At 47.3% G+C, this 144,179-nt stretch overlaps 1 protein-coding gene and 1 pseudogene across 2 annotated transcripts; one reads left to right on the top strand and one right to left on the bottom strand.

The window, feature by feature from the left end:
- Positions 1 to 12,911: 12,911 nt before the first annotated feature.
- LOC134351186 (nectin-1-like) lies at positions 12,912 to 26,029 on the bottom strand (annotated as a pseudogene).
- Positions 26,030 to 43,312: 17,283 nt separating this feature from the next.
- Positions 43,313 to 110,600, top strand: LOC134350872 (nectin-2-like). Of its 2 annotated transcripts, XM_063056658.1 has the most exons (9): positions 43,313 to 43,590; positions 61,524 to 61,874; positions 62,844 to 63,137; positions 63,428 to 63,545; positions 64,296 to 64,444; positions 101,661 to 101,802; positions 107,535 to 107,592; positions 108,011 to 108,091; positions 109,117 to 110,600. In XM_063056658.1, exons 1-9 carry the CDS (start codon positions 43,548 to 43,550, stop codon positions 109,288 to 109,290), a joined length of 1,410 nt encoding a protein of 469 aa, XP_062912728.1. In that variant the 5' UTR covers positions 43,313 to 43,547; the 3' UTR covers positions 109,291 to 110,600. The 2 variants fall into 2 exon arrangements, with proteins under 2 accessions (XP_062912728.1, XP_062912729.1); XM_063056659.1 differs by lacking the exons at positions 101,661 to 101,802; positions 107,535 to 107,592; positions 108,011 to 108,091; positions 109,117 to 110,600 and adding an exon at positions 74,356 to 76,606.
- The last annotated feature ends 33,579 nt before the right edge of the window (positions 110,601 to 144,179 follow it).

Raw genomic sequence — 144,179 nt, forward strand, 5'->3', positions numbered from 1 at the left:
GAAACATCGTCACCACATTTACTCTATCCAGGTCTTTCAATATCCGGGAGATTTAAATGAGATACCTTATCCACCCTACCCGCCCCCATCCTTCCAAACTCCGTCGAGTACAAGTACAGAGACATCCAATTCTCCTCACATGTCAAACTTTTAATGTCCAGAATTGTTTTCGTAACATTTCTCTGGGCCCTTGCCAAAAGAGCACATTCTTTCCGAGACGACAAATATTCCAAATACAGTATGATCCATGCCCTACAAAGGCTCAGCAGGACATCCCTGGTTTTATTTTCCAGTCCTTGTGAAATGAAAGTTAATGGTGTTGGGTCACTTCTGGAGGAGACTTGCTGAGGAGAGAAAAAAACGGGAACACGGACTTGCACAATTTGAAAAAACAATGCCACTGACTGACAGTCAGTGACTGTGATCACTCTGCGGGAGGAATATTTTAACATTAACCTGACTTAAGCCATCAGGGAGGACTGCTTCTAGCACACGACCACTTTTATGGTCTTAGGAAAAACAGTGCAAAGTACGTTGCCAGGACTGGAAGGCCTGTGTTACAGGGAGCTGTTAGACTGCTGAGGATTTTATTCCCTGGAGTGTAGGGTTTGTCACATGAATATGCCTAATATCATGAGGGGGTACAGAGAGGGAGGAAGTCTTTCTCCTTGGGTATCGGGGGTCTAAACCGAGAGGGCAGGGGTTTAAGGTGAGAGGGGAAATGTTTATAAAGGCTCTGAGTGTGGTATATAACATATCAGTTAGCATCGCGGTTTGTGATGCCAGCAATCGGGATTCAATCCCCACCGCTGTCTGTAAGGAATTTCCATATCTGGGTTTCCTCCGGGTGCTCCGGTTTCCACCTAAACATTTAGCGCCAGTAAGTGGTTGGACATTACATGTTTATGCCAGAAGCATGGTGACACTGGCGGGCTGTCTCCCGTACAACGTTGGACTGCGTTGGTTGTTGTCGCAAATGTTGCATCTCACTGTATGTTGTGATGTACATGTGACAAATACAGCTCATCTCTCTCGTTATCTGTAAAGGTGCAAGTTTTCCATGGAGGGTGGTGGGTATGAAACGAACTTTGGGCAGTTTCATTTAAATTGGAAAAAATATTTGGACAGGTGCATAGATAGGAAAGGTTTATGGGCAAAAGGGAGTACCGTAGATGGGCATCCTTGTTAACATGCATGATTTGGGCCGAAGGGCCTGTTTCTGTGTTACGTTCGTTTTACTGTCCTTGCCACTGAGAACATAGAACATAGAACGTAGAATAGTACAGCACAGTACAAGCCCTTCAGCCCACAATGTTGTGCCGACCCTCAAACCCTGCCTCCCATATAAGCCCCCACCTTAAATTCCTCCATATACCTGTCTAGTAGTCTCTTAAACTTCACTAGTGTATCTGCCTCCACCACTGACTCAGGCAGTGCATTCCACGCACCAACCACTCTCTGAGTGAAAAAACCTTCCTCTAATATCTCCCTTGAACTTCCCACCCCTTACCTTAAAGCCATGTCCTCTTGTATTGAGCAGTGGTGCCCTGGGGAAGAGGCGCTGGCTGTCCACTCTATCTATTCCTCTTATTATCTTGTTCACCTCCATCATGTCTCCTCTCATCCTCTTTCTCTCCAAAGAGTAAAGCCCTAGCTCCCTTAATCTCTGATCATAATGCATACTTTCTAAACCAGGCAGCATCCTGGTAAATCTCCTCTGTACCCTTTCCAATGCTTCCACATCCTTCCTATAGTGAGGTGACCAGAACTGGACACAGTACTCCAAGTGTGGCCTAACCTGAGTTTTGTAGAGCTGCATCATTACATCACGACTCTTAAACTCTATCCCTCGACTTATGAAAGCTAACACCCCATAAGCTTTCTTAACTACCCTATCCACCTGTGAGGCAACTTTCAGGGATCTGTGGACATGTACCCCGAGATCCCTCTGCTCCTGCACACTACCAGGTATCCTGCCATTTACTTTGTACTCTGCCTTGGAGTTTGTCCTTCCAAAGTGTACCAACTCACACTTCTCTGTGTTGAACTCCATCTGCCACTTCTCAGCCCACTTCTGCATCCTATCAATGTCTCTCTGCAATCTTTGACAATCCTCTACACTACCTACAACACCACCAACCTTTGTGTCGTCTGCAAACTTGCCAACCCACCCTTCTGCCCCCACATCCAGGTAGTTAATAAAAATCACGAAAAGTAGAGGTCCCAGAACAGATCCTTGTGGGACACCACTAGTCACAATCCTCCAATCTGAATGTACTCCCTCCACCACCACCCTCTGCCTTCTGCAGGCAAGCTAATTCTGAATCCACCTGGCCAGACTTCCCTGGATCCCATGCCTTCTAAATTTCTGAATAAGCCTACCATGTGGAACCTTGTCAAATGCCTTACTAAGATCCATATAGATCACATTCACCACACTACCCTCATTTATATGCCTGGTCACCTCCTCAAAGAACTCTATCAGGCTTGCTAGACATGATCTGCCCTTCACAAAGCCATGCTGACTGTCCCTGATCAGACCATGATTCTCTAAATGCCTATATATCCTATCTCTAAGAATCTTTTCCAACAACTTTCCCACCACAGACGTAAGGCTCACTGGTCTATAATTACCCGGACTATCCCTACTACCTTTTTTAAACAAGGGAACAACATTCGCCTCCCTCCAGTCCTCCGGTACCATTCCCGTGGACAACGAGGACATAAAGGTCCTAGCCAGAGGCTCAGCAATCTCTTCTCTCGCCTCGTGGAGTAGACTGGGGAATATTCCGTCAGGCCCTGGGGACTTATGTATTTTAACAACTCCAACAACTCCTCTCCCTTAATATCTTTCTTTCTTTCTTTCTTTTTAAATCTTTTTATTGAGTAAGTATACAAAAAAGGTAAGCCATATAAACATTAATACAATGTTAAAGTATAATAAAATTCCAAAAGATAACAATACCAAAAAGAAAATACTACAAACAATGTAATTTAAGCATAAGAAACCAAGATAACATAATAGTATACTAGATTTTATATATATCAATGGAAAAAAAAGAAAAAAAAACCCCCAAAAAAAAACCCACCGTGCAACTAACTAAAAGCAAAGCAAAGCAATGGGCTAACTTGAAACCAAACAGAGTTAAACTTAAAATCACGTCCTCAATCCCGACCTCCATTAAAACAGTGAAGAAAAAACAAGAAGGGTAAATATTACATTAAATGAAAATATCGAATAAAAGGTCCCCAAATCTGTTCAAATTTAAATGAAGAATCATAAAGGTTACTTCTAATTTTCTCCAGATTCAAACATAAAATCGTCTGAGAAAACCAAAAAAAGGTAGTTGGAGCATTAAGCTCTTTCCAATGTTGTAAAATACATCTTTTCGCCATTAAAGTAAGAAATGCAATCATTCTACGGGCTGAAGGGGAAAGATTACTAGAAATTTTAGGTAGTCCAAAGATAGCAGTAATAGGGTGAGGAGAGATATCTATATTTAATACCTTAGAAATAATATTGAAAATATCTCTCCAAAAAGTTTCCAAAGTAGGGCAAGACCAAAACATATGAGTTAAAGAGGCTATCTGCCCCGAACATCTATCACAGAAAGGATTAATATGCGAGTAAAAACGCCCTAACTTATCTTTGGACATATGTGCTCTATGCACCACTTTAAATTGAATTAGGGAATGTTTAACACAAATAGAAGAAGTATTAACTAATTGTAAAATCTGCCCCCAATCATCCACAGAAATGGTAAGCCCCAATTCCTGTTCCCAATCTACCCTAATCTTATCAAATGGAGCTTTCCTAAGTTTCATAATAATATTATAAATCATAACCGATGCACCTTTCTGACATGGATTAAGGTTAATTATCGAATCTAAAATATATATAGGAGGAAGCATTGGAAAGGAAGAAAGTATAGTACTTAGGAAATTTCTAACTTGTAAATATCTAAAAAAATGTATTCTTGATAAGTTATATTTATTAGATAATTGTTCAAAAGACATAAGGGAACCATCTAAAAATAAATCCAAAAACCGTAAAATACCCTTAGTCTTCCAAGTTTGAAAAGCGCGATCCGTAAAAGAGGGAGGAAAAAATATGTTACCTAAAATAGGAATCGCTAACCCGAATTGATTAAGATCAAAAAATTTTCTGAATTGAAACCAAATACGCAAAGCATATTTAACGATCGGGTTAGAGATCTGCTTAAGGCATTTCGAATCAAAAGGAAGAGATGAACCTAAAATAGAACCAAGTGTATAACCCTGAACAGATTGTAATTCCAATGCTACCCATTTAGGAATAGATAGTATATCCCGGTCAAGTAACCAAAATTTCATATGTCGAATATTAATAGCCCAATAATGAAATCTAAAGTTAGGTAATGCTAAACCTCCATCTCTCTTAGCTTTCTGTAAATGTATTTTACCCAGTCTCGGATTCTTATTCTGCCAAATAAATGAAGAAATTTTAGAGTCAACTTTATCAAAAAAAGATTTAGGAACGAAAATTGGTAATGCCTGAAACACATATAAAAATTTTGGCAAAAAAAACATCTTAACTGCATTAATACGACCAATCAAAGTTAAATATAAGGGAAACCATTTAGATGAAAGTTGAGTAATATGGTCTATTAATGGTAAAAAGTTAGTCTTAAATAAATCTTTATGTTTACAAGTAATTTTAATCCCAAGATATGAAAGGTAATTATTAATCAATTTAAATGGAAATTTATAATATAAGGGAAGATGTTTATTAATCGGAAAAAGTTCACTCTTACTAAGATTTAATTTATAACCTGAGAAAAGACCAAATTGTGCTAATAACTCTAAAACAGCAGGAATAGATCTCTCAGGATTAGAAATATATAAAAGTAAATCATCAGCATAGAGTGATAATTTATGGGACTTTAATCCCCGAGTTATCCCAGTAATATTTGAAGATTCTCGAATAGCAATTGCAAGAGGTTCTAATGCAATATCAAATAATAGGGGACTAAGAGGACAGCCTTGTCGAGTACCACGAAAGAGAGGAAAAAAAGGTGAATTTAAAGAGTTAGTACGAACCGAGGCTAGAGGGGAGTGATATAACAGTTTAATCCAGGATATAAATTTCAAGCTAAAATTAAACATTTCAAGCACCTTAAATAAATAAGGCCATTCTACTCTATCAAAAGCTTTCTCGGCATCTAAAGAAATAACACACTCAGGAACATTTTGTGAGGGAGTATAAACGATATTTAACAATGTACGAATATTATAAAAAGAGTAACGACCTTTAATAAAACCCGTTTGGTCTTCCGAAATAATAGAAGGAAGTACTTTTTCTAGTCTATTTGCTAATAACTTAGAAAAAACTTTAGAATCAACATTTAATAAAGATATTGGTCTATAAGATGCACATTGAGCAGGGTCTTTATCCTTCTTTAGTATTAAAGAAATTGATGCTCTATTAAAAGATTCCGGAAGTTTACCAAGTTTCAAAGAAGCCTCAAAAACCTTATAGAGCCAAGGAATCAATAAAGAAGCAAAATATTTATAAAATTCAACGGTAAACCCATCAGGGCCAGGAGCTTTCCCCAGATTCATAGAAAAAATAACATTCTTAATCTCATCCATTGTAATGGAAGTATCTAATAAAGGAGACATATCCTGTGAAATCTGAGGGAAGTCTAACTTATCTAAAAAATCATTCATATATTTAGAATCTCGAGGAGACTCTGATTGATATAAAGAAGAATAAAAATCACAAAAGGTTTGATTAATCCCCACATGATCCAATATCAATCGATCATTTTGGTTATAAATCTGATTGATTTGAGATTTAACATAATTAGATTTCAATTGATTAGCCAGCAGCTTGCCAATTTTATCACTGTGAACATAAAAATCACTTCTTGTTTTCTTTAATTGGTTTACAATCGAGGACGAGAGTAGTAAACTGTATTCCATTTGAAGTTCAGTTCTTTGTTTGTATAGCTCCTCAGAAGGAGCCATAACATATTTCTTATCAATTTCTTTAATCTTGTCCACAATTGCCATCTCCTCCTGCTTCTGTTTCTTCCTCAAAGCAACGGAATACGAAATAATCTGACCCCGAATATAGGCTTTAAAAGTGTCCCAAAGAGTGTTAACCGAAATATCTTCTGTATGGTTAATTGTAAAAAAAAGCTCAATCTGTTCATTCATAAAATTAACAAAGTCCGAGTCCTGAAGCAACAGCGAATTAAAACGCCATTGTCTATTGTTCGGTATATTGGCCATAATTTTAATAGAAAGCTTAAGTGGAGCATGATCCGAAATGGTTATAGAATCATAATCACATTCAATCACTGAAGGAATGAGACGAGAATCAATAAAAAAATAATCAATTCTTGAATAGGAATGATGAACATGTGAAAAAAAGGAAAAATCTTTTTCCTGAGGATGCAGAAAACGCCAAATGTCCGTCGACCCAGAATCAGAAAGGAAAAAATTAATCAAATTTGCAGATTTATTAGGTAAAGTCCGTAAAGGAGCCGAACGGTCCAAAGCTGGAGATAAGCAGGTATTAAGATCTCCGCCCCAAATCAATGAAAACTCGTTCAAATTCGGAAACTGATCAAACAATGGTTTATAAAATTCCGGACAATCCATATTAGGAGCATAAACATTAACCAAAACTACTTTTTTATTAAATAGTAAACCACTAACCAATAAAAATCTACCATTCGGATCAGAGATAATATCCTGTTGTATAAAAGTAACTGAGGAATCTATAAAAATAGAGACGCCTCGAATCTTAGCATTGGAGTTCGAATGAAATTGTTGGCCCTTCCAGAATTTGAAAAAACGTAGTCTGTCCCCCCTCCGCACATGGGTCTCTTGTAAAAATAAAATTTGTGCTTTAAGTCTCCGGAACACTTTAAAAACTTTTTTTCTTTTAATAGGATGATTAAGACCATTAGTATTCCAGGAGACAAAATTAATAATAGACTCCATAAATCCTAAAGTCAACCCACAACAAGGAGGATTGACAATAGGCGCGACCCACAAACCCGGAGAGGAAACAGAACATACAAAAGATACCGGGGAAAAGGACGCAACCAGTACTTCAATAATGTATATAGCCCAAAGAAAAACAAACTAAAACGTGAAGCCCCTCCCGCCACCCCCCAGCCCAAGACCCCAAGGCAAAATCTAAAGCAGACCCGCCAGAAAGAAGCAAGCGCTAAAACTACCCCCATGACTTCCGGTATACGCTCCCTAAAAAAAAGGTATAAATATGAAAAGGATCAGCTAATTGTAAAACAGTAAAAAAAAAGTAAAAAAAAAGTTAGCTCAATTAGAATACACACAGAACAGAACAAAAGCCGGAAAATATATATTAAAAAAAATCACAATAAACCTCAAACTCATGAATAGACACAGCAACAAAAAAAAAATAGGATTATTAACATAAAGTGATTATAAAAAGCAAAACAGAATAAAATTTAAAAAAAAACTACAAAATTTAAGGCCGCACAGGAAATACGTAAGATGACAAAAGGGAAGTAACCACCCAGAATCCCCTGGGAAAAGAAAGAAATGACGCAGTTAAAAAGAAAGTTTAGCAGCCATATTAAGAAATCGAAAGTAAACTTTTCTGCCCAAATAGGGCACAGAAAAGTTAAAACCAACCAATTCACAGCCTCCGATCAACGGAGAAAATTAAAAAAAAGGCAATTAAGATGTTGAAGATGAAAGTTGATCCAGATAACTCTGGGCATCCGATGGAGAATCAAAAAAATGAAGGGCTCCATCTAACATGCGAATCCTTAGACGTGCAGGGTACAGCAGCGCTGGTCTTAAATCCATCTTATAGAATTCCGACATCACGGATCTGTAACGGACCCGTTGGTCCCAGATTGGTTTACTGAAATCTTCCACGAATCGGAACTTAAGATCCGAAAAATCAATGAAACCTTTAGATCGAGCGAATCGAAACAGTCTCTCCTTGTCTTGAAAGTAATGAAAACGTAAGATAACATGCCTAGGTCTATCTGACCTAGACGAGTATGATGGGATTCTGTGAACACGATCCAGTAGCGGTGGTTGGTCAGGAAATACAGTAGGGAATGCATCTTTTAAAAGTTGGGAGAAATATTTCATAGGGTTGTTAGCTTCCACGGCTTCCCTGACGCCAATCATTCGTAAATTCTGCCGTCGCATTCTAGATTCCAAGTCAGAGTTTTTAAAAGTCAAAAAGTCAAGTTTCTTCTTCATTACATTAATTGTTTCTTCGATTTTCCCCATCTTAAGCTCACTTTGTTGCGCGGATTTTTGAAGATCAGATATAGCCGACTGATGTTCCGCAATACATGTTTGCATCTTATCAATTAAATCGGCAATTTTCTGGAACTTAGTTGAGATTTCCGTATGAATCAGGTCTTTAACAAAGCCCGCAATTTCTGTACGAATCATCTCCCTAACAGAGGTTGAAATTTCCCTCTGAATTAACTCCGATATCGCTTTCAAAGTCACCGGTGATTCAGTCGGAGGGAGATCCGTAGCTTTCGGTTTAACCGGAGGTTTACCATCCTTGCCGTCTTTCCCGTTCTTAGACATAGCCGATCTCAGTATCATCCAATTGTCAGAGAATTCAGTTTAATTCAAAGTATTGTAAAAATTGATGCCTTAATAGTTAATTAAAGTATAGCTGACCATAGAGAAAAAAACTCAGAGGTAATGGAGCGAGTCAAGAACGCGACTTCACTCCATGAGCACTACCGGAAGTCCCCCTCTCCCTTAATATCAACATGCTCCAGAACATCAACCTCACTCATATTGTCCTCACCATCATCAAGTTCCCTCTCATTGGTAAATACCGAAGAGAAGTATTCATTGAGGACCTTGCTCACTTCCACAGCCTCCAGGCACATCCTCCCACCTTGTTTGACCCTGTGAGATGTTCTACTTTCTGGATCAGTCCCACCTCTAGGTATGGTTGGGAACCTATCCCTGAGCGGTATCATTACTGAACCTCATCTGTCCCCAGACCACAAATCTAGAGATGATCTGACCTTAGAACAAAGGACAGTATAGCACAATAAAGGGCCCCTTGGCCAATAATTTTGTCCGAACCCTTTGGTGTGAACACTGTCCTGTTCTTTTTCATTAAAGTGGGTACTTTACTGACTTTAATCCAGGAGGTAAACATATTGAACAGCTCATTGGAACTGCTGCCCGCTTGTTCTTGCAGAAATATGACTCCAAGACAACAGCCCAAGCACCATCAATCTGCAGGCCATGGTTCTCAGGGACTTGAACTATATTATTTTTTGTGTGACTGTAGTTTTCTGCTTTTGTATAGATACATGCTTTGTGCAGTGTGCAGTGTGCTGTTGGTATTGTATTTTGCACCTTTGCCCCAAGGGAATGTTATTTCAGTTGGCTGTGTTCATGTATGTTTGAATCAGAGTTAAAAGCAACTTGAACTTGATTGATGTACATCTGGCAAACCTTAGCCAAGCTAAGACTGTGCAGGATAGCTGCAGCCACCTTTTTAAAACCATCAATCCTGTTACAGCTTAAACTAGTATCATCCACTGTTGTATTCATGAACTAAAAACTTTAGCCTACTCCAAGATCAATCTAACCCTTCTCTCCCACGTTGCCCTCGGTTTTTCTTTCATCCACATGCCCGGTAAGCAGGCGAGGGCAGCATGGAGGAGACATGGGAGGAGGGTGAACAACAGGTGGCAGAGGCTTTGGCTGAAGAACTGTGTGACTCAGACGCCGAGACTGTGACCATCCCTGAGATGACAGGATCTCCTGCGGACCATAAATGGGAAAAAAATGTCCAACTCCCAACTGCTCTCAACTTTTTAACCTCTTCAGTGCAGTACTCAGTCTGTGTGTGGGCTTGGGTGGGAACGGGACGCTGTTGTCGTTGCTTGTATGACGACCCTTGCACCCAAGCGACCCTTGCAGGTGGCTTGGTTGGTTATTTTTACTGAGAGTACAGCAGGTATAGGCCTTTCTTGCACCTCGAGCTGCTCAGGCCAGCAATCACTGTGATTGCTCCCGATCTCTGTAAGCCCCCCTCGGAGCCCTACACCAAGACTGTGACCCCCTCCGCTTCCAGTCCCCACACACTGTGACCTCGTCCAGCCACTACACCCATCCCCGTCTCTGTGAAACCCCCTCCAGCCCCTACCCCTCACACAGATGTTGTGACACCCTCCAACCCGTAGACCCCTCCCGGTCTCCGTGAAAACCTCCTCAGCTCCCACACATTGATCCGTTTGTGTCTTCACCCTCCAGCATCTACCCCCCTCACCATCCGTGACCCTATCCAGCCCCTACAACCCCTCCCCCACCTCTCTGTAACCACCTCCGGCCCCTACACCCCTCTCCATGTCTGTAACCACTTCCGGCCCCTACACCCCTTCCTGTCTCTGTAACCACCTCCAGCCCCTACACTTCTCTCTGTCTCAGTAACCACCTCCAGCCCCTACAGCCCCTCCCCCACCCATCTCTGTGAGTCCCTCTGGCCCCCACGCCCCTCCGTGTCTCTGAAACCCTCTAACCCTACAGCTCTCCCCATATCTGTAACCCTACCAGCCCTAGACTCTTCCCTGTCTCTATGAGCCCCCCAGCCCTACATCCCTTCCCCTCTCTTTGATCCACCCTGGCACTTCGACTCTCCCCGTCTCTGTGAAACTGTGGAAGAAAATCAGGAGGAAAATTAGAGTTTAAATTAAATTTTGTTGTCAAGCTTGACTAAATAAGATTTGCTGAAGAACGGGGTGATGAGCGTGACAGGATAAGATGCAGACACTGCCTTGCTTGTGCGAGCTAACGATAGCTAACAATAGATTATGCCAGTCATGTGGTTTTGTTAAGATTGGCTGGCTAATGGAGGAATTGACTGCAGCCATGCAATTCTGTGTATCGAACAGGAACATTGGTAGAGTTGCTGATACTTAAAAAATGCTTCTTGAAATTGCTGACCAAGTATGTTTGGCTGTTAGCTGTTACCTGAAATTTACTGTATAAATTTGAGGTGTAACCTGACACTGACAAGAGCTCCCTGTATTAAAGTGTTAACCTTATACTGAGGTTTGTATCTTTCTTTCTGTTCCCTAACAGAGTAAAGTCCCTCACATTAAATTTGGAGACAAAATTCTTTCAAAGTACAATACGATAAATCAGTGTAAAATTCTTCCACATCTCCATGACATATTCTGGCCCTTATAGCTTCCTCCAGCCCTGTGAACTCCTCTAGCCCCAGCCACCCCATCTCTGAGACCCATCTAACCCCTACACCCTTCCCCATCTCTGTGACTCCCACTGGACTCTACACCCTTACCTGTCCTTGTGATCCCCACTGGCCCCTACACCCCTCCCGGTCTGTGACTGCGATGACCCCTGCACACCTCCCGTCTCTGTGAGTCCAACAACCCCTGCACCACTCCCTATCTCTGTGAACTTTACACCCATCCCCGCCTCTGTGACACTTATGACCACTACACCACCCCCCACTTCCGCCTGAGACACCCTCCAGCCCAACAACCATCACCATCTCTGTGACCCCTGCCAGTCCCTAAACCACTCCCCTCGTCTGTGAAACACTCCAGCTCCGAAACCCCTTCCACTCTCTGTGACGCACACTAGCGTCTACACCCCTCCCCGTCTCAGTGAACACCTCCAGATCTACATCTGTGATCCCCTCCCTCTGGGCCCTACACACCTCCCAATCTCTGCGAGCCCTCCAGCCCCTCCACTCCTTCCCCAATGTGTTTACTACTTCCAACCCATACGTCCCTCCCCATATCTGTGACACCTCTAGCCTCTGTGACCCCATCAATCACTATACCCCTCATCAGGGGACCAGTGGCTGGGATCAGTTTGCAAGGAGCCAGGGGTTGTCTGAACAATCTCTGGGAGTGGGGGGTCGTGTGGAAGTGGATGGGTGGTGTGTGGGTGTGGATTGAGGCAAAGAGAGAGACAGCAAACACGAGGAATTCTGTAGATGCTGGAAATTCAAGCAACACACATCAAAGTTGTTGGTGAACGCAGCAGGCCAGGCAGCATCTGTAGGAAGAGGTACAGTCGATGTTTTGGGCCGAGACCCTTCGTCAGGACTAACTGAAGGAAGAGCTAGTAAGAGATTTGAAAGCTGGAGGGGGAGAGGGAGATCCAAAATGATAGGAGAAGACAGGAGGGGGAGGGATGGAGCCAAGAGCTGGACAGGTGATTGGCAAAAGGGATAGGAGAGGATCATGGGACAGAAGGCCCAGGGAGAAGGAAAAGGAGGAGGGGGAGAAAAACCCAGAGGATGGGCAAGGGGTATAGTCAGAGGGACAGAGGGAGAAAAAGGAGAGAGAGAGAGAGAAAGAATGTGTGTATATAAATAAATAACAGATGGGGTACGAGGGGGAGGTGGGGCATTAGCGGAAGTTAGAGAAGTCAATGTTCATGCCATCAGGTTGGAGAATGTACATGCCATGAGACTGATGGCATGAACATTGACTTCTCTAACTTCTGCTAATGCCCCACCTCCCCTCGTACCCCATCCATTATTTATTTATATACACATATTCTTTCTCTCTCACTCTCTCTCCTTTTTCTCCCTCTGTCCCTCTGACTATACCCCTTGCCCATCCTCTGGGTTTTTCCCCCCCTCCCCCTTTTCCTTCTCCCTGGGCCTCCTGTCCCATGATCCTCTCCTATCCCTTTTGCCAATCACCTGTCCAGCTCTTGGCTCCATCCCTCCCCCTCCTGTCTTCTCCTATCATTTTGGATCTCCCTCTCCCCCTCCAGCTTTCAAATCTCTTACTAGCTCTTCCTTCAGTTAGTCCTGACGAAGGGTCTCGGCCGGAAACGTCGACTGCACCTCTTCCTAGAGATGCTGCCTGGCCTGCTGCGTTCACCAGCAACTTTGATGTGTGTTGAAAGAGAGAGACAGAACAGATTATCTAAGTTGTCTTGGCAAGTTGCTTCAGTGGAAGGAGGAGGTTGCCAAGGTGGGGAAGGGGCGTGACGAAACGTGAAAGGGTCCCAGGGTCTGTCCTTACTTGGGACAGTGAGGGCACGGAGGTGGAGGGGAGGAGATTCTGGGAGTCAATGCTTACCCAGCACGGTGAGGTTGGTGGCTGCCTCCTGGTTGCCCTTGGGATAGGTGGCGAACTCACAGCTGTAGATGTTGTCATTGGACATGAGGAGACTGTCAATAGCCAATGTGGCGTCAATCAGGCTGGCATTCCAGAAGTGGACGCGGTGGTTGGTGTACACTTGGGTAGTTGGTGCTGAACTTGAGGTTGTGCACGGCCAGGTTCTGCTTTGCCCCTGATGGGTCCTTCACCCAGGTCACCTGGGTGACTACCACCATGGCCCGTGAGTCCATGAACGGGCAGCGCAGCACCACCCGGTTCCCCATGAAGCCAAAGACTGCGGGCTTCACCTTCACATGCTGGGCGACAGCAACCGGGGTGGATGTGGGGGGGAAAGAACAGAGGGACATCTATCAGCACCCAGTCCAAGGTCAAACATAGCATGCAACAGCCAATGCCAAGTTCAAACCCAACATCACACCCAAAACACAATATCATCCATCTCCTCCCAAAAACCCAACTTTCAATGTCACTCCCACATTCTGTGACCAAACCCAATGTCACCCCAAACTTAGTGTTGAACATCACTCAATGTCACCGACAAACCCACCATCATCCCCAGACCCAACTTTCAAAGTTACCCCCAAATGCAGTAATTCAACGTCCCTCAACATCAGCCCCAACTTGAATGTTCAATGTCACTCAACGACAAACCCAATATTCAACTTCACACAACACCACAGCCAAACCCAGACCCATCACCGTAAAACATGTCATCCAACTCCAACCCAAATCTAACATTGAATGTTACTGATCACCCCCAAATCGCACAACCAAATGTTACTCCCAAACCCGACATCATCCACCAGCACTCAATGTTCAATGTCACTCAACATCACTCCCAAAGACAGCATTCAATGAAGGAGCCACAGAAAATTACAGCAGAGAAACAGACTCCTCGGCCCATCTACTACGTACCGCACCATTTTAACTGCCTAGTCTAATCAGCCTGCATCCAGGCCATAGCCATTCATACCCCTCAATACCATGTATTCTTTTAAACATTGAAATTGAGCTCGCGTGCACGACTTGCACCGGAAGCTCGTTCCACACTCTCACAACCCTCTGAGTGAAGGAGTTTCCCCTTGTGTTCCAAATAAACTTTTCACCTTTCAGCCTTAATCCACGACCTCTCGTGGTGGTCCCACCCAACCTCAGTGGAAAAAGGCATTGTTCAGACCACACTTGTGGTATTGTGCACAGCACTGATCCTCCTTGCCCAGGAAAGATGTGCCGGTATTGATTCTGGAAATGAAAGGGTTAACATATGAGAAGCATTTGATGACTGAGTCTGTACTTGCTGTACTTTAGAAGAATGGGGGATGGAATTGTTAAATTCTTGATAGGTAAGGAATTAAGAATTACAGAGAGAAAGTGGGGAATGTGTTTGGGGAAAATTCTGATTGTATGTCTTATAAATCTTGTTATTGTACCTTACGTCTGCAACTTTTCTGGCAACTCATTCCATAAAACCACCATCCTCAATGTGGAAGACCTGACCCCTTCGGCCACCTTTAAACCTTTCCCCTCCAACCTTAAACCTGTACCCAACCCTGAGGAAAAACTGCAACTATTCACCCTGTTACGCCCCTCATGATTTCTCACATGTCATAAGGTCACCCTGCGGTCGACTAGGCGCCAGTGAGTGCAGTCCTCACCTGTCTGCTCTTGTTTTTCAGGAAATCCCTTGCCCATGCAGAGTGCCAGGTCCCGGGGGTGGGTAGGGGGCAGGGGAAGAATTCTCAGGATATTGGTGCTGTCCCCAGAAATCAGCAGAGGCACCAGCACTGGAAGCCTGGAAAATGTGAATCCAGGTGAACCACAGGTCAGGCAGACAGCCAGACCACACAGGACCAGGCCCTTTGAACCACATGGCGCTGGAAGGTATAGGAGCAGAATTAGGCCACTCTACCCATCGAGGCCATCCTGCCATTCAACAAGGGTGAATTTTTATCCCAACAATATTCTCCAACATTCTCCCTGTGATACTTAACCCCCTCACCTATCAAGAATTTAACAAGCTTTGCCTTAAATATACCCATTGACTGGTCCTAGATTCTGCCACTATAGGAAACATTCTCTCTCAATCTACTCCATCCAGGCCTTTTAGAATCCAGGAACTGGATCTAATATTTATAATATGTTGCTGGGAATGAGCAGTTTTCCTTTAGATAAAATTTAAAATCTTTGGGAACAAGATTTACAGACTTCAATTTCTGAGGAAACTTGGAATTAAATTTTTAAATTGGTCAACACTTCATCGTTACATGCCCACCACTCTCTCCTACAATTTAAAGTGGTCCATAGGGCCCACATGACCAAGGATAAGTTGTCTCGTTTTTATTTAGATATATCTCCGTATTGTGATAAATGTAATAATGGAGAAGCTTCACTCATTCATATGTTTTGGACATGCCTGAGTCTTGGAAGATATTGGAAAGAAGTATTTCAAATTTTCTCCATACTTTTTAAAGTAAATTTTAAGCCTAATCCTTTGACCGCTTTATTTGGTGTTGTTGGAGGAAAGGATATTATTTTGGAGTCATCTGACTTGCACATTTTGGCCTTTATGTCTCTTATGGCCAGAAGGACGCTCTTGCTTAAATGGAAAGTTGCGGCCCCTCCTATTCACGCCCAATGGTTACGTGATGTGATGTCATGTTTAAATTTAGAGAGGATACGATGTTCAATCTCTGAATCTAATCCAGACTTTCAAACATTGTGGGGACCTTTTCTGAATTATTTTCAAAACCTTTGATTTGCTGTTATAGCAGAGATGATGACTAATTTATTTTTTTCCTTTTTTTCTTTACTAATCAGCTTCGGTCTTGGTAGTGGGTTAGTTTTTTTTATATAATAAAATTACTATATTTCAATGTTACAAATTAATTAAGCTGTATGAATATAGGGTAGGGAGTCTTTAAATGCAATTTAGTATAATGTATTGATATACATTTTTTCCTGTACTCTGTATTCTAATATGTAAATTAATAAAAATATTGGAAAAGAAAGGATCCAGGAAGTGACAGTGAATAACCCCAACCGCACCCATCACCCCCCACCCCCGCCATTCTACTGAACTACACTAAGTACAGGCTGAGACATGAAACACTCCCTACCCCTTAAACTGTGTTCCTGTCAACCCACCTACTAGGACATTCTCCCAAGGCTCCACCCCTCACCCCCATGAGCAGGATGATTTACAGGTACCGATTCATCAACTGACCTTGGCCGTTGCTGCGTTGTGGGAAGGAACAGAATGCAGGCACCAGGCACCTTCCTGTGACCAGGCAGGTCCACGTTCAGAGGACAGCACCCTGCTCCTGAGAGATCCCACCCCCCTCTCCACTGAACCCAGCCCAACACTGCTGCCTCCCAAATTTCACGTTCCTGGAATCTGTCATTCCAGTCTCGAGATCTGCGGGAACACAGGGCGTGAGCTGTGTGAGAATGGGCAGTTAAAAAAAATACCACGCCTGGGTGGAGGGTTCTGTAAGTGTATACCAAGGTGGGGGGCGGGTGGAGGGAGAGAGGAAAGGCTGAAGAGGGAGGAGAGGGGAGGATGGAAGAGAGGAGCCACATCATCAGAATGATTCACCCTCCAGGAATTCTAGGAATGTGGAGCAATGTGTCCAGGTCAGGGGGTGGTCTCTCGAGAACCTGAAGCTCAGAGAGCTGACCCAGATACCTGCAGGGCTGCGGATGGGGTGGTTAGGCGTGAGAGGTGTAGATGCTTTGGGAGGGTGGGGGGGCAGCAGACCTAGGGAGGGGTTCAGGGCCAGAAGAGGTCTCGCAGAAACTGTGAGGAGTGTAGGTACGGAGGGTTCACAGAGCTGGGGAGCTGAGACACATGGATACTGCTCTCAAGCCCACACAGAGCAAGGGTGGCGGAAGATCCCTCCCTGCTGTATGTTATTCCAGGGCAGCAGGAGCTCTTTGCTGCTTTCCTCAAGGTCAACACTCACCCACCTCCCAACATCACCCCAAACCAAGTGCCTGGCACAGAGGTTCATGGTTTAAAGTAAAATTTACTTTCTAAGTACCAACCCTGAGATTCCTTTTTTTTTTGCAGGCATTTAGAAGGAAAAAATAAAATCTTACCAAAAAAAAACCTATACATTAATACTAACACAACAACCTATATGAAAAAGAACACAAACTGTGCAGGTAAAAATGATCTGAGGATTTGTGATCCTACCAGAAGAGGGGGATGAGGGATTAGCGATGGTGTGGTTTACTGCAGAGAAACTGGCACTTCACTGCGGAAGAGCCAACATTCACAACCACACTGATGTCTTGATGCAACTCACTCCATAGCCCAGCCCCACCAATGAATCTGCCCTCCCCTCACCCAGTGCCCCACACACAAGCCGTGAAAGCTGATCTAACCGCAAGTGAAATAACCATTTTTCCGCTTGTGGTTACACCATCTCAGAAGAGCATATGCACTTGTGCAAACATATATTCACACTCATGACAGCAGGTTCAAGGTGGCCTCTGATTTCTTGGGTAATGTTACAGGAAGTGGAATGGAGCTGGGCTCAGAGTTGTGGTGTAACTCCAAACAAGACAGAAACTGAGAGAGAGGCCAATAGAGGTGGGGAAGTAGAGAGAGCCACACACAGACAACTAACAACCCAGACTACACCATATGGGTGCAATACACAGTCATATACACCTACACACAGTCCCCTTCAAAGATCAGTATCGAGGCCATTCCGCCCTTTGGCAATGGACCAACCCCATCTACCTGCCGACTGCAGAGGCTCCCCTGGTGGGACAATCCTAAGGGATCAGCTCCCCTTATGGACTGGCATCCTGCACAGGACAGTGACCAAACCCACCAATGGAGAGGCCTTTCTGTCCACCACCGTCTGCCCAATCTCACAGAGGCGGAGTCCAAGTGCTCATCTCCCCCGACAGGGATCCGTCAACACCAACCCACAGCCCCTCATCCAGAGTCTGCATGCAGACATGTTAGTACAGATGGGCAAAGAGGTTGGCACTGACACAATGAGCCAAAGGACCCCTTCCAGTGCCGGGGGATTCTGAATAGAGCCTTGTCTGACCAAGCTGTATGTGACCGGTTTGGTGGTGTACGCCTTCCGACCACAAAGACCACAGAACCGGTTCCCTGGAATGTCCCACATCTCCTTTAAACCTCCTTCCTCAACCATGGGAAAAAAGATACTGGCCATCTACTCTGTCTCTGTCTCTCATACTCCCATAAACCTCTATGAGGTCTTCCCTCAGTCTCCGCCACTCCAGAGAAAACCCAGGTTTGAACAACCTCCCCAAGGTGCTTGCCCAGTAACTCAGGCAGCCTGCTGGGAAAGCTCGTGTGCACCCTCCCCAGAGAGCCCACATCCTTCCTATAATGGGGTGACCAGAACAGCATGCAACACTCCAGCTGCAGCCTGCCCAATGATTTATACATTTGCACCACTCACAGGCAAATGGGCTGTCTGCCTTCTTTACCCCTGTTGAATTGTTGTGTAGAATTGTTCTTTTTTGTTTTCTGGCAATGTAACATTCCAATGCTTGTTTAAAATGTTTGTTTATATTATCATATAGTCATCAATATGTGTGTGATAGTTCAGTGAATCAATAATAGTGTAGTGTAATGCCCTGGTTCATATTCTAAGTGTTATACTGTATGTATTTCATTTAGCAGTTCTGTAAGAGCAGTCTGTTCTGCTGTCAGCCTGTTCAGGTTATTGTTGAAGATAAGGAATGATGAGGAACGTGTGTCATCCAACCAGGGGGAGGTTTTCTTCTTGAAGGACACGATGGCTGGTCTTGGGTTTTTTTTTTGGTTCGCCGGGAAATGAAGAGAGAAGATGCAGGGGAGAACCAGTTGTAGGATATGGCCAGGAGGGAGACCCATTTGTTCGAGATGGATTGCGAGCGATGTTGGGAAGGTGGTGTGTGCTTTCACACTGACCGCGGACCCAGTGCCTGAGTGACAGAGAAGTTCAAGGTGAGCTCCAACTTGTGTGCAACATCACCAGACCCAGCCCCACCCTGTCTACTTGTGCAACTGCTTTCAACCCCCACATCCACACCGTTCAATGTACTGCCATTCTTAGAATAGTACAGCACAGTACAGACCCTTCAGCTCATGAGGTTGTACTAATCTTTCAACTTACTCCAAGGTCAATCCAACCCCTCCCTCCCACGGAGCCCTCTATTGTTCGACCATACATGTGACTGTCCAAGAGACTCAACTATCCCAAATGTATCTCCCTCTACCACAACCTCTGGCAGTGTGTTCCAGGCACTTTCGAATCAATCTTGGTATATATTCTGTTTTATGTATTTATGCTTACTGTGTTTTTATGATTAATACTTTATTTTATTGTGCTTTTTTAATGCTGTATCAGATCCACAGTAACAATTATTTAGTTCTCCTTTTCACTTGTGTTCAGGAAGTGACATTAAACAATCTTGAGTTTCATTTGCTATGTTAAAAAAATCTACCTCTGAAATCACCCTATACTTTCCTCCTATCATCTTGAAACTATGCACTCTTATATTAGCCATTTCTAGCCCCGGGAAAAAGTCCCTGGCTATCCACTCTATCAATGCCACTCACATCTTGTACACGTCTGTCAAGTCATCTCTTATGCTCCTACACTCCAATCTCAGCTCACTCAACCTATCCTAAGAATACGTGCTATCAAATCCAGACATCACCCTAGTAAATATCTCTGAGCAATTCACTATACACCACCCCTTTGCATATGACCTCCCAAAGTGCACTGCCTCACACTCGCCTGGATTAAAGTCCATCAGCCACTTCTCTGCCCATGTCTGTAAATGATCTACATCATGCGGATATTGGAGAGATTACAAAGGGAAACCTCGAGTGGAAGGGACAAAATGCACTGCCTCCTTTGTAGAATGGATATGGCTTTGATGAGGATTTCAGATGTGTGAGATAACATTAACAGTCTGAGCTAGTGAAACTGTGGGTGGTGACATTACAATCACGACAGCCACAGCACAGATAACCATCCCCACCTCTGCCAGCAATCACCCTCTGTTGTTGCCTGAAGGCTGGGTTGAGGGGCAGCACAGGCCATGAGAAAGGGGCTCTCCTCTGCAGCAGAAGGGGATGGACTTCTACGACAAGCCCACTCTCCTGGCCTCAGCAGCCAGGAGGCACAAGGCACATGCCGCCTGTGATGGGTCCAGCTCACGGCTTGCTAAGCAGAGGGACAACAGTGGTGGACAGATTAACAGTACTATCATCACTGGATCTGCTATCAGGAGCCTTAAAGTAGTCTATTCGGCCCATGAAGACTATCCTGACCCTCAATCACAACCCTTCCTCACTTCTGACGGTTTTGCATCTCATTGAGACCTCCTGTCATTCTCCTAACCTCCAGAGAAACCCCGTCCTTACGGCTTAATCTCTCCTCACAAGGATAAGGGTGATCTCATTGAAATCTACCAAATATTGAAAGTTGCACACACAATAACTGGAGGAACTCACCAGGTCAGGCAACATCTATGCAAGTTCAATGAACGGTCAATCTTTCCGGATAGAATGGGAATGAAGGGCCGGAAGGTCTGTACTTTGCTACTTAACACACACCAGATGACTGGGGGTGGGCGGGGTGTGGTTCTGGTGTGAGGTCGGGTAGTGAGGGCTTGTGTGGCCAGAGGGGCCTGTTACACTGCTGTATCTGTAAATATTAAACAAATAACCTGTTGCACCTGAAAATCAAATTTCAACGATTTCCTCATGACTGGCACACAGACTCAAATGAGAGAGCCTGTCCCGACACACTCTGAAAGTCAGTAAAATGTCAACAGCTGCCAAGGTTCGATCGGACACTTTCTGTTCAGACATATCATTCGGCAGAAGAATGGGGAGGCCCCACATAGGCAGAGAGTGTTGCTGCACTGACTGCTTTGAATAACAGACCAACAGATCCACCTACAAACTCACAGACCACTGAACCACACACAAAGGACAACCTTCCCAGCCGATAATCCCTTCCTACAAAAAAAAACACACTCCACCTTGTCTATAATCTGTTACAGCGAGGTCCAAAACAACCTGGGACAACAACACCTCCACACCGCGTCTGGGCAAGTCCTAGTCTTGACGGCAAATTCTGTGAGGTAAGGCAGCATTTTCTTTCTCTCCTTTGCCTGTGTGTGAGATCAGCCACTTACTCTCCCCACATTTATCGAGCCTCACCCACCAGTGACGTCTCACAGCCCTGCCCGTCAGCAGCACAATGCAGACTGAGGTGTCCCTGCTGTCTTTTAATGCATGTTAACACACTTGGTCCCACCCTACTGGAGATACTTGCCCTCAGTTTACCCTTCTCTACCCCACCACCTCTAGAACTGCAAACAAGCTAATTTGGTTCCTTTCCCAGAGCTGATGAACGAATTTGTACTCAAACCAATGACCTCTCTTTTCGCCACAAGTACCACAGAACCTGAGTATTCCCAGCATTTTCTGAATTCCAGAATTCCCAGGAAATTTATTGCAACTTTAACCTTACTGAGGGGAAGTCTATTTATAGTGAGTGGTTACCCCATGAAGATACATGTGGAAATCAGAGTACCCAAGGGATACCCACACAACTGCAGGCAGGATGCGTTAACTACACACACACACACACACACACACAGCACCAGATTTAAGGATCTAACCTTGCTCAAAAGAACTGGGAGGAAGTGCCTCTACCTGTTGTGCCACTCAGCAGCCCTTCCCCAACTACTGTATTTCTTTTTTCTACGAGGTTTGTTCTGTGACAGTAGCAATACAATAGATAAACATAAGCTGAGTGAGACAATTCCTCCCTTAGCCTGCTGTTATCGGTAGAAGTTTCTGTAGCTGACAATCACAAGTCAGGTGTCTGATGTGCTCTCATATTGATGCAGGAAGCCATTACTCATTCCCCACAACTCCCTTCGCTCACTCATCCAGCTTCTCTCTCACCAGCCCATTCAAAAGGAACCTGTTGCTCATCAGCAACATATCTCTGGCCACTGTCAGTTCCAGGTGCAATCTGTCTGGCTGAACTCAGCAGTCCTGCTGGTTGTATTGTAACCTGCGACAACAACTCCAATGCACCAGTCACTCAGCCCAATTCATCTCGGGCGCATTCCTCCCTACCTTAAGTAGCATCTATAGGAGGTGTTGCCTTAAGAAGGTTACTTCCATTGTGATAAGATTCCCACCATCTGGGTCATGGCATCTTCTCGCAGGAGGTCCCACACCACCAGTTTCAAGTATAGGCACTTCCCTTTGAACTACCCCGTTCTTCAACCTCAAGTACAGAGCACTACAGACCGACCACGCACCTCTCATGAGTCTAAGCACTTGTGTCCGGTCAACCCTACTTTGCACCAGGGGCAACAGTCACAGCCTATCTGGTCTCTCCTTGTAGCTCAAGCCCCCCAGTCCTGGTAACATTGCCACAAATATTTTCTGCACTGTCTTACAGAATCACATCCTTCTTATATCTGGACGATGAGAACTGTGCACGGAACTCCAAGTCTGTTCCCAACAACAACTGATACAAATGTAACATGATACCTTGACTCTTGTGTAACCATGGACCCGTCTGAAATGGCAGTTAATTTCAGCACTATTGTTCTGCTTGGCGTCGTTTCCTTTCCTTCATAATTGTTGATCGTCTGTGTGTTCCCTGCATCCCTGAGCCCATGAGCTAATACACATTTTTCTATCATATTGATGTGTCAGCGTAAGCAATCATTTCCCGTACATACACACACAAATTCATACATGTACACATGCTCACACGGGATGTTCACAACACCATAGATATTCTGAATGAAGAAACGTAACCAGGAACAGAGTGGGCTATGTTTCCATTACTTGCAGACCATGTAACAGACAAATCTCTGTTCCTTTACACTAGTTATTACTAAGGCCAAACCCTACCCACACACACACACCACTGCTGCTTTTGGGCCTTGAAGGAACAGGAAGTATTTTCAGCAGCGACAACCACATTTCCCACACGATGCAATGTACAAAGAAATTATCATGAAACAGAGTACTGACCCCAACTCCCCTCCCAGACCAGGATGGTGAGGCACCCCACCCCCAAACCCGGAGGACAGACGGCCAAGCAGAAATGGCTTCCTGCCTCAGACAAGGATATCAATGCTGTCGCTGGTTCAGCCCTGGGAGTTGCTGGCAATGCAACTGAAAGTGCTCCTCAACTGGTAGGTCAGCAGATCTATGGTCAGCTGGTGGCCCAGTGTCCTCACCCCACTGGGGATGTCTCCAACCTTCCTAAGCAGGGAGACCGAGAGGAGGTCAATGTGCCAGGGTGGAACTTAACAAACCGTCTGACACTAAAATAGGGAGGTGTGTGAGGGCTGGAGTGGGTCGCAGAGACAGGGAGGGGTGTAGGGGAGGTGGTGTCATACAGTTCAGAGGTGATGTAGAGGAACTGGGGAAATTTTGAGGTGGGGGTTGGCGCCATGGGGCAGGGTGGGCTCCCGTGGGAAGCTCAAGCATCACCCAGCAGGATCTGTGTGTCTGTGCCCACAGAGCTTGAAGTCCCCAGCATGAACAGAGAGTCCGCTTAGCAAATCCACACCAGTTCTAGCTCCAACAAAGTTCCCAACCAATTCTGTAGCCGGAATTCTCCTGCGGAAGCTGCTTGCATGGGGTCCCAGCTGAGGTTCCAGCGTACCTTTCCACTGGCAGCATGCTGACTCACTCCACTCCTCTCCATGTTGGGGAGGGGGGGGGTTAAAAATCAAACTGGTGGTGAACAGACTGCTTATGGACACTCAGATGTACCACCGGTAGTCACTAGCAGCCGGATTAGCCTTCATGTTACACATATGAGGAACATGGTCTCTGTCCAGGTAGCCCTGAAAGGTGTCGATGGGGGGGGGGGGAGATCTGTTGGAGGGGGGTAGAACACCACAGCCCATCAAACGTGCACCCATCCCCATCTGAGACCTCCCTCCCTCTTCCACACTCCTGGCTCTGTGACGACCCCCTTCCCACCCCTATATCCCTCTACATTGCTCCCCTTCTGTGACCCCTCTCCCTCCCTTTCACTCCTGGTCTGTTACCCTCTCCCTTCCCAGTCTGCGACACCCTCCAGCCCCTGCAATGCTCCCCAACTGTGACCCCTCTCACACCCCTTCTAGTCCCTCCCTCCCCTACACCTCCCTCCTCCCATCCTGATCTGTGACACTCACCCTACACCCATTGCCTCTCATTCCGTGAATCCTCCCTCCCCTATCTGCTTCCCTGTATCTGTGACCCAGTCCATTCCCTGTGTCACAATGCCCATGGTACTCACGCTGGATAGACAAAGCGATGTTGGTGACCTTGGGTCTCGCCAGTGTTTGCTGGATGACCACACCCTCCAGCTTCATTCTGTCCAGCTTCCTACTGGTAATGGTGGTATTGCCATCCGTGTTCTGCCTCAGTTCCATGGTGGCGTTCCCGGGTACAGTGCCATGCCAGATAATAGAGGCCGGGGGCTTTCCACCTGCTGTGATACAACCGGCCACGGGCACTGGAGATGTCCCGGACTTGACTGGCAGCCGGCTGCCATTGATAACCAGCTCGGCTGCAAGGCAACAAGATCAATGGAGGCTCAAACATAGTCCCAATTGCACAAGCCAAATGGTGTTACCCACCCCATTCCGGTAGGGGATGGGGTACAGCTCATGGGGATTACCCAAGTCAGGAATCCCCAAACTGGGGTCCACAGATCACTTGCTTAATGGGATTGGGCCATGGCATATAAAAGGTTTCAAATCTAAGTAAAGATGTGCTGGCTGTGGAGAAGGTCTGCAGGAGGTTCCTGAAAACTATGCTGGGAGTGAAAGGGTTAACATGAGGGGCTTTGGACCTGCACTGTAGACGAATGGGGGCGGCGGGGGGTAATCTCACTGAAATCTATGAAATATAGAAAAACATAGAGTTGACAGGGAGAAGATGTTTCCTATAGTGGGAAGGTCTAGGACCAGAAGGCACAACCTCAGAATGGAAGGACAGAGGTGAGGAGGAATTTCTTTAGCCAGAGGGTGGTGAATCTGTGGAATTTATTGACATGGACAGTTGTGAAGACCAAGTCATGGAGTATACTTAAAGCAGAGGCTGACACGTTCTTGATTCGTCGGGGCGTCAAAAGTTACAGTGAAAAGGCGGGAGAATGGGACATCTGGGACACAGAGAGTGGGATGTGTGGACAGGTGCTGGGAATTGTCTGAGTGATTACTGGAGATTGTGAGTAGGGGGCAGGGGCAGAGGTGCTATTGGGGGGTATGGAGAGAGGTGACGAAACAGAGAGATGGAAGTTGTTGTCTAATGCATCTTGGCAAATTGCTGCAGTGGAGGGAGGAGGGTGCCAAAGGGTCAGGATGGTTCCTTACTCAGTATGGTGACAATGTGGGGAAGAGGTGTGAAGAAATGTGAAAGGATCCTAGGGTCCATCCCTTCTCGGGACAGTGAGGGCGAGGAGGGGGGCAGGAGAAAATTATGGGGGTTGATACCTACCCAGCATGGTGAGGTTGGTGGTTGCTTCCTGATTGCCCTCGGGATAGGTAAACTCACAGCTAGATGCTGACATTGGACATGATGAGACAGTCAATAAGGAAAGTGGCGCTGTCCAGGCTGAAATTCCAAAAGTGCATGCAGCCCCCAGTTTCCATTGGGTGCCCATCTGGGGGTTGTGCATGGCCAGGTTCTGCTTGGCCCCTGATGGGTTCTTCAGCCAGGTCACCTGAATGTCCACGAATTGGCAGCGCAGTACCAATAGTTTCCCCACGAAGCCCATGACAACGGGCTCCGCCTTCACATGCCGGGCAACAGCAAATAGGGGAGAACGAGAGGGGAAAGAACAGAGAGACATTTATCAGTGCCCGGTCCAAGGCCGAACCTGGCATGCAATAGCCAATGCCAAGTTCAAACCCAACGTCACCTCTAAACAGATTGTCACCCGTCACCACCTGAAAACCATCATTCAATGTGACTCCCGTATCTTGTGCTCAAATCCAATGTCACTCCAAGCTTAACATTCAACATCACTCGATGTCATCAACAAACCCATTGCCATTCACTATCATCCTCAGACCCAACTTTCAATGTTACCCCCAAAACCAATATTCAATGTCCCTCAACATCAGCAACAAACACAATATTCAGTGTCACTCAATGCCAAACCCAATATTGAACTTCACAAACCATAGCCAGACCCAACATCACCCCAAAGCATGTCATCCAACTCCAACCCAAATCCAATATTGAATGTCACTCAACATCACACCCATTTCCCACAACCAAACCAAGTGTTACTCCCAAACCCAACATCATCCACCATCACCCAATGTTCAATGTCACTCAACATCACCCCCAAAGTTAGTATTCAATGTAAGAGCCACAGAAAAGTACAGGAGAGAAACATGTCCTTCAGCCAATCTAATCCATGCCACACCATTTTAACTACCTAGCCCCATCGACCTGCATCCAGACCATAGCCCACCACGTGTTCTTTGAAATTGAGCTAGTATGCACAACTTGTGCTGGCAGCTCCTTCCACGCTCTCACATCCCTCTGAGTGAAGAGGTTTCCTGTCAATGTCCTCTTAAACTTTTCACCTTTCAACCTTAACCCCATAGTTGTAATCCCTCTCAACCTCAGAGGAAAAAACCTGTTTGAATTTACCCTATCTATATCACTCAGAATTTTGTATACCTCTGTCATATTTCTGCTTCATCTTCTATATCCCAAGGAATGGTCCTAACCTATCAATATTTTCCTTGAAACTCAGTTCCTCCAGACACGGCAATATCCTTGTTAATTTTCACTCCACTCTTTCACCCTTATTTACATCTTTCTTCCAGGCAGGTGGCCAGAACTGCACACTATACTCTGATCACAAACAAGAGAAAACCTGCAGATGCTGGAAATCAGAGCAACACACACAAAATGCTGGAGGAACTCAGCAGGCCAGATAGCATCTAAGGAAAAGAGTACAGTCGATATTTTGTACTGAGACTCTTCCACAGGACTGGGGGAAAAGGCTGAGGAGTAGATTTAAAAGGTGCGGGGCGGAGGGGAGAGGGAAACACAAGCTGATAGCTGAAACCTGAAGCTGGCGGGGGGGCATCAAGTAAAGAGCTGGTAAGTCGATTGGTGAAAGAGATACAGGGCTGGAGAAGGGGGAAGTCTGATAGAAGAGGAGCGAAAACCATGGAAGAAAGAAAAGGAGGGTAGGAGCACTAGAGGGAGGTGATGAGCAGGCAAGGAGATAAGGTGAGAGAGGGAAAAGGGGATGGGGAATGGTGAAGCAAGGGGAGAGGGTCATGACTGCAAGCTTGAGAAATCAATGTTCATGCCATCAGATTGGAAGCTACTCAAACAGAGTATAAGGTGTTGTTCTGCCAACCTAAGAGTGACGTCATCACAACAATGGAAGAGGACGTAAATAGATATATTGGGAACTGGAACGAAAATGGGTGGGCATTGGGAGATCCCGCTTTTTCTGGTGGACGGAGTGTAGGTGCTTGGCGAAGTGGTCTCCAAATCTATGTCAGGTCTCACCGATATAAAGGAGGCCACACTGGGAGCACCGGACACAGTGCATGACCCCAAAAGACTCAGAGGTGCAATGTCAGCTCACCGGGATGGGGCCCTTAATGGCAGTGTGGGAGTAAGTTTGGGGCCGGTGTATCAATTGTTCCACTTGCAAGTGTTACATGCTCAAGGTGATCTGTTTTTTTTTTGTGTGTGAATGATGTAATGGTCTTTTGGAGGTCACCTGACGTGATTTTCCGCTGATGTGAGGTCATGTGCTAACATGTGCACCATGGGTATATAAGGGTCGAGCCCAGATGACGCAGTTAGTTTTTAGTTTGTAGTTTTCCAGGTAGAACATGCTGTGTCTCCGTTTCTGTTGCGTGCTTCTTTTTGGAATGCAGTTTCATTTTTAAAACGGATTGTTGCGTTCTATTGCAAGATGCAATATTATTGGACTGGAAATTTTTGGTTTGATGTGCTGATTTACTCAGTTCCAACAGTAGAAGGGAGAGTAAAGACTTTATTGAAGTACAGGATCGAAGGATCGAGAGGAGTTGGCATCGTTTGGCAGCTTAATAAATGATTGACCTTATTGAGCCTTCATTGGAAGAGTAGCGACCTGCATCGAGATAACTCTTGCCAAAAAGAGCCAAGAGTTCATGCAAAGGTTTGCTTTCTCTAAAAGAATTTAAGGTCAGTTGTTTGAAACTGTTTATTTCCAGCATCGTGAATCCTGTGGGCAGAACCAGCAGGAAAGTCATGTCTATGAAGAAATCCTTCTCCAGAGAAGTCTCTCCCAATTGAATGTATAAATCTGTTGGACTTTCGAATTTGCCATTTTAAGAACTGTATCTGACTTTATCGCTTTAAGAACTGTTATCACATTTAACGCTTTAAGAACCAGTGCCGAGTGACGAGTTGTTGAACGGCTGCATATCGGTTAACTTCCGGTTAAAGTTTTCGTTTTTTTTTCCTTATCGTTTATCCGTGCTTAGTAAATGTTTGGTTGTTTTTATATAACCTGCCTCGATTGATATTCATTGTTGCCGGTTATGTAACACAAGGAATACTGCCAGGAGGGAGTTAAGTGGGGAGGGTTGAATGGACAAGAGAGCCTTGTTGGGAGCGATCCCTACGGAAAGCAAAAAGTAGTGTGGGGGGTGCGAAGGAGGGAAAGATATGTTTGGTGGTGGGATCCCCTTGGAGATGGCGCAAGTTGTGGAGAATTATGCATTGGACGCAGAGGCTGGAGGTGTGGTAGATGAGGACAAGAGGAACCCTGTCCCTGGTAGGGTGCAGGAAGGATGGGGTGAGAGCAGACATACGTGGAATGGAAGAGATGCACAGTAGTCCGAATTAGGCCTCACCAAAGTCTTATGCAACTTCAACATAACATCCCATCTCCTACACTCAATACATTGATTTATGAAGGCCAATGTGCTGAAAGCTTTCTTTACGACCCTATCTACCTGTGACACCACTTTCAATGAAACTCACAATGAGAAGGTACACAGGAGGTTCAAGTGAAATTCCTGGAATGAAAATGGTAAGTATGTGGAGAGTTTGAAGGCTCTGGGCCTGTACTTGCTGGAGTCTGTAAAGATGAGGTTGAAATCTCATTGAAACCTATTGTATATTGAACTTTGAAATTACTGAAGGGTCCATCAACTGGATGTGGAGAGGATGACTGATAGCGGTGGAGCCCAGGACCAGAGGGCACAGCCTCAAAATATGGGATATCCTTTTAAAACAGTGTTGAGGAGCTATTTCTTTAGCAAGAGGGTGGTGAATCCATGGAATTCATTGCCACAGATGGCTTGGAAGTCAAGTCACTCATATACTTAAATAGGTTCTTCATTAATCAGTGTGTAAAAGGTTACAGTGAGAAGGCAGAAGGATGGAGTTGAGAAGGACAATAATTCGGCAATGGTGGAGCGGACTTGATGGGCAGAATGGCCTAATTCTTTTCCTATGTCTTATGGTCTGAGGGTAGTAGAGTGCACGTGTGAGGGTAAGTTGGGGGAGGGAGGGTGAAAGAGTCAGTTTCCCTCGATTGAGATGACCCACTGAGTTCCTCCATGGGGATGGTCAGAATCCTTTCAACTGTGTGACCCGCTGAGTTCCAGTATCACAGCATTTGTTTTCACAACATTCTCCCCACCAGGAGAAATCAATTTAATAGAAATTTTACTCACTTTACGACAAAGTAGCGAAATTACTCTATGGAAGCCATCAGCACTTGGTTCTCCCCCATTTTGCACCCCTTCTCTTTTCTAAAAGGTGGGAGTGACATTTTGTCCTCCCCACTCCACATGTACCCAGCATGGATGAAGAGAAGGTGAGGAAACAGAGGGACGAGGGGATTGTGCCGTTGGGGAGGTGAATCTCAGTTCAAACTAAGAATCTAATGCAAAAGTACCCTAATAAAAATAGACTAATTTGAGAAAAATAAACAAAGAATTGAAGAATCAGTTTCAGCTGCTCTCTCCATTTCTATTTTTGTACCAGACTGCACATTCTATACTTCCCTATTCTCACCAGAACACTGACAATCTAGTAATTCCTAAAAATTTCCACCAACCTTCCCTTTCCCATCTCCTCGCCCCCTCCAGTTCCTCACCATCCCCTCCCCTCTCTAAGGGACCCTTGCTCTCCAGCAGACACTGCAGTGTCCACTCCAATATCCTTTCTGATACGTACTGCCATCGAAACAGTGCGATATGAAAAAGCATGAGGTGGGGGGGAGGGATCTTACAGCTCAGGAACAGGCTTTTCAATCCATCATATCAGTGCTGAATATCTTTGTTCAGCTACTTCAACCCCATTTTCCCAGATCAGGACTATATCCTCATACAACAGGAATTCTGCAGATGCTGGAAATTCAAGCAACACACATAAAAGGAGCTGGTGAACGCAGCAGGCCAGGCAGCATCTGTAGGAAGAGGTGCAGTCGACGTTTCAGGCCAAGACCCTTCGTCAGGACTAACTGAAGGAAGAGTGAGTAACGGATTTGAAAGTTGGAGGGGGAGGGGAAGATCCAAAATGATAGGAAAAGACAGGAGGGGGAGGGATGGAGCCAAGAGCTGGACAGGTGATTGGCAAAAGGGATACGAGAAGGTCATGGGACAGGAGGTCCAGGAAGAAAGACGGCGGGGTGGGGGGGACCCAGAGGATGGGCAAGGGGTATATTCAGAGGGACAGAGGAAGAAAAAAGAGAGTGAGAGAAAGAATGTGCGTATAAAAATGAGTAACAGATGGGGTACGAGGGGGAGGTGGGGCATTAGCGGAAGTTAGAGAAGTCGATGTTCATGCCATCAGGTTGGAGGCTACCCAGACGGAATATAAGGTGTTGTTCCTCCAACCTGAGTGTGGCTTCATCTTTACAGTAGAGGAGGCCGTGGATAGACATGTCAGAATGGGAATGGGATGTGGAATTAAAATGTGTGGCCACTGGGAGATCCTGCTTTCTCTGGCGGACAGAGCGCAGGTGTTCAGCAAAGCGGTCTCCCAGTCTGCGTCGGGTCTCGCCAATATATAAAAGGCCACATCGGGAGCATCGGATGCAGTATATCACCCCAGCGGACTCACAGGTGAAGTGATGCCTCACCTGGAAGGACTGTTTGGGGCCCTGAATGGTGGTAAGGGAGGAAGTGTAAGGGCATGTGTAGCACTTGTTCCGCTTACACGGATAAGTGCCAGGAGGGAGATCAGTGGGGAGGGATGGGGGGGACGAATGGACAAGGGAGTCGCGTAGGGAGCGATCCCTGCGGAAAGCAGAGAGAGGCGGGGAGGGAAAAATGTGCTTAGTGGTGGGATCCCGTTGGAGGTGGCGGAAGTTATGGAGAATAATATGTTGGACCCGGAGGCTGGTGGGGTGGTAGGTGAGGACCAGGGGAACCCTATTCCTAGTGGGGTGGCGGGAGGATGGAGTGAGAGCAGACGTACGTGAAATGGGGGAGATGTGTTTAAGAGCAGAGTTGATAGTGGAGGAAGGGAAGCCCCTTTCTTTAAAAAAGGAAGACATCTCCCTCGTCCTAGAATGAAAAGCCTCATCCTGAGAGCAGATGCGGCGGAGACGGAGGAATTGCGAGAAGGGGATGGCGTTTTTGCAAGAGACAGGGTGAGAAGAGGAATAGTCCAGATAGCTGTGAGAGTCAGTAGGCTTATAGTAGACATCAGTGGATAAGCTGTCTCCAGAGACAGAGACAGAAAGATCTAGAAAGGGGAGGGAGGTGTCGGAAATGGACCAGGTAAACTTGAGGGCAGGGTGAAAGTTGGAGGCAAAGTTAATAAAGTCAACGAGCTCTGCATGCGTGCAGGAAGCAGCGCCAATGCAGTCGTCGATGTAGCAAAGGAAAAGTGGGGGACAGATACCAGAATAGGCACGGAACATAGATTGTTCCACAAAGCCAACAAAAAGGCAGGCATAGCTAGGACCCATACGGGTGCCCATAGCTACACCTTTAGTTTGGAGGAAGTGGGAGGAGCCAAAGGAGAAATTATTAAGAGTAAGGACTAATTCCGTTAGACGGAGCAGAGTGGTGGTAGAGGGGAACTGATTAGGTCTGGAATCCAAAAAGAAGCGGAGAGCTTTGAGACCTTCCTGATGGGGGATGGAAGTATATAGGGACTGGACATCCATGGTGAAAATAAAGCGGTGGGGGCCAGGGAACTTAAAATCATCGAAAAGTTTAAGAGCATGAGAAGTGTCACGAACATAGGTAGGAAGGGATTGAACAAGGGGCGATAAAACCGTGTCGAGGTATGCAGAAACGAGTTCGGTGGGGCAGGAGCAAGCTGAGACAATAGGTCGGCCAGGACAGGCAGGTTTGTGGATCTTGGGTAGGAGGTAGAAATGGGAAGTGCAAGGTATGGGAACTATAAGGTTGGTAGCAGTGGATGGGAGATCCCCTGAGCGGATAAAGTCGGTGGTGGTGTGGGAGACAATGGCCTGGTGCTCCTTAGTGGGGTCACGATCGAGGGTTAAATAAGAGGAGGTATCCGCGAGTTGTGGCTGTGCCTCGGCAAGGTAGAGGTCAGTACGCCAGACTACAACAGCACCCCCCTTATCGGCGGGTTTAATAATAAGGTTAGGATTAGTGCGGAGGGAGTGGAGAGTAGAGCATTCTGAAGGAGTGAGGTTGGAATAGGGACAAGGTGCGGTGAAGTTGAGACGGTTGATGTCCCGTTGGTAGTTAGCGATAAAGAAATCCAGAGCAGGCAGAAGACCAGAGCGGGGTGTCCATGAAGAAGAGGTGGGTTGAAGACGGGAGAAGGGGTCATCGGTGGGGGTGGAAGAGTCCTTGCCGAAGAAGTAGGCTCGGAGACGGAGACGCCTCATACATAATGTTTGTTCTGGCATCCAACTAAATGTCTCCTTCATTTAATACAGAGGATTCCAGTTAATTAGGCCATCAGTTAATCCGGGCAGTCTCTTATTTAGGAAAACTCTAAAAGAACAAAAACTAATCGAGAAAATAGTCATGGTTCCTTACGTTTATTTTGGACACTATGCCAATTAATTGGGACATGAGACTGTTGCTGAAGTTTAAACTATAATTGGTCATGTGCACTATTAGACTACATTGTGCTTTGAGAAAATCACTATTATATCACATCTGTTGCATATGTTTTGTGTTTAAAGAGAAGTTATATTTGTCACTGATGTCCCGTATGGAACTGGCCAGTACCCAATTGCAAAAGGAGATGTTGAGATGCAGTGAGGATTGCTTTCCCACCAGTTTCTGGTGAATGATGGTGTTGAACGCCGAACTAAAGTCTATAAAGGACAGTCTGGAATGTGAAACTCCATCTTCCAGGTGGGACAGGACAGAATGGAAGGCAGAGACCGTTGCATCATCAGTTGTTCCACTTGAATGATAAGTGAACTGGAAAGGGTCCAGTGTAGCCAGCAGAAAGGCCTTAATGTGCTCCATGACCAGCCACTCAAAGCATTTCATAATGATTGATGTTAATGTCACCGGACGATGGTCATTTATGCAGGATACTGTCACCTCCTTTACACTGGAATGGTGGTTGCCATCTTGAAAACAGAGGGGACAATGGATTGTTCCAGATAGACATCAATGTATATCTGTCAGCTGGGCTGTGCTGTCTTTCAGAACCTAACCTGGTATATTATCAGGCCCCGCAGCTTGGCATGGGTTGACTCTGTCTGGGGTGTTCCTCTCCTGAGCTTCAGCTTCATGCGGTGTCTGTTCCCCTGGGAGGGAGGGAACTCCTCACCAGCACTTTGTTCTGCACATCACATCCGATGACATTCAGCCTCTCGGGGAATGATGCAGCCGGCCGGTCACTGAGGCACAGGGTAGAATTGCAGTCTGTAATTGTTTGGATTCCCTGCCTCATGTCTCTGGCAACACAGAAGATCTGAGGATCTATTCTGGATCCAACAAATTGATACAATTACAAAAGAAGACAGGGTTGTGGCTATATTTCATTGGGAGTTTAAGGAGACTTGGTATGCCACCCAAGACTCTCAAATTTCTACAGATATATCACAGAGCATTCTAATGGGTTGCATCACTGTCTGCTATGAGCAGCAACTGCACAGGGCTGGAAAAACTCAGCTAATCCATCTTTGGCAGTAGCACTCGCCAGTATCCAGGACAGCTTCAAAAGGTGATGCTTCAAAAAGCCTTTATCAATCATTAAGGATCCCCATCACCCAGTTCATGCGCTCTTCTCATTGCTACCATCAAGCAGGAGGTACAGGAGCTTGAAGACACACACTCAAACGTTTCTCGAACAGCATTTTCCCCACTACCATCAGCCATGTTCATAACCTCACTATGTTCTTTTTCTTGCTTAAACACTTTTTTAAATTAAATATATATTTCTTGCTGCAATTTAGTCTTTTTTTAATTATGCATTGCAATTTTCCATTGCCGCAAAACAACTAATTTCACGACGTATGCCAGTGATATTAAACTTGATTCTGATTCCGAGTGGGAAATTAAGTCAACTATATTCGAATGGCGGAGGTCCCCATCCTCCAGGACTTCTCTCTGCAATCAATGTAATGTGACATACTCCTCTCCACGCCTCACCACCTCCCCACCCCCCACCCCACTCCATCCCCGTCCTCAGGGAAACTAAAAAGAAAAACGCTGATTCGAAGAAGGAGTCTGAGAGTCTGAGTGGGAGTGCCGAGAAAGAGATTTTTGAAATTTTCGTTATTTTTTTTTCTCCAACGGCTTTCTGAGAGGCGGGACTGCGCAGGCGTGTGACGTCGGGCAGTGCAGCGTGGCAGATTTAAAAGGGCAGACATCCTGCTTCGGATTTGATTCGAAGAAGGAGTCTGAGAGTCTGAGTGGGAGTGCCGAGAAAGAGATTTTTGAAATTTTCGTTATTTTTTTTTCTCCAACGGCTTTCTGAGAGGCGGGACTGCGCAGGCGTGTGACGTCGGGCAGTGCAGCGCGGCAGATTTAAAAGGAACAAAGCCTCATAGAGCGGGCAGCGTAGTTTGCGGGCGGCGGAGTGAGCCGGGAGCAGAGTGAAGACTTAAGGGCTTCGGCTCAACGGGCTTAGGCGGAAGCGGGCGAGGCGAGGAAGGTTTGACATTCATTTTCTGTTGCTATTTGAGGAGAGGGGCATTATGACTGTGAGGGCAGTTTGCTGTTCTCGGTGTCGGATGTGGGAGGCCCTGGAGTCTCCAAGCCTCCCGGACGTCTACATCTGCGCCAAGTGCATCGAGATGCAGCTCCTAAGGGACCGCGTTACGGAACTGGAGCTGCAGCTCGATGACCTTCGTCTGGTCAGGGAGAGCGAGGAGGTGATAGAGAGGAGTGGAAGGCAGGTGGTCACGCCGGGGCCACGGGAGGCAGACAAGTGGGTCACGGTTAGGAGGGGGAAGGGGAAAAGGCAGGTGATGAGGAGTACCCCGGCGGCTGTGCCCCTTAACAACAGGTACTCCTGTTTGAGTACTGTTGGGGGGGACAGCTTACCCGGGGGAAGCGACAGTGGCCCTGCCTCCGGCACAGAGTCTGGCCCTGTAGCTCAGAAGGGTAGGGCAAGGAAGAGGAGGGCAGTTGTGATAGGGGACTCGATAGTAAGGGGGTCAGATAGGCGATTCTGTGGACGCAGTCCAGAGACTCGGATGGTAGTTTGCCTCCCTGGTGCCAGGGTCCGGGATATTTCTGATCGTGTCCAAGATATCCTGAAGTGGGAGGGTGAAGAGCCAGAGGTCCTGGTACATATAGGTACCAATGACATAGGTAGGAAAAGGGATGAGGTCCTGAAAGAAGAATATAGGGAGCTAGGAAGGGAGTTGAGAAAAAGGACCGCAAAGGTAGTAATCTCGGGATTACTGCCTGTGCCACGCGACAGTGAGAGTAGGAATGCGATGAGGTGGAGGATAAATGCATGGCTGAGGGATTGGAGCAGGGGGCAGGGATTCAAGTTTTTGGATCATTGGGACCTCTTTTGGCGTAGGTGTGACCTGTACAAAAAGGACGGGTTACACTTAAATCCTAGGGGGACCAATATCCTGGCAGGGAGATTAGCGGGGGCTACTGAGGTGACTTTAAACTAGAATGGTTGGGGGGTGAGAATCAAATTAAAGCGGCTAGGTGTGAGGAGGTTAGTTCACAACAGAGGGATGGGAACCAGTGCAGAGAGACAGAGGGGTGTAAAGTGAGCGTAGAAGCAAAAAGTACAAAGGGGAAAAGTAAAAGTGGCAGGCCGACAAATCCAGGGCAAGCATTAAAAAGGGCTAAGAGAGTTGTAAAAGAGTGCCTGAAGGCTTTATGTGTCAATGCAAGGAGCATTCGTAATAAGGTGGATGAATTGAAAGTGCAGATTGTTATTAATGATTATGATATAGTTGGGATCACAGAGACATGGCTCCAGGGTGACCAGGGATGGGAGCTCAACGTTCAGGGATATTCAATATTCAGGAGGGATAGACATGAAGGAAGGGGAGGTGGGGTGGCGTTGCTGGTTAAAAAAGAGATTAACGCAATAGAAAGGAAGGACATAAGCCGGGAAGATGTGGAATCGATATGGGTAGAGCTGCGTAACACTAAGGGGCAGAAGACGCTGGTGGGAGTTGTGTACAGGCCACCTAACAGTAGTAGTGAGGTCGGAGATGGTATTAAACAGGAAATTAGAAATGTGTGCAATAAAGGAACAGCAGTTATAATGGGTGACTTCAATCTACATGTAGACTGGGTGAACCAAATTGGTAAAGGTGCTGAGGAAGAGGATTTCTTGGAATGTATGCGGGATGGTTTTTTGAACCAACATGTCGAGGAACCGACTAGAGAGCAGGCTATTCTGGACTGGGTTTTGAGCAATGAGGAAGGGTTAATTAGCGATCTTGTCGTGAGAGGCCCCTTGGGTAAGAGTGACCATAATATGGTGGAATTCTTCATTAACATGGAGAGTGACGTAGTTAATTCAGAAACAAAGGTTCTGAACTTAAAGAGGGGTAACTTTGAAGGTATGAGACGTGAATTAGCTAAGATAGACTGGCAAATGACACTTCAAGGATTGACGGTGGATATGCAATGGCAGGCATTTAAAGGTTGCATGGATGAACTACAACAATTGTTCATCCCAGTTTGGCAAAAGAATAAATCAAGGAAGGTAGTGCACCCGTGGCTGACAAGAGAAATTAGGGATAGTATCAATTCCAAAGAAGTAGCATACAAATTAGCCAGAGAAAGTGGCTCACCTGAGGACTGGGAGAAATTCAGAGTTCAGCAGAGGAGGACAAAGGGCTTAATTAGGAAGGGGAAAAAAGATTATGAGAGAAAACTGGCAGAGAACATAAAAACGGACTGTAAAAGCTTTTATAGATATGTAAAAAGGAAAAGACTGATAAAGACAAATGTAGGTCCCCTGCAAACAGAAACAGGTGAATTGATTATGGGGAGCAAGGACATGGCAGACCAATTGAATAATTACTTTGGTTCTGTCTTCACTAAGGAGGACATAAATAATCTTCCAGAAATAGTAAGGGACAGAGGGTCCAGTGAGATGGAGGAACTGAGCGAAATACATGTTAGTAGGGAAGTGGTGTTAGGTAAATTGAAGGGATTGAAGGCAGATAAATCCCCAGGGCCAGATGGTCTGCATCCCAGAGTGCTTAAGGAAGTGGCCCAAGAAATAGTGGATGCATTAGTGATAATTTTTCAAAACTCGTTAGATTCTGGACTAGTTCCTGAGGATTGGAGGGTGGCTAATGTAACCCCACTTTTTAAAAAAGGAGGGAGAGAGAAACCGGGGAATTATAGGCCGGTTAGCCTAACGTCGGTGGTGGGGAAACTGCTGGAGTCAGTTATCAAGGATGTGATAACAGCACATTTGGAAAGCGGTGAAATGATCGGACAAAGTCAGCATGGATTTGTGAAAGGAAAATCATGTCTGACGAATCTCATAGAATTTTTTGAGGATGTAACTAGTAGAGTGGATAGGGGAGAACCAGTGGATGTGGTATATTTGGATTTTCAAAAGGCTTTTGACAAGGTCCCACACAGGAGATTAGTGTGCAAACTTAAAGCACATGGTATTGGGGGTAAGGTATTGGTGTGGGTGGAGAATTGGTTAGCAGACAGGAAGCAAAGAGTGGGAATAAACGGGACCTTTTCAGAATGGCAGGCGGTGACTAGTGGGGTACCGCAAGGCTCAGTGCTGGGACCCCAGTTGTTTACAATATATATTAATGACTTGGATGAGGGAATTAAATGCAGCATCTCCAAGTTTGCGGATGACACGAAGCTGGGTGGCAGTGTTAGCAGTGAGGAGGATGCTAAGAGGATGCAGGGTGACTTGGATAGGTTGGGTGAGTGGGCAAACTCATGGCAGATGCAATTTAATGTGGATAAATGTGAAGTTATCCACTTTGGTGGCAAAAATAGGAAAACAGATTATTATCTGAATGGTGGCCGATTAGGAAAAGGGGAGGTGCAACGAGACCTGGGTGTCATTATACACCAGTCATTGAAAGTGGGCATGCAGGTACAGCAGGCGGTGAAAAAGGCGAACGGTATGCTGGCATTTATAGCGAGAGGATTCGAGTACAGGAGCAGGGAGGTACTACTGCAGTTGTACAAGGCCTTGGTGAGACCACACCTGGAGTATTGTGTGCAGTTTTGGTCCCCTAATCTGAGGAAAGACATCCTTGCCATAGAGGGAGTACAAAGAAGGTTCACCAGATTGATTCCTGGGATGGCAGGTCTTTCATATGAAGAAAGACTGGATGAACTGGGCTTGTACTCGTTGGAATTTAGAAGATTGAGGGGGGATCTGATTGAAACGTATAAGATCCTAAAGGGATTGGACAGGCTAGATGCGGGAAGATTGTTCCCGATGTTGGGGAGGTCTAGAACGAGGGGTCACAGTTTGAGGATAGAGGGGAAGCCTTTTAGGACCGAGGTTAGGAAAAACTTCTTCACACAGAGAGTGGTGAATCTGTGGAATTCTCTGCCACAGCAAACTGTTGAGGCCAGTTCATTAGCTATGTTTAAAAGGAAGTTAGATATGGCCCTTGTGGCTACAGGGGTCACGGGGTATGGAGGGAAGGCTGGGTTCTGAGTTGGATGATCAGCCATGATCATAATAAATGGCGGTGCAGGCTCGAAGGGCCGAATGGCCTACTCCTGCACCTATTTTCTATGTTTCTATGTTTCTATCTAATTACAAAAGCTTTTGGACTTCCCCAGGGGAACGGCTTTCAGTTTGATGCTGCGTGATCCGCCACCAATTCCGAACACGCTGAGAAGACAAAAATACCAAGCGACTTGTAAACTGAAGCAACACACAAACAAAATGCTGTTGAACGCAGCAGGCCAGGCAGCATCTATAGGAAGTGGACGTCCCGGCCCGAAACGTCGACACTGTACCTCTTCCAATAGATGCTGCCTGGCCTGCTGCGTTCACCAGCATTTTTTGCGTGTGTTGCTTGAATTTCCAGCATCTGCAGATTTCCTCGTGTCTGCGACTTGTAAACTGATTCTCCTACGTGGGTAATCTAACACGGCGGGAGCTGGCAAGTGCACACACTTCACATTGAAATGACTTTTACTTGGAGTGGAGGGGAGGAGGAGTGAGCGATTGAAGGGAAGGGAAAAATCCTCAATCTTTTCCTGTTTAATGCCGTTTTCTCTGAGTCATGACGGGGTTTGGAAGTTGGAACATAATAGCGGACATTTTCTCCTTCACCCTTCAATCCCACATCAAAATTTTTAAAAAATAAAAAAATAAAGGAGAAAAACACACCGGCCAGTAAGAAGTGAACGGCGAGCAGTTCCACCCAGGACATTTCGCTCTTTAACTTCGTGGGTCTCGGCCCTGGATCTGAACAGGCAAGGCGGGTACCTTCAGCACCGTGATCTCAATAGGTTCTGCCTCGAACTGGGTGGGGGGCAAGCTGGTTAATGCTGATCCTGATAGATCTTCGACCGAGAGCGTTTGGACCGGCCACCGATTCCAGTGGACAATGACCGAACTCCAAGCGCTGATACTGCAATGCAAGAAAAAAAACCTGCCTCCAGTATCGGTTCATTCACGCCCCGCCTTCCGATAAGCGAGTCACCCTCAGGGTAAACTCACCTCCCACCCCGACACACTGACACCACAGATCTCATTTCTATTCTCTCTTACGCACACACAGGTTTTACTCCCACTTTAGTATCGTTCCCTATCTGATCCGTCTCGCTGCCCCGCCCATCCCCATTCGTCACTCTCCCAATTCCCTCCCCCTCTGTCCCCTCCCACTTGCTCCTGCCCTCTCCCCCTTCTCCCACCTGCTCTCTCCCCTCTCTCCTCGGTTCCTCTCCTCTCGTCCCCTCCTCCCCTTCCTCCTAGTCCTATCCCCCCTATCCAGCTCTCAGCACCTTCCAATATCCCTCTCTCCATGACTGTCCTCCCCATCTTTCCTCCATCGCCTCCTTCTTGGTCTCCTCCAGTCTCTTCCTCCCTAGCAGTGGCTTCTGCTGCCACTACCTCCTATTCAACCACCCACGCCCCCACTCTTCTCACAGGGAAACACACACACAACCACAAAATGTCACAGGGGCCCATCCAAAGCGAGACCCCCCAGGAGAGGATGGTCCCTCCACATCAATGAAAATCACCATCCAGCACTAATCAAAGAATCACTGGGGTCCATCCGGGGCACAGTCGCCACCCCCCTCCCCCGTGCACGTTTTTGCCAAACAGGACCACTCGACAGTGACAACGTTGAACTTCCCCTCTGGGCGATCAGAAAGTGGAACTAATACAAACTTTCAAAGGTTTCACCAGAGGAGGCAGGTGGCAAAACGTTCACAGAGATGGGGTGTGGTGTAGGCGCCTGAGGGTGTCACAGAGATGGAAACAGTTTTAGGGACTTGGAGGGGTGGGGTCACAAATATTTAGGAGTGTAGGAGCCTAGGGGTTGTCACCAAGATGGGGAGAGGATTAGGGGACCAGAAAGGGTGGTGGATTTGGGGTGGGATGTGGGGCTCAATGCTGGGTCACAGAGATGGGAGGGTTGAAAGAACTGGATGGGATACACAGAGACACGGAGAGGTGTGGGGCCGGGGGAGGGGTGCCATAGCAATTGGGAGGGTAGATGGATTTTACAAAGATGGAGAACCATGTCACCGAGACAGGTTGGGATTTAGGGTGTGGAGAGGATCACAGACAGGGGGGTGTGTAGGGGCTGGAAGGGGGGAATCACAGAGACAGGAAGAGGTATAGGGGTTTGGGTAGGGATTTAGAGGACAGACTGTGTTCACAGTGATGGGGAGAGGAGTGGGGTCAGAGGGAGGAGGCAGCTCATTGGGTCAGGGAAGCGTGTAGGGGCCAGAGGAGGCCACAGTGAAGGGAAGTACTGTAGGGGCCTAAGGGTGTTCACAGAGACAGTGAGGACAGGGCGTCACAGAGGTGCGGAGGAGGAGTTTAAGGTCCTGAGGGATGTCACAGAGTCGTGAGGGCTGTAAAGGTTACAGTGACGGGGAGAGATTTGTGTGCCAGAGGAGGTCATGGAGACGGGGAGTGGTGTCATGGTTTTGGGGGGAGCGCACAGAGATGGTGAGGGGTGCGGCAACTGCTGGGGTTCATAGAGATGAGGAGGGTTATAAAGGCTGGTAGGACTTGGTAGGACTTACAGAGACAGGGAGAGCTGTGGGGACTGGAGGTTACAGGCACATGGGAGAAGTGTGGGTGGTCTCCTGGATGGGAGAGATGCGGAGGCTGGCGGCTGGTTGTTCATAGAGAATGCGAGTGGTGTCAAGGGCAGAAGAGGTTACAGAGATTGGATAGGTGTAATGACCGGTGGAGGTTCACACAGACCATGAGATTTCTGGCAACAGAGGCGGTTGCGTCATAGAGATGGGAAGGGATGTAGGGATCACAGTGATTGTGAGTTGTGGGGCTGAAGGAAGTCACAAACACACGGAGCAGTCTGGAACACCAGCAGGCCGGGCAATCATACAAATAGGGAGGTGTACAGGGGCCAGAGGGAGTCATAGATGGGGGGTTGCAGCCAGAGGGGGTCATAGAGACAAGGGTGTAGGGGGTCAGAAGGGTCACAAAGACGGGAAGGAGTGTAGGAGTTTGAAAGATCACAGACAGGGAGGTGTGTAGGGGTTAGAAGGGTCACAGTGATGAGGAGGCTGAAGGGGTTGGAAGGGTCTTAGAGACGGGGAAGGATGAAGGAGTTAGGAGGGGTGGTTGAAGAGCCACACTCTGCCTCAGACTCTGTTTCCACACTTATTGGTTCTCAGGTGACAGAGATGCTCCCCATTTGGGGCCTGGAGCTTGATCCAATGTCCTGCCCATCCTTCCTTCCCCCACCTTCAGGGTCAGGATCCAGATCCTGTGCTCTGCTCACCTGCTGATCCTCGATCCATCAGGGAACCCCACAGTACACAGGGAGCCACATGGGAATGGACAACCCCATTCTCAAGGGACCGGTCACCTTGATCGGATGAAGTTGCCCATCCCACCTTCCAACTAGACTTGGTTTCAGATCGGCCTCGGCGGGGTGGTAATCAGAGGCACACTGCCTCCTTCCTGGAGAACAGCTACCCTCTGGTGCTCTCGATGGGGAGGGGAGTTTTGGAGTTCAGTGTCAGCGTTGATGATAGATTCCCAAATTGAGAGAGGAAACTGTGGGTAATGAAGCTCAGGGCTTTCTGTAATATGCCTCCAGCTCCTACTCGATCTGTGCCCACCCCCCCCCCCAACAGCCCTGTATCCCGTCCAGTCTCTGTGACACCATCTGGCCCCTACACCCCTCCCTATCTCTGTGACCCCTCTGCAGCCCCTACACCTCTCCCAGTGAATCCCCTCCAACCTATACACCCCTCTCCATCTCTGACCCCCCCTCCACCTCTCCCGAACTGTGAATCTCCCCAGTTTATATACCCCTCTCCATCTCTGGACCCCCCCGCCCCTTCAGCCCCTACACCCCTTCCCGTATCTGTGACCACCCTCCGGCCCTACTCCCTTCCCTGGCTGGAGGAAGAAGCGGGGAGATTAGAGGGAGAGAAGTGTGTGTGTGTGAAAGAGGGAATGGAAGTAAATTCCGTGGGTTGAGTGTGTTGGAAAGATAGGTAAGTTTATAGGGAGCGAGTCTCGCCCTTCTGGAGGCGGGGCTTTGACGAAGCGATACTGGAACAGGTTTTGTTTCCCTGCATTGCAGAATCTGCGGTCGAGGCTGGGTCATTTTCCACTGGAACCGGCGGCGAGTTCAGGCGCTCTAGGTCGACAATCTACCCGGATCAGGATTAACCAGATAACCCCCTACCCACCAAGAGACAAAACCATTGAGATCCGGGAGCTGAAGGTATCCGCGTTGCTTCTTCGGATACAGGGCCGAAACCTACGCAAAGAGCGAAATGCCCTCTATGGAACTGATCGCCTTTTTCTCCTTCCTGGCTGGTGAGATTAAAAAAAAGGTAGTGGGATTGGGGGAGCGGGTTGGGGAGAACATGTGCGCCCTTTGTGTTCCAACTTCGAGCCCCGCCGTGCCTTGGAGAAAATGGCATTAAACATGGCTTCTACCTGTGTTTGCTCTGGGAGCAGAGGCGGTTGCCTCCCGCCATTGCTAGGCGTGATCCAGGTAGCTGACATGTTTTGATTCGGAGTCTATGTCTGCGGAGGTAAAGATCGAGAATTTTTCCCCTTCCCCTCAATCGCTTACTCTTCCCCTTTCCCCCTCAGTAAAAGTAGTCGTCCTTTCAGTGTGAAGTCGTGCACTTGCCAGCTCCAGCGGGTCACTGCTTTTTCAGTGTTACATTACCCAGTGTAGGCAGATCAGTTTACAAGTCGCCCGGTACTTTTGTTCTCTCTGTCTTTGGTAGGAATGTGTGGTGGATTACACCGCATAAAACCGAAACTCGTATCCTTGGAACATGCAGCACGGGGAAGTCGCGAATCTTTTTAATTCAGCGTTTCTTTTTTTAAGTTTCCCGAAGGATGGCGGGGGGGGGGGGGTGGTTGAGGAGAAGGGCCGTGGAGAGGGGTATGTGACATTACATTGGTTGGGGAAGGAAATCCTTGGGGATCGGCAGTCGTGATTTGAAATGCCTCTAAAGTGAACCAGTGGTTCGATGCTACATTTATAAATGGCGTTTGAGCAGTGCCGGGGAAGTAGAATTAAAGAAAGAATCACACATCAAAGTTGCTTGTGAACGCAGCAGGCCAGGCAGCATCTCTAGGAAGAGGTACAGTTAAGGGTCAATCCTGACCCTTCGTCAGGATTATTGGGAACTGAATCGACACGAACAGGAGTCACAGAAACAGAATTAAGTCATTCTGTCCATTCAGACCTCCGCCTTTCGATCATGACTGAATGACTTTCCCACTCGGAATCAGAATCAGGTTTAATATCACTGGCATATGTCGTGAAATTAGTTGTTTTGCGGCAGCGATATAGTGCTGTAGAAATATATATTTAAATTTAATAAGCACTGCAAATAGAGTTTCAAAAAAGAAAATACATAGTGAGCTAATGCACATGGTTAATGGCGGTGGGGAAGGTGCTGCTCCTGAAATGTTGAGCGTGTGTCTTTAAGCTCCTGCAGCTCCTTGATGGTTGCAATGAGAAAGAGGGCAAGTTCTGGGTGATGGGGATCCTTAATGATGGATGACTGCCTTTTGAAGCTTCACCTTTTCAAGCTGTCCCGGATACTGAGGAGTGCTTCTGCCCATTATGTAGCTGGCTGAGTCTTTTTTCCAGTGATGTGCAGTTGCTGCTCCATACCAATTAGAATGCTCTGTAGAAATTTCCCTCAGAGATCTTCACACTCAGGAAATCGAAACTGCTCAGCCTTTCCACTTCTGATCCCTCGATTAGGACTGGTGTGTGTTCCCTGGCCTGAAGTCCACAAATAATTCCTTGGTTTCCTGATACTGATCGCAAGGTGGTTGTTGTGACACCACTCAATCAGCTGATTTATCTGAATCCTGTACACCACCTCATCACTTTCTGAAAGTTTGCCAATAATAGGTGAGTCATCACTAAAATTAAAGCTGGCCTTCGAGATGTGCCTGTGGGTGTAGAGTAGTGCAGTAAGCATGCGTCCTTGAAGTGCACCGATGTTGATTATCAGTGAGAAGGAGAGGTTATTTCCCATCTGCACTGACTGTGCTCTCCCAATGATGAAGTCCAGGATCCAGTTGCAAAGGGAGGAACAGAGGCCCAGATTTTGGAGCTGGTTGACTCGAACTGAACGTGTGATCATGTTGTAATCAATAAACAGCAGCCTTGTGTAGGTATTACTCAACTCCATTTTCCTGAATTCTCCAATTAATTTGTCTTGCCCTTAAAATTTAACCCTCTGCCTACCAAATGACGTGAATCTGTGGCAATGAATTCCATGGATTCATCATCCTCTGACTGTTTGCTAGCCTGCAAGCAGTCTCCGGCTGTTCCATCCATCCAGGCCACCTATTATCTCATAAATCTCTATCAAGCCTTCTCTCATTCTTCTTCACTCCAAAGAGAAAAGCTTTCGCTAGCTCAGCCTTTCCTTATAAGGTAGAATCTGTTTCTCTGTGCAGTGGGAGTATAGAAAACACGAGGGAAAAGTTAATGGATCAAAGTGGAAAAGTTAAGGGATCAAAGTGGAAAGTTTTTTTCCCACACAGAGAGTGGTTGATAAGCCAGGGGGAGGTGGACATAATTACAGTGGGTTTCAGGTTGTGGGATACATCAGGACCAGTACTATTTGGCCGAATCAAGCAGCTGTCCCAATTATCCAAAGTTTCATGGAAAAGTTAAAAACGTATAAAAAAGGCTAACTACTATTTATCTAAGTAACAACTTGTATATTTAAATGAAATACAGACTAAATTATAACACTACCAATAGTGCCATCAAACTGTGCATTAGTTTCTGGTAGTTATCTATGGGAAATTTCATCCATCGTATGCTGCCATGTGTTTTTTTTTGATTGACTGTAAATGAACAAAGTCAACACAGACACCCAGTGTAGGTAATGGACTTCTTCTACAATGCTTTCGTGATTGCATCCTCCAAAGCTTCATCTTAATTGTAACATTCAAGTTGATCGTCAATATCTTCAAATTCTTCATAGGTCCTAACTTTTTGAGGTAGTAAAATCATTTCAGTTTCACTCCTGGCTGCTTCTGGCATCTCCAAGCTTGAATGCTTGAAACCACAGTGAGCAAAACAGTTCTGAATTGCCTTCATGTTTATTTATCACCAATTATCACTGGACAAATATCACTTCCCTTTACACAGAAACACATGCAACTGACGCCGTTTAAAAATGCTTTGCTCTAAGCATGATGCAGTGTCTTAATGGCCACAAAAGTGAACATGACTGATGCTAGTTAGAAACTTCACCGACATTCTCCTGTCCCAATCAATTGACATTGTGTTCCAAATAAACAGAAGGAATCATGTCTTTTCTCAACTAGTTTTTGTTCTTTTAGAGTTGTCCTAAGTAAGAGGCTGCCCTGATTAACCAATGGCTCAATGAACTGGAATCCTCTGTATTACATTTAGGTGACAATTAGTTAGATGCTAAAACAGATATCATATAGGAGGATATAGTCCTAAAGTGGGAAAATGGGATTCTTGTAGGCAGACAAGGATGGTCAACAATGTCATGATGGACTGAAGCACCAGTTTCTGTGCAGTAAGATCTATCCTCTCTCCCCATGCCCTTTTACATCCCACTGGTTCAATGGCAGTAAATTTCTAAAAGCACATTGAAACCGATACTGCAACTGTCTGCTGGAGAGCAAGTGTGGGACCCTTGGAGAGGGGAGGGCTAGAAAGCAGAGGGATGAGGAGAGGGGATGGTGAGGAGTTAGTGGGTGTGAAGAGATGGGAGGGTGAGGAACCAGATGGTTGAGGAGATGGGAAAAGGAAAGTTGGTAGAATTTTTCAAGAATTACCGAAGGGTCTGTGCTCTGGTGACAATAGGGAAGTGCACTTCATGGAGAGAGCAGCTGAAACAGATTATTTAACTTGTTCTTTGTTTTTCTTAAATCAGTCAATTTTTATTAGAGTACTTTTTAATTAGATTCTTAGTTTGAACTGAGCTTCACCTCCCCTGTGGCACAGACTGCTAATCCTTTGCTTCCTCACCCTCTTGTCATCCATGCAGGGCACATGTGGAGCGGAGAGGACTAAATGTCACTCCTATTCTTTAGAAAAGGGAAGGGGTGGAAAACGGGGAAATACCAAGTGCTGAAGGCTTCCATAGAATAATTTTGCAGTATGCTTCTCCAACATGTGTTGTAAACTAAGTAGATTTTCTATTAAATTGGATTTTCCAGGTGGGAAAATGTTTCCAAAACAAATACCGTGATAGCGAAACTCAGTGGGTCACCTCAACTGAAGGGAACCTGACACACCATACCGCCAACCCCGCTTCCCTCTCCAAATAGTCTCTACCACCCTTGGACTATAGGACATAGGAGCAGAATTAGGCCATTCTCCCCATCGTCTGCTCCACCATTGCCAAATTGTTATCCTTCTGTCTCTTCCCTGTAACCTTTTACAAATTACTGATCTAAGAACCTATCTCACCCGCCACTTTAAATATATCCAATGATTTGGCTTCCAAGCCATCTGTGGCAATGAATTCCACAGATTCACAACCCTCTGGCTAAAGCAATCTCTCCTCAACACTGTTTTCAATGGACATCCCTTATTTTGAGAATGTGCGCTTGGGTCCTGGGCCCCACTGCTATAGGAAACCTCCTCTCCACATCCAGTCTATCCTGAACTGTCAGTATTTCCAAGTTCAGTACTGAATAGGTTTCAGCAAGATTCCATCCCCTCCCCACCCCCAATGTTTATAACCTTCAGTGTGTACAGGCCCAGTGCCATCAAATGCTCCACCTACTTTAACATTTTTATTTCTGGAATCTCTCATGAACCTCCTCTGTACCTTCTCTAATGTCGCAACCTCTTTCTTAGAGAATGTTCCTTAAACTGCTCACAATACTCCAAGTGTGGTCTGACCAATGCGTTATAAAGCCTCAACATTACATCCTTGTATTCTAATCTTCTCTCAATGAATGCTAACATTGTGTTTGTTTTCCTTTCTACCAACTCAATCCCAAGTTAAACCTTAGGGAATTCTGCTGTCTGCCTCAGTAAAGCAGCCAGCACAATTATAGTCCCCACGCATACTCAACATTCTCCTATCTTCCCTCTCCCATTGGGTGGAAAATATAAACCAGGCTCAAGGATAGCATCTATCCTAAAGTTGTACATTAACTGAGTGGTCCCTTAGTGTGAGAAGATGGAGAGTTGGCCTCATAATATATCTCATTATGATCTTGCACTTTATCATCAACCTACATTGCACATTTTTGGTAGCCTGTGATTGTTTTACCTTATTCTAGCTCAATGCAATGTGTGATGACTTGATCGGTGTGAACAGTACACATGGCAATTTATTCACTGTAATGCAAATGTGTAACAAGCGGCAGATTGAGACCCTGCAAATGTTAGAATAATTTGGTATGTTTGTTATAACAGAAGAATTTAAAAAGGGTAATAGGTTTGGAAAGAGTCTGCATGGACCTGAGGGGGAGAGCATTGGGTTTGACCGACGTATAGGAGCTGACTGAGGACATGTTGGTAGACTGGATGGGCCATTAGATGATGTGATGTACAGATTGGAATATTGTGTTCAGTTTTGACCCTGCTGAAGAACTAGAATATAAAAGCAAGGATGAAATGATGAGATGCTGACAATTTATAAAGCATTGGTGAGACCTCACCTGGAGCATTGTGAGCAGTGTTTGGCCCCTCATTCAAGAAAGCATGTACTGGCCTTGGAGAGGCTTCAAAGGAGGTTCACAAAAATCATTCCGGAACTGAAAGTCTTATCATATGGGAGTGTTTGATGGTTCATGGCCTGTGCTCACTGGAATGCAGAAAAGTGAGGGGGATCTCATTGAAACCTATCAAGCTGAAAGGTCTCGACAGAGTGGATGTTGCAAGGATGTTTCCTATGGTGGGGTAATGTATGTCCAGAAGTCACAGCCTCAGAATGGAGGGATATCCAGTTACAACAATGATGAGGAGGAATTTCTTTAGCCAAAGAATGGTTAATCTGTGGAACTCACAGCCACAGGTGGCTGTGGAGGTCAAGTCATTGGGTATATTTAAGTCAGAGGTTGATAAATTCTTAATTAGTCAGAGCATGAAGGGATATAGGGAGCAAGCAGGAGACTGGGGCTGTGAGGGAAATGGAACAGCCAACATGAAATGGCAGAGCCGACTCGATGGGCCAAATGGCCTAATTCTGCTCATATATCTTATGGCCTTATGCCGTTAAACTGGAATGAGTGCAGAGGAGATTACAGGGATGTTGCTGGGACTTGGGGGACTGAGTTACAGAGAGAGGCTGGGACTCCATTCACTGTAGTGTAGGACACTGATGGAGAAGTGACCTCAAACAGGTGCATAAAATCGTGAGGTGCATAGATAGGGCATATGCACCTAAGTCTTTTACCCAAGTTTGGGGAATCAAGAACTACAGGGCGCAGGTTTAAGTTTTGAGAGTAGAGAGATTTTATAGGAACTCGAAAGGCAAATTCTTCACCCTGAGTGTGGTCCATGTATAGAACGAGCTGCCGGTGGAAGTTGTAGAGGCGGGTGCATTAACAACATGGGAAAGACACTTGGACAGGTACATGGATAAGAAAGGTTCAGTGGGGTGTGAGTCAAATGTGGGCAAATGGGACCATCTTTGATGGCATGAACCAAATGGGCTGAATGGCCTGTGCCCATGCTGTAGGACATTAAGTGTGGGCAGGACGGTTTCTGCAAGGTTGCTGCCAACGAGGTGGGAGTGAGTGGACTGTTGTGAAGGGGTTTTTGGCCAGGTATGAGAGGTCCGGGGTGTCCACTGAGTGTAAGTCATTGAGTCCCACATCACAGGCTAGAACATCCAAGCCAACCACACCACTGCATGGTACTGTAGTGTAATGGTTAGCATGACGGTTTATAGTGCCAGTGACCTGGGTTCAATTCCTTAAACTGTCTGTAAGGAGTTTGTATGTTCACCCATGACTATGTGGTTTTCCTCTGAGTGCCCCCATATCCCAAAGCGATGTATTAATCAGTAAGTTGTGGGCATGCTATATTGGCACCAGAAGCATGGCCTCACGCATGGGCTGCCCCCAACTCATCTGCGGACTGTCTTGGTCATTGACGCAGATAACACATTTCTCTGTATGTTTGGATATTTCAATGACAAATAAATTTAATATTTGAGATCTTTACATGGATCCCGTTCCCAGCACTCACTCTCGTCCCCGACCCCGCTTCTGTTATTCCAGTGCCCATCCATAGACTGTTTCATTGTGGCGAGGGTCTTTTCCATACCTCCTTTGGTAGTGTCACCTTGTGGGGAAACGTTCCTCCCTAGATCCTCCATCACAGTAAATCTGTGCCCTCTTTTAAGCCTGATTTATACTTCTGCGTTAACGTGACGCTGTAAGTACTGCGTCGCTGCAAACCCTACGCAAAGCTGACGCGGATCCCTACGCTAGAGCCTGCGTTGCTGCGACGTGCACCTCTCCCAAAATGTAACCGCACGTCACGGCAACGCAGACTGCAACAGCTGTGATTGGTCCGCTTGGTAGCATCGCATTTCATCCTACGCTGCAATAGCTTCCCATTGGGCGACTGAAGGGCGGGGAAGGAACTCTGGCTGCAATGCTTTCCATAAAGCTTTACTGACCTCCAAAATTATGGAGGACATATTTTGCTTTTACGAAAAAAGACGCTTGCTTCTTGTTTACCCCGAGAAAGACTACCATGATAATGAAGCCTTGCGTGGGCAGGTGTGTGTGCATGCATGACGTGCACGAATTGCAGAGCGACGCAGACACACCAACACACAAGTCTAAATGCTCACAACGCACGGAGGCCACTTGCGTAGGTTACGGCGTCGAGTTAGCGCAGAAGTATAAATCAGGATTTATTCAGTACCACCAGTACAGGGAACAGCGTCTGACTCTCCACCCTGCCACGCGGTTAATTACTACCACTCCTAATACTGTCCATCTATCTCCATTGGGAAGCTCCCTTCTGCTCCAGGAAGAACAGATCCAGTTTCTCCTCATCACTGGAACACCCTCCCGGGAACATCCTGGGGGATCTCCTCCCTACTCTCTTCTGTGCAGTCACCTGTAATGTGGTGACCTGATCTGCACACAACCATGGGTTTGTCAGCATTGCATAAGGCTATACCCTAACCTCCCCTATCTTGTATCCTGTGCCTGGTGATTGGGTGGTTTGTCAGTGAGAGAGGTTAATTCAGACAGCTGTGTGCATGAGTGGGAACAGAGTAGGGGATGTCTAACATGCCAGCCCGCCAATGTGTGTCACCTCCTCACTGTGTTGGTTCCCAATTGACATGAGACATCTCTCTGTTGATCTTGGATCATCGTCATTATGGCAGCTTTAAACGTTGTGGCCAAATCCCTGTTCATGGTGTTGGGCTTGGCAGAGTGGCATAGTGGGTAGGACCATTGCCACCCAGACCCAGAGTCACAAGTTGGAGATGTCAGCCTCCAGAGCTGTGTGTGCTTGTCTGTCTGGACAGTGTGCATTATTCTTGTGACCTCGTGGGGTATCTCTCCCACATCCCGACGGCACGTCATCCCAATGCATGAAATGGCCATGTATGTGGGTGAAGGGAGAGTCTAGTGAGAGTTCTGGGGACCAGGGCGCTGGGATCGGTGTGGATGGGTGTGTTTGAAGGTCAGGGTAGTCTTGGTGGGCTGAATGGACTGTTTTAAGGCCCCTGATAGCAGATCTATTGATGCCAGTACTGATCATTGGTCCACTGCTGCCTCTCTGCTTAGCAAGCTGTGAGCTGGACCTGTCACTGATGCCAGGAGAGTAAGCCCCTCGTAGAAAGCCATCCCCTTCTGCTGCAGGAGAGAGCCCTTTTGTCATGGCCTGGGCTGCCCTCTTCACCCAACCTTCAGATAAAAAGAGCTGGGTGCTCACTGGCTGAAGAGAGGATTGTTATCTGTGCTGTGGCTGTCGCGATTGTAATATCACCACCCACAGTTTCACTAGCTCGGAGTGTTGATGTTATCTCACACAACTGAAATCCTTGACAAGCCATATCTGTTCAACAAAGGAGGCAGTGCATTTTGTCCCTTCCTCTAGAGGTTTCTCTTTGCAATCTCTCCAATATCCGCATGATGTAGATCATTTACAGACATGGGCAGAGAAGTGGCTGATGGACTTTAATCCAGGCGAGTGTGAGGCAGTGCACTTTGGGAGGTCATATGCAAAGGGGTGGTGTATAGTGAATTGCTCAGAGATATTTACTAGGGTGATGTCTGGATTTGATGGCACGTATTCTTAGGATAGGTTGAGTGAGCTGAGGTTGGAGTGTAGGAGCATAAGAGTTAACTTGACAAATGTGAGTGGCATAGATAGAGTGGTTAGCAGGTACTTTTTCCCAGGAAGTGGAAATGGCTAATATGAGAGTGCATACTTTTAAGATACTAGGAGGAAAGTACAGGGTGATTTCAGAGGTAGATTTTTTTTACATAGCAAGTGAGATTCTTCTTCGGCTGTCCATCGACTTCGATGTTGACTGCAGGCCTGGGCAAGGTTGTATGGAAGACCGGCAGTTGCCCATGCTGCAAGTCTCACCTGTCCACGCCACCGACGTTATCCAAGGGAAGGGCACGAGAGCCGATACAGCTTGGCACCGGTGTTGTTGCAGAACAATGTGTGGTTAAGATTCAAGATTGTTTAGTGTGACTTCCTGAACACAAGTGTAAAGGAGAACTATATAATTGTTACTGTGGATCTAATGCAACATTTAAAAAAACCGTAATAAAATAAAGAATATATGAATGATAAAAACACAGTAAGTATAAATACATAAGATAGAATATGTACAAAGATTGATTAGATAAGTGCCTGGAACACACTGCCAGGGGTTGTGGTAGAGGCAGATACATTTGGGATAGTTGAGTCTCTTGGACAGTCACATGTGTTGCATTAGGTTATGAGGACACTCAGTCCTCGTTTATTGCCATTTAGAAATACATGCTTTAAAAAATGATACAATGTTCCTCCAGAATGATATCACAAGAAAACACAGGACAAACCAAGATTAAAACTGACAAAGCCACATAATTATAGCATATAGTTACAACAGTGCAACAATACCATAATTTGAGAAAGAGCAGACCATGGGCATGGTTACGAAAAGTCTCAAAGTCCTGATAGACTCATCATCTCACGCAGGCGGCAGAAGGGAGAAACTCTCCCTGCCATGAACCTCCAAGCGCCGCCAACTTGCTGATGCTGACCACAGCAGACATGTATGGTCAAACAATAGAGGGCTCTGTGGGAGGGAGAGGTTAGATTGACCTTGGAGTAAGTTGAAAGATTAGTACAACCTCGTGGGCTGAAGGGTCTGTACTGTGCTGTACTATTCTAAGAATGGCAGTACATTGAACGGTGTGGATGTGGGGGTTGAAAGCAGTTGCACAAGTAGACAGGGTGGGGCTGGGTCTGGTGATGTTGCTTCAGAGAGTCTGAAATCAGGAATACGATGTGAATCATATAATTAGAGCTGTTTTATTAAGTGTTAATAACAATAAAAAATAAACTCAGTCGACTATAAAGGAGAGAGAAAAGGAGGTTAGAAAGAAGGAAAGTCTTGATTGTCTTAAACTGAAAGCTATCTGACTAGATAAATCACATTGTAGTGATAAGAGTTCTGGCCTGTGAAATTATCAGCTTCAGTAAAGTGACGGGCTACAGAGAAATACAGTATTAGTTATGTTATTATTGATTCGCTGAACAATCACACACATATTGGTGCTGAAGCATTGGGAAGTTACACTGCCAGAAAGCACTCGGACTCCACCACTGTGAGATTGGGCAGACGGTGGTGGACAGAAAGGCCTCTCCATTGGTGGGGTTAGTCACTGTCCTGTGCAGGATGCCAGTCCATAAGGGGAGCTGCTCCCTTAGGATTGTCCCACCAGGGGTTCTCCACGGTCGGCAGGTAGATGGGGTTGGTCCATTGCCGAAGGGCAGAATGGCCTTGACACTCACCCCAGTGTGGCAAGGACTGGGGGACTGTGCGTGTTGTACCCATGGGGTGTGGTTTGGTTTGTGGGCTGTCTGTCTGTGACTCTCCCCCTCCTCCTCCCTGCCTCTATTTCTTTTTTTCTCTATCTCTCTATTTCTTTCTCTCCCCTTTGCAGTAATCTTTGCCCACTGGCACTCTGTTATACACCATTTCCTGTAACGTTATCCAAGCAATCAGAAGCCGCTGTGGACCTGCTGTCAACTGTGTGATCTTCCCCTGCACTTGGTCTGGGTGGATTTTGAAGTCAGAATCCATGGATCTCAGCTCCCCATTCTGTGACCCCCTTCGGCCCCTCACCCCTCTGTGTCTGTGACAAGCCACTGGCCCTCAACCCCTACCCTATCTCTAACCCCTCTCGCTGGCTTGTGGTCCCTACACCCCTTGTGTTTCAGCACCCTGTCCGCAGCCCTGCAGGTATCTGGGTCAGCTCTCTGAGCCCCAGGCTCGTGAGAGAACTTGCCCTGACCTGGACACATTGCTCCACATTCCTAGAATTCCTGGAGGGTGAATCATTCTCTGATGTTGACCCTCTCTTCCATCCTCCCCTCTCCTCCCTCTTCACCCTTTCCTTTCTCCCTCCCCCCACCATGGTACGCCTTCACAGAATCCCCCACCCAGGAGCTGTGTTTTACTGGCCACTGTAACACAGCTCATTCCCTGCAGATCTCAGGGCTGGAGCAACAGATTCCAGGAATGTGGAATTTGGGAGGCAGCAATGGTGGGCTGGGTTCAGTGTAGCGGGGAGCTGTCAGGAGCAGCATGCTGTCCTCTGCCCGTGGACCTGTCTGGTCACAGGAAGGTGCCTGGTCCTTGTCTTCTGTTCCTTCCCACAGCACAGTAACAGCCAAGGTCAGTTGGTGAATCGGTACCTGTAAATCGCCCTGCTCATGGGGGTGAGGGGTAGAGCCTGCGGAGAATGGAATAGTAGCTGGGTCGACATGGACACAGTTTAGAAACATAGAAACCTAGAAAATAGGTGCAGGAGTAGGCCATTCGGCCCTTCGAGCCTGCACTGCCATTCAGTATGATCACGGCTGATCATCCAACTCAGAACCCTGTACCAGCCTTCCCTCCATACCCCCGATCCCTTCAGCCACAAGGGCCATATCTAACTCCCTCTTAAATATAGCCAATGATCTGGCCTCAACTGTTTCCTGTGGCAGAGAATTCCACAGACTCACCACTCTCTTTGTGAAGAAGTTCTTCCTCATCTCGGTCCTAAAAGGCTTCCCCTTTATCCTCAAACTGTGACCCCTCGTTCTGGACTTCCCCAACATCGGGAACAATCTTCCTGCATCTAGCCTGTCCAATCCCTTTAGAATTTTATACGTTTCAATAAGATCCCTCCTCAATCTTCTAAATTCCAATGAGTATAAGCCTAGTCGATCCAGTCTTTCATCATATGAAAGTCCTGCCATCCCAGGAATCAATCTGGTGAACCTTCTTTGTACTCCCTCTATAGCAAGGATGTCAGTTGAGGCCAGATCATTGGCTATATTTAAGAGGGAGTTAGATATGGCCCTTGTGGCTAAACGGATCAGGGGGTATGGAGGGAAGGCAGGTACAGGGTTCTGAGTTGGATGATCAGCCATGATCATACTGAATGGCGGTGCCGGTTCGAAGGGCCGAATGGCCTACTCCTGCACCTGTTTTCTATGTTTCTCCGTCTTTCCTCAGATTAGGGGACCAAAACTGCACACAATACTCCAGGTGTGGTCTCACCAAGGCCTTGTACAACTGCAGTAGTACCTCCCTGCTCCTGTACTCGAATCCTCTTGCTATAAATGCCAGCATACCCTTTGCCTTTTTCACCACCTGCTGTACCTGCATGCCCACTTTCAATGACTGGTGTATAATGACACCCAGGTCTCGTTTCACCTCCCCTTTTCCTAATCGGCCACCATTCAAATAATAATCTGTTTTCCTGTTTTTGCCACCAAAGTGGATGACTTCACATTTATCCACATTAAATTGCATCTGCCATGAATTTGCCCACTCAGCTAACCTATCCAAGTCACCCTGCATCCTCTTAGCATCCTCCTCACAGCTAACACTGCCCCCCCAGCTTCGTGTCATCCGCAAACTTGGAGATGTTGCATTTGATTCCCTCATCTAAGTCATTATTATACATTGTAAACAACTGGGGTCCCAGCACTGAGCCTTGCGGTGCCCCACTAGTCACTGCCTGCCATTCTGAAAAGGTCCCATTTATTCCCACTCTTTGCTTCCTGTCTGCCAACCAATTCTCTATCCACATCGATACCTTACCCCCAATACCGTGTGCTTTAAGTTTGCACACTAATCTCCTGTGTGGGACCTTGTCAAAAGCCTTTTGAAAATCCAAATATACCACATCCACTGATTCTCCCCTATCCACTCTACTAGTTACATCCTCAAAAAATTCTATGAGATTTGTCAGACATGATTTTCCTTTCACAAATCCATGCTGACTTTGTGCGATGATTTCACCGCTTTCCAAATGTGCTGTTATCACATCTTTGATAACTGACTCTAGCATTTTCCCCACCACTGATGTTAGGCTAACCAGTCTATAATTCCCCGGTTTCTCTCTTCCTCCTTTTTTAGAAAGTGGGGTTACATTAGCCACCCTCCAATCCTCAGGAACTAGTCCAGAATCTAAAGAGTTTTGAAAAATTATTACTAATGCATCCACTATTTCTTGGGCTACTTCCTTAAGCACTCTGGGATGCAGACCATCTGGCCCTGGGGATTTATCTGCCTTTAATCCCTTCAATTTACCTAACACCACTTCCCTACTGACATGTATTTCCCTCAGTTCCTCCATCTCACTGGACCCACTGTCCCCTACTATTTCTGGAAGATTATTTGTGTCCTCCTTAGTGAAGACAGAACCAAAGTAGTTATTCAATTGGTCTCCCATGTCCTTGCTCCCCATAATCAATTCACCTGTTTCTGTCTGTAGGGGACTACATTTGTCTTAACCAATCTTTTTCTTTTCAGATATCTATAAAAGCTTTTACAGTCAGTTTTTATGTTCCCTGCCAGTTTTCTCTCATAATCTTTTTTCCCTTTCCTAATTAAGCCCTTTGTCCTCCTCTCTGGACTCTGAATTTCTCCCAGTCCTCAGCTGAGCCACTTTCTCTGGCTAATTTGTATGCTTCTTCTTTGGAATTGATATTACCCCTAATTTCCCTTGTCAGCCACGGGTGCACTACCTTCCCTGATTTATTCTTTTGCAAAACTGGGATGAACAATTGTTGTAGTTCATCCATGTGATCTTTAAATGCTTGCCATTGCATATCCACCGTCAACCCTTTAAGTGTCATTTGCCAGTCTATCTTAGCTAATTCACGTCTCATACCTTCAAAGTTACCCTTCTTTAAGTTCAGAACCTTTGTTTCTGAATTAACGATGTCACTCTCCATCTTAATGAAGAATTCCACCATATTATGGTCACTCTTACCCAAGGGGCCTCTCACGACAAGATTGCTAATTATCCCTTCCTCATTGCTCAATGCCCAGTTTAGAATAGCCTGCTCTCTAGTTGGTTCCTCGACATGTTGGTTCAAAAAACCACCCCGTATACATTCCAAGAAATCCTCTCCCTCAGCACCCTTACCAATTTGTTTCACCCAATCTATATGTAGATTGAAGTCACCCGTTATAACTGCTGTTCCTTTATTGCACGCATTTCTAATTTCCTGTTTAATACCATCCCCAACCTCACTACTACTGTTAGGTGGCCTGTACACAACTCCCATCAGCGTTTTCTGCCCCTTAGTGTTATGCAGCTCTACCCATATCGATTCCACATCCTCCTGGCTAATGTCCTTCCTTTCTATTGCGTTAATCTCCTCTCTAACTAGCAATGCTACCCCACCTCCTTCTAAGTGGTAGGGAGCGTTTTGTGTTTCAGCCTGTACTTAGTGCAGTTCAGTAGGATGGTGGGGGGTTGGTGGTGGGCAGGGTTGGGGAAATTGACTGTCACTTCCTGGATTCTAAAAGGCCTGGATGGATCTATAGTGGCAGAATCCAGGACCAGTCACTGGGTATATTTAAGGCAAAGTTTGTTAAATTCTTGATAAATGAGAGGGTTAATTATCACAGGGAGAATGTGGGAGAATGTAAAAATACACCCTTGTTGATTGGCAGGATAGACTCAATGGGTTGTGGCCTAATTCTGCTCCTATACCTTCCAGTGCCATGTAGTCGGCAGGTCGAAGGGCCTGGTCCAGTGCTAAATGGCTGGCTGGCTGACCGGTGCTTCCCCTGGATCTATGTTTCCAGGCTTCCAGTGCTGGTGCATCTGCTGATTTCTGGGGACAGCAACAATATCCTGAGAATTCTTCCCCCGGCCCCCACAGTCCCCCCCCACCCAAGAACTGGCACTCTACATGGGCAGAGGATTTCCATGAAAATGAGCTGACAGGCAAGGAGTTTACTCCCTGGTACCTAGTCGACTGTGGGGTGACCTTATGATGTGTGTGAAATCATGAGGGGCGAAATAGGGTGAATAGTTACAGTTTTTCCTCAGTGTTGGGTATCTGAAACTAGAGGACACAGGTTTAAGATAGGAAGGGAATGATTTAAAGGCGACACAAGGGGGCTCAGGTTTTCCACATCGAGGATGGTGGGTGTATGGAATGAGTTGCCAGAGGAAGTTGCAGGGGTAAGGTACAATAACAAGATTTATAAAATATAGGATCAGAATTTTCCCCAACCACATTCCCAACCTTCTCTCTGTAATTCAATCAAGAATTTAATAATTCCACTCCCATTCTTCTAAACTCCAGCAAGTACAGACCCAGAGGCATCAAACGCTCCTCATATGTTAACCCAGAATATTTCTAGTGAAACTCCTCTGGACCCTGTCCAATGTCGGTATATCTTTTCTCTGGTAAGGAGGCCTAACGCTGTGCACAATACTACAAGTGTGGTCTGAACAATGCCTTACAAAGCCTCAGCATTACATCCTTGCTTTTGTATTCCAGTCCTCTTGTAAGGAATGCTAATATTGTGTTTGCCGCCTTTAACTCAAGCTGCAAGAAGACCTTGAGGGAATTCTTATAACACAGCTGGACAGGTACAGTACATGGATAGGAAAGGTTTACAGCGACCTGGGCCAAGCACAGGCCAATTGGACTCACATAGATGGACATATTTCCAGAAGATAGAAAAGCCTGAAAGCACATCCCTCCAGGCTCAAGGACAGTTTCTACCCCACCGTTGTAAGACTATTGACTGAATCAGATTGGATGGACTCTCAACTTCACAATCGACCTCTTCGTGATCTTGCATTTTGTTTCACGTGCTCTGTACTTTCACTTTGTTCTGAATTCCATTACTATATACCTTGTTCCACCTCAATGCATTGTGTAATGATTTGATCTGTATGAACAGGCCACAAGGCAACTTTTCACTGTAATTTCGGTAGATGTGACAATAGTCAGAATCAGGTTTAATATCATTGGCATATGTCATGAAATTTTTTGTAAGTTACATTAAGAGTGTGTGTGTGTAAGTAGTACAATAAGAGAATGTCGGATATTTGAATCACCGAGCTCTTTTCCGGAAAGATTAGATCGGTACAGAAGGGACAGTTTGTACCTGAACTGGAAGAGGGTAATATCCAAGCTAGAAGATTTGCCGAGGGTGTGTGGGGGGGTGGTGGTAGTTCGGCTGGTGTTACAGGGGGATGGGAACCAGAGTGCCAGAACTGATTGTGGAGAGGTTGTGAAGACAGACCTCAGACGAAGTCAAGAAACAAGAGGTTGAGCGTGGTGCCACTAACATCCTGCACATATTTCATTGCAAGAAGCATCGCAGGAAAGGCAGATGAGCTGAACACATTGATCAACATATGGAATTGTGATATTGTATTCATTAGTGAGACTTGGTTGCAGGAGGTGGCAGGACTGGTAGCTCAGTATTCTGGAAACGCACACAAAATGCTGGTGGAATGCAGCAGGCCAGATAGCATCTATAGGAAGAAGCACAGTCGACGTTTTGGGCGAGACCCTTCGTCAGGACTTGGCCCGAATCCTGCCTGGCCTGCTGCATCCCACCAGCATTTTGTGTGTGTTGCTTGAATTTCCAGCATCTGCAGATTTCCCCGTGTTTGCGTTCAATATTCTGGGGATAGATTGTTTTAGACTCAACACATCAAAGGTGGCATGACCAGTCAGGAATATGTCATGGCAGTACTCAGTCCAGACAAACCAGAGAACTCGTCTGGTGAGGCATCATGGGTGGAACTGAAAAATATTAAAGGTATGACCTTGTTAATGGGGCTATATTACAACAGTCCGCGAGATTTAGAGGAACAAATTTGTAGAAAGATTGCAGTCTGATGTAACAAACTTAAGGTTGTTATAAAACATGATTTTAACTTTACACATATTGACTGGGACTCCCATACTGTAAAAGGATGAATTGGAATGGAATTTGTCTAATGTGTTCAGTAAACTTTCCTTAACATAGTGTGCGATACTTGAACTGCTATTAGGGCATGAGACAAGGCAGGTGATGGAGCAGGAGATGGGATGCTATGTTGATGTTGGATAAGACATTGGGGAGGCCTAATCTGAGTATTGTGTGCTGTTTTGGTCCCCTACCCCCGGAAAGATTTAAATAAGGGTGAAAAAGAACAGAAAATTTACAAGGATGTTGCTGTGACTGGAGAACCTGAGTTATCAGGAACAATTGAATAAGTTAGGACTATTGCTTGGAACATAAAAGACTGAGGGGAAATTTGATAGAGGTATACAAAATTACGAGTGATATTGATAGGATAAATGCAATCAGGTTTTTTCCACTGAGATTAGGAGGGACTGAACTAGAGGTCATGGGTTAAGGTTGAAAGGTGAAAAGTTTATGGGGAACATGAGGGGAAACTTCTTTACTCGGAGGGACCTGAGAGTGTGGAATGAGCTGCCAGTGCAAGTTGTGTATGCGAGCTCAATTTCAGTGTTTAAAGGAGTACATGGTTGTGAGGGGTATGGATGCAGGTTGATGGCGCTAGGCAGTTGAAATTGTGCAGAATGGACTAGATGACCCATACAGCTTCTCTGCTGTACTTTTCCGTGCCTCTGTGATGTTGAATTCTGCCTTTGAGGGTGACGCTGCACATTGGGTGATGTTGGATAATTGCTTTTAGAGGTGACATTGGACTTGAACTCAGCATTGGCTGTTGCATGCTGGGTTTGACTTTGGACTGGGCGCTGATCCATGCTTCTCTGATCTTTCCTGTCCCAGTTGCTGTTGCCCAGCATGTGAAGGTGGAGCCCGCTGTCTTTGGCTATGTGGGGAACCAGGTGGTGCTGCGTTGCCAGTTCGTGGACCCTGACTCCAATATCGAGGTCACCCAGGTGACCTGGGTGAAGGACCCATCAGGGGCCAAGCAAAACCTGGCCGTGCATAACCCCCAATATGGCACCAACTACCCAGTGGATACCAACCAGCGCATCCACTTCCGGAATGCCAGCCTGACCGACGCCTCGTTGGTTATTGACCGTCTCCTCATGACTGATGATGGCATCTACAGCTGTGAGTTTGCCACCTACCCCGAGGGCAACCAGGAGGCAGCCACCAACCTCACCGTGCTGGGTAAGCATTGACTGCCAGAATCTCCTCCCCTCCCCCTCCTTGTCCTCACTGTCCCGAGTAAGGACAGACCCTGGGACTCTTTTGTGTTTCTTCACACCCATTCCCTACATTGTCACCATACTGGATAAGGAACCATCCTTGCCCTTCGGCAACCTCCTCCCCCCACTGCAGCAACTTGCCAAGATGCATTAGACAACAACTTCCATCTGTTTCTTCACCTCCCTCCATACCCTCATACCTCCTATCCCTTCCCACCCCTAGCTCCAGTGACTTGCTCAGGCAATTCCCAGCACCTGTCCACACCGATCCCAGTCATTGGTCCTCAGTCTCTGTGCCTCAGATCCATCTCATTATCCTGTCTCCTCACCGCAACCTTTGACAGCCTGACTAATCAAGAATTGATCAACCTCTGCTTTAAATATGCTCAGTGATTTGGTCTCCAGAGCTGTCTGTGTCAATAAATTCCACATATTCACCACTCTCTGGCTAAGAAATTCCTCCTCATCTTGGTTATAAAGTGATGCCCCTCTATTCTGAGGCTGTGCCTTCTGGTCCTAGACCCTCCCACTATAGGAAACATCCTCTCCCTGTCAACTCTATATAGGATTGTCAATATTTGATAGACTTCAATGTGATCTCCCCTGCCCCCCCCCCATTCTTCTACAGTCCAGCAAGTACATGTCCAGAGCCTCCAAAGCCCCTCATGTTAACCCTTTCACTCTCGGGAACCCCCTGTGGACCTTCTCCAGAGCCAGCATATCTTTACTTAGATCAGGGGTTTACAACCTTTTATATGCCATGGCCCAATCCCATTAAGCAAGTGGTCTGTGGATCCCAGTTTGGGAATTCCTGACTTGGGTAATCCCCATGAGTTATACCCCATCCCATACCGGACTGGAGCGGGTAACACCATTTGGCTTGTGCAAGTGGTGCCACGTTTGAGCCTCCTCTGATCTTGTTGCCTTGCAGCCGAGCCGCGTATCAGTGGCAATCCAATGCCGGTCAACTCCGGGAAATCTCCAGTGCCCGTGGCCAGTTGTATTGCAGCAGATGGAAAGCCCCCGGCCTCTATCATCTGGCGTGGCACTGTACCCGGGAACACCACCATGGAACTGACGCAGAACGCGGATGGCACCACCACCGTCACCAGCCAGTACCAGGCAGTGCCCAGTAGTGAGCTGGACGGAATGACGTTGGAGTGTGTGGTCACCCACCGAACACTGGAGAGACCCGATGTCATCAACATCGCTTTGACTATCCGTTGTGAGTACCATGGGCATTGTGACGCAGGGAAGGGACTGGGTCACAGATGCAGGGAAGCAGATAGGGGAGGGAGGATTTACAGGATCGGGGGAGGATGGTGTAGGGGAGGGCGAGAGGTCACATGAGGGAGTCACAGACTAGCAGGGGTGTAGGGGAGGGAGGGTTTCACAGACCAGGTATCTGTAGGGGAAGAAAAGGGGTCACAGAGGCAGGGAGTGTGGAAGAGGGAGGTGGTCACAGATGTTGATGGGTGCAGATTTGATTTGGGCTGCGGTTGTGTTCCCCCACAGATCCTCCCATCGTCACCATCGAGGGCTATGACGACAACTGGTACCTGGACAGGGAACATGCTTCCCTCACGTGTAACGTGAAGGCTAATCCTGCCGTCACTAGCTACCGGTGGTACATGTGAGTGTGCATACGCGATATCCTCACTGCTGGTTCAAATGGTAACCCCCCCCCCCACCCACCCCATCCCCACATGGACAGGAGTGGAGTCAGCATGCTGCCAATGGATAGGAACACTGGAATCCAAGCCAGGACCCCACCAAACAGGTCCCACAGGAGAACTCCGGCTACAGAAGTGATTGGGAACCTCATCGGAGCCAGCACTAGTGTGGATTTGCCAAGTAGGCTCTGTCTTAGTGTTGGGGACCTCGTGCTCTGTGGGCACAGACAGACAGGTCCTGCTGGGTGATGCCTGTACTTCCAACTGGAATCTGGTCTGCTCCAAGGTCTCAACCCCCGCCTCAATATTCCCCAATCGGACCATGGAAACAGGGAACATCATGCGATGCATGCTGGGATTGAATCGCCCAGCCACGGGTCCATCATTATCTTAATAACCAAGTGATTCCTTCCTGGGCACTTCCACCCCTCTGATGCCTGCTCCACCGCTCAGCGATTCCTGTCATACCGCTGCAGCCACAGTCCCAAGACTCCCTACACTCCTTTATGTGTCTGTGACCCTGCCTCAGTTCCTCTGCACCACCTCCGGGCACTTTGAACCCCCAACCAGCCCCATCCCCTCTACTCCTCTCCTGCTCTGTGACTCAGTTCAGCCCCACTCACCTCCCCATTCGTGTATGGGACAGTTTGTTCTTTCAACCCTGCTGCTGCTGCTGTCTCACAAGCCCTCCCTTCGGTCTCCCTGCTTAGGAATGGCGGTGACCTCCCCAGTGAGGTGCGGGCAATGGGCCACCAGTTGACCGTGGACCAGGTGACCTACCAGGTGAATGGTACTTTCAGTTGCGAGGCCAGCAACATCCTGGGCAAAACCAAAGACAGCATCAATATCTTTGTCAGAGGTAAGTGGTCATTTTTCTCTGTCTGCCTATCCTCCAGAGGTGGTGGTGCCCGAGTGGGGTAGTGCCCTCGCAAATCCAGGCTGGGGAGAGGAGGTTGGGGTCAGTACTCTGTATCCCGCTCTGTTCCATGGGAACTGCTTTGTGCCTTGCGTCGTGTGATGTGGGATGTGTGGATGTGTGTAGCTGTCACTGCCGAAAATGCTGCCTGTTTGGTCACGGGCCAAAACTGGCGATGGAATGTCAGGGGTGTGGGCGGTTTGGCATCAGTGGTTGCGAGTGTAAAGGAACAGAAATCAGTCTGTTACATGGTCTGCAAATAATGGAAAGATGGGTTTGTCCTTATCCCTTTCCAGCTCGAGGGATGTGCTCATGTTTGTGTGTCATGTTTTAATTTGTTCATTGGTGTCCGGTGAGAGGTGAGGGTGTGGGGTCTGCTAGTTGGCTTAGGCAGCATCTTCGGAAGCCCTCTCTGTTCCTGTGTGTGTATGTGCAGGTATGAATTTGTGTGTGTGTGTGTATATACAGGAAATGATTGCCTGCGCTGACCCAATGTAAACCTTGTTCCCGCGTCCAGTGGAACTTTATTCATGTACAGTGACACACCAATACGATCGAAAAATGTGCAGTGGCTCACGGGCCCAGGGGTGCGGGGAACACACAGACGATCAACAATTATGAAGGAAAGGAAATTGCACCAAGCAGGACAATAGTGCTGAAATGAACTGCCATTTCAGACGGGTCCATGGTTACACAGGAGTCGGGACATCACGTTACAACTGTACCAATTGTTGTTGGGAACAGACTTGGAGTTCCGTGCACAGTTCTCATCATCCAGATATAAGAAGGATGTGATTCTGTAAGACAGTGCAGAAAATATTTGTGGCAATGTTACCAGGACTGGAGGGCTTGAGCTACAAGGAGAGACCAGATAGGCTGTGACTGTTGCCCCTGGTGCAAAGTAGGGTTGACCGGACACAGGTGTTTAAACTCATGAGAGGTGCGTGGTCGGTCTGTAGTGCTCTGTACTTGAGGTTGAAGAACGGGGTAGTTCAAAGGGAAGTGCCTATACTTGAAACTAGTGGTGTGGGACCTCCTGCGAGAAGATGCCATGACCCAGATGGTGGGAATCTTATCACAATGGAAGTAACCTTCTTAAGGCAACACCTCCTATAGATGCTACTTAAGGTAGGGAGGAATGCGCCCGAGATGAATTGGGCTGAGTGACTGGTGCATTGGAGTTGTTGTTGCAGGTTACAATACAACCAGCAGGACTGCTGAGTTCAGCCAGACAGATTGCACCTGGAACTGACAGTGGCCAGAGATATGTTGCTGATGAGCAACAGGTTCCTTTTGAATGGGCTGGTGAGAGAGAAGCTGGATGAGTGAGCGAAGGGAGTTGTGGGGAATGAGTAATGGCTTCCTGCATCAATATGAGAGCACATCAGACACCTGACTTGTGATTGTCAGCTACAGAAACTTCTACCGATAACAGCAGGCTAAGGGAGGAATTGTCCCACTCAGCTTATGTTTATCTATTGTATTGCTACTGTCACAGAACAAACGTTGTAGAAAAAACACATACAGTGGTAGGGGGTGGGCACACAGTTCTTTTGTCCAAGGTTGGATCCTGAACTCTATAACTGTGTTTGTATGGAATTCACACGTCCACTATAAATGGACATCCGCAGTAAAGTTCAAATTGGAATAGGATTTTTTGGGCATTTTTGGAAGTTCAGAAAATGCTGAGATTACTCATGTCACTGGTTTGAGTACAAATTCATCCTTCAGCTCTGGGAAAGAAACCAAACTGGCTTGTTTGCAGTTGTAGAGGTGGTTGGGAAGGGAAGGGTAAACTGAGGATAAATATCTCCAGTAGGGTGGGACCAAGTGTGTTAATATGCATTAAAATGATGCAGAGGCTCCTTGGTCTGCGTTAAGTGCTGCTGACAGGCAGGACTGTGGGACATGACCAGTGGGTGAGGCTCTACAAATGTAAGGAGAGTAAATGGCTGATCTTACACAGAGGCTAAGGAGAGAAAGAAAAGGCTCCCATACACCAGAACATTTGTGTCAAACCTGGGACTTGCCAGACATAGGGTGTGGGGGTATTCTTGTCCCAGCTTGTTTTGGGTCTTGCTGCAACAGGTTATAGACAAGATGGAGTGTGTTGTTTTTTTGTAGGAAGAGATTGTCACTCTGGAGGCTTCGATGGCTGTTGTCCTTTGTATGTGGTCCAGCAGTCTGCCTGTTTGTAGGCAGATCTGGTGGCTTCTTGTTCCGAACTGTTACTCTCTGCCAATGTGGGACCTCCCATTTCATCTGCTGAGTTATATGTCTGAACAGAAAGTATCTGATCGTACCTCGGCAGCTGGAGACATTCCTCCGATTGAACTAACTTTTACCGTCTCTATGAATGTGTCAAGCCAGGCCCTCTCCTTTGAGTCTGTCTGCCAGTCAAGAGGAAGTTGTCGAAATTTGATTTTCAGGTGCAACAGGTTATTGAAAAGGCAAACGGAATTTATTTGTTTATTTATTAATACTATTTAGAGAGGCAGCACTATAACAGATCCTTCTGGCCTCACAAACACTCACTGCCCAACCTCTCACCAGGACCCATCTGTTATCTGATGTCTGTTAAGATAGCATAGTACAGACCTTCCGGCCCACGATGTTATGCCAAACTTTTAATCCACTCTAAGATCAATCTAATTCATCCTTTCCACATAACCTTCCATTTTTCCTTCAGCTGTGTGTCTATTTAAGAGTTGCTTATGTATCTGCCCCGACCGCCACCTGTATCTGCAGGGTATTCCATACAACCACTACTCTGTGTGGAAAAGAAAACTACCTCTGATATCACACCATATATTTCCCTCCAGTAACCTTGGAATGATCCCTCCTCACATCAGCCATTTCCGCCCTGGACAAAAATCTCTGACTCCTCACTCGATCTATGCCTCTTATCATCTTGTACATAAAGTCACCTTTCATCCTGCTCCCTCCAAAGAGAAAAACCCCAGCTCACTCAACTTATCCTGAAAAGACGTGCTCTCTAATCCAGGTAGCACCCTGGTAAATCTCTATGTAAAAAGGGATATGGAAGCTTTATAGAGGGTGCAAAGGAGATGAGCGGGATAGGTGATTTCACACAGTGTGGTGGATGTTCGAGGCTTGCTTCCTGTGATGGAGGTGGATACAATAGAGGCAATTCAGTGGCTGTTAGATAGGCACATGTTTGTGCTGGAAATGGAGGGATTTGGACATTTTCTAGACAGAAGGCGCAAGTTGAGTTGGTATTGGTTGGTTATTGTCATTATACAGTGAAAATCTTGTCTTACAAACTGCACTGTGCAATGATTTGATCTGGATGAACATTGAGGTTAGAGTAAGGTGCAAGTGCAGTGCAGGCAAATGATTCAATACACAGTCATAACAAGGTAGTTTGGCCCCTCGCCTCTGCTTTCCCATTCTCTCTGACCACATTTGGTCTGCTCCCTCCACCCCATGTGCCCTACACTCACTCTGCATTTCTCGGTGATCTCAATATCTGGAAACCTCGCTTCGATACACGGGTTCTCCACTAGTAAACTGGGGGAGAGATGCCTGAATATCTCACAAGCTTCAGGGTAAAGGAATCTCTCTCCGTCTCTACCTTGAATTTCTTTCTGGGACCGGGACCCTTGGTCCTAGACTCCCTACCAGGAGGAGACCAGCTCCTACGTTACCCTTTCCCCCACTCCCCCCATTACTTCTGAGAGTTTTGCATCTCACAGAGACCTTCTGTCACCCTCCCAAGCTCCAGAGAATCCCCACCCACTCTGCCTAATCTCTCCTCACCATAAACCACACCCCGTACCCGAAATCAGTCGTGAGCCCTCAATCCCCTCCCTCTGCAGAGAGTCTGGCCTTTCTTTGGATACAGCCGCCGCCTCGCAGACACAGGGGCTTGGGCTCGATGGTTCCATCCCAAACTCCGGCATCGTCTGTGTGGATTTTGCACATTTTCCCTGTGTCCCTGTGGGTTCCCCCGGGGCCCCCGTTTCCTTCCCACACATGCCGGGTGGGTGGATTAATCAGCTGCTGTAACTTAAACAAGGAAGAACACAAATTAGAACAAAGAATCATCCATTGTATTGTAAAGTTTTCACAGTGTTGCTATACTGATGTAGTGATTAGGGTTGAGCGGGTTGTTTGAAGGGAAGTAGCTGTTCCTGAACCTGGTGATGTGGGGCCTCAGGCTGCTGTACCTTCTGCCCGATGGGAGCAATGAGAACAGAGTATGGTGACGGACGCTGGGGATCTCTGATGATGGACATTACCTCCTGTGGATGCTACCAATGGTGGGAGGGACATGCCTGTGGTGTATTGGGCTAAGTTCATTACTCTGCAACTTCTTACGTTGCTGCGCATTTGATTTGCTGTAATTGAACCATGGTGTAACCAGCCCATAAGACTTGGGTGCAGAATTAGACTATTTGGCCCATCGAGTCTGCTCTGCCATCAATCATGGCTGATTTTTTATCCCTCTCAACCCTATTCTCCTGCTTTCCCCCTGTAACCTTTGACACCCTTACTAATCAAGAAACTACTAAATATGCTCAATGTCTTGGCCTCCACAGTCGCTCTGTGGTATTAAGATCCGCAGATTCACCGCCTTCTGTCTGAAGAAATTTCTCCTTATCTCTGTACTAAAGGAACGTATTCTGAGGCCATGCCCTATGGTCCTAGACTTTCCCACTATTGGAAGCATCTTCTCCATGCCCACTCTATCCAGAAATGTTGAATGTTTATTCATTTCCATAGATGCTGCCTGACCTGCTGAGTTTCTCCAGTTATTTGGGTGTGTTGCTTTCAATATTTGGTAGGATTCACTGCGATCACCATAGGTCCTTGTATGCTAACCCTTTAATCCATCGGGATCATTTCAACAGATCATTTGAAGATGTCTGTAGGAGCCTCCTGTAGTGTGTGGGTGGAGGGAGGGAGGTAGTACCTCCCACAATGTCCCTCCGTTCCTTGTCCGTGTGTTTGTGTAGTCGAACACACACTCTGCTTGCAGACTCATACTCATCTCCACAGCCCATATCTGCTTCTCAGATGATGGAGAATCTCCCCATTGGGGATTAGGAGTTTGATTCCATTGCCTGCCTGTCCTTCCTTCCTTCCTTCCACCTTCAGGCTCAGGAGCTGGATCCCGCACTGTGCTCATCCGCTGATTCCTCAATCCATCAGGGAACTCCACAGCACATGGGGAGCAGCATGGGTGCAGGTCCTATGAACCGATCATCTTCACTGGATGAAGGCGCCCTTCCACTGGCATGTGGCCCACCTCCCAACTAGGCTTGGTGTCAGATCAGACTCAGTGGGGTGGTAATCAGGGGCACTAATTGCCCCCTTCATGGAGAACAGCTGCCCTCTGGTGCTCTTGATGAGGAGGGGAGTTTGGAGTTCAGTGCCAGGGATGGTGATAATCGATATGGGGCATCTGTGGACAGTGATGCTCCACTGCCCTTTGACCTCCTGACGTTCGGGAGCTGTGTCTGTATTGGAAGGGGGTTCAGGATGGACGCACTGGAGGAGGCAGGATTGGGATCTATCGAGAGATGCAAGTGACCTCTGCCTTGCTGGGTTGATGCTCACCTGTTCTGGTTTTGCACCTCAGTTACCCCTCTTTCCATTATCTGTGACGCTCCAGATCAGCATGGGGCCGTGAGAACATGTGGCATTTTCGGCTCATGATTGGGAATCAGCACAGAGTGTGCACGAAGGAGGTGACGGGTGGAAGGGTGTTGGGGGTCAGAAACGTCCCCGTGAAGCAGCTCAGGAGAGAATGAGGCTCCTGGCCCCACTGTCCTCCCCCCCCATCCCCCCCAATCCCCAATGCACCTGAAACCTCTCCTGGATTCACAGAGACTTCTGTTGGGTTTGGAGGGGGGTGTGGTGGGGTTGCTTAAAATTCCCAGGATTCCACAACCTTTCAGGCGAAAGAATTTCTTACCATCTCCACCCTGAACCACTGATTCTTCATTCAGAGACCGGGACCCCTGCTCCAGCCCATATATCCTCCCCACATCTCAGGGTCAGTCTGCTTAACCTCTCCTCACCTGTCCATCCTTCTCTGTTCTCCCTCAGTCCTGTCTTCTACCTGGCTGAAGAATTTGGCCTTCCTCTTTTGTGACCCAAAGGCCGAGGCAGGACAATGAGACTGACCTTTTTACCTTTTCCTTGAAGGACTTTGGAAGTCTGTCGTTGGAGAGTTGAAAAATTTCTGCCAGGAGCTACTTCACACTTTGACAGCTCTCTTACCTCTCCATCTTGCCATCACCCTAAAGGCCCCCTTACACTGTCCAGTCTCAAACTTATCCTTCATCTATTGACATTCCACACCTCCCTCCCTCCCCCCCTGCAAAAGGAATGGAACCTCAGGGGTTTCTTCAACCAGAGGGTGGTAATTCTATGGGTTCATTGCCACAGATGGTTGTGGAGACCACTTCTTTGGTTGTATTTAAAGCACAAGTTCATAGGTTCTCCATTTGTTGGGGCATCAAATGTTATGGAGAAAAAGCAGGAAAATGGCATTGAAAAGGAAAAGTAATAAGACTGCAGCAGACTCGATGGGGCAAGTGGCCTAATTCTGCTGCCTTAACGTCTAATAAGAAACCAGAGTCGATTTAGGCCATTCAGCCCTTCGACTTTGTTCTGCCATTTAATTGTGACTGATTTCTCCCACCTGCTTCCCATAATCGTTAAATTCCTTACCAAGAACCTATCAGTCTCTGCCTTGAATGTACTCAAGGACTCGGCCTCCACAGCCAACTGTGGCAATGAATTCTACAGATTCACTGTGCTCTGGCTGAAGAATTCTGCTTCAACACAGTTCTAAAGGGATGTCTTTTTATTCCGTCACTCTGTCCTCGGATCCTAGACTGCCCTGCTGATGGGAACATTCTCCACACGTCCTCTCTATCCAGGCCTTTCAGTGTCATAAGACCACAAGACCCTAGAACAGAACCAGACCATCTGGCCCATCAAATCTGCTCCACCATTTCATCATGGTTGATCTATTTCCCTTTCAACCTGAATCTCTTGGCATTTCGCGTCCTGACATTAAGAATCTGTTAACCTCTGTCTTAAAAACACCCAATGAACTTGCCTCCACAGCCACCTGTAGCAACATCACTCTCTGGCGTAAGAAACTCCTCTTCATCCCCATTCTAAATAGACGTCCCTCTATTTGAAATTTTGCCCTCTGGTCCAAGACTCCCCCACTGTAGGAAACATGCTCTCCATATCCATTCTACTACCTAGGCCTTTCAACATTCGATAGGTTTCAGTGAGATCTCCCCCTCATTCTTCTCCATTCCAGTGAGTACAGGCCCAGTGTCTTCAGTCATCCTCACATGATGAACCTTTCAATTCCAGAGTATTTTTTGTAAATCTCCCTTGTACCATCTGCAATGTCAGCACATCCTTTCTTTGAAAAGTGACCTAAAATTGCTTGCTATACTCCAAGTGAGGCCTCACCAATCCCTTATAAAGCCTCCGCATTACAGCCCTGTTTTTATCTTTTAGGCTTCTTGAAATGAATGCTAACATTGCATTTGCCTTCCTCACACCTGGCCCAACCTGCAGGTTAACCTTTAGCGAATCCTACACAAGGGCTCCCAAGTCCCTTTGCACCTCAGATTTTTAAATTTTCTCCCTATTTGGAAAATAGTCTTCGTTTTTATTCCTTTGACCAAAGTGCATGACCATACACTTCCTAATTTAATTTCTCAATTTCCTAATCTGTCTACATCTTTCTCTTCCCTGCTTCCTCAACACTACCTGCCCCAGCAGATATCTTATTATCCACAAAATTCTGTCATTAATTCCGTCATCCAAATCATTGACATACAATGTAAAAAGAAGTGGGCCAATACTGAACCCTGGGAACATTGTTCATCACTGGCAGCCAATCAGAAAAGGCTCCCTTTATTTCCACTCTTTGACCCTCGTCAACTACCAATCCTCTATCCATGCCAGTATCTTCCCTGTAATACCGTGGGCTCTTAGCTTGCTAAGCAGCCTCATGTATGACACCTTGTCAAAGGTTTTTTGAAAAATCCAAGTACCCAGCACCCATTGATTTTCCTTTGTCTGTCCTGCTTGTTACTTCCTCAAAGAATTCCACCAGATTTATCAGGCAAGATTTTTCCTTAAGGAAACCATCCTGACTTCGGCCTATTTTATCAAGCACCACAAAACATCATCTTAAACAATTGACTCCAACATCTTCCTAACCACTGAGCTCAAATTAACTGGCTTATAATTTCATTTTGTTCTACCTCCCTCCCTTCTTGAAAGTTGCAATTTTCCAGTCCTTCAGAACCATCCGGGACCATGCCAGAATCTCGTGATTCTTGTAAGATCATTACTAAGACCTCCACAATCGCTTCAGCTACATCTTTCAGAATCCTGGGGTGTAGTCATCTGATCCAGGTGACTTATCTGCCTCCAGATCTTTCAGCTTCCCAAGCACCTTCTTCCTAGTAATGGTAACTGCACTAATTTCTGCCCCCTGACATTTTCAAGCATCTGCCATACTGCTATTGTCTTCCACAGTGAAGACTGATGCAAAATATTTATTCAGTTTATGCACCATTTCCTTGTCCCCCATGACTACCTCTCCAGCATCATTTTCCAGCTGCCCAATATCTAATCTCACCTCTCTTTTACTTTTTATATATCTGAAAATACTTCTGATATCCACTTTGATATTGTTGGCTAACTTTATATTCCATCTTATCGCCCCTTGCAGTTTTTTTAGTTGCTTCTGTTGGTTTTAAAAGCTTACCAATCTTCTGACTTCCTTCTTTTGTTGTGTTGTATGACCTCTCTTTGGCTTTTATGTTGTTTTTATTTCCCTTGTCAGCATGGCTGTGTCATTCTTCCTTCAGAATACCGCTGCTTCTTTGGGGTGTATCTGTCCTGTGCCTTCTGAATTGCTCCCAGGAACTCCAGCCATTGTTGTTCTGCCATCATCCCTGCTAATGTCCCCTTCTAATCAAAGTTGACCATCCCCTCTCAAGCCTCTGTAAATCCCTTTACTCCACTGTAATAGGGATACTGCTGCTTTAGCTTCTCCTCAAATTTCAAGCTGAATTCTATCATATGATCACTGCCTTCTAAGGGTTCCTTTACCCTGCACACCTTCATCAAATCCGGTTCATTGCACAACACCCAACTGAGAATAGCAGATCTCTGAGTGAGTAAAACCACAAGCAGCTTTAAAAAGCTTTCTTGTAAGCATTCCACAAATTCTCTATTGCCATCCAATCCAACACTAACTTGATTTTCCCAATCTACCTGAGTATTGAAATCCTTGAAGACTATCATAACATTGCAGACAAATATAAAACCTTTGGTCCTGTATTCATCACCATGTTTGATTTTGTCTCCCTGTTACACTGAAAATCACTCCACTGACTGCAACTTTGCCCTGTCATCTGCCTGTGCTTCCTGACAGTTTACACACTGCTTCTGTTTGTTTACCAATCACTCTGGTTCCCATCCCCCTACCGAATCAGTTTAAACGCTCCCCAGCTGGGAGCTTTCATTGAGATCCTCCCTCCCCCATCCTTCATCCTCCTAAACTCCATGAACATAGGTCAGAGACATCAAATATCGAAGCCCTTTTCGCTTCCAGGATTACTCTTGTGAACCTATGCAGGCCTGTGTATCTCACAGGGCCCAGAACTGCTCGTAATATTTTTGTATCCGACACTTTGCAAAGTTTCCGGGAGATTCTTCATTGTCTAGTCCCCCAGGATTGGATGCCAATGTTTGCAAGCTTTGGTAGGATGTTGGAGGGTGGCTACGCTGACGCTGTTTGACACGGGACCTCCTTCCCCCTGTGTTTTCTCTCCCAGAACACAAGGCGGCGGTTACCAGCAACGCCGGGGCGATCGCGGGAGGCGTGATCGGGGGGATCCTGGCACTGCTACTGCTTGCCTGCCTGGCTGGCTTCCTACTGCAAAGGAGGAGAAGGGGAGGGGAGGCAGCCGGCTCCTACGACCCCAAGACCCGGGTCTTCGGGGACGGCAATGGCGCGGCCCGCGCTGACTTTACCTATCGCCCCGACTCAGACTCGGAGAAGGGCCCCAGCCTAGAGCCTACCACTCCCACCACCACTGTCAACGCTGCAGCGGAAATGGAGAACCTGCTGCAGAGCCCAGCGCCTATGGACAACTACTACCAGGACGAAGAGGAGGAAGAGGATGAGAAAGTTCCCATTTCCTCAGATCCCACAACGGAGGATGACATGGAATCCCAGAGAGATGGCTCCATCATCTCCAAGAAAGCTGTATACGTCTGAGGTGGTCTGCTCTGCCTCATTCTAGACCTTCCTGCCCCCCCCCAATTCCCCCAACTGGCCCTGGATCCTTCCTCCCCCTCACCTCCTGGACTCAACAGTGAGCGGGCCAAGACTCGGAGAGAGTTGGATTGGGTCGGGCTCTAGCACAAACAGACACTACCCCGCAGGGCCGGTTCCTCGGACTTCCCCAGTGCTTTTAGACGCCTGCGAGCACATCATTGGCTCCTTGCTCCCAATGTCATGCCTCCTTCCGTCATGGTCCCCAGCACTTGATTACAGGGGCGAGGTCCCTTAGTTCCTTGGTCATGTGACCATTCCCCGGCGGGTGGCTCATTGGCTCCCCGTTGCCGTTTTCCCACCTTCTCCCTCGCTCCTGATTAGACAGCAGGCTGTCTGTCTCTGCAGCTACCCAGCCCCCGAATCTCCTCCCCTTGCACTGCTGTCCTTGCTGTCCCCATGGTATCCCACTCCTGTCCCTCCCATGCACCCACCCCCACCCCGATTTCCATACCTACCCCCCATCCAGACCTTCCCATACAGCCCCCCCACTTCAACCCTCCCATACATCCCCCCCCACCCATCCCTTACATACATTGCCCCACTCCTCTTCCTACCATACATCTCCCACCTCCTTAACACTCCCTATTGGTGTGGGCAAGGATCCGTTCCCAGGGGAGGGGCTGTGCTTCAGGGCTGCTTTGGAGGCGGGAGGTGATGGTAGCAGAGATGTGAAGTAGTGCCTGTGGTTTTGCCAGCAAGACAAGGTCCTGAGGTCAACTTGTCTAGGTCTCTGAACGGGCAGACTGCACTGAGGTGCTGCTGAGGTTTTAATGCCCTGCAAAGCTACATTTAACACTAACTGTGGGGCCCAGGATAATGTCATGTTAGAAAGTTTTTGGTGCGTAGCTCTAATCCCCAGCGTCTACATTCGCTGTTCAGAAAACTTGAGTTTGGCTCCTAGGGGTTAATCTTGGTGGTCCTGTCCCCAGATGGTTTAGTACTGGGGAGGTCTCACTTTGGCTGGTAACAGCGGGGTCAAAAGCTTGGGTTGAGTGGCTTCTCAAGAGAGAGATATGGAAAGGGAGGGAGACGCTGAGAGACACAGGGAGAGAAGGAGAAACGGACAGAGTGGAGGAGAGACAGCGGGAGAGAGATAGATGAGGCTTGAGAAGATAAAGAATGGGCTGCAGGAGGGGTTTAAGAGAGATGGGGAGTGGTGTAGGGCACACAGAAATGGGGAGGGGCATGGGGGGTCACAGAGCCGGGACGTAGGGGTCACAGAGGCAGGAGGGGTTTAGGGATTCACGGAGGGAGAAAGGGTGTCATAGAGACATAATAAGGATGGTGGGTGTCACAGAGATGGGGGGGGCATAGGAGGTTGCAGAGACAGGGAGGAGGATAGGGTGTCACCAAGACAGTTGGGGGGCAGCATAGGTACTCACAGAGGTGGGGAGTAGGTGGAGTTGATGAAATGGATACAGCAGGTTGGGAGTGTCTTCCGTCCCGTGTGATTTTTTTCCAGGGTGGGGGCCATCCATAGTTGTTGTACTGTATGATCCCACCAGTTCCCAAAAGTGTTTGCCATCTGTTACCCTCCCCCTTCTCAAAACACAGGAGATCTACCTCCCGCACCCCCCCCACCACACCAACCCATCTGTTCCCCACATGACCTCTCTCCCCTCCACCACCCAGAAATGTCTCTTGCTGGCCTTGAAAATTCAAGTGCCTTTTTTAATCCATGGGTTTTGTTGTACAATATTTTTTTAATTAAAAGGAGTAAATTAATGAAAAGTGGAATGCCTGTGACCTTTTCCTGTGTGTTGCAGCAAGGGACAGCTGGGTAGTGGGGTCGGGGTGGTGGTGGGGGGGGCCTGAGGGACAGCACCCTTGCTGGATTCCTGACTTCCATGGTGGAGTGGGGATCCAGAGGGGAGAGATGTGGAGGAAGTTCATATTGCAACAGGTTTACATTGTCACATGTACCGAGGGATATACAGTGAAAAATTGCTCTTGCATACTGTTCATACAGTTCAAATCATTACGCAGTGCATTGAGGTAGAACAAGGAAAACCAGTAACAATGAGAAATGAAATGTAACCACTACATGTAAGACACAGTGCAGGTAGACAAAGTGCTGATAGCGAGGTGGATTCTGAGGTGAAGACTCCATTTTATTGTAGTGAGGGAGCCATTCAACAGAATTATACCAGCTGACCTTGAGGCTCGTGGGCATGCTCTTAACTTTCGTATCTTCTGGTCAATGCAGAAGGGAAAGAAGAAAGAATAGCCAGAGTGTGTGGGATGCTTGATTATACTGGCTGTGTCATTCACACCACCACTGGCCACACCGGCATTCAGTGGTCAGCTAGTATGTGTGAATATGGCATTGTACAGACATTTCGGCCAATGATACTGTGCCAAACCTTTAATCTGTTCTGAGATCAGTCAATCCTTCCCTCTCACATAGCCCTCCACTCCTCTTTTGTCCATATGTCTAGATGAGAGTCTCTGAAATGTCCCTAATGTATCTGCCTCTATCCCCACCTCTGGCAGGGTGTTCTACACACCCACCTCTCTCTGTATTTAAAGAAAGATCTACCTCTGTCATCACCCATATACTTTCCTCCAATCACCATAAAATTATGCCCTGTTATATTAGCCATTTCAGTCCTGTACAACAGTCTCTGGTTCTCCATTTAGTCTGTGCCTCTCCTCATCTTATACACCTTTGTCAAATTGTGTGTGTGTATGTAGGAAGATTTCTGCCCGTTGTACCTGCAGATCCACATTCCTGAGAGTAGGGCAACATTGCTGAGTAATTAAGTGATTACTCGCAAATGTATTTACAAATAAGGTATTCAGTAGAAAGTTACTTCCTGTTCCTCATCGACAAATGACCACCATGCACGGGGTCCTCTTCCGCTCTTCCCACTCGTCCATCCACCAGGTGGTCCTTCACGTGTGCCCGGTCTGAAACCTGGGTCTCTCCAACCCCTGTCCAATAGCACCATGGGAGCATTTTCCCCACATGAACTGCCACAGTTTAAGGAAGAGTGAATCGTCTTAGAGGGAGGGAGTGGCAATAAACTTTGGTCAAACAAGAGTTGGCACACGGAATCCATCCCATTGTTGAGAGTGTGATTCAACAGAGATCAGAGTCTTGAGCAATCAGTCCTGGTTTCGGTTAGGAATCCAGCAGCAGTTTCTGCATGCAAGAGTTCAGGCAGTTTTGGAAGTTCCGAAGGTCAGGGCAGGGTGCTGTAATGTCTGGAAATGGGAATGTTTCCTCAACCAATCATATCAAAGATTTAATCACCTGCTAGTTTATTATCAAAATGCTCCAGTCCATTTATACAAAGGAGCAATGAAAACTTACTTGCAGAGCATTGCAGGAACAGTATCAGATAAGTAGAACTCACACGAAAAACATCTATAATACATACACTCAGTGGCTGTTTGACTAGGTACACCTGCTCTTTAATGCAAATATCCAGTCAGCCAATTGTAGCAACAGCTCAATGCATAAAAGCATGCAAACATGTCAAGGGTTGTTCAGACCAAATATCAGAATAGGGAGGAAATCTGATCTAAATGACTTTGACAGTGAGATGATTGTTGGTGCCAGACGGGTTAATTTGAGTATCTCTCAGAAACTGCTTTTCTCTGGGGATTTTGATGCACACCAGTCTCTATAGTTTACAGATAGTGGTGAAAAGGACATGAAAACATCCAGTCAGCGGTGGTTCTGTGGACAAAAGTTCCTTGTTAATGAGTAAACTCGGAGCAGAATGGCCAGACAGGTTCAGCCTGTTTTGAAGGTAACTCAAATAAGCACAAGTTACAACATCACTGAATGTAGAGCACATCAGATCGTGAAGTGGATGGGCTACAGCAGCAGAAGACCATGAATGTACTTAGTGGCCGCTTTATTAGCTACAAAAGATAACAATAAATTGGCCATTGAGTGTAAATTATACATATTACAGGCAAAATTAGAACAAAATAAAACAGACCATTGTAAATATTAGCATTCTTTGTCGTATGGACAGTGAAATATGTTCTCAAGCATGAGAAAATCTGCAGATGCTGGAGATCCAAAGGAGAACACACAAAGTGCTGACTGGCCAGTGGATTCCTCCAGCATCTACGGAAAAGAGTAAACAGTCGACGTTTTGGGCCAAGACCCTTCATCAGGGCACTTCTTGAGTCCTGATGGAGAGTCTCGGCCTGAAACATTGACTGCCTACTCTTTTCCATAGATGCTTCCTGGCCAGGTGAGCTCCTCCAGCAGTTTGTGTGTGTTGTGTTGAAATGTGTTGCTTGTGTCAATGAGCAGCACATTCCGAGGATGTGCTGGGGAACCCTACAAGTGTTGCCGTGCTACCGAGGCCTACATAACCTCACCCGTACACCTTTGGAATGTAAGAATAACCTGGAACACCTGGAGGAAACCCACCTGCTCATGCGGATGTTACAAACAGCAGTGGGAATTAAACCTAAGTTGCTGGCACTGTAATAGTGTTAGAGCAACTGCCACTCTAGTATGCCAGGTGCAAAGTGGTCACAGAGTTTCTGTACTGAGATAGAGATGGAGATTGTGCCCCTTGGCTGAAGAACTGAATAGATGAAGGAAAGTAGCTGTTCCTTAATCTGATGGTGTACGACTTCAGGCTTTTGTACCTTCTGCCTGATGGGAGCTGCGAGAAGATAGCATGGCTTGATAGATGGGGGTTGTTGATGGTGAATGTGGCCTACTTGAGGCAGCAGCTCCTTTCGGTACTAGCAATGGTGGGGAGTGTTGTGCCCGAGAACAGCTTTGCATTGTGGTGTCTCAGTGGGTAGAGCTGCTCCCCAGCATCCTCCGAGATCTGGGTTCAATCCCAACCTCCAGTGCTGCTTGGATGTTTAGAATTTGCACGTTCTCCCTGTGATCCTGTCGGTTTTGTCAGGGAGATCCGGTTCTCTCCAACATCCACGGGTTGGTACGGAATCATCCCCCTGGGTGATGGGTGGGTTTGGTGAGGGAGAGGAGATGGGAGGTGTGGCGAGTGTGGAACAGGATCAGTGTGGATGGGCCAGCATGACTCAGGGGGCCAAAGGTCCTGTTTCTGCGCTGTGTGTGTGTGGATCCAGAGCAGGGTGGAGAGATCCCCGGGGCAACTCACTCCTCCTACATGTGGATAAGACTCTAAATCAGAAAGAGAGAGTGGGAAGACCAGTGGACTCAATGTAGGGTGGTACCCTCTTGGTAGGGTCTCTAGTTATTGGAAGCGAGGGTCGTGCGCTGTGGGACTGGGTCTTATGACTGGTTAAGTATACAAGGTAGGGCCTTGTCAATGGGGGCTGAACAGTCTGTTCCACTAATTCCACTTTCCTGTGTGCTGAGGAATTTGGGGGAATGTGGGAGGTCTGTGCCAATCTTAACCTCTCTTTGGCTTTGGTACAGTTGCCAATTTGTGATGCTATTGGGTTTGCTGTTAGGAAAGTACTGAACTCAGTCAAAGATCGTAAGCCCTATCTGATATAGATACAATAGCTAAGGTTACCTCTCTAAAGGGAAATTATACTGTAGCCAGCTACTCTTGAAAGACTAGTTCACTTCCCTGTTTATCCTTCACTATGTGTTTAGTTGTCTATACCAACCAATTTGAGGACTTCATGTAATATTGTGGCATGATCATGAACCAGCTTCTATGGGGTCAACCAAAGGTGTTGTCTATTTTTAAATATATTTTAATGATCACAAGACCCTGCTGGACAGCAGCTTGCACATTGCTGGTTAAAGTGAAGGAGCTTGACTTAGTGCAGAGTGTGCGGCTGCTTACGTTAGAGAGGCATCGGTATGTGAAAGCGGTGTGCAGTCTAACAGTGAGTGGTTGTCTTGGTCGTTTTCCTTGTGTTGACAAGACCCTGTTGAACATTGTCAATGTGGAATTGCTGTAAGTCTGATTCAGTGATTTGTTAGCGAATGGCAGGAGAGCTGCAAGACCTAGAGGGAAGGTGTTGGAATCGCTGCTGCTACCCCAGCGTTCACTCGGCAGAAAACAAAATGCATTGTCTTTGACAGCAGACTGGTGCAATCATGGACTTGCGGACTTGGATTATATATTTTTTGTATGATTTACTGCTGCCTTGTATGTGCAATGTATGTAGCACATACACATGTTCCCTGTTAGTATGGTGTTTTGCATCTTGCCCCTGGAGTAATGCTGTTTTATTTGGCTGTATTCATGGGAATTCATGTCTGATTGAATGACAATTAAACTTGAATATGAGGACTGAGTCCCCTTTCCCTACCAAGTAGGAGATACTTCCAGCTGATAAAGTAGTTTAAACTCTGATGATTTACTTTAGATGATTCACATTTAAATTTAGATAAAATTCGTAAAAACACTTTTAAACTCACAGATGATTTCTGTCTTACAAAAGGTTTCCAAATTACAAATGATTTCCAAAACACGGGTGCAATTTCTGTCAGCTCAACAGATACAGCAACGAGTTGCAGAAGAACGGGTGATCTATCACAGAATCGAAAGCAGAGGAATGGATTCTAGTCACCTTGCCTTTCTGCCTTTCTTGGCATCCCTTGAGCATTCCTAACAAGCCTGACTGTTGTCCAACATTTATACTGTATCTTGCTACTTGGTAACTTTTCACACATAAAGATGTTTTTCAGTTACATTTGGCGGGCCAGGTGAATGCATTGTTTAATTAAGCAGAAAGAGATCCCCTCCCCCATTATTTTTCCTTGATTAAACTATGGGCCAGCGATGACCATATTGTTCACTTGTTTCCGACCAGAGGCTTAACAATCAATATGTTTTGGAAGTTTAACTTATTCAAAAACAACTGTTTGACCCCTAGAAGAGTGAGCAGCTGTGTTAGAAAGCTGAACTTCGCAAACAGGCCCCAGGGCCCACGGACAGCGAAAATCCATCACAAATTCTTAAGATCCTCCCCCCAGTTTCTGACCACTCCCTTGGAGCTGAACCTTGGCCTGGTGACTTAGAGCTGGTTACCCTAACCCAACTATCCCAAATGGCAGCTTCTCCCAAAAGATAGCATTCAGGGCACGTGGTCCCTGAATGGCAGTGGAAGACCCAAAGCCACAATCAGCACCAAGTTCCCCCTCCATACCACCTCAGGTTCTGGAGTTGCCCTCCATGCAAGGAAGTCACAAAAATTTCTGCAGCATTTACGTCCAGGGGATTTCCCATCAACTTTGGTTTTATAGTTTCAAGATTAGCTTTATTTATTGGAAAAGACAGATGATAATGCTGAAGCTAAGGTTGTTGATTTACAAACAGAGGCAATATGTAGTGAGACTCCTAGCAAGGAGAAGCTATTGATAGGGCAAACTTGTAGTCAACAGAATGAATTGCAATGTTAAAGGTGGACAAAACCGAAATGGGTGAATACAGAGCAACACACTCAAAATGCTGGAGGAACTCAGCCGGCCAGGCAACATACATGGGGATAAAAGTAGTTGAAGTTCAGGCCTCAGTCCTTCAGCAGGACTGACGAAGGGCTTCAGCCTGAAATGTCAACCGTACTTTTTCCCATAGATGCTGCCTGGTCTGTTGAGTTCCTCCAGCATTTTGTGTGTGTTGCTCGGCTTTCCACAGTCTGCAGATTTTCTCTTATTTGAAGGGTGAATACAGGATTGAAGGTGTTATATCTGAATGTGCACGGTGTACAGAATGAGGTAGATGAACTTGTAACACAGTTATATATTGGCAGGTTATTATGTACCTGAGTCATGGCTGAAAGAAGATTGTAGCTGGGAGGTTAATGTTCAAGGATACACATTGTATCAAAACGACTGGCAGGAAGGCAAAGGGGGTGGCATGGCTCTGTTAGTCAAAAATGAAATCAAATCTTTAGAAAGAGGTGACATAGGCTTGGAATGTGTTGAATCATTGTGGATAGAGCTAAGGAACAGCAAGGGTAAAAAGATCCTGGCAGAAGTTGAATACAGACCCCCAAACAGTAGTAAGCATGTGGTGGACAAATTACAATGGAACATAGAAAACGAATGCCAAAGGGGTAATGTTACAATAGTCATGGGAGATTTCAATATGCAGGTAAATTGGGAACATCAGAAGGGAATTTTATAGAATGCCTATGAGATGGCTTTTTAGAGCAGCTTGTAGTCGAGCCCACTAGGGGATCAGCTATTCTGGATTGGGTGAGGTGCAATTGATTAGAGTGCTTCAGGTAAAAAAAAACCTTTGGGGAAAGTGATCATAATATGTTCAAATTCACCCTGGAATTTGAGAAGGAGAAGCTAAGAGTCAGATGTATTGGTATTACAGTGGAGTAAAGGGAATTACAGAGGCATGAGAGAGGAGTTGACCAGCATTGATTGGATAAGATCAGTCGCAGGGATAATGGCAGAGCAGGAATAACTGTTGGAATTTCTGGAAGCAATTCAGAAGGCACATGATATCTCTATTCCAAACAGGAAGAAATAAGCTAAAGGTAAATTGACACAACCGTGGCTAACAAGAGAAGTCAAAGCCATCATAAAAGCTAAAGAGAGGGCAAATAATAGGGTAAAAAATTGTGGGAAGTTAGAAGATTGGGAAGCTTTCAAAAACCAAGAGAAGACAACTAAAAAAAGTAATTAAGAAGGTAAAGATGGAATTCAAAAGAAAGCTAGCCAATAATATTAAAAAGGATACTAAAATTTTCTTCAGAGACATGAAGTGTCAAAGGGAGGCAAGAGTAGATATCGGACTTCTGGAAAACAGTGCTGGAGAAGTAGTAATGGGGGACAAGGAAGGGACAAACCAACTGAATAAGTACTTTGCATCAATCTTCAGTGTGGAAGACACTAGCAGTATGGTGAAAGTTCCAAGTGTCGGGGGTCATGAAGTGTGTGAAGTTACCATTACTAGAGTAAAGGTTCTTGTGGAAACTGAAATTTCTGAAGGTAGGCAAGTCAACTGGACCAGATGGTGTACACTCCAGGGTTCTGAAAGAGGTGGCTGAAGAGATTGTAGTTGGCATTACTAATGTTCTTTCAAGAATCACTAGATTCTGGAATGGTTTCAAAAGACTGGAAAATTGCAAATGACACCCCACTCTTTAGGAAGGGAGAGGCAGAAGAAAGGAAACTATAGGCAAGTTAGTCTGACCCCGGTGGTTGGAAGATATTGGAATTGATCGTTAAGGATGAGTTCTCAGAGTGCTTCAGGGCACATGATAAAATAGGCTGTAGTCAGCAAGGTTTCCCCAAGGGAAAGTCTTGCCTGACAAATATGTTGGAACTCTTTGGAAAAAATAACAAGCAGGATAGACAAAGGAGAATTGGTTGTTGTGTGTGCTTGGATTTTCAGAAGGCCTTTCTCAAGGTGCCACATGTGAGGCTGCTTAACAAGCTATGAGCCCAAGGTATTACAGGAAAGGAGGTACAATATTGGGAGTCCATGTGCAAGATTCTATGAAGGTTAATTTGCCGGTTGAGTCTGTGGTGAGGAAAGCAAGTGCAATGTTAGCACTCAGCTCAAGAGGACCAAAATAAAGCTTTGGTCTACCCTCGCTTGGAGAATTGCGAGCAGTTTTAGACCATAAGACATAGGAGCAGAAGTAGGCCATTCAGCCCATCTGCTCCACCATTCTGTCATGGCTGATCCCGGATCCCACACAACCCCATACATCTGCCTTCTCACTATATCCTTTGATGCCCTAACCCATAAGGAAATGATCAACTTCCGCGTTAAGTCTATCCATGGACTTGGCCTCCACTGCAGTCTGTGACAGAGCATTCCACAGATTCTCTACTCTCTGGCTTAAAACAAAATTCCTCCTTATCTCTGTTGTAAAAGGTCGCCCCTCAATTTTGAGGCTGTGCCCTCTAGTTCTGGATCCCCCCACCAAAGGAAACATCCACCCTATCTAGTCCTTTCAACATTTGGTAGGTTTCAATGAGATACCCCCAATTTTTCTAAATTCCACTGAGTACAGGCTCAAAGCTGCCAAACACTCCTCAGATGTTAACCCCTTCAATCCAGGAATCATTCTAGTGAACCTTCTCTGGACCCTCCAATGACAACACTTCCTTTCTGAGATGTGGGGTCCAAAGCTGTTGACGACACTCCATGTACAGCCTGACTAGTATCTTATAAAGGCTCAGCATTATCTCCTTGCTATTCCCCTTTAAATAAATGCCATCATTATATTTGCCTTCTTTACTACAGACTCAACCTGTGAATTAACCTTCAGGGAGTCTTGCACGAGGACTCCTAAGTCCCTCTGCACCTCTGATGTTTAAACCTTCTCACCATACATAATAGTCTGCACTATTGTTCCCTTCACCAAAATGCATTATCATACATTTCCCAACACCGTATTCCAATTTATCTAAGTCTCTCTGCAATTGCATTGCTTCCTCAGCACTACCGCCTCTCCACCTACCTTTGTATCATCCACAGACTTTGCCAGAAAGCCATCAATTCCATTATCCAAATCACTGGCAAACAATGTGAAAAGCAGTGGTGCCAATACTGATCCCTGAGGAACACCACTAGTCACTGGTAGCCAACCACAAAAGGCCCCTTTTATTCCCACTCGCTGCCTCCTGCCTGTCAGCCATTCCCCCTGCTGTGCCATTATCTCTCCTTTAACATCACAGGATTTTATCTTGTTAAGCAGCCTCATGTATAGCATCTTATCAACTGCCTTCTGAAAATCCAAGTAAATGAAATCCACTACCTCTCCTTTGTCCACCCTGCTTGTTACTTCCTTGAAGAACTTTTAACAGATTTTTCAGTCAAGATTTCCCTGTACAGAAACCATGCTGACTATTCTCCAAGTACCCCAGAACCTCCTCCTTAATAATAGACTCTAACACTTTCCCAACCACTGAGGTTTGGCTAACTGGCCTATAATTTCCTTTCTTTTGCCTTCCTCCCTTCTTAAGGAGTGGAGTGACATTTGCAGTTTTCCAGTCCTCTTATCGAATGGTGAAAGTCCTTGACAGAGTGGACCTGGAGAGGATGTTTGCTCTGGTGTGATAGTCTGAAGACCAGAGGACACAGCCTCAGAATAGAGGGGTGTCCTTTTAGAAGGGAGATGATGGACTTCTTTTGCCAGAGAGTGATGAGTCTGTGGAATTCATTGCCACGGGCCAAGTCTTTGTGTATATTTAAGGCAGAGTTCGATAGATTCTTGATTAGTCAGGGCATGAGCGGGTATGGGTAGAAGGCAGGAGATTGGGGGTGAGAGGAAAATTGTGTCAGCCACGATGAAATAGTGGAACAGACTTGATGGACCAAGTGGACGAACTCTACTCCTACATGTTATGGTCTTGCATTGAAACATAAAATGTGTTTGTGTTAACAATCACCATTGTGCTAGAGGCAGCCACTAAGTGTCACCATGCTTCCAGCATGCCCACCTCTCTCTAATCCTAACCAGCACTTCCCTATAATGTGGGAGGACACCGGACTACCCAGAGGAAACCATAGGGTCACGCTGAGGACATACAAACTGCTTACAGACCGCAAAGGAAATTGAGCCCCTCCGACAGAAAGTATCAAGACAGAGAGGAAGACAGGTAGGTGGCACCAAACACCCACCTGTCCTCTGCACTCTGCTGTCATCCTCACCGACTTCAACATTGCTCGACACCTCAGTCAGAGAGAAGCAATGCAGACAGTCATGGGCTCCAGATTGCCATGACTCCCGGCTGCACACTCTGCTCCAAACCTCATTGAACTCCCTCAGATACAACTAATCATCAGATCACTCAATTGGTCCACAACACACCATCAAAATGTAAGTCACAGGTCGACAAAATGTAAACTACACTCAGCTGAGTTGTAGAATCATATATGAAAGATGAAGTTGTAAAAGAAGTAGTTCTGTGAGCTGTCAGCAGGATGATGCTGCTGGTAGCATTGCCTTTGACCATCCAGTGCTATTTGGATAAATGTGCTTTTTAAAGAGGGTGGGGGATTACTGCTGAACCACAGATTAGACCAGATGTAATTTATATGGTAGACACTATGATTACATCTAAAGAAACCCAAAGTGTATCATGTCTTGAGCAATATGTTTTTATGTTCTGGTAAACGTAAACTTGTTAACGTAAACAACTTTTTGGATCGCACACCAGATCTTCCAGTGTTCCAAAATATCAATCAATTCCGCATTCCCTATTTGATTTCTTTCACCAATGTGCAATTTCATCAAATCCCCATTCCCCTCTGAAATGTGGCACCTCATTTCAGGTCAGACATGCACAGATTTCCATCACATTGACCTGGATTCAATGTGCCAGAGTCTCTGAAATTCAGTTCCATACGGGAAAGAAATTTAAAAAAAACACACAGATTGGACAAGACAAAACAAAACAAACATCTGTGCTTCAAATCAGAAACAAGAGAAGATCTGCAGGTGCTGGAAATCTGAGCAACGCATGCAAAATGCTGGAGGAACTCAGCAGGCCAAGAAGCATTTATAAAAAAAGAGAACAGTCGATGATTTGGGCCAAAACCTTTTGGCAGGACTTCTATGCTTGCACTTCACAAATAACTGCAAAACTAAGATTAAACAGTTTCATGAGAAAGATTTTGACACATATTCCAAATGACGAAGAAATGATGACTGTGTAGGGCCCGCCATAGACAAACACATATGTAGTTCTCTCCCTACCTCCCCCTCCCCTAGCCTTCTCTCCCTCCTCACTCCCCAACCTCTCCCATCTACCCTCTCTACTCCTCTCCGCCTCTCCCCATCCTCTCCCCTGCCCCGCCTCTGTCACCATCTTCCCACCTCTCTCCCCATCTTTACCTCACTATCCCTGACCCTCCATCACTCCCAAATCTCTCCACTCCCCCACTTTCCACCATTTCTCCCCAATTCCCCCACTCCATTCCCCACTCTACCCGTCCCACCACTCCCCCTCCCCCCACACTCCCTCTTCACACCTTCTCTTTCCCTTACCTCTCCTCCCACAGTCTCTATACCCCACCCCATCCATCCCCCTCTCTCCACCACACCCCCTCTCCATCCCTCCACACCCTCTCCCTCCATTCCCCCTCCCTCTCCCATCCCTTCTCCCCCTCTCTCTCCCCTCTCTCCAATCCCTCTCCCCTTCCTCCTCCTCCTCTCCACCCTCTCTCCCCCACAGCACTACCCTCCCCCTCGCCCTTGTCTCTCCCTCTCTCACCCACCCCTTCTCATCCTCCTCCCCTCATCCCTCTTTCAATCAGCCCTCTCCACCCCCCTTGTTCCCAAATCCCACTCCCCCCTCTCCCCACACCCCCGCTCCACCCCTTCTCTTTCCCTCATCTAACCCCCTACCCCCTCTCTAACACTCCTCTCTCTCCAACCCTCCTGTCCCTCCAACCCCCCGTCCCTCCACCCCCCATCCCTCCAGCGCCCCGTCCCTTCAACACCCCGTCTCTCCACCCCGTCCCTTTCACCCTCGTCTCTACACCCCCATCCCTCCAACCCCCGCATCCCTTCAAACCCCATCTCTCCAACAACCCCCGTCCCTCCAACCCCTCTGACTCTCCACTCCCTGTCCCTTCACCCCCCATCTCTCCAACCCTGTTTCTCTACCCTGTCTCTCCATTTCCCTTCCCTCCACCAAGCCCTCTCTCTCCACCCACTCCTCCCCCTTTCCACCTCTTCTCCATGCCCTCTTCCTCCATCCCTCCTCCCCTCTCACCCCATTCCCCCTCCCCTCCCTGTTCCCCTCTCTTTCCCTTCTTCCTCCCCATCTCTAACCCACATCACTCCCTCATTTCTCCACTGCCCTCTCTCTCCCCTCTTTTCCCCACTACCCCTTCACCCCCTCTCCACCCCCACTCCCCCTCCCTCTCTACCCACATGAACTCTCCACCCCTTCTCTCCCCCCTCTAACCCCTCTCTCCTCCAGTCCCTCCCCACCTACTCCCACTCTCTCCACACACCCTCTCCACTCCTTCTCTTTCCTCTCTTCTCCTTCCCTCTAACCCCTCTCCCCACTCTCCAAACCCCTTTCTGCACCACCCTCTCTGTACACCAACCCTTCCCTCCTCCAACCCCTCTCTCCACCCCCTCCCACTCTCTCCCCCTTCTCCACCCCTTCTCTAACCCCCTCACTAAATCCCCATCTCTCTCCAAACCCCTTCTCTCCACCCCATTCCCCCGTCTCCCCCCTCCTCAACCATCTTTCCCTCTCCCCATCACTCTCATCCTATCTCTACCCCACCATCTCTACCGCACATCACTCCCCCCACTCTCTCCCCTAGTCTCTCCCACTCTCCTGCCTCTCCACCCCTTGCTCTCCATTTGCTCTCGACATCCCCCTCTCTCCTTCCCCCTCTCCTTCCCCCTCCACTCCCCCTCTCCTTCCCCCTCCCCTCCCCCTCTCCTTCCCACTCTCCTTCCCCCTCTCCTTCCCCCCTCTCCTTCCCCCTCTCCATCACCCCCTCTACCCACCCCCTCTAAGTACTCTTACCCTCACTCCACCTCTTCTCCATAACCTCGCCCTCCAACCCCCCCAACCCCTCTCTCCCTCCTCACCTCTACTCCTCCCACTCTCACTCCCCCTGCCCCCTCCTACTTCTCTGCCTTTCCCCCCTCCCTCCACACCTCTCTCTCCTCCACTCCATCCCCCTCTGCCTCACTGATACTGTACCCCGGGGTTATACAGAGACAGACCTGCCTCACTGACACTGTATCCTGGGGTTATACAGTGACAGGCCTGCCTCACCGATACTGCAACCCCGGGGTTACACAGAGACGAGCCTGCCTCACCGATACTGTACCCCGGGGTTACACAGAGACGAGCCTGCCTCACCGATACTGTACCCCGGGGTTACACAGAGATGGGCCTGCCTCACCGATACTGTACCCCGGGGTTACACAGAGACGGACCTGCCTCACCGATACTGCAACCCCGGGGTTACACAGAGACAGACCTGCCTCACCGATACTGTAACCCCGGGGTTATACAGTGACCGGCCTGCCTCACTGATACTGTACCCCGGGGTTATACAGTGACAGGCCTGCCTCACCGCTACTGTACCCCGGGGTTATACAGTGACAGGCCTGCCTCACCGCTACTGTACCCCGGGGTTATACAGAGACAGGCCTGCCTCACCGATACTGTACCCCGGGGTTACACAGTGACGGACCTGCCTCACTGATACTGTACCCCCGGGGTTACACAGAGACAGGCCTGCCTCACTGATACTGTACCCCCGGGGTTACACAGAGACAGGCCTGCCTCACTGATACTGTACCCCGGGGTTATACAGTGACAGGCCTGCCTCACCGCTACTGTACCCCAGGGTTATACAGAGACAGGCCTGCCTCACCGATACTGTACCCCGGGGTTACACAGTGACGGACCTGCCTCACTGATACTGTACCCCCGGGGTTACACAGAGACAGGCCTGCCTCACTGATACTGTACCCCCGGGGTTACACAGAGACAGGCCTGCCTCACTGATACTGTACCCCGGGGTTATACAGTGACAGGCCTGCCTCACCGCTACTGTACCCCGGGGTTATACAGTGACAGGCCTGCCTCACCGCTACTGTACCCCGGGGTTATACAGAGACAGGCCTGCCTCACCGATACTGTACCCCGGGGTTACACAGTGACGGACCTGCCTCACTGATACTGTACCCCCGGGGTTACACAGAGACAGGCCTGCCTCACTGATACTGTACCCCCGGGGTTACACAGAGACAGGCCTGCCTCACTGATACTGTACCCCGGGGTTATACAGTGACAGGCCTGCCTCACTGATACTGTACCCCGGGGTTATACAGTGACAGGCCTGCCTCACTGATACTGTACCCCGGAGTTACACAGAGACGGGCCGGCCTCACCGATACTGTAACCCCGGGGTTACACAGAGACAGGCCTGCCTCACCGCTACTGTACCCCGGGGTTACACAGAGACAGGCCTGCCTCACCGCTACTGTACCCCGGGGTTACACAGTGACCGGCCTGCCACACCGATACTGTACCCCGGGGTTATACAGAGACAGACCTGCCTCACCGATACTGTACCCCGGGGTTATACAGAGACAGACCTGCCTCACCGATACTGTACCCCGGGGTTATACAGAGACAGGCCTGTCTCACCGATACTGTACCCCGGGGTTACACAGAGACAGGCCTGCCTCACTGATACTGTACCCCGGGGTTACACAGTGATCGGCCTGCCTCACCGATTCTGTACCCCGGGGTTATACAGAGACAGGCCTGCCTCACAGCTACTGTACCCCGGGGTTATACAGAGACATGCCTGCCTCACTGATACTGTACACTGGGGTTATACAGAGACAGCCCTGCCTCACTGATCCTGTACCCCGGGGTTATACAGTGACAGGCCTGTCTCACCGATACTGTACCCCCGTGGTTATACAGAGACAGGCCTGTCTCACCGATACTGTACCCCGGGGTTACACAGTGACAGGCCTGCCTCACCGCCACTGTACCCCGGGGTTATACAGTGACAGGCCTGTCTCACCGATACTGTACCCCCGGGGTTATACAGAGACAGGCCTGCCTCACTGATACTGTACCCCGGGGTTATACAGAGACAGGCCTGCCTCACTGATACTGTAACCCCGGGGTTACACAGAGACAGGCCTGCCTCACTGATACTGTACCCCGGGGTTATACAGTGACAGGCCTGCCTCACTGATACTGTACCCCGGGGTTACACAGTGATCGGCCTTCCTTACCGATTCTGTACCCCGGGGTTATACAGAGACAGGCCTGCCTCACCGATACTGTACCCCGGGGTTATACAGAGACAGGCCTGCCTCACTGATACTGTAACCCCGGGGTTATACAGAGACAGGCCTGCCTCACCGATACTGTACCCCGGGGTTACACAGTGACAGGCCTGCCTCACCGCTACTATACCCCGGGGTTGTGCAGAGACGGGCCTGCCTCACCGATACTGTACCCCGGGGTTATACAGTGACAGACCTGCCTCACCGATACTGTACCCCGGGGTTATACAGAGATAGACCTGCCTCACCGATACTGTACCCCAGGGTTATACAGTGACAGACCTGCCTCACCGATACTGTACCCCGGGGTTATACAGTGACAGGCCTGCCTTACCGCTACTGTACCCCGGGGTTATACAGAGACAGGCCTGCCTCACCGCTACTGTACCCCAGGGTTATACAGTGAAGGACATGCCTCACTGATACTGTACCCCGGGGTTACACAGAGACAGACCTGCCTCACTGATACTGTACCCTGGGGTTATACAGTGACAGGACTGCCTCACCGATACTGTACCCCGGGGTTATACAGTGACAGACCTGCCTCACTGATACTGTACCCCGGGGTTATGCAGAGACAGGCCTGCCTCACTGATACTGTACCCCAGGGTTATACAGCGACAGACCTGCCTCACTGATACTGTACCCCGGAGTTATACAGCGACAGGACTGTCTCACCGATACTGTACCCCGGGGTTACACAGTGACAGGCCTGCCTCACCGCTACTGTACCCCGGGGTTATACAGAGACAGGCCTGCCTCACCGATACTGTACCCCGGGGTTACACAGTGACGGACCTAACTCACTGATGCTGTACCCCCGGGGTTACACAGAGACAGGCCTGCCTCACTGATACTGTACCCCCGGGGTTACACAGAGACAGGCCTGCCTCACTGATACTGTACCCCGGGGTTATACAGTGACAGGCCTGCCTCACTGATACTGTACCCCGGGGTTATACAGTGACAGGCCTGCCTCACTGATACTGTACCCCGGAGTTACACAGAGACGGGCCGGCCTCACCGATACTGTAACCCCGGGGTTACACAGAGACAGGCCTGCCTCACCGCTACTGTACCCCGGGGTTACACAGTGACCGGCCTGCCACACCGATACTGTACCCCGGGGTTATACAGAGACAGACCTGCCTCACCGATACTGTACCCCGGGGTTATACAGAGACAGACCTGCCTCACCGATACTGTACCCTGGGGTTATACAGAGACAGACCTGCCTCACCGATACTGTACCCCGGGGTTATACAGAGACAGACCTGCCTCACCGATACTGTACCCCGGGGTTATACAGTGACGAGCCTGCCTCACCAATTCTGTATCCCGGGGTTACACAGAGACAGACCTGCCTCACCGCCACTGTACCCCGGGGTTATACAGTGACAGGCCTGCCTCACTGATACTGTACCCCGGGGTTACACAGAGACAGGCCTGCCTCACCGCTACTGTACCCCGGGGTTACACAGTGACCGGCCTGCCACACCGATACTGTACCCCGGGGTTATACAGAGACAGGCCTGCCTCACCGATACTGTACCCCGGGGTTACACAGAGACAGACCTGCCTCACCGATACTGTACCCCGGGGTTATACAGAGACAGACCTGCCTCACCGATACTGTACCCCGGGGTTATACAGTGACAGAGCCTGCCTCACCAATTCTGTATCCCGGGGTTACACAGAGACAGACCTGCCTCACCGCCACTGTACCCCGGGGTTATACAGTGACAGGCCTGCCTCACTGATACTGTACCCCGGGGTTACACAGAGACAGGCCTGCCTCACCGCTACTGTACCCCGGGGTTACACAGTGACAGGCCTGCCTCACCGATACTGTACCCCGGGGTTATACAGAGACAGACCTGCCTCACCGATACTGTACCCCGGGGTTATACAGAGACAGGCCTGTCTCACCGATACTGTACCCCGGGGTTATACAGTGACGGGCCTGCCTCACCAATTCTGTATCCCGGGGTTACACAGAGACAGACCTGCCTCACCGCCACTGTACCCCGGGGTTATACAGTGACAGGCCTGCCTCACTGATACTGTACCCCGGGGTTATACAGAGACAGACCTGCCTCACCGATACTGTACCCCGGGGTTATACAGAGACAGGCCTGTCTCACCGATACTGTACCCCGGGGTTATACAGTGACGGGGCTGCCTCACCAATTCTGTATCCCGGGGTTACACAGAGACAGACCTGCCTCACCGCCACTGTACCCCGGGGTTATACAGTGACAGGCCTGCCTCACTGATACTGTACCCCGGGGTTATACAGAGATAGACCTGCCTCACCGATACTGTACCCCAGAGTTATACAGTGACAGACCTGCCTCACCGATACTGTACCCCGGGGTTATACAGTGACAGGCCTGCCTCACCGCTACTGTACCCCAGGGTTATACAGTGACAGACATGCCTCACTGATACTGTACCCCGGGGTTACACAGAGACAGACCTGCCTCACTGATACTGTACCCTGGGGTTATACAGTGACAGGACTGCCTCACCGATACTGTACCCCGGGGTTATACAGTGACAGACCTGCCTCACTGATACTGTACCCCGGGGTTATGCAGAGACAGGCCTGCCTCACTGATACTGTACCCCAGGGTTATACAGCGACAGACCTGCCTCACTGATACTGTACCCCGGGGTTATACAGAGACAAGCCTGCCTCACCGATACTGTACCCCAGGGTTATACAGTGACAGACCTGCCTCACCGATACTGTACCCCGGGGTTATACAGAGACAGGCCTGCCTCACCGCTACTGTACCCCAGGGTTATACAGTGACAGACATGCCTCACCGATAAAGTACCCCGGGGTTATACAGTGACAGACCTGCCTCACTGATACTGTACCCCGTGGTTATACAGTGACAGACCTGCCTCACTGATACTGTACCCCGGGGTTATACAGTGACAGACCTGCCTCACTGATACTGTACCCCGGGGTTATACAGAGACAAGCCTGCCTCACCGATACTGTACCCCAGGGTTATACAGTGACAGACCTGCCTCACTGATACTGTACCCCGGGGTTATACAGAGACAAGCCTGCCTCACCGATACTGTACCCCGGGGTTATACAGAGACAGACCTGCCTCACTGATACTGTACCCCAGGGTTATACAGTGACAGACCTGCCTCACTGATACTGTACCCCGGGGTTATACAGAGACAAGCCTGCCTCACCGATACTGTACCCCAGGGTTATACAGTGACAGACCTGCCTCACTGATACTGTACCCCGGGGTTATACAGAGACAAGCCTGCCTCACCGATACTGTACCCCGGGGTTATACAGAGACAGACCTGCCTCACTGATACTGTACCCCGGGGTTACACAGTGACAGACCTGCCTCACTGATACTGTACCCCAGGGTTATACAGAGACAAGCCTGCCTCACCGATACTGTACCCCAGGGTTATACAGTGACAGACCTGCCTCACCGATACTGTACCCCGGGGTTATACAGAGACAGACCTGCCTCACCGCTACTGTACCCCAGGGTTATACAGTGACAGACATGCCTCACCGATAAAGTACCCCGGGGTTATACAGTGACAGACCTGCCTCACTGATACTGTACCCCGAGGTTATACAGTGACAGACCTGCCTCACTGATACTGTACCCCGGGGTTATACAGTGACAGGCCTGCCTCACTGATACTGTACCCCGGGGTTATACAGAGACAGGCCTGCCTCACTGATACTGTACCCCGGGGTTATACAGTGACGGGCCTGCCTCACCGATACTGTACCCCGGGGTTACACAGTGACAGGCCTGCTTCACCGATACTGTACCCTGGGGTTACACAGAAACAGGCCTGTCTCACCGATTCTGTACCCCGGGGTTATACAGAGACAGGCCTGCCTCACCGATACTGTACCCCGGGGTTATACAGAGACAGGCCTGCCTCACCGATACTGTACCCCGGGGTTATACAGAGACAGGCCTGCCTCACCGATACTGTACCCTGGGGTTACACAGTGACGGACCTGCCTCACTGATACTGTACCCCGGGGTTACACAGAGACAGGCCTGCCTCACTGATACTGTACCCCGGGGTTATACAGAGACAGACATGCCTCACTGATACTGTATCCCGGGGTTATACAGAGACAGACCTGCCTCACTGATACTGTACCCCGGAGTTATACAGAGACAGGCCTGCCTCACTGATACTGTAACCCCTGGGTTATACAGTGACAGGCCTTCCTCACTGATACTGTAACCCCGGGGTTATACAGTGTCAGGCCTGCCTCACTGATACTGTAAACTGGGGTGATACAGTGACAGACCTGTGCCACAGGTACTATACCCCTGTTATCTTTCCTGCCAAATGAAACATTGTGCTCCTCTCCTTTTTGATAGTCTCCTATGAAAAGAATCAAAATACCATGGCGTTGTGAGAGAATTATTTTAGGCGATTACCATTGATTTGTGCACATACTCTCATCTACCACCACAGCATCCATACATTATCCAAAATTCCAACTTTCTTTGAAGGTTCCTGAACTCCAGTATCTAATCTGTGTCAGGATTCAGAATATTTAATCTGATTGAGCCTACATCGCCTAATCATACCTGTGTGAACAAATAACCGACTAACCTATACATGCTTGGACATTTGCACAGTTAAAGCAGCTGATCTGGATTCAGTAACGCAATGTTTGCCAAACCCCCCCTCCCACAAGACACACCGCAGCTTTCATGATAAGATGAAGGAGTACTCTGGCAATGTTGCTTCCATTCTGCAATCTCTCTGGGATGCTACCCTGCCTGAATTTCTCCAAACAATGCCCATGAGTTTCCTTCAAGTAGAATCGAAAGAGCATCACGTGCGACTGTATTACTAAATCTGTGGCTCTGCTTCTTTCGGAGTTTGAGAAGATTGGGAATGTCATCAAAGATTCTCGCAATGCTAATTTCTACAGATGTTCCGTGGAGAACATTCTAACAGGTCGCATCGTCGTCTGGTAAGAAGAGGCCATTGCACAGGATCAGAAAATGCTGCGAGCTCAGCCAGCTCCATCATGGGCACCAGCCGCCCCAGCATCGAGGACATCTTCAAAAGGTGCAATCCACCATTGAAGACCTCATCACACAGGACCTGTCCTCTTCTCATTGTTACCATCAGGAGATTGTACGGGAGCCTTGAGACACACATTCAATATTTTAAGAACAGCTTCTTCCCCTCCGCCATCAGATTACTGAATGGACAATGGTCCACACGTCCTTCCCCACGGATCTCCCACCCGGCACTTATCCCTGTAAGTGTAAGTGCTACACCTGTCCATACACCTCCTCTCTCACCACCATTCAGGGCCCCAATCAGTCCTTCCAGGTGAGGCAACACTTCACTTGTGAGTCTGTTGTGGTCATCTATTGCAGCGGTCCCCAACCACCGGGCCGTGAGGAAATGATATGATTTAACGATATGAGTCAGCTGCACCTTTCCTCATTCCTTGTCACGCGCACTGTTGAACTTGAACGCACGCGAGGTCATTACGCAAGCGTCATCCATTTCAGCGCGGGAAGGAGATCAACTCCTCCAGCTTGCAAATGACGGTGGGCTGAAAAGTATGTTTGACATAACATCTCTGCCGGCATTCCGGATCAAAGACAAGGCTGAATATCCTGAGATAGTCATGAAAGCACTGAAAACATTGCTTCCATTTCCAACACATCTCTGCAATGAATTCAACGAAAACTAACTTGCGGAATAGACTGGACATAAGGAACCCCCTTCGAGTATCGCTGTCTCCCATCACCCCTCGATGGCACCGTCTTGTTGCAGGGAAACAAGCCCAGGGCTCCCACTGATTCAGCGATATTGGTGTGTTGCAATGATTTTATATGTTCATACGAGGAAAATATGTGCTGTGTGTTTAATATCCAAACGTTACTTAAAATGTTATGATGCTATTCACTTACCAGTGACTTATATAACCAAATAACAGTTACAGCACGGAAACAGGCCATCTCTCCCCTTCTAGTCCGTGCCGAACGCTACTCTCACCTAATCCCACCGACCTGCACCCAGCCCATAACCCTCCATTCCTTTCCTGCCCATATACCCATCCAATTTTTCTTTAAATGATAATATCGAACCTGCCTCTACCACTTCTACTGGAAGTTCGTTCAACACTTCAAGCTTCCCTGTCCTCCCCTGATAATTGACTTATCACTATATTCATGCGAGGAAAATATGCCCTGTGTGTTTAATGTTAAATTCATTAGATAAACCCTTTTAGAAACGAAATTGAGTGTATTAGCCACTTAATCACTTATATTCCGGTCATGATTAACACCACCCCCCGACAAGATCCCCAAAAACAACTTGTAGAAAAAAAATCGGCACGTACATGCGCAAGTCACGCATGCGCACTGGTTCCCGCACAAGGCTTCATGATCATTGTAGTCTTTCTCAGGCTAAACAACGTATTTGACTGCTACTCTTGTCCTTTGGCAACCCTACTCCGCCCCCCCCGCCCCCCGGCTCGGCCGGTCCGCAAGAATATTGTCAATATTACACCGGTCCGCAATGCAAGAAAGGTTGGGGACCCCTGATCTATTGCATCTGGTGCTCCCAGTGCAGCCTCCCCTACATCGGTGAAACCCGACACAGATTGGGAGACCACTTCGTCGAGCATCTCCGCTCCGTCTGCCACAACACATAGGATCTCCCGGTTGACCCCCACTTCAACTCTGCTTCACATTCCTATTCGGATATGTCCATACATGGCCTCCTCTACTGCCATGATGAGGCTAAACTCAGGTTGGAGGAGCAACACTTCATATACCGTCTAGGTAGTCACCAGCCCCTTGCCATAAACACTGAAATCCCCAACTTCTGGTAATTCCCTCCCCCTCTTTTCCCCTCCCCCAGCTGTCTATCACCTCCCTCATGGTTCCGCCTCCTTCTACTACCCATTGCGTTTTCCCCTATTCCTTCTTCACCTTTCCTGCCTATCACCTCCCTGCTTCCACTCCCCCAGCCCTTTATCTTTCCCCTTACTGGTTTTTCACCTGACACCTACCAGCCTTCTCCTTCCCACCCTCCCCCCACCTTCTTTATAGGGCCCCTGCCCCCTCCCTCTTCAGTCCTGACAAAGGGTTTTGGCCCGAAACGTTGACTGTCCATTTCCACGGATGCTGCCCGAGCTGCTGATCTCTTCCAGCGTGTTGTGGGTGTTGCTTCGACCCCAGCATCTGCAGAGTATTTTGTGTGTTCCAGTGAGAAAGTGCCAGTCACTGTTTAAGACTGGGGTACGGTACTAGTGGAAATGTCTGTTACTGTATAACACTGGGGTATGTAGTGGTGGGGCACAGTAACACGGATACAGTACTGACAGGGACGTGTCTGTTACTGTATAACACCGAGGTATTGTACTGATGGGGATGGGATTATCATTGTTTAAGACGGGTAACAAACTGCCGGTATCACGTCTGTCACTGTTTAAAACTGGGATGCAGTGTTGGTGGGTATGAGTCCGTCATGGTATAACAGAGGTACAGTACTGGTTGCAATGTGTTGTCACTCAACAACACAGTCATAGACATGAATGCATATAGACAGACACACAAGCACACTGTGTGTCTCCCACTCTGTGAGCTGCTGTCAGTGAAGCAGATGTGGGTCCTGGGCTCTCCTTGCTTTATCTTCATATGCCAGGATCACCATATCCCAGGACTGTGATGGTGTATCCAACTTCAATGGAACTGTGGGAACTCTGTGTTCCTAGAACTTGCCCACCTCAGCAATTCTGCAGTGCCCTGACAGTTTTATCATGGCTGGGTCTGTGAGATAGAGTGAGTGTGTGTGTGTGTATGATATATATTACTAAAAATAATATGTCAGATATGAATCTGACCCTGGGAGTGTGTTGGGATGATGTGTGGAGGGAGTTTCACTCTGTGTCTGACCCTGGGAGTGTGTGATGGGATGGTGTGGAGGGAGTTTCACTCTGTGTCTGACCCTGGGAGTGTGTGATGGGATGGTGTGGAGGGAGTTTCACTCTGTGTCTGACCCTGGGAGTGTGTGATGGGATGGTGTGGAGGGAGTTTCACTCTGTGTCTGACCCTGGGAGTGTGTGATGGGGTGGTGTGGAGGGAGTTTCACTCTGTGTCTGACCCTGGGAGTGTGTGATGGGGTGGTGTGGAGGGAGCTTCACTCTGTGTCTGACTCTGGGAGTGTGTGATGGGACAGTGTGGAGGGAGTTTCCTCTGTGTCTGACTCTGGGAGTGTGTGATGGGACGGTGTGGAGGGAGTTTCACTCTGTGTCTGACTTTGGGAGTGTGTGATGGGACGGTGTGGAGGGTGTTTCACTCTGTGTCTGACTTTGGGAGTGTGTGATGGGATGGTGTGGAGGGAGTTTCACTCTGTGTCTGACCCTGGGAGTGTGTGATGGGGTGGTGTGGAGGGAGTTTCACTCTGTGTCTGACTCTGGGAGTGTGTGATGGGGTGGTGTGGAGGGAGTTTCACTCTGTGTCTGACCCTGGGAGTGTGTGATGGGACGGTGTGGAGGGAGCTTCACTCTGTGTCTGACTCTGGGAGTGTGTGATGGGATGGTGTGGAGGGAGTTTCCTCTGTGTCTGACTCTGGGAGTGTGTGATGGGGTGGTGTGGAGGGAGTTTCACTCTGTGTCTGACCCTGGGTACGTGTGATGGGGTGGTGTGGAGGGAGTTTCACTCTGTGTCTGACTCTGGGAGTGTGTGATGGGGTGGTGTGGAGGGAGTTTCCTCTGTGTCTGACTCTGGGAGTGTGTGATGGGGTGGTGTGGAGGGAGTTTCCTCTGTGTCTGACTCTGGGAGTGTGTGATGGGACGGTGTGGAGGGAGTTTCACTCTGTGTCTGACCCTGGGAGTGTGTGATGGGACGGTGTGGAGGGAGTTTCACTCTGTGTCTGACCCTGGGTACGTGTGATGGGGTGGTGTGGAGGGAGTTTCACTCTGTGTCTGACTCTGGGAGTGTGTGATGGGACGGTGTGGAGGGAGTTTCACTCTGTGTCTGACCCTGGGAGTGTGTGATGGGGTGGTGTGGAGGGAGTTTCACTCTGTGTCTGACCCTGGGAGTGTGTGATGGGGTGGTGTGGAGGGAGCTTCACTCTGTGTCTGACCCTGGGAGTGTGTGATGGGATGGTGTGGAGGGAGTTTCACTCTGTGTCTGACTCTGGGAGTGTGTGATGGGGTGGTGTGGAGGGAGCTTCCTCTGTGTCTGACTTTGGGAGTGTGTGATGGGACGGTGTGGAGGGAGTTTCCTCTGTGTCTGACTCTGGGAGTGTGTGATGGGGTGGTGTGGAGGGAGCTTCACTCTGTGTCTGACTTTGGGAGTGTGTGATGGGACGGTGTGGAGGGAGTTTCCTCTGTGTCTGACTCTGGGAGTGTGTGATGGGGTGGTGTGGAGGGAGCTTCACTCTGTGTCTGACCCTGGGAGTGTGTGATGGGATGGTGTGGAGGGAGTTTCACTCTGTGTCTGACTCTGGGAGTGTGTGATGGGGTGGTGTGGAGGGAGCTTCACTCTGTGTCTGACCCTGGGAGTGTGTGATGGGACGGTGTGGAGGGAGTTTCCTCTGTGTCTGACTCTGGGAGTGTGTGATGGGGTGGTGTGGAGGGAGCTTCACTCTGTGTCTGACCCTGGGAGTGTGTGATGGGATGGTGTGGAGGGAGTTTCACTCTGTGTCTGACTCTGGGAGTGTGTGATGGGGTGGTGTGGAGGGAGTTTCACTCTGTGTCTGACTTTGGGAGTGTGTGATGGGACGGTGTGGAGGGAGTTTCACTCTGTGTCTGACCCTGGGAGTGTGTGATGGGATGGTGTGGAGGGAGTTTCCTCTGTGTCTGACTCTGGGAGTGTGTGATGGGGTGGTGTGGAGGGAGTTTCACTCTGTGTCTGACTTTGGGAGTGTGTGATGGGGTGGTGTGGAGGGAGTTTCACTCTGTGTCTGACTCTGGGAGTGTGTGATGGGATGGTGTGGAAGGAGTTTCACTCTGTGCCAGCATGGAGCTCAAATTGTCCTGGACCCAGGCGGAGTTCCTTGCCTCATTCTCAGTCTCCCTCCTTCCTCCTTTCCCAGAGGTACCACTACAGTCGGGCTCGACGACAGGGGCAATCATTGGTGGCATCATCGCGGCAGTGGTCATCCTGACAGTGCTGGTGACGGCCGTACTAATCTTCCGCCAGCAGAGGAAGAACACTGATTTGGACACTGGTGACGAGTATGTGGGGAATGACTGTCTGGTGTCTGGACATACAGATCAATGGTCAAGTTCATTGCCCCCAGTCCCTTTCCCTTACAATGTTCCTCCCCTCTCCCCTCCCTCCTTCCCTCCTCCTTCGGTCCCCTACACCTCCTCTCTTCCCTGGGATAGAGCGTGATGGGGTGTCATTGCCCGGATATGGAGTAGGGGAGGGGAATTCTTACCAGGACATGGTTGGGTGGGACTGTGATGGTGACATCCCTCCCCTTCATCTCCACCCAGCCGGTGGAGAGAGGGCAGAATCCACATCCCCATCCTATCAATTCAATTCAGACAAGTGCGAGCTGATGACTTGAAGGCAGAGGACATCAAATTATTTATTACTTTATTTCTTTATTTGGAGATACAGTGCAGAATTGGCCCCTCCAGCCTTGCCTGACAATCCCTAGCCCAATCACTGCATAATATACAATGACTAATTAACCTACTAGCTAGTACACCTTTGGACTGGAGACTCACCTACTGCAGGGAGATGCAGAACTGCTGTGTATTCTGTTTCACCGAGACCTGGCTCTCCCCTGCCACCCCCGACTGTGCTTCTGACCGGAGGGATTTTCGATCCATCGAATGGACCGCACGGCGTCTTCGGGCAAGACGAGGGGAGGTGGTGTCTGCCTACTGATCAACACTGCTCGGACACAGTGGCACTGACAAGCTCCTGCAGCCTAGACCTGGAACACCCGTTGGTGAAGTGTCGTCCCTACTATCTGCCACGGGAATTCACCTCGATCATACTGACAGCGGTCTACATTCCCCCCAGGCGGACGTGGAGTGTGCTCTGAACATACTGTATGTCAACATCAGTGAACTTGAGACTAGATATCCGGGGGCTTTGCTCATTACAGCCAGGGACTTTAACCAGGCCAACCTCAGAAAGGCGCTGCCAAAGTTATACCAACATGTCTCCTGCCCCACTAGAGGCACGAATATACTTGACCACTGCTACACAGCAGTCAAAGATGCCTACCGTTCCATCCCGCGACCTCACTTCAGAAATCAGACCATCAGGCTGTACTCCTCCTCCCGGCTTACAAACAGAAACTGAAGCGGGAGGTCACGGTGTCAAAAGTAGTGTCGCGTTGGACGGAGGAAACGGATGAGGTCCTCTGTGACTGCTTTGAATCTGTGGACTGGTTAGTATTCAAGGACTTGGCAGCTAACCTCGATGAGTGTGCCTCAGCTGTCACCGACTTTATTTGGAAATGCACAAAGGACTGTGTGTCTCGCAAGACAATCCGGGTATTCCCTAACTGGAAACCTCGGATGAATTATGAGGTCAAGTCCCTTTTAAAGGCTAGAGCTGCAGCTTTTAGGTCCGGGGATACCAGACGCTACACGGAATCCAGGCGTGAACTCCAAAAAGCCATTAAGGGCGCCAAGTTGGAAGCCCAGACTAACCAGAGGGATGCCTGTACACTATGGCAGGGTCTAAATGAGATCACTGGGCGCAGAGAAAAGGCTAGGAATATCAATAACTGTGGTGCTTCTCTTCCTGACGAACTTAACGTATTCCACGCAAGATTCGAACAGAAGAGGAGCGTCCCGCTCCCTCCGGATGAACCGGACCTGGTGGCATCGAGATTCATCATCACCGAGGAGGACGTTAGAAGGGCCATCCTGAAGATAAATCCAAGGAAGGCGACGGGCCCAGATGGCGTCCCGGGACGGGTTCTCAGGGCCTGTGCAAGCGAGCTAGCTGGAGTGTCTGCTGACATCTTCAACTGCTCCTTGCTTCAGTTTAAGATCCCCTCGTGTTTTAAGAAGGCAACGATAATCCCAGTGCCGAAGAAGAGCAAGGTGGCATGCCTGAATGACTATCAACCTGTGGCTCTGACATCAATTGCTATGAAGTGCTTCGGGAGATTGGTTATGGCACACATCAACCACAGCCTACCGGTCAACCTCGACGCTTTGCAATTCGCCTACCGGAGCAACAGGTCAATGGCAGATGCCATCTCTCTGGCCCTACATTCCTCCTTAGAACACCTGGAGAATAAAGACACATACGTAAGGCTCCTTTTCATTGACTACAGCTCTGCCTTTAATACCATCATTCCAAATAAACTGATTCCTAAGCTCCGGAACCTGGGCCTGAGCACTCAGATCTGCAGCTGGATCTTCAACTTCCTCACAGACAGGACCCAGCCTGTAAAAATAGGGGACAAGCTCTCCTCTACAATCACTCTGAGCACCGGTGCCCCACAAGGCTGTGTACTCAGCTCCCTGCTGTACTCGCTGTACACCCATGATTGTGTAGCCAAGTTTCCATTGAACTCAATATATGAGTTTGCTGATAACACAACAATTGTAGGCCATATCTCGGGTAATGATGAGTTTGAGTACAGAGAGGAAATTAAGAACCTGGTGGCATGGTGCGAAGACAATAACCTATTCCTCAACGTCAGCAAGACGAAGGAATTGGTTGTTGACTTCAGAAGGAGTAGTGGACCACACGACCCAATTTACATCAGTGGTGCGCAAGTGGAACAGGTCAAAAGCTTTAAGTTCCTCGGGGTCAATGTCACAAATGACCTGACTTGGTCCAACCAAGCAGAGCCCACTGCCAAGAAGGCCCACCAGCGCCTTTACTTCCTGAGAAAACTGAAGAAATTTGGCCTGTCCCCTAAAACTCTCACTAATTTTTATAGAGGCACTGTAGAAAGCATTCTTCTAGGGTCCATCACAACCTGGTGTGGAAGTTGTCCTGTCCAAGACTGAAAGAAGCTGCAGAAGATTGTGAACACTACGCAGCACATCACACAAACCAATCTTCCGTCCGTGGACTCACTTTACACCGCACGCTGTCGGAGCAGTGCTGCCAGGATAATGAAGGACACCACCCACCCAGCCAACACACTTTCGTTCCTCTTCCCTCCGGGAGAAGTTTCAGGAGCTTGAAGACTCGTATGGCCAGATTTGGGAACAGCTTCTTTCCAACTGTGATAAGACTGCTGAACGGATCCTGACCTGGATCTGGGCCGTACCCTCCAAATATCTGGACCTGCCTCTCGGTTTTTTTTCTGCACTACCTTACTTCCCATTTTCTATTTTCTATTTATGATTTATAATTTAAGTTCTTAGTATTTACTATCGATTTGTAATCCAGGGAGTGGGAAGCGCAGAATCAAATATTGCTGTGATGATTGTACGCTCTAGTATCAATTGTTTGGCGACAATGAAGTATAAAGTATAAAAAAGTAACCGGAGCATCTGGAGGAAACCCATGCACTCTAGACACTAGACACTAGAATACTACAGTGCAGTACAGGCCCTTCAGCCCTCGATGTTGTGCCGACCCATATATTCCTAAATAAAAGTACTAAACCCACACTACCCCGTAACCCTCTATTTTTCTTTCATCCATATGCCTGTCCAAGAGGCTCTTAAATACCTTGAATGTTTTAGCCTCCACCACCATCTCTGGCAAGTCATTCCAGGCACCCACGACCCTCTGTGTAAAATAGTTACCCCTGATATCTCCCCTAAACTTCCCTCCCTTAACTTTGTACATATGCCCCCTGGCGTTTGCTATTGATGCCCTGGGAAACAGGTACTGGCTATCCACCCCATCTATGCCTCTCAAAATATTGTAGACATCTACCAAGTCCACTCTCATCCTTCTACGATCCAAAGAGAAAAGTCCCAGCTCTGCTAACCTTGCCTCATAAGACTTGTTTTCCAATCCAGACAACATCCTGATAAATCTTCTCTGCCCCCTCTCCATAGCTTCCACATCCTTCCTACAATGAGGTGACCAGAACTCCATGTGGAATACTTACTATTCCTTGCAGAAAACACCGGGATTGAATCCGAACTCCGATGTCTTGAGCTGTGATAATATCTCCACTAGTGTGGCACCGACAATAACAGGATTCCCAACTGTCACGGAGTCCTGGGTTACTACAGCACCGAAACAGGCTCTTTGGCCCATCTCGTCCATGCTGTCCTGGTCATCTGCCAAGTTCCATCTGTTTGCACCCGGACCTAGCCCACCATACGCCTCCCATCCATGGACTTCACCAAACTTCTCTTAAATGTAACAATCAAACCCACAACCACCACTTCCACTGGCAGCTCCTTGGGCACTCGCACCATCCTTTGAGTGAAGAAGTTTCCCCTTAAATATTTTACCTTTCACCCTAAACCCATGTTTCAGCCTCACTCAACTGAGTAGAAAAAGCCTGTATCCCTACCCCTCATTGTTTTGTATTCATCTGGAAGATCTCACTTCGTTCTCATGTGCTCCGAAGAATAAAATAATAACTTATTCAGCCTTTCCCTACAAGTCCTCAAGTACCGGTAACAGCCTTGAAAATTTTCTCTGTATTATTTCAGTCTTATTGACGTCTTTCCTGTAGTTGGGTGACCCAAAGTACACACCACAATACTCCAAATTCAGCCTCACTGTGGAGGAATAGAGGGTCTTGGGGTCCAAATTCATAGATCCCTCATAAGTGCTGTGCAGGTTGATAGGGTTGTCAAGAAGGCAGACAGTACGGTGTGCCGGCCTTTGTTGTTCAGGGGACTGAGGTTGAGAGCTCCAAGGTAATGCTGCAGCTCTATAAAGCCGTTTAGAGTGTTGCGTTTGGTTCCAGTCACTCCATTATTGAAAGGATGCAGATTTCATTTACCAGGATGCTGCCTGAATTGAAGAGCATAATATGAGGAAAGGTTGTTCAAATTAGGGTTTTTCTCTTTGGAGTAAAGGAGGGTTGATAGAGGTGTACAAGATGATGAGAGGTGCAGACAGAGTGGACAGCCAGTGCTGTTTTCTCAGAGCGAGAATGGCCAATAGCCATGGACATCCACTTAAGGCGTATGGTGAGAAGAGAACAATTTAAGGGGAATGTCCGAGGTAGGTTTTTCACACAAAGACTGGTGGGTGTGTCAACGCACTGCCGGGTTGGCGGCAGAGGCAGATAGATTAGGGACAATTAAGAGCTTTTTAGACAGGTAGATGGATGATAGGGAAAAGGAGGGCTATAGCAAACATACAATATTCTGCAGGTGCTAGAAATCTCGAGCAGCATGCACAAAATGCGTGAGGAACTCAGCAAGTCAGGCAGCATCAATGGAGGGGAATTAACAGTCAAACGTTCGGGCCAAGAACTTCCAGGCTCTCCACCTGGTGAAGGGGGAACATAACAGCAGCTCGCAGGACAGCTCTGGGCCTTATCCGTGTTGACCATAGGGAATTCCATCTGGCTGCAAATGAGCAGGAGCATTGGGGTGTGCGAGAATCTGGGCAATATTCTGGGGGTGGGGGAGCTTCGTGTACAAGAACCGGAAGCCAGCTATTTGGATAAGGGATAGGATGGGCGCTCGTGCGATTTTTTTCCGAAGAATCCCCTCGGGAGAAAACTGCAGAGATCACGGGACAGATACTCTGGCAGTTTGCAAGGGTGAGGTGTGAAGGAAGGGGTGTGAATTTCTTCAGGTAGATCTGGAGGAAGCTCTACCTTCTCCCTGGGAAACAGTGGGAATCAGGGATGAATATATGGGTGATGGAGGATTGGGGGTCGGGGTGAAGGGGAGGGGAGTAATCAGGGACGAAAGGGAGATGTAGTATCGGTGGGAAGGGGGAGAGGGGACGGTGGAGGGAAGGTTGAGGATGGGAGGGGGAAGGCTAAGGGAGAGGGGATAGAGTGGGAGTAACCACCTGCTGATCTGTGTTTCGTCTTTTCTGGCAGCGAGCCCCCAAGCCACAAGCCCCCCCCGCCAAGAGCGACACTCACCGAACTGGCCAAGGTACCTGGAGCGAGGGAGGGAGGGGTGGGTGGGCGTTTCTCGAACAGGACGATCTCACAGTGGCTGTGCGATCTTCTGCCGAGCGTTGGGTGTGGCCTTCCACAATCTTTGCACCTTCGACAACCTTCCACAATCGCTGCTCCCATGGTGAACTGCCCCTCCCCACTCCCTCCTCGCTCCTCCCCAGCACTCTCCTCCTAAACCCGTCCTCCCTCCTCTTCATTACCCACTATGTACCCTTGTACCCCGGCTCGACCCTGACCTCACTGTCCCTCATGCAGGCATGTGACCTCACCCCCTCCCTCTGTGCTCTCCCTCACCCCTGATCCGCAGCTCTCCACCTAGTCACAATGCTCCTCTCCTTCCCGTGGCATCCCCTCCCCGAACAAGCCCTGACTCCCTCCACCTCCTCTCACAGGTGGAGATGGCAGAGAAGATGGAGACGGTCCCGCTCGACACTGCTTACTTTGAGACCACAGGCGAAGAGGCGAACGAGATGGTGAGTCACTCCGCTCCACGTCACTGGGCTCTTCCTGTGCGCTCAGCCAGGAACAGACCCTTCGACCCAACCAAGGTGTCCACGTCATCCCATGTTTGCCCACATTTGGCCCAAATCCCTTAAAGCCTTTCCTAAACCTGCCTCAACCACTTCCTCTGGCAGCTCCTTTGATAGGGGAACCACCGCATGGGTGAAAATCTTTCTGCTCTCAACTTAAGCCTATGTCCTCTTGTGTTAGACCGCGCCCCCCCCCACCCCCGCACCTACCCTGGGGAAACTGCTGTGACCCATGACCTTATACATGCCCCTCAGATTCATATCTTTATCACAAGTGCATCGAAAGACACAGTGAAATGCGTTGTTTGTGTTAATAACCAACATGAGATGTGCAGGGGGGCAGGCCACAAATGTCAGTACAAGTTCTGTCACCAGTATGACAGCCCACAATGATATTTGGCAGAAGAACGCAAGCAACAACAACAGCAACCTAACCAAAAACAAGCCCCTCCCCTGCCTCTCAAGCAGCACACGCACAGAAAATCTTTCAAACCCAGGACAGGCGAACCCATGATTTTATAAACCTTCCGCCACCTTCTCTCTAGCAAAAACAGCCCTGGAATATCCAGTCTCCTTATAACTCAAGCACTCGATCCTGGTGAATATTTCCTGCACACTTTCTAGCTTAATGGCTGGGCGACCAGAACTGCCCACAATACCCCAAGTGCAGTCTCATCATCACCTTGTACAACTTTACCCTGATGTCTCAACTCCAGTACTCAGTGCCCTGACCGATGAAGGCCAGTGTGATGAATGCTTTCTTCACCACCCTCTGTACCTGCAATTCCACTTTCAGGGAACCGTGTCCCTGTACCCTTGGTTCCCTCTGTTCTAGAAAACACCCCAGACCCCTGCTGTTCGCTGTGTAAATCAGCTGACCTAGATTCTTTTATAACACTAGATGACCCACCCCACAAACTCATTAACTGTGTCATCCCCTTCCTCTCCCTTCCCCCCTCCCCCCATAGACGCTGATACGGAGATACTCAGAGCCAGAGGGAGATGAGGACCTGAAGTCTCCGCTAGAGATGGAGACCGGAGACTACCTGGAGCAAGAGAACCCCATCTACACTGGCGTTCAGTATGCCGAGCCTGAGCACAGGAAGAGCCAAGAGTTTGTCTCCAAGGGGATGTTCGTGTAGGGCGCACACCCCTCTCCCTCGCCATTCCCCTCCACCTCCTCTACACTCGGACTCTTGTCGAGAGGCCCAGACCCTATCCTCAGCAAGGCCACGTCCTGCTTGCCTGCAGAGCCTTCTGATTGGGTGGGGAGGGTGGTGGTGGGGGTGAGTCCTGGATGGGAGCAGGCACTGATTTCCAGATTCTCAGAGACCAAAGCAATAATGTTGGTGACCAAAGCCTCCCCCAACCAAACTCACCCCTCCACCTTCCCTCCCACCCCTCTCCTTCCTTGCCCTTTGCCCTTGCTCTTGTCCCCACTTCCTCCCTCATCTTCTCGAACTCCCCCTTTACCCATATCCTCCCTTTTCCACATTCCTCTTTTCCCTTCCTCCACTCTGTAAAATACATGTGATCATTCAGAGCTCCCTACCCCATAGCCCTCCCATCCAACCCCTTCTCCTCCTACTCTGCTCTCTCCATCTTCCCTCCCCTCCCTGACCTCTATCTAGATTGGGATCTTCTTGTGCCTGAACCTTTATTAAAGTGCCTGAAACACTCCGCGAGTGGGAACACCGCCCTTCCCTGGTCCTCGGGTGGCGATCGGCTCACGTCGGAACTGCCAGCTCACCTGAAGCGGGGAGCGGCAGCAGTAAGTGTACCGGTGTGAGAGCCTCTGTGGAGAGCGACTGCCATCTGGTGGCCGGCCCTGTCTTCTGCAGCCGGTCCATCAACTCCGGGGCCAGGCAGGCCAGCCGAGTCTCCCGGGATCTCTCCCTCGGCAGTGGTGGTGTGGGGCGGCGGCCACGCCTGCAGTAGGCTGTATTTGTGGGAGAGAGCGTGGTTATTGTCGAATGAGGAGTGGGGAGGGGTAGAACAGACTTGGAGACGGACAGACTTTATACCCTGCGTGGGACCAAGCCTCACTACTGAATCCTTACGTGGTTTTAACTTTATCATGTGTATATGTGTGAGTTTGTGTGTCTTTGTTTTTATGGGTATCTGTATGTCTAGGTTTCTGATCCGTGAGTACGGGTCTCTGCACCTGTGTGTGTGTGTACACGCAAGGTATTCCCACCTTATGTGGAATGCCTACTTCACTGTGACTCTTAACACTGGGAACACACTGAACCCTGAGCCCCACCCCTCTGAAACCCCGGGTGTGTCTTCAAGACACCGACCACTGAGAAGGGGCGATCTTTCTGCTCATTTGCGGTCTACTGTGGTGGCGGAGGGGGGACTGTTAAACAATTATTCAATGGAAAATAAGTTATCTTTTTATATCAGCCAATAAACTTTTTTTCTGCACCAGTCGGTCTGCTGTCTGTGCGGGAATCTGTCCTGTATGTCTCTTATGTTTGTGAAAAGGGAGCGCCCCATTGTGGGAAGGGTGGCAAAGGAGGGTGCTCCCCATTGTGTTTTCTAGGATCTGTGTTCCTGTGTCACATAGCAACAGCCCCTTCGGCCTAACCGATCTGTGCCAACTGAAATTCCCATCACAGAGAGTCCTATTGTTCTGTTCGTGCGCGGGGTCCCCCTAAACTTCCCTCATGGGCTGTGGCTGGCGGTTCACGCAGTCGGACTGGCAGGGAAAAACCCCTGGATGCAGAGACACTTCTGGGATCTTCCCCACTTCCGGGTAAGCAATCAGAGGGCACAGGAATACAGAGGCAAGGTTAGTCTGTTCACTGCGCTGCTAGATTTAACACATTGATCGATTGCATGTGTTCAACCCATTCTTGGTAGGGTGGGTTTAACCCATTGACTGCTCAGCTCAGTTTAACCCTTTCCCTGTGTGGGTGTTTTTAACCTATTACCTGAGCAGGCATTTTAACCCGTTACCGGCGCAGTGTTTTAACCCATTCCCGACATGGATGTGTTTAAGCAACACTCACAGCACGCTGGAGGAACTCAGCAGGTCAGGCAGCATCAGTAGAAACGATGAATCGACGTTTCTGGCCGGAACCCTTAGTCAGGACTCAAGAAATAAGGAAGGGGAAGCATTTGAATAATGCTCATAGTTTCAGATGAAAACCAGTACTTTGAAAGACAAGGGGGTGGGGGAGGAGAAGCAGGGACGTCATAAGCAGGAAAACAATGGGTAGTAGTAGAAGGAGGCGGAACCATGAGGGAGGTGACAGGAAGCTGGGGGAGGGGGCAGAGTGAAATAGGGATAGAGGAAGGGAGGGGGATGGAATTACCGTCTAGGTAGTCTCCAGCCCCTTGGTATGAACATAGAATTTTCCAACTTCCAGTAATTCCATATTTCTTCAGTCCTGACGAAGGGTTCCGGCCCGAAACGTCGACTCATCGTTTCCACTGATGCTGCCTGACCTGCTGAGTTCCTCCAGCGTGTTGTGAGTGTTGCTTTGACCCCAGCATCTGCAGATTATTTTGTGTTATGGATGTTTTTAAACCATTCCCAGTGTGGGCATCTTTAGCCCATTCCCGACATGGATGTTTTTAGCCCGTTCCTGGAGCGGGCAATTTTAACCCATTCCTGCCAAGGGTAGGTTTAACCCATTCCCTGTCCAGGTTGATTTAACCCACGAGCTGTGCAGATGGTGAACCGGTTAAGAGAGAGGGAATGAGTGGCTCTCAGTTCCCCCACACTCTGCTCCCCTGTTCCCCCACCTTGCTCCCCAAGACACCATTCTCAGGAAATGCTGCAACAATGGCATGGGGGGGGGGTGCTACCTTACTGTCTGGGGAAAACGTCTGAGGGAGGTTTGGGGAGCTGAGAAAAAGGTGTGTAGAATGGAAGCTCAGAATATGGCTGATGCTTGAACATAATCAGCTTACTATTTCAGTCTTGCAGCAGGAAGGGCCACTGCACCTCAATCCCAGAGAAGCAGAGTCGATGCCAACCCGCAGCACTGTCTGTGTGGAGTCTGTAATATCAACATCTCTGGGATCTACCCTGGGCCTGGCACATGAAGAATAGCATGTTTCTATTTCATGAGGTGTTGGTGGAGATTTGGTATGTAACTATAACAGAATCAATGGCGACCAACTAGAGTGCAGAAGACAACAAACTGTGCAAATAAATAGCAACAAAGACCTAGAACATGAAATAACAATATAAAGAGTCCTTAAAGTGAGATCCTTGGTGTGGGAGCATCTTAATAGATGGACGAGTGAGCGTAGTTATCTCCCTTTGTTCAAGAGCCCGAGTTGCAGTGTTATGTACCCCGTAACTGGGTTGCCAACCCAGCAGAAATGGACCACTAGTTGGAGTCTGGATTACTGGAAACTAATAACATTTTGTTAAAGAAATAAGTAACAGGTTAGCAATGATAAAACACACATGTACACAGAACTAGGGTAATAGGAATCAGCCAGGCTCTATTGCAGTCTGGGGGTAAAATGATCAGTCTTAAGTGACGCAGAGTTCAGTTCAGTTTAGTACACTTTGCAGTATTCGCTGTTGTGCCGTTGGAAAGAGAGATAAATGCAAATTTTGATTCAAGCAGACCTTTGATGTTCTTCGCAGTTGGCTTTCGGGCGGACTCTTTTATGTCTTTTATCCCGCTGTGGTCACCGACTGTGACCCCTCTGTTCCGGATACGACCATTCTTCCGCAGTGAACCCGGCACCCAAGCAAGGGCGGACGCACACACCAGGTTCCCGCCAATCGTACCTTTTCACCCTGTCAGTCTATGGTCGGTTTCCTCGAACCAGACTTCCAAACTTTCACCAACTTGTGGGGGTACACCGCTCTTCCAGGGTCTCATGATCTCGTGGTGTGTGTCGTGCCTTAGCGAACCTGTTCTTTTTATCCCCCTGCTGGGGTATCGCCTGTCCATCAAACTTCAAACAGTTCAGGTTCAAAGCAACCGGTCTGTCAATACTCTGAATTGTGTCTCTTTTCGTTATCTCTCTCCTCTTTCATTAGCATTTTGAATGTTTCTCCATTTGTCTCCCTTATCTCTCTCATCAGCGTCAATTGTCTGCTAACTTGGTTTGTCGTCACACCCCTATCCTGCAAAGGATTTTTACCGGGGTAAAAATCATGGGCATGAATACACATTATTAGATACACACTAATATACATGGTCATCAGCTATTCGGCTAATACAGAGAACTTTTAAGTTTTCAACACCTTGATAGACAGTCAGCAATCACATTTTCTGTTCCTTTTATATGTTTTATTTTAATATCAAATTCCTGTAAGACCAGGCTCCAACTTAGCAATCTTTTGTTTTTATTCTTCGTAGTGGCCAAAAACACTAATGGATTGTGATCAGTGTAAATTACCAGTGGTTTCCGTGCCGGGCAAATATAAACTTCAAAATGTTGTAATGCTAGTATGATGGCCAGTAACTCCTTCTCCACAGTGGAATAATTTCTCTGATGGATATTAAATTTCTTAGAAAAATAAGCCACTGGGTGGTCAACCCCCTCTTTGTCTGTCTGCAACAGCACCGCCCCGTCCGCTTCGTCGTTAGCATCTGTTGCTAGGAAGAAGGGTTTTGAAAAGTCAGGCGTATTCAGCACAGGATGGTGACACAGAATCGCCTTCAGACTATCGAAGGCTTGTTGACAAAGGTCGTCCCACACAAACTTCGCATTCTTTGGCAAGAGCTTAGTAAGAGGGAGGGCAATGTCTGCAAAATTTTTGCAAAACTTCTGATAGTACCCCACCATCCCCAAGAACCTTCTCAGGGCTCTCTTGTCTGTTGGGGTGGGGACTTCCGAGATAGCCCGTACCTTAGCCTGCATCAGAGCCAGCTGCCCCTGTCCTACCACAAACCCCATATAAGTGACCTTCGCGTGACCAAATACACTTTTTGCGAGGTTCACTGTCAGGTTGGCTTCAAACAGTCGTTTAAACAGTTCCACAATGTGCTCCTCCCACGTGCCCCCCCCCCCCGCCCCGGACCACTAAATTGTCAATATATGCTTCTGCGTTCTTTAGCCCTTTTGTCACTGAATTAATCATCCTATAGGGATGTTGCTCACCAGGCTGACCTGATGTGAGAACAACACCATGTACTGGCTCTTTACATCGCCTCGGGACATCCGGACATACGTCTGTGTGCCGGTGAATTAGCTTTCTCAGCGGCTCGCTCTTTTCGGGGGTTAAGGGAGAGACCTCATCAGCAAAGCTGGCCAAAACAATAGAGTTCTCCCATCTGGTCGGCACCATACTTATCTTTTCAAAATGGGTTTTCCCCTTATCAGGTGGCAATAGCCTGTAACTGTGCTAGCTCACGTCTACAATAATCAATAGCATCCTTTCTCCTGTGCGGCCAGTAAAATTCTTTCATGATTCTATCGACTGTCTTCCTCATCCCAAAATGTCCACCGAGGGGTATCTTCTGGGCCAGGTTAAAAATCTCATCCCCATAAATTTTCAGCACTACCACCTGGTGCACCACCCCCCACTCCTCATCTGTGGGCACGGTACTTGGTCTCCATTTCCTCCTTAGTACTCCCTCCTTCACATAATAGCCCACTGGCCCCCTTTTTAATTCTGCTTCGGAGAGAGCTGTCTCCATCAAAACCATTAGCTCCTCGTCTTGCTCCTGTGCCTGTATAAATTCCTTCTTTGCAAATGATAAGTCTAACTCAACTCCCTTACTTTCTTCCACTTTACTATGCTCCTTCTTTTCACTTTCTAACCCCTCCTGGTACAAGGCTGGTTTAAAACGTCTCAGCTAAATCTACATTCACTTTGGCAGCCTTCCGGGACATGCGCCGAGTCACTGCGCAAATGGGATAAACCTGTGAGTCCATGGGCGGGCCCTCAGTCCTGGCAGGCTGGCCTGTAAGTTTTGCTGCTGAGTACAGATTTCCGCCGGCGAGGTCATTACTGAGTAAGACCTCCACGTCTTCCATCGGTAATTCGGGCCTCACCCCGATCGTGACCGGTCCGGAGACCAAGTCGCTTTTTAGGTGTATCTGGTGCAAAGGTACTGCTTCACTCCCTTTCCCAATGCCTTTTATCACACTGACCTCCCCAGTCTCGGGTTCTGAACTAAAGTCTAAAACACCCCTTAAGATCAGTGACTGACAAGTTCCTGTGTCTCTCCAGATCCGTACTGGAACCGGGTTTAACTCCTCCTTCACCGACACCAATCTGGCCGAGATAAACTTCTCGCGCCCTTCCAGAACTTTATCAGACCTCCTCTCCCCTAGCGGTTCATTTGCCAGCTCAATACAGCCAGTCGGAGTCGTTTTTCCTTTCCCCATCTCCTTCTTTGGGGCAAAGCACCTGGACGCAGAGTGACCAGCTTTCCCACAAATATAGCATACGACCCCAGGAGACTTCCTACCAAACTGCTCCCTGTCTTCCTTATCCTTCTCACTAGTCCCCGGCTTACTTTCTGGCTCTTCCAGCGGACTCTCTCCGCCCTCTTGACTACCCTTCTGGTAGCTTTTACTCGGGGTAAACTTCACTTTGTGTGTTAACACGTGTTCATCCGCTAACTTAACAGTTGCGGTTAAGATTTCTGCCCCTTTCTCATCTAGATAGTGCTTCATACCTTCAGGGACACAACCTTTAAACTGCTCAATCAGTATTAGCTGTTGCAGTCTGTCATAATCCCCATTGACCCCTTTTGAGGCGCACCAACGCTCACAATACATCTGCATCTCACGGGCAAACTCTAAATACGTGCAGCCCCACTGCTTCCTCGCATTCTGGAACCTCTGCCGGTATGCCTCTGGGACCAACTCATAAATCCTGAGTATCACCTCTTTCACCACGTCATACCTCTGGGCATCTTCTGCGGACAATGCTGAGTAAGCTTGCTGAGCTTTTCCCTTAAGTACACTCTGAAGCAAAACAGCCCACTTATCCCTCGGCCAGCCCTGACTTGCAGCGACTTTTTCAAAATGTAGAAAGTACCGATCAACATTGGCCTCCTCAAATGGGGGAACCAGCCTAACCTCCTGGGTCGCCCTGAACCCACCACCTTCGATCGGCATGGGCCCCTGCCCTAGCGTCATCCTTAGCTCATTTGTCTCCCTTATCTCTCTCATCAGCATCAATCGTCTGCTAACTCGGTTTGTCGTCACAGCAGTAACTTGTTGAACCTGGTGGTGTGAGTGCTGAGACTCTTGTGCCATCTACCTGATGGCAGCAGCGAAAAAGGAGCATGACCTGGGTGGTGAGGGCCTCTGATGGATTCGGCTTTCCTATGAGAGCATTTCAGTTCGATGGGCTCAATGGTTGGGAGGGCTTTACCCAAGATTTACTGGGTCGAATCTACTATCTTTGACCTTTTCAAAGGCATTGGTGTTTCCACAGCAGGCTGTGATGCAGCCAGTGACTATACTCTCCCCTACACATCTGTAGAAGTTTGACAAAGTCTTCGATGTCATGCGGAATCTCTGCAGACTCCTAAGGAAGAAAAGGTGCTGTTGGCCATCCCTGAGGACTCTCACCATCGAGGCTGTGATCTCTTTTTCTATCATCGGAACTCTGAAGAGCCACACTCAACAATTCTTGAACAGCTTCTTTTTCCCCACCTTCAGATTTCTGAATGGTCCCTGAACCCATGAACACTCCCTCACTGTTTCTTTCCTTTGGCGCTGTTTATCCATTGATGTAATGAACATTCTTTTTTACATTGTCCATTGTACTGCTGCCACAAGCCAAAATTCATGACACATGATATGATTGGTTCTGATTCTATTCCCAGTGAGCTTCCTCCCCACACCCCCACGACTCTTGGTTCCTTTTCACACCCTGTGTGGATGGGTTCATCTGAGATATGGGATCAGCGTGAGAGGGTCAGCATTGACTGGATGGACATAGGGCAGAGGGGAGTCGCAGAGCAAAAGTGGGGGAGTATTCTAGGACTTGGGGTTTGGGAGCCCGGTGGGGGGGGAGGGGTGTTACGGTCAGGAATTGGGGAGGAAGAGATGGGCTGCAGGATGGGGCTCTGGTGTGGTCTCTCTCTGACATGGTGAGACTCTTGGCCCCCACACACCAGGCTCAAATATGAAGTGGAGAGAAGAATACAGAGCACAGAACAATACAATACAGAAACTGGATCTTCTGCCTGCACTCTGCCAAACTATTCACCCTAACGGCACTCTTCACTTACGCTAATCCCTTTTTCATACACAATGTCAATATCCCTACACTCCCTGTACATTTATGTGTGTGTGTAACACACTTATGCCCTCTGTCTACAGGATGTCTATATCCCTCCATTCCCCACACATTCATTTGTTTGTCTAACCACGTCTTAAACACCTCAATGAATCTGCCTGCACCTCCAACCCTGGCAGCACTTTCCAGGCACCCCCTACTCTGTGTCAATAAAACTTGCCTGCACATGTTCTTTGCCCCCTACTGTTAGACACTGCAATAAAAAGACTGACGTCTACTCTATCAATGTCTCTCATAATATTATAAAGCTCTGTCAGGTCTTGCTTCAGCCTCTGGCACTCCAGAGAAAACAACAAAAATGTGTCCAACCACTCCTAATAGTTCATGTTAAAAGTCTTGAACAGGTTAGATATGGCAAAGTTATTTCCCATGGTAGGGGTGTCTAGGACAAGAGGGCATAACTTCAGGATTGAAGGACATCCACTTAGCCCAGGGATGTGGAGAAATGGTAAATCTGTGGAATTTGTTGCCACGAGTGGCTGTGGAGGCCAAGTTTTTGGGTGTATTTAAGGCAGAGGTAGATAGGTTCTGGATTAGCCAGAGCATCAAAAGGTATGGGGAGAAGGCATGGGAGTGGGGATGACTGGAATAATTGAATGCTGGAGCAGACTCGATGGGTTGAATGGCCTACTTCTGCTCCTATATCTTATGGTCTTATAGTCTTATACCTTCTAATTCAGGCAGCATCCTGGTGAACCTCTTCTCTACTCTCTCCAAAGCCTCTTCCACATCCTTCCTGAAAATGGGGCAACCGGAACTGAACAGGATTCCCCAGGTGCAGCTTAATATTAAAGTTTTATAAGTCCTCATTGTAACTTCCCTAAATGCTGGAGGAAATCAGCAAATCAGGCAGCATCTATGCATGGGAATAAATAGTCAGCAAAGTGGGGTGGGGCAGCTTTGTCAACCAACTTCAATTCCTCTTGACTAGTATACCAGTGTGTTGTAACTCATCTCTACCACCCTATTAACCTGTACAACCACTTTCAGAGAGGTATTCACTTGGAGCCAATTTCTCTTTGTACATCAGTGTTGTTAACAATAAGAGTCCTGTTCCTACAGATATGACACCACATCATCAGACCGAGTGTCCCGGTGGAGGGAGGGAGGGACAGAGAGAGGGAGAGGGAGATATATATATACATATATGGTTGACAGCTGAGGGGTATTGGGAGATGGAGCTGTGGAAGAGCATCCTGATGGGCAGAAGAAAACGAAAGGGGCATCGTTCATAGCCACACAGGACAGAAACAGGTCCAACATCCCTGCTGGTCAAGAGTTATCCAAACATCCTATTCGCCCATATCCCTCAATATCATTCCTTTGCACATACCTATCCAAGTGTCTTTTAAATGTTATAATTACACTTCCTTTACCACTTCCTCTGGCAGCTCGTCCTAAATCCCACGTCACTCTGTTTGAAAATCCTGTCCCTTAAGTGCATTGAAAATCTCCACTTTAAAGTTGGGCTCTCCAGTTTTAGACTCCCTATCCTGGAGAAATGATTGTGAAACTTCACCTTATTATGCTGCCACACAAAGGTGTAGCCATGAGCGCTCACGTGGATCCCAGCTCTGTCTGCCTTTTTGTTGACTACATGGAACGGTCTATGTTCTAAGCTTACCCGGGTATCACTTCCCAAATTTTCCAATGCTAGATCAACGGCTGTATTAGGGTTGCTTCCTGCACCCATTCTGAGCTCGTCAACTTCATCAGCTTCAACCCTGCACTCAAATTTACCTGGTCCGTTTCCAACACCTCCCTCTTTCTTTCCTCTGTATTCAGCTCTAGAGACAGTTTATGTCATAAGGGGGCGCTGGAAGCAGGCCCAAATGCAAGACACAGACACTGAAGTACTAGGAACAGGACTAGGACTAGAGTTAGGGACGTGACTGGATGCAGACTTGGAGCTGGGACAAGAACACAGACTTGGGCCAGGACTTTGGCTAGGAAAGTGGGACCTGGATGAGCAGCAAGGAACTTGGAAACTGGACAAGGACTCTGAGCCAGAGACTGGACAGGGACCCGGAACCTGGGTCTTGACTCGGGATCGGACCCCGGATCTAGGCGAGGACAAGGCATTGCTACAGGAGTGGACGGGCCACATGACAGGACGAGAACACAAAGCCTTGGCTTGGACTAGACAAGGTACTTGGACATGGCTTGGACTAGATGGGGTACTTGGACGTGGCTTGGACTAGACGAGGTACTCCTGGGCTGGGCGAGGCACAAGGACAGGATGAGACGCTGAAGCCTTGACTTGGTCTTGGGAGACAGGAACGCAGAACACAGAGCCTTGGTCTTGGGAGACAGGAATGCAGAACACAGAGCCGGGACCCCTCCTTGCAAGCAGGACATAGGGCCAGGACTCATACACAGAACACAGAGCCGGGACCCCTCCTTGGGAACAGGACGTAGGTCTGGGACTCATACACAGAATGCTGGACATGATGAGACGGTTCCCAACACTAGGTAGCAGCAAACAGCTGGACCTACCTAGTGAAGGCGTGGACACAGAGAACGGTTCCCAACACTAGGCAGCAGCAAACAGCCGGACCTACCTAGCGAAGGTGTGGACACAGAGAACGGTTCCCAACACTAGGCAGCAGCAAACAGCCGGACCTACCTAGCGAAGGCGTGGACACAGAGAACGGTTCCCAACACTAGGCAGCAGCAAACAGCCGGACCTACCTAGCGAAGGTGTGGACACAGAGGCAGTTCAAAACAACGATAGACAGTTCCTTATCATGCTCCGGTGGTTGAACTTGACAGCAGTGCAGGTGAGGCAAATCTTCAGGTGAGGCAAAGCGAGGCAAGTCTTCAGGCGCTGGTTGCAGGGCAAGGCTTCAGATGCTGGTCGCAGGGCAAGATTTCAGAAGGAAGGGCCAGAGAAGGGATTCAGACAGGGGGACCAGCAGTGAAGCCCTGGTCTCCAGAGGTATTTATGTGTCTGCCCAAATGTCAATCATGTGCCTTAATTAGAGCACCCAACAGAACAATGGAAAACAGAACCCGGACCGTAAACCAGAATGCGGACTTCATGTACAGGACCATGACAGTTTATCTACTGATATCTTTTACAAACCCAGTGATTCTGTGGCTACATGGACTATACCTCTTCACATCCTGTCACATGTAAAAATGCCATCCCCTTCTCTCGGTTCCTCCATCTCCGCCGTATCTACTCTCAGGATGAGACTTTTCATTCCAGAACTAATGAGGTGTCTTCTTTCTTTAAAGAAAGGGGCTTTCCTTCCTCCACCATCAATGTTGTCCTCACCCACAGATTTTCCATTTTGCCCATGTCTGTCCTGCCCCCATCCTCCCGCCACCCCACAGGGATAGGGTTCCTCTTGTCCTCAGCTACCATCCCAGTATCCTCCACACCCAGCAAATAACTCTCTGTAACTTCAGCCATCTCCAACGGGGTCCTACCATCAAGCACATCTTTCTTCCCTCAACTTTCCGCTTTACGCAGGGATCGTTACTTTGTCCATTCATCTCTCCTCACTGATCTTGCTCCTCGCATACCTGCCCCTACACCTCCTCCCTCACTACCATTCAAGACCCCAAACAAACAATCCTTCCAGGTGAGGTGACACTTCACCTCTGAGTCTTTTGGAGTCATTTACTGTATACGGTGCTCCCAGTGTGGCCTCCTGTATATCAGTGAGACCCCACATAGATTGGAAGACTAATTCGCTCCATTCTGCCAGAAAAAGCGTGATCTCCTAGTGGCCACTCATTTCAATTCCATTTCCCATTCCCATTCTGACATGTCAGTCCATGGCCTCCTCTACTGCTGCAATGATGTTACACTCAGGTTGGAGGAGAAATCCCTTATATTCTTTCTGGGTAGTCTCCAACCTGATGGCATGAACATTAATTTCTCAAACTTGCAGTAAATGCCCACCTGCCTTCACCAATCCTATTCCAGTTTCCCTCTCTCACCTCTTCTGCTTACCTGCCCATCACCTCCCTCTGGTGCTCTTCCCCATGGCCGTTCTTCAATGGTCTTCTACCCTCTCCTATCAGCTTCCCCCTTCTCCAGCCATTTCTCTCTTACACCTATCAGCTTCTCACCCCTCCCCTGTCCCAGTTTCATCTATCTCCTACCACCTTGTACTCCTTCCTGCCCTCCCCCCACCTTCTTGACCTAACCTCAGCAACATACACAAAATGCAAGAGTAACCCTTCAAACTCGGCCCAAAGTGTCGACTGTTTACTTTTTTCCATAGATGTTGCCGGCCTGCTGAGTTTCTCCAGCATTTTGTGTGTGTTGCTTGGATCCTATCAGGCAGGAAATTGGAAGCTTAAATTGGGAACAGATGTTCTCAGGGAAAAGTACGGAAGAAATGTGGCAAATGTTCAGGGGATATTTATGTGGAGCTCTGCATAGGTACGTTCCAATGAGACAGGGAAGTTATGATAGGGTACAGGAACTGTGGTGTACAAAGGCTGTAATAAATCTGGTCAAGAACAAAAGAAAAGTTTACAAAAGTTTCAGAGAGCTAGGTAATGTTAGAGATCTAAAGGATTATAAGGCTAACAGGAAGAAGCTTAAAAAGGAAATTAGGAGATCCAGAAGGCCATGAGAAGGCCTTGGCGGGCAGGATTAAAGAAAACCCCAAGGCAATCTATAAGTATGTGAAGAGCAAGAGGATAAGATGTGAAAGAATAGGACCTATCAAGTGTGACAGTGGGAAAGTGTGTATGGAACTGGAGGAAATAGCAGAGGTACTTAATGAATACTTTACTTCAGTATTCACTATGGAAAAAGATCCTGGTGATTGTAGTGCAGTCTTGCAGCAGACTGAAAAGCTTGAGCATGTAGATATTAAGGAATAGGATATGCTGGAGCTTTTGGAAAGCATCAAGTTGGATAAGTTGCCGGGACCAGATGAGATGTACCCCAGGCTACTGTGGGAGGCAGGGGAGGGAGATCCCTGAGCCTCTGGCGATGATCTTTGAATCATCAATGGGGACCGCAGAGGTTCTGGAGGATTGGAGGGTTGCGGATGCTGTTCCTTTATTCAAGAAAGGGAGTAGAGATAGCCCAGGAAATTATAGACCAGTGAGTCTTACTTCAGTGGTTGGTAAGTTGATGGAGAAGATCCTGAGAGGCAGGATTTATGAACATTTGGAGAGCTATAATATGATTAACTACTACTACTACTACTACAATTATGTCAACTCAGGCTGAGGGGGCCGGTGTCGGGCACGATGACAGACTCTCCACTTCTCCCTCTCCCTCATCAGTGTGTTCAGTTCATCTACATTAGCCGCGCCGCTGTCTTCTAGGAGCGTGTTGACCATAATCTTGGGAGGGCGCCCAGGGTTCATCCTCCCGTGCCTGGGCTCCCATATGATGACTAGGCTGGCAGGTAGCTCGGGGTGGTGTAGACAGTGCCCTGTGAGTTGCAGTCTTCTTGCCTCGATTTTAGTGGAGAGCATCGGTAGGTTGTTATAGAACTCAACATTCGTCATGTGCTGTTGCCGACTCACATCAAGAGCCATCCAGAGCATTCGTGTATAGCAACCATCTAGAGATTTTCGCATCATCTTGGTGAGTATTCATGTCTCACATTCGTACGTGAGAATGGACTCTATGACTCCGATGAAAATCCTCTTTTTAAGCCCTCTGGTCAGGTTCGACTTCCAGATTTCCTTCATGTCGTTCATAGCCCTCCACACCAGCACCTTCCGTATCTCTATGTCCTTCTCTGAACTCATCATTCTTGACATGAGGTACTTGTAGTCAAAGACATTCTTAATGGTATCATTCTCTATGGTCTTGAGAGTACCTTCGTCGCAGTTAAATGCCATGTACTCTGTCTTTTTAGCGTTCAGGTGAAGTCCAACTTTATTGCATTCTATTTCCACTTTTGTCAGTAGCTGCTGTGCTTCCTCCATCTGGTCAGAGAGCAGGACTATGTCATCTGCAAAATCAAGATCTGTGAGCATAACTGGTCTGACCCTTTTGGTTCGCCCTGGTTGTATGGTAAAACCAAGTTTGTCATGATCTTTGGTAGCTTGACGCAGAGAGTAATCAAGGACGATTATAGGGTGCCAGAGTGTCTCCTTGCAGCACACCAGCTAGGAGCTCGAACACTGCTGTTTCTCCATCTGGTGATACAACTTTCGCCATGGTTTTGGTGTAGCTGGACTCTATTGCTCTCAGTAGATAGTTTGGCGCTCCGTAAGCTTTCAGGATCTTCAGCATTTTACCTCAGTGAATGGAGTCAAAAGCTTTGCGAAAATTGATATAAGTAAGCACAGCTGGTAGGTTGTTCTTCTTGACTTCCTTGATGATCCTACGGAGAGCAAGAATTTGCATTACTGCTGTGTGCTTCTGCCAAAAACCATTCTGATTGAATCTTAGCTTAGGGTCAATGGCAGTGCGAATCCTGTTCGATATCATCCGATTGTATAGCTTTGCTAAGATGCAGGTCAAGCTGATACTGTGGTAGTTATCTGTCTTTGTGAGGGATCCAGACTTGGGGACTGGGATAATGTTTGAGAGTGACCACTGTTCTGGTTTGTCACCTTTCATCAGTGCCGTATTACATATGTCCAGCAAGATGTCATCCAGGTCACAGTTCTTCAGGACATCTGGTGGTATCCCATCTGGTCCAGTGCTCCTGCCCTGTTTGAGTGCATATTTGGCCTTCTTCAGTTCCTTACTGGTGAATGGGCCGTCATCGATATCAACTTGCGTTAGTATCGTGGGTATGTCCTCTTCTTGTTCTATGATCGTTGGAGGGCTTCCCAGCAGGTTCTTAAAGTGGGTAAACCATGTCTGGACATGGTCCTCTGCTGTTTTACCACTTACTTGACCTAATGGGGACTTCTTCTGTCGACTGATCTCATTGACTAGGCACCATGCTTCTCCATGCTGCATGTCTTCATTAGCAGCTTCTATCTCTCTAATCCTCTCAGCTAGTTCCTCTTCCGTCAGTCAGTCGTAGGTGGCAAAGAGATTCTTCTTTGCTGTCTTGATCTTGTCTCTTAGCTCTTCTGTTTCGCTCCTTCTAAGTTCGGCATGACAAGCATTGGCCACACTTGCTGCGCCGACGTCAGAATGTTTCGAGATCCGACTCTTCTTGAATTGTTTCACAGTAGGCAAACTCTTTTTTGCATCTGTGTGTACGTCTATGAGCCATTGATAGCGGTCGGTGGCAGTCTCTTCCTCCCCCCTTTCCAGTGGGCCAAAGTGATTTCTCACCTCCACTGTGTACCAAGCTTGAAGAATAGGTTGTGAGGAGAATGTCTTCCAGTCTATCTTCTCCTTGGGACCTGTGGCTTTGGGTTGCTGCAGGCTCAGTTTCACTTATATTGACACTACTCTGTGGTCAGAACTGACCGAGTTGAAGGTGCTGTAGGCTTCTGTGTTGATTACACAATTACACCATTTTGTTCTTACTAGGATGTAATTGAGCTGTTTCCTGTAGATGGAGGCTCTGTTTTCATATGTCCACAGTTTACCAGCTTGTTTCTTGAATTGTGTGTTGGCGGCAATGAGACGGTGTTCCTGGATGAAATCAACTAGATATTGTCTATTTCTGTTGGTGAAGTCTTGGTATGAGTATGGAACATCTTCCAGTCCAACCTGGTAGCTTGGCCAAAGAATATTTAAAATCAGCTCAAGAAAAGATGAAGAGTTGGTATGATAAGGAAGCTAGGATAAGGTCATTTAAGCTTGGAGATAAAGTGTTGGTTCTTTTCCAGGTGCAAACAAACCCATTACAAACTAAGTTTCATGGTCCTTATGATATTAAATCCAAAGTAAATGATGTGCACTACGTGATAAAAACTCCAGATCAAAGAAAGCCAACATAGCTGTGTCATATAAATATGATAAAACCGTATTATGAGAAACAAAATGCTACTATGACTGTTGTGGTCAATAATAATGAATTTGATACCACTGAAAACTTAATGGATGATTCATCTGAAACTCATTTTAAACCCAACGTTATTTCAGCTAGATTACCAAACTCAACAATTCTGGAAAATATTGATGAGAAATTAACTCATTTACAGCCAGAGCAGAAAGTGCAGATGAAACAATTCATTTTTAAATATAGGGATTTATTTCCAGACGTTCCTAGAAGAACCGCTGTTGCTACACATGATGTAGATGTGGGAGACACAAAGCCTATAAAACAACATCCATATCGAATGAATAGGGAAAAATGTGGATTTGCTGAACAAGAGATTGTGTATGCGTTAGAGAATAATATTATTAGACCTTCAAATTCGAATTTGAGTTCACCGTGTGTTATGGTACCTAAGCCAGACAATAGTATTAGGTTTTGTACAGATTACAGGAAGGAGAATGCTGTAACAGAGACTGATGCATATCCAATCCCTAGGGTAGATGATTGTGTGACTAAAGTTGGACAAGCCGAGTTCCTCACAAAGATTGATTTGTTAAAAGGTTATTGGTGTGTTCCATTGACAGATAGAGGTGGAGAGATTTCTGTGTTTGTAACCCCATCCGGGTTATATGAATATAATGTTCTTCCATTTGGGATGAAGAATGCACCAGGTACTTTCCAAGGGATGATTAATAAAGTGTTTCATGGGTTAAAAGATACAGATGCCTATATTGATGATTTAGTTACGGGAAATAATACTTGGAAAGCACATATTACTGTGCTGGAGAAACTATTTGAAAGACTTCCAAAAGCTAACTTAACAATGAACTTAGCTAAAAGTGAATTTGGCCATGCCACAGTGACCTACCTTGGTTATGTTGTGGGTCAGGGAAAATTAGCACCTGTTCAGGCGAAAGTTCAGGCAATTTTAGAAGTACCCACTTCAACTGGTAGAAAAACTCTCAGAAGATTCTTTGGTATGGTAGAATATTACAGAAAATTTTGTAAGGATTTTGTGAACATTGCTCTTCCATTAACTAACCTCTTGAAGAAAAATGAAAAGTTTGTTTGGACAGAGTTTTGTCAAGAGGCCTTTGATAAATTCAAAACTACAGTACGTAGTCAACCTGTGCTCAAATTTCCTGACTTTGAAAACCCATTTTCATTAGATGTAGATGCCAGTGATGAAGCTGCAGGAGCAGTGTTACTTCAAAAAGATGATGGTGATGAAGTTGATCCTCCGGTAGCTTACTTTTCTAAGAAATTTAATGCGCATCAAAGAAATTATCCAACAATAGAAAAGGAATTATTATCTCTTGTTTTGGCTTTACAACATTTTGAAGTGTATGTTAGTACTACACAGAAACCACTCATAGTTTACACTGATCATAATCTGTTAGTGTTTTTGAGTAAGATGAAAAACAAAAATAGAAGATTACTAAATTGGAGTTTAATGTTACAGGAGTACAATATTTTGATCATTCATATTAAGGTAAAGATAATGTGATTGCTGATTGTCTACCTAGATGTTAAATGTACAATGAAAAATTTTTTTATGAACTTTTTTTAAAAACTAAAACTGGACATCAATATTTGTTAACTATTATGTGCACAGCGTCTAGGTTTCCAGAGGCAATACCTCTTAGGAATATAACAGCCAAAACTGTGACAAAGGCTCTTATAAAATTCTTTACTTATTTTGGGTTGCCTCGGGAAATACAATCGGACCAAGGTAGTAACTTAATGTCTGTATTGTTTCAGCAGATAGTTTATAAACTGGGAGCAAAACAGATTACCTCATCTGCATATCATCCAGAATCACAAGGAGCCTTGGAGTGATTTCATTCTACCCTTAAAATATGATTAGGACGTACTGTGTGGAAAATGAAAAGGATTGGGATGAAGGCGTACATTTACTACTTTTTGCAGTACGAGAGACAGTGCAGGAATCATTAGGTTTTAGTCCTTTTGAACTTGTGTTTGGGCATAGAGTTCGAGGACTTTGGCCTTGTTGAAGGAACAGTGGATTAATAAAGAGGTACACACTAATTTGCTGGATTATGTTTTAAAATTTAAAGAAAGATTACATAAAGCTTGTAGCTTGGCCACTACCACTACTACTACATCAACTCAGGCCTAGGGGGCCAGTGTCGGGCACGATGACAGACTGTCCACTTCTCCCTCTCCCTCATCAGTGTGTTCAGTTCATCTACATTAGCCGCGCCGCTGTCTTATAGGAGCGTGTTGACCATAATCTTGGGAGGGCGCCCAGAGTTCATCCTCCCATGCTTGGGCTCCCATATGATGACAAGGCTGGCAGGTAGCTCAGGGTGGCATACACAGTGCCTTGCTAGTTGCAGTTTTCTTGCCTCAGTTTTAGAGGTGAGCATTGGTAGGTCGTTATAGAGCTTGACGTTTGTCACGTGCTGTAGCCAACTCACATCCCGGAGCATTCGTGCATAGCAACCATCTAGAGACTTTTGCATAGTCTTGGTGAGTGTCCACGTCTCGCATCCGTACATGAGATTGGACTCTATGACTGCTATGAAAATCCTCTTTTTAAGCCCTCTGGTCAGATTCGACTTCCAGATTTCCTTCATGTCATTCATAGCCCTCCACGCCAGTGCCTTCCGTATCTTTATGTCCTTCTCCGAACTCATCATTCTTGACCCGAGGTACTTGTAGACAAAGACTTTCTTAACGGTATCATTCTTTACGATCTTGAGAGTACCTTCGTTGCAGTTAAACGCCATGTACTCTGTCATTTTAGCATTTAGGTGAAGTCCAACTTTATTGCACTCAATTTCCACTTTAGTCAGTAGCTGCTGTGCTTCCTCCATCTGGTCAGAGAGCAGGACTATGTCATCTGCAAAATCAAGATCTGTGAGCGTAACTGATCTGACCCTTTTGGTTTGTCCTGGTTTTATGGTAAAACCAAGCTTGTCATGATCTTTGGTAGCTTGACGCAGAGTGTAATCAAGCACGATTATAGGGTGCCGGAGTGTCTCCTTGCAGCACACCAGCTAGGAGCTCGAACACTGCTTTTCTCTGTCTGGTGATACAACTTTCGCCAAGGTTTTGGTATTGCTCTTAGCAGATGGTCTGGCACTCCATAAACTTTCAGGATCTTCAGCATTTTACCTTGGTGAATGGAGGAAAAAGCTTTGCAAAAATTGATGTAAGTAAGCACGGCTGGTAAGTTGTTCTTCTTGACTTCCTTGATGATTCTACGGAGAGCAAGTATTTATATTAGTGTTGTGCACTTCTGCCGAAAGCCAGTCTGATTGAATCTTAGCTTAGGGTCAATGGCGCTGCGAATCCTGTTCAAGATCATCCAATTGTATAGCTTTGCTAAGATGCAGGTCAAGCTGATAGTTTTTGTAAACAGGTAGTTATCTGTTTTCGTGAGGGATCCAGACCTGAGGACTGGGATAATGTTTGAGAGTGACCACAGTTTTGGTTTGTCGCCTTTCATCAGTGCCGTATTACATATGTCCAGCAAGATGTCATACAGGTCTCAGTTCTTCAGGACATCTGCTGGTATCCCATCTGGTCCAGCGCTCCTGCCCTGTTTGAGTGCATATTTGGCCTTCTTCTGTTCCTCAACGGTGAATAGGCCGTCGTCGACTTTGACTTGTGTTAGTGTCGTGGGTATGTCCTCTTCTTCTTCTGTGATCATTGGAGGGTTTCCCAGCAAGTTCTTAAAGTGGGTAAACCATGTCTGGACATGGTCCTCTGCTGTTTTACCACTTATTTGACCTGATGGGGAGTTCTTCCATCTGCTGATCTCATTGACTAGGCGCCATACTCCTCCATGCTGCATGTCTTCATTAGCAGCTTCTATCTCTCTAATCCTCACAGCTAATTCTTCTTCATTCAGTCGGTCGTAGGTGGCAAAGGGATTCTTCTTTGCTGTCTCGAACTTGTCTCTTAGCTCTTCTGTTTCGCTCCTTCTAAGTTCGGCATGACAAGCATTGACCACACTTCTTGCTGCGACGACATCAGGATGTTTCGAGATCCGACTCTTCTTGATTCGCTTCACAGTCGGCAAACTCTTTGTTGCATCTGTGTGTGCGTCTATGAGCCATTGATAGCAGCCGGTGGCAGTCTCTTCCTCCTCCCTTTCCAGTGGGCCGAAGCGATTTCTCACCTCCACTGTGTACCAAGCTTGAAGAATAGGTTGTGAGGAGAATGTCTTCCAGTCTATCTTCTCCTTGGGACCTGTGGCTCTGGGTTGCCACAGGCTCAGTCTCACTTGCATTGACACTACTCTGTGGTCAGAACTGACCGAGTTGAAGGTGCTGTAGGCTTCTGTGTTGATCACACAATTATGCCATTTTGTCCTTACGAGGATGTAGTGGAGCTGTTTCCTATAGATGGAGGCTCTGTTTATGTATGTCCAGAGTTTACCAGCTCTCTTCTTGAATTGTGTGCTGGTGACAATGAGATTGTGTTCCTGGATGAAACCAACTAGATATTGTCCATTTCTGTTGGTAAAGTCTTGGTAAGAGTATGGAACATCTTCCGGTCCGACCCGGGCGTTAAAATCACCAAGCACAGCCAGGAAGTTATGAGCCGGTATTGAAGTGACAGCTTCAAGAAGTTTACTTTAGAAGGCCTCCACTTCCTTCTCCTCGCTGCAGTTGTGCGGGGAGTAACAGATGATGACAGAGGTCGCCGGGTTTCTGTCAAATTCCGCAGTAAGGATTCTGTCACTGACTGAGACTATGCCCCTCAGTGCCTTCTTCGCCTTGTGGTTCAACATCAGCCCTACTCCACCTTGTGTTGACATCGTCGTCAGCTCTCTCCATGCAGACGAGGTGATTGGGTGCATCCCCCTACCTCTGTGAAACTTATCTCTTTGTCAGGGTGTACATGACGGTGTTCTTGGATCCCCAGGATGGAGATCTTGTAGCTGCTTGCCTGTGATGCCAACTCTGTGCATTGAGGCAAGAGGCGGATGGTGTTTGCGTTGAAGGTTGAGATGATCGTTTTTACCTTACAGCGCAAAAGAGGCGCAGTTCGCTCAGGCGCCATGTCGGACTCAACCCTCCCCGTGGGGTTGAGGTTGCATCTTCATACTGCCTGTCTAGGCCAGGGTCTCAGCGTTCCACAGAGTTCCTGAGCACTTACAGCTTGGGAAGTATAGGGTTTGTTGGGTTGTCTGTGCGAAACGAAGACTGTGAGGCACACCACTCCTCACACAGACAGTAGGTGGCCATTGACTCACAAAGAATTCATCCGCCCTTTGACAGGTTTTGTTTTTAGTCCTGCTGGGTGCCTACACACCCACTTCCCTGGTTAACCGAAGTGCACCGGGGGTGTGCCGGTTGAGATGACAAAGAATAGTCAGCATCGCTTTGTCAAGGGCAGGTCATGCCTTATGAGCCTGATTTTTTGAGGATGTGACTAAACACATTGATGAAGGAAGAGCAGTTGATTTCAGCAAGGCATTTGATAAGGTGCCCCATGCAAAGCTTATTGAAAACGTAAGAAGGCATGAGATCCAAGGGGACATTAGTTTGTGGATGCAGAACTGGCTTGCCCACAGAAGGCAAAGAGTGGTTGTAGATGGGTCATATTCTTCATGGAGGTCGGTGACCAGTAGTGTGCCTCAGGGATCTGTTCTGGGACCCTTACTCTTCGTGATTTTTATAAATGACCTGGATGAGGAAGTGGAGGGATGGGTTAGTAAATTTGCTGATAACACAAAGGTTGGAGGTGTTGTGGATAGTGTGGAGGGCTGTCAGAGGTTACAGCGGGGCACAGATAGGATGCAAAACTAGGCTGAGAAGTGGCAGATGGAGGTCAATCCAGATAAGTGTGACGTGGTTCATTTTGGTAGGTCAAATATGATGTTCCTATTATGCACCCTGTCTGCCATCTCCTGTACAAGCAAGTCAGACTGGTTCAGCCCAAGCGATGCGAGGAGGCTTCTGGAATGGAGAATTCTTCCAGAGAGTGCTCGGACTTCTGGGAGCTGGGAGGGGAGTCAGTCTAAAGGCCCCCACCTTCCTTATTGCCCCTCCACCACCAGGTTCCGGAACAGTTATTACCTTGAATTAGCATTGAATTATCAGTGTGGATAACCTCACTCACCTCAATACTAAACTCATTCTACTTTCAAGGAGTCTTATAGATACAGAGTGGCGAGTATATTGACTGGTTACATCACAGCCTGCAACAGAAATTCCACTGACAAAGAACAGAAAAGCCTATATAAAGTGCTGGATACATTCCAGTCCATTATGAGAAGTGTCCTCGACACTATTGAGCACACCGACAAGGAGCGCTGCCACAAGAAATCACATCCATCGTCAAGGATCCCCACCACCCAGGACATGCTCTCTTCTCACGGCTGCCATCAGCAAGAAGGTACAGCAGCCTCAAGACCCACACCACCAGGTTCAGGAACAGTTATTATTCCTTGACTATCAGTCTCCTGAATCTAGATAACCTCAATCACCACAATTCTGAACTGATTCTATGACCTGCAGACTCATCTTCAAAAGAAACTTTACAGCATTATTTCTATTTGCACAATCTGTCTTCTTTTTCACATTAATTGTTTGTCAGTCTTCCTTTAAAGAAAGATACTTTATTGATTCCAAAGGAAATTACAGTGTCACAGTAGCATTACAAGTGCACAGATATACAAGTATACAAGTATTAGAAGAGAAGTAGGAAAGAATAAAAAATAAGTTACCTGAAACAGTCTAACAGGAGTGCTCATCTCTTCCCTGGCTATAGGTTGACTCATTATAGCGCTTAATGTCCGAGGGTAAGAATGACCTCATATAGTGCCCTTTGCAGCTGCACAGTTATCTTAGTTTATTACTAAAAGTGCTCCTCTGCTCAGCTCAGGTCAGGTGGCATGCAGAGGGTGAGAAACATTTTTCAGAATTAACAGGATTTTCTGTATGGTTCCGTGTTCTACCACAGTTTCCAGTTTAACTCCTAGAACAGAGTCAGTCTTTCTAATCAGTTTATTGAGCCTGTTGGCATCACCCGTGTTGATGCCATTGCCCCAGAATACCACTGTATAGAAGATTGTACTCACGACAACAGACTGGTAGAACATGTGAAGGAGAGGGCTGCATACTCCAAAGGACCTCAGTCTCCTCAGTAAGTAGAGGCAACTTCTTGTACACAGCCTCTGTGTTGGTGATCCATTCAAGTCTGTCATCCAGGTGCACCCCCAGTTACTTGTAGGTCCTCATCACACCTATGTCCTCACCATCAATAGTAACAGGGAGTAGTGCAGGCTTAGTCTTCCATCTCCTTTGTCTGACTGATTTGAGCTGCAGATGATTCAGCTTGCACTATTTGATAAAGTCCTCCACCAGGACCCTATATTCACCCTGCTGTCCTCTCTTTATACACCGTACTCTTGCTGAGTCATCAGAGAATTTCTGCAGATGACATGACTCAGTGTTGTACCTAAAGTCCGAGGTATAGAGCGTAAACAGGAAAGGAGCCAAAACATTCCCCTGTGGGATCTCAGTTCTGCTTATAGCCATGTCTGACACACAGCTCTGAAGATGCACATACTGTGGTCTGCCAGTCAGATAATCCATTTTCCAGGATACAATGGAAGGGCCAGCCTGCATTGAACAAAGCTTCTCCCCCAGCAATGAGGGTTGTATGGTATTGAAGGCACTTGAGAAATCAGAAAACATGATCTTCACAGTGCTGACCTGCTTATCCAAATGGGAGTAGGCTCTGTTCAGCAGTTAGAAGACAGCATCATTGACTCCAATGTGCTCCTGGAAGGCAAACTGCAGGGGATTGAGGGCTGATCTGACCAGGGGTCGGAGGTGAGCCAGGACCTGCCTCTCTAGTGTCTTCATGATGTGTGAGGTCAGGGCCACTATTGTACTTTGTAAATTCTATATTATTTGTTTATATTTCTGTACATGCCTGCAAGAGAATGGCAACACTTACAGACTTTGACAATACATTTTACTATAATTTTAACTTGACATAGGAGTAATCTCATTGAGGTGTGTAAATGCAATGGGACTAGACACAAAGTGAGAGTGGAGTTTACTGCCAGATACTCAAGTCCATGTGTGCACAGGTGCACTGAAAAACATACTTGCAGCAGTATTGCATTCAACACAGTATCAGGTACACAACATTCACAAGAAAAATATATCATACACAGCTTTTACAAACACAAAGTGACACAATTAGAATTAAATCAACAATTGCGAAGAGAACAGAGGGAGGATAGTCCTACTGGAAAGGCAGTTTCAATGATATGTTCACTGGGAATTCCTGGGATGGATTCTCAGGACAACAATCCCAGTGTCAGTCAACATCCTGGGATTAATTAATCAGAGTCAGAGAGAGAGAGCAACAGAGAGTCAGAAAGAGAGACAGAGAGAGGAAAGGGGGAGGAAAGGGGGAGGGATGGAGGGAGAGAGAGAGGGGAAGAGGGAGAAAAACAGAGAGGGAGAGGGAGATAGTGATAGAGAGGGACAGAAAGGCAGAGAGAAAGACAGGTAGGGGAGGTGAGAGAGGGCGTAGGGAAAGACAGAGAGTGAGAAAGAGGGGGAAGAGAGTGACTGAGACGAGGAGACAGAAAGAGAGAAACAAAGAGAGAACATAAACAGGCTCTTTGGTGCACAAAGCCTGTGCTAGATGTGATGCTTAGCTATTTAAACTTGTCCGTGCCCTCTACTCCTTTCCTAAGTAGCTACCCAAAATGCTTTTTAAACATGGCAACTGTACATTCCTCTATCCCTTCCTCTTGCAGCTCACCCCACACACCCACCAACCCCCGTGTGAAACACGCCCCTCTTCTCTCCTTTAAATCTTTCCTCTCCCACCGTAAACTCTATCTTCTGGCAGCTCATCCCACACACCCACAAACCCCTGTGTGAAACAAGCTCCTCTTCTCTCCTTTAAATTTTTCCTCTCCCACAGTAAACTCTACGTTCTGGTTGTATAATCCTTCTGAAGGTAAAACAAATTCTACCCTATGCCCTCCTGTAAAGCTGTACAAGGCTCACCCTCATTCTTTTGCAGTGAGTATAAACCTAGAATATCCAATATCTTCAGTTAACCCCAGCTCTACGTTCCAGAGTGAGGGATAGCTCTAGTGCCAAACAAAACTGGAAGGACAGCCTACCCACTGCCTGACCGCTGTTTTGTCAAATTGTGACATTCCCAACTCACATCTTCAATACCCCAACCTACAGAACCAAATGGTTCTTTAAGGTTGTTATAGCCAGGTGTGACAGTGAGGATAAGCTCAAATACCTATTAAATGCTCCCATGGCATGGCTCTCAAATGGCCTCTGACAACTGTCCAGCCCTGGGCCACCTGTGGCTTAGCTACTAAGCTTGGCGGAACCATTTCTACTGACAGGAGAAGGGGCTAAGGCGGGTTACTGGAACCTTAAAACAGTTATTTGGGTGGATGGGTTTATCAGACATAGCTGGCAGATCATCCAGGAGAAGGAAAACTCTGGTCTCAAATCTCCGCAGCCTTGCAGCTGTGCCTACTCATGGGGAAGGCTTTAGCAGTAAACCCTGAAGAAATTTCCAGAGCTGCAGCCCTTAAGGCAGTCCAACATTGAGTTCAATGCTGACTGCAAATACTGCAACAGTGCTGGTGCCAAACTGCATTGGTCTCTGCCATTCCTTTGGATGCATCAGCTGCGTGAAGAAAGGGAGCCTGCTGCATGGATAACGGCTCGCTCTGCATACTGCACTGCCCTGGCTTGTGTCCTATGTAGACAGCTGTGACGCAACATCTGTGGCTGACCCTGACCAACAGAGCTCCTCAACAGTAGCAAGTGTATCAAGTCACTCCCTCTCTGTCCCTTACACAGAATGCTGGAGGAGCTCAGCAGGGCAAGCAACACCTATGGAGAGGAATAAACAGTTGATGCTTTGAGCTGAGACCCTTCATCAGGACTGGAAAGGAAGGGGGAAGAAAGCCAGAAGAAGAAGGTGGGGAGAGGGAGAGGAGCACAAACTTGCCAGTGATGGGTGAAACCAGATGAGGAGAAAAAGTCGGTGGAAGAGGGGGAACCAAGTGAGAAGCTGGTAGGTGATAAGGGGCTGGAAAGGGAGGAATCTGATCGGAGAGGAGAGTGGACCATAGGAGATAGGAAAGGAGGAGGGGCACCAGAGGAAGGTGATAGGCAGGCAAAGAGAAGTGAGAAGAAGGAACTAGAATGGGAAATGGAGGAAGAGAGAATGGGGGGGGGGGAGAGAAATTACTATAAGTTGGAGAAATCAATGTTCCTGCCATCAGGTCAGAGATTACGCAGATGGAATACGAGGTGTTACTCCTCCAACCTGAGAGTAGCCTCATTGTGGCTGTAGACATATCAGAATGGAGATTGGGATTAAAAACGTTGACCACCAGGAAGTCCAGCTTTTTGTGGATGGAGCGAAAGTGCTAGATGTCATGGTTCCACAGTCTACATCAGATTTTACAAATGTTTCATTAACTCAAAACTGTTTCTGTTTATTTCCCCTCCATAGATGCTGCCTGAACTGCTGAGTTCCTCCAGCATTTCTGTGTGTTGCTCAAGGCTTGCAGCATCTGAAGGATTTTTTAATGTGATTTACTTCTCTGTCTCTTCTGGGATTCTGTCTGTTCTTCTCATTTTCTTGTAGAGTAGCTGAAATCAACCCCCTATTACCCAATACATTCTCTGTTATCCCTGTTCTGATCAGGCAGAAGTTAGACAAGTTCAAGAACACGTATTTCCCCACATCTCTTTTATTTTGCACTCTGTTGTTCTTTTTTTCCGTGTGTTGCCTTGATGTACTGATCTGAGAATGTGATATCTTTGGATGGCATGCATAACCAAGCTATTCACTGTACCTTGGCACAGGCAACAATAATAATGCAAGTTAGCAGTTTAATTTTTCAGTGGCACAGTGGGTGGAGTCAGTTTTACTCTGCTCCTGGATCTGGGTCGATCCTGACCTCCGGTGGCTCTGTGTGTGTGTGTGTGTGTGTGTCTATGTGTATGAGAAAGAGAGTATGAAGTTTACACATTCTTCCTGTGACCCAGTGGTTTCCCTACCCGCCCCCTCCCAATCCCGACGGCTCTTGTTTTCTCTGAATTACCCATGACATGTGGAGTGGCTGAGTGATTTGGTGTGGGTCAAAGGATGAAATAGGAGCCGGGTATATGACTGGGGATGGAACAAAGCAGGATTGTTGCGATTGGGTTGCTGAGAGTCAGCATGGACCCAGTGGGCCAATGGGCCTATTCCAGCACTGACTAACAGGATGTCACAACTAGAAGCTGGCAGACTCCTCATTGGGGAACAGAGAGGCTCTGTAACTTAATGCTGGCATTAGCACAATACAAAGGGAATAGCTTGGCAAAGAAAAGCCAGGAGGTGCAGCGGTTTTGTGTGGACGTCAAAAGAGATACATTTCACCAGGACTACACACTACAGGGGAGTACAGTGTCTAAACAGAGGAACAGTGGGAACCCAGCAGAGAGGTGCAGCTGCGATCTTGGACAGATTCAGAGATTGGGCAAAGAAGTCGCAGGTGGAATACAGTGTGTGGAAATCTACAGTCATGCACTTGGTGGAAGGATTGAAGGTGTTAACTATGGGGTGTGAATTTATCTGCAAAGGGACTTGGGAGTCCTCGTGCAAGATTCCCTAAAGATGAACTTGCTGGTCGAGTTGGTGTTAAGGAAGGCAAATGCAATGTCAGCATTTGTTTTGCGAGGAATAGAATATAAAAGCAATGATATAACACTGAGGCTTTATAAGGAATTGGTCAGACCACACTTGGGGAATTGTGAGCAGTTTTGGGTTCCATATCTAAAAGAGGAAGTGATGACATTAGAAAGTGTCCAGAGAAGGTTCATGAGAATGATGCCAGGAATTAAAAGATAAATGTGTGAGGAGCTAAGGGGCTGTACTCGATGGCGTTTAGAAACTTCACTGAAACCCGTCAAACATTGAAAGGCCTAGACAGAGTGGATGTGGAGAGGATGTCACTTATAGTGGAGGAGTATAGGACCAGAGGGCAGAGCCTCGGAATAGAAGAATGTCCAATTAAAACAGAAACGAGAAAGAATTTCTTTAGCCAGAGGGTGGTAAATCTGCGGAATTCATTGCTGCAGATGGCTGTGAGGCCAAGTCTTTGGGTATATTTAAAACTGAGGTCAATAGGTCCATGATTAGTGAGAACATCAAAGGTTACTGGGAGAAGGCAGGAGCATGGGGTTGAGAGAATAACAAATCAGCAATGAGCGAGTGGCAGAGCAGACTCCTTGGGCCTACTGGATGTGATATGATCTTATGGCATAGACAGCATGCAAAATAATGATTTTCACTGGTGCAGATGACAATAATAAAGCAATTAAAAATGTTTTCAAGGTCGGACTGAAGACTCCATAATTATCACTTCACCTCCCTGCCAGGCTCTCACAATTTCCCTCGTTAAACAGTACCCTTCACTGTGGCTCCAGTCTCGTTCGATGTGCTACATTTTATTCACAACATTGAGATGTCTGCGAGCTTCAGGGTCAGATATCACAGCAATAGTCAGTACAAAGACAGGCCCTTCAGCCCACTGAGTCTGTGCTGACCCTGAACAGCACATTTCATTCCCCCCTGCTGTCCGTGAATTCCTCACAGATTCTGCCCCTCACCCACACTCTCGGAAGGCGCCTGTGTCATTGGGGCATGGGATGGAACTGGAATACCAGGAAAAAAAAACACAGGGTCACAGGAAGAGATTACCAAACCCTACACAGACAGAACTGGCGGGTGGGATTAAACCAATGGGGCCATGAGACAAAGGTTCTACCTACTGCAACAGTATATATTAAAAATTTAATTGGCAAATTGATTTATTATTATCACATTTCCCAAGCTACAGTGTTTTGCATTCTTACATACAGATCATTTCATAACAGTGCATGCAAGTAGTTCAACAACAGAGTGCAGAATGAAGTGTAACAGCTACAGAGGGAGTGTAGTGCAGGGAGACTATAGGGTATAAGGTCACAACTAGATAGATTGTGAGATGAACTGCCCATCTTATTATATTTTTTAAGACCCTGACAACAGTGGCAAAAAGGTTGTCCTTGAGCATGGTGGTAGATGCTTTCAGGCTTTTTTTCCTTTTTCCTGATGGGAGAGGACAAAAAAAGATAATATCTTAGGTGGAGTGGGGATGGTTACGCTGGCTGCTTTGCAGAGGCAGTAAGAAGTGCAAACTGATTCCATGGAGGGGTAGCTGGTTGCCGTGAAGTGCTGGGCTAAGCTTATTTCCAAACCAAGTCAGGATGTATCCAGATAGGATGCTATTCTGCATCTCTGGCAATAACTCACAGAGTGGTCCAGTCTCAAACAGGCCCTTCTGCCCACTATCTGTGTTGACCTTTTTGCTCATAGACTGTTCCTCCCACTCCCATCAAGGAGGAGGCTACTTAGCATTCACGTGAGCACCACCAGATTCAAAAACAGTTACTTTCCCAAAGCAGTAAGATTAATTAAAAACCTTCGGCCACTAACTGTACCGCAACTTTATTTCCCGTCAGTCACTTTATGTACAGCCTAAGCATCATTTTATCAACAAAAAAAATCAATCTATGCATACAAACTATCTTATGTGTTTTTATTTATTGTGTGTTTTTATTATTACTGCGTTCTTTATCTTCTGAGTGTTTTTGTGCTGCATTGGATCTGGAGTAAGAATTATTTTGTTCTCCCTGTGCTTGTTTGCATGAAATGACATTAAACAATTTTGAATCTTGAACCTGTACCAATCCATTTTGCCTTTCCCATGTAAGTGTCTGACAGAGTGCCTCCTAAACATTGTCTGAAATGATTTCCATATCATTCCATATTTCATTTTGTCCTCTTAATTCTTCTGAATGTGCCATGCATTTGTATAGTTTCTTGTATCTTCCTTGCATTGAGAATGCAGCAGGAGCAGGAATCAGCCATTATCCTGCCGCACTGTTCATTATGATCAGCTCCAGATCTTACTTCCTTCTGTCCCAGTTCCAATTCACCCTCAATATTGCTGAGCTTTCATAAGATTAGATTATGAAGATACGCAGTCCTCTTTTATTGTCATTTAGTAATGCATGCATTAAGAAATGATACATTATTTCCTCTGGTGTGATATCACAATATACAGGACAGACCAAGACTGAAAAAACTGACAAAACCACAAAATTATAACATATAGTTGCAACAGTGCACAATACTATAACTTGATGAAGAAGTCCATGAGTACAGTTTCAAAGTTTCTCAAATGTCCCACATCTCCTACAGACGGGAGAAGGTAGAAAAACTCTCCCTGCCATGCCGACCACAATCCGACTCTGAGTCATCCGAAAACTTCGAGCTCTGATCAGCTCTCCGACACCCAGTACTGAGCGCCATCTCTGTCTGAATGATTCAACCTCCTTCTCGGTCGCCAAAAGCAGGCAAGGCCGGGGATTTTGAGGCCTACCCTCCGAAAGATTCCCGACCACACAGTAACAACAGCAGCAAACAGGCGTTTCAGAAATTTCTCCAGATGTTCCTCTGTGCTTTCATGTCCATTCTCCATCAAGTCAGAATTGTCCACGGCCTCTATTTAACAGATATGATATCATTTTTCACTGGAGGGTTGCGCACATGCAGGCGTGCTGCCATCTTCTCCTCCTGCCTATCACCCTCCTTTTAAATCCCCTGCCAGTTGTCAGTCCTCCATGTTCCTCTAGGGCACAGAATTCCTAAAATTCCCCACCCTCTTTCAGAAATTTGCACCCAACTTGGTGTGAAATGATTGTCCCCACCAATTGTGTAACTCTGTCCACTCCATCATCTTTCTCTGGCAGACGCAATCTCAGTAGCTCTTTGCTTGGCCTTATATCACGCGGACAATACAAACAGCTGTGGCAGGATGCTGCTTATTGTCTATATCTCAGCATTGAACATCATCGTTCCTACAGTCCTGATCAAAAAGCTACAGAATCTGGGCCTCTGCACCTCCCTCTGCAATTGAATCCTCAACTTCCTAACGAGAAGACCACAATCCTTGCACATTGGTAATAACACCTCCACCTCGCTGGCGATTAATACCGGTGCACCTCAGGGGTGTGTGCTTAGTCCTCTACTCTACTCTCTCTGTACCCATGATTGTGTGGCTAGGCATAGCTCAAATACCATCTAGAAATTTGTTGATGATAGAACTATTGTCTCGGATGGAGAAAAGAGTGCATACAGGAGTGGGGTATACCAGCTAGTTGAGTGGTATCACCACAACAACCTTGCACTCAATGTCAGTGAGACCAAAGAGCTGATTGTGGACTTCAGGAAGAGTAGAAGGAGGGAACATGTACCAATCCTCATAGAGGAATTCGGAAGTGGAGACCATGAGGAATTTCAAGTTCCTGGGTGTCAATATCTCTGAGGATCTAACCCGATCTCAACATATTGATGCAGCTATAAAAAGGCAAGACAGTGGCTAAATTTCATTAGGAGTTTGAGGATATTTGGTTTGTCACCTAAAACACTCAAAAACTTCTACAGATGTACTGTGGAAAGCATTCTACCAGGCTGCATCGCTGTCTGGTATGGGTGGGCTACTGCACAGGATCAAAAGAAGCTACAGAAAGTTTAAAATTAGTCACCTTCATCTGGAGACTTGCCTCCATAGTATCCAAGGCATCTTCAAGGAGCAGTGCCTCAGAAAGGTGGCATCAATTATTAAGGACCCCAATCACCCAGGACATGCCTTCTTCTCATTGTTACCATCAGGAAGGAGGTACAGGAGGTACCATCCTGAAGACGCACACTCGGCAATTCAGGAATAGCTTCTTCCCCTCTGCCATCTGATTTCTAAATGGACATTGAACCCTTGCATGTTGCTTCACTTTTTTGTTATTTCTATTTTTGTACTACTATTCTTTAATTAAACTTTTAAGGCATCCATTAGTCTTGCGAGACCATGGATCTGTGCTTGGAATGTCTTCACTCTCCAGGGCGCAGGCCTGGGCGGGTTTGTATGGAAGACCAGCAGTTGCCCGTTCTGCAAGTCTCCCCTCTCCACGACACTGATGTTGTCCAAGGGAAGGGCATTAGGACCCATACAGCTTGGCGCCAGTGTCGTTGCACAGCAAAGTGTGATTAAGTGCCTTGTTCAAGGACCCAACACGTTCTCTCGGCTGGGGCTCGAACTCATGATCTTCAGTTAGCTAGTCCAATGCCTTAACCACTTGGCCACGTGCCACAATTAATTAAACTATTTAATATACATATATTTACTGTAAATCACATTTTTTCTATGTTATCATGTACTGTATTGTACTGCTGCTGCTAAATTAACAGATTTCACGGCATATGCCAATGATATTAAACCTGATCCTAAGTGTGGATGTTTGGAGATCATTTGGGTGTTCCTGTGCTCTGCAGTCACTGCGAGGATGCCAGGAGACAGAGACGGTGTAAGGAAACTTCATGGTTGTCAGGCTGCAGGATGGGGCACAAGACGATGTTTGGCTGCATTTTGCCGATTCAAGCTTCTATTGTTTGCTGATTAAAGCGAAGAAGGAGATTGAAGCATCAAAGTGAGCGGAGAGGGGTGAGCACTGCCTGCCTGTCTTTTGATTGCTCTATACCAGAGAGGGAAAGGTCTGCCACTGGGCCCAGAGAGTGTTCCTCAGGTTTTTCTGCATTTTGGATGTGGACTTTGGACTATAGACTTTCTTTTTCAGTCTTATACTTTTTTTTCATCCAATCTTCTCTTTTTTATTTGCTTGGGAAGAGGGTTTAGGGATTTGTTGTGTCTGATCATTTTTTTGTGTGGGAGGAGGGATTTGTGTCTGATCTGTTTTGTTTGTTTTTTGTGTAGGGAGGGGGGATTTGAGCATCAATGTGCCTGATCTGCTTTGTTTACTTTTTTTGTGCGGGAGGAGGGATTTGGGGGCTGATGTGCCTGATCTGTTTTGTTCATTTTTTTGTGCCAGGAGGCGGGTTTGAGGGTTGATGTGTCTGATATATTTTGTTCACTTTCTTTTATGCAGGAAGAGGGATTTGATGGTTGACGCGCCTGATCTATTTCTTCCTTTTTTTTTGTGCGGGAGGATGGATTTGTGTGTCGATGTGCCGGATCCACTTTGCTTGTTTCTTTTGTGGGAGGAGGGATTTGGGTGTCAATGTGCTTGTTCTGTTTTATTCATTTATTTGTGCAGGAAGAGGGATTTGGGAGTTGATGTGCCTGTTCTCTTTTTTGTTTATTTTTTTATGGGGAGGGGGGATTTGGGGTTTGAAGATGGAGCTGCCTTTCTTTTCTTTCTTGGTTTCATGGCTACCCAGAGTACTGAAGAATTTCAGAGATGTTCTCTTTGATAATAAATGAATCTTTGAACCTTTGAAGTCAATGTCAAGCTCTGTAACCAGGCCTCTGCACCCCTCTCTGCAACTGGCTTGTTGACCTCCTGAATGGGAGTCCATGGTCTGTATGGATTGGAAAGGATATCTCCTCCTCACTGACAATCGACATAGTGCCTTAATGATGCATTCTCCCTGCGCCCACAGCTCCAATGACACCGGTAAGTTTGCTGATGACACCACTGCTTTTGGATGATTTGCCGATAATGTTGAGTCAGCATACAGGAGTGGTATCTGTCCTTCAAGCACAGAGATACAATTACAAAGAATCACACAAGTGTCTTTACTTTCTTAGGAGTTTTAAGAGGTTGAGCATATCACTGAACACTCCACAAAACCAAATAAACTGCAGAGTTGTAGATGCAGATCAGCACATCATGGAAAACAGCCTCTGCTCCGTGGACTCTGTCTACACTTCCCACTGCCTTGATGAAACAGGCAACGTAATCAACGATCCCACTCACCCTGAAATTTCTCTCTTCTCCCCTCTCCCATCGGGCTGAATACACAAAAACCTGAAAGCATGTACCAGCAGGCTTAAGAATGGCTTCTGTCCCACTGTTACCAGACGGTTGAACGCACCTCTTGTATGATAAGTTTACTGCTATCACAGAAGCCAGAAAATCTATGAGTAGATTATTAAATGAACTCTTGGCCTCATAATCTACCTCATTATATCTTATACTTTATTGTTTAACTGCAATGCAATTTTTTTGGCAGCTTTTAGGCTTTGTTCTGTATTGCTACTGTTTTACCTTGTTCTACCTTTATGCACTCGATCAGAATCAGAATCAGGTTTATTAACAGCAGCATGTGTCGTGAAATTTGTTAACTTAGCAGCAGAAGTTCAATGCAATACATAATATAGAAGAAGAAAAAATAATATAATAATAATAAATCAATAAGTTAATCAATTCCAGTATATGTATATTGAATAGATTAAAAAACATGCAAAAAAACAGAAATAATATATATTAAAAAAGTGAGGTAGTGTTCACGGGTTCAATGTCCATTTAGGAATCAGATGGAAGAGGGCAAGAAGCTGTTCCTGAATCACTGAGTGTGTGCCTTCAGGCTTCTGTACCTCCTACATGATGGTAACAGTGAGAAAAGGGCATGCCCTGTGTGCTGGAGGTCCTTAATAACGGTCGCTGCCTTTTTGAGACACTGCTCCTTCAAGGTGCCCTGCGTACTTTGTAGGCTAGTGCCCAAGATGGTGCCAACTAAATTTACAACCCTTTGCAGCTTCTTTTCATCCTGTGCAGTAGCCTGCCCCTTCCCCCCATACCAGACAGTGATGCAACCTGTCAGAAAAAATGCTCACCACAGTACATCTATAGAAGTTTTTGAGTGTATTTGTTGACATACCAAATTTCTTTGAACTTCTAATGAAGTATAGTCGCTGTCTTGCCTTCTTAATAACTGCATCGATCTGTTGGGACCAGGTTAGGTCCTCAGAGATCTTGACACCCAGGAACTTGAAACTGCTCACTCTTTCCACTTCTGATCCCTCTAG

This window comes from Mobula hypostoma, chromosome 8 (assembly GCF_963921235.1).
Source record: "Mobula hypostoma chromosome 8, sMobHyp1.1, whole genome shotgun sequence".
NCBI lineage: Eukaryota > Metazoa > Chordata > Chondrichthyes > Myliobatiformes > Myliobatidae > Mobula > Mobula hypostoma.

Bases quoted from the DNA above. Each gene is read 5' to 3' on its own strand.
- LOC134350872 (XM_063056658.1), top strand. From the start codon at position 43,548: ATGCCCTCTATGGAACTGATCGCCTTTTTCTCCTTCCTGGCTG. The intron at 61,875-62,843 runs GTAAGCATTGAC...GTTGCCTTGCAG, and splicing joins CACCAACCTCACCGTGCTGG to CCGAGCCGCGTATCAGTGGC. The intron at 108,092-109,116 runs GTGAGTCACTCC...CTCCCCCCATAG, and splicing joins GCGAAGAGGCGAACGAGATG to ACGCTGATACGGAGATACTC.